At 43.8% G+C, this 144,179-nt stretch overlaps 3 protein-coding genes and 1 pseudogene across 3 annotated transcripts; all 4 read left to right on the forward strand.

Moving 5' to 3' along the window:
* Positions 1 to 4,065: 4,065 nt before the first annotated feature.
* Positions 4,066 to 8,085, forward strand: LOC137374969 (extracellular calcium-sensing receptor-like). The gene is made up of 5 exons (XM_068041584.1): positions 4,066 to 4,323; positions 4,490 to 5,320; positions 5,481 to 5,708; positions 6,942 to 7,065; positions 7,172 to 8,085. Exons 1-5 carry the CDS (start codon positions 4,066 to 4,068, stop codon positions 8,083 to 8,085), a joined length of 2,355 nt encoding a protein of 784 aa, XP_067897685.1.
* A 28,237-nt stretch (positions 8,086 to 36,322) lies between these two features.
* On the forward strand, positions 36,323 to 53,685 carry LOC137375078 (extracellular calcium-sensing receptor-like; annotated as a pseudogene).
* A 42,569-nt stretch (positions 53,686 to 96,254) lies between these two features.
* On the forward strand, positions 96,255 to 101,488 carry LOC137375079 (extracellular calcium-sensing receptor-like). The gene is made up of 6 exons (XM_068041707.1): positions 96,255 to 96,463; positions 97,128 to 97,419; positions 97,606 to 98,436; positions 98,925 to 99,152; positions 100,350 to 100,473; positions 100,575 to 101,488. Exons 1-6 carry the CDS (start codon positions 96,255 to 96,257, stop codon positions 101,486 to 101,488), a joined length of 2,598 nt encoding a protein of 865 aa, XP_067897808.1.
* Positions 101,489 to 131,138: 29,650 nt separating this feature from the next.
* LOC137375080 (extracellular calcium-sensing receptor-like) lies at positions 131,139 to 141,928 on the forward strand. Its single transcript, XM_068041708.1, has 7 exons — positions 131,139 to 131,193; positions 137,256 to 137,343; positions 137,870 to 138,161; positions 138,328 to 139,158; positions 139,320 to 139,547; positions 140,786 to 140,909; positions 141,015 to 141,928. Exons 1-7 carry the CDS (start codon positions 131,139 to 131,141, stop codon positions 141,926 to 141,928), a joined length of 2,532 nt encoding a protein of 843 aa, XP_067897809.1.
* The last annotated feature ends 2,251 nt before the right edge of the window (positions 141,929 to 144,179 follow it).

Here is a 144,179-nt window from a genome sequence, read left to right on the forward strand (position 1 = left end):
GGTCAAGTAACAGCCTGACATCGTCATACTCATGGAATCATGCCTTACAGATGATGTCCGAGACCCTGCGATCACTATCCCTGGGTATGTCCTGTCCCACTGGCATGACAGACCTAGCAGAGGTGGCGGCACAGTGGTATACAGTCGGGGGGGGGGGGGGTGGGGGGAGTTGGCCTGGAAGCACTCAACATCGACTCTGGTCCCCATGAAATCTCATTGCATCAGGTCAAATATGAGAAAGCAAGTATCCTGCTGATTACCACCTACCGCCCTCCCTCTGCTGATGAGTCAGTACTTATCCATGTTGAGCACCCCTGGAGGAAGCACTGAGGGTGGCTAGGGCGCAAGATGTACTCTGGGAGGGGCACTTCACATTCCATCACCAAGAGTGGCTCGGAAGCACAACTACCGACCGAGCTGGTCGAGTCCTAATGGACAGAGCTGCTAGACAGGGTGTGAGGCTGGAGGGGAGGGAACTAACAAGAGAGAAAAAATCTGCCTGCCTCAGTTGCATCTATCCATGACAGTATTGGTAGGAGCGACCACCGCACAGTGCTTGTGGAGAAGAAGTCCTGCCTTCACATTCAGGATACCGTCCATCCTGTTGTGTGGCACTTTCACCGTGCTAAACGGGATAGATTTTGAACATATCTAGCATTGCGAAACTGGGCATCCATGAGGCTCTGTGGGCCATCAGCAGCAGCAGAATTGTACTGAACCAGAATCTATAACCTCATGGCCGGCATATTCCACACTCTACCAATACCATCAAGCCAGGAGAACAACCCTGGTTCAATGAAGAGCGCAGGAGGTCATGCCAGGAGCAGCCAGGAATACCTCAAAATGAGGTGTCAGCCTAGTGAAGCTACAACAGAGTGCTACTTGCGTGCCAAACTGCATGAGCAGCATTCTATTTGCAGAGCTAAGTGATCACATAACCAACGGATCTGATCTAAGGTCTGCAGTCCTGCCACATCCAGTCGTGAATGGTGGTGGGCAATTAAACAACTAACTAGAGGAGGTGGCTCCACAAATATCCCCATCCTCAATGATGGGAGAGTTCAGTACATCAGTGTGAAAGATAAGGCAGAGGCATTTGCAATAATCTTCAACCAGAAGTGCCGAGTTGATGATTCATCTCAGCCTTCTCCTGAAGTCACCAGCATCACTGATGCCAGACATCAGACAATTCGACTCACTCTGTGTGATATCAAGAAACGACTGAAGGAACTGGACACTGCTAAGTCTAGGAGCCCTGACAATATTCCGGCAATAATACTGAAGACCTGTGCTCCAGAACTTGCAATGTCCCTAGCCAAATTGTTCCACTACAGCTGCAACATTAGCAATGTGGAAAATTGCCCAGGTATGTCCTATGCACAGAAAGCAGGACAAATCCAACCCGGCCGCTTACCGCCCCATCTACCCACTGTCAATCATCAGTCAAGTGTCATCAACAGTGCCATCAAGCGGCACTTGCTTAGCAATAACCTGCTCAGTGACGCTCAGTTTGGGTTCCGTCAAGGCACTCAGCTCCTGACTTCATTACAGCCTTGGTTCAACCATGCATAAAACAGCTGAGCTCAAGAGGTGATGTGAGAGTGACTGCCCTTGACATCAAGGCAGCATTTGACCGAATATGGCATCAAGGAGCCCCGCAAAAACTTAAGTCAATGGGAATCAGGGGGAAAAGTCTCCACTGGTTGGAATCAGACCTAATGTAAAGGAAATGGGTGTGGTTGTTGGAGGTCAATCATCTGAGCTCCAGGACATCACTTCAGGTGCTCCTCAGGGTAGTGTCCGAGGCCCAACCATCTTCAGCTGCTTCATCAATGACCTTCCTTCAATCATAAGGTCAGGGATGGGTATGTTTCCGCCACAAAAGTGCCAAGCAATGACCATCTCCAACAAAAGAGAATCTAACCATCTCCCCTTGACATTCAGTGACAATACCATCGCTGATTCCCCCACTATCAACATCCTAGGTGTTACCATTGACCAGAAACTGAACTGCAGTAGCCATATAAATACCATGGCTACAAGAGCAGCTCAGAGTCTTGGAATCCTGTGGCAAGTAATTCACTTTATGACACCCCAAAGCCTGTCCACCGTTTACAATGCACAAGTCAGGAGTGTGATGGAATACTCTCCACTTGGCTGGATGGGTGTAGCCCCAACAGCACTCAAGAAGCTCGACACCATCCAGGACAAAGCAGCGCACTTGATTGGAACCCCATCCACAAACATTCACTCCCTCCACCACCGACGCACAGTGGCTGCAGTGTGCATCATCTGCAAGATGCACTGCAGCAACACACCAAGTCTCCTTAGACAGCACCTTCCAAACCTGCGACCGCTACCAACTAGAAGGACAAGGGCAGCAAATGCATGAGAACAGCGCCACCTGCAAGTTCCATTCCAAGTCACACACCATCCTGACCTGGAACTACATCGCTGTTCATTCACTGTTGCTGCTTCAAAATCCTGGAACCCCCTTCGTCACAGCACTGTGGGTGTATCTAGAATGACTGAGCATCTACAGCTCCCTGGGATAGAAAATTACAAAGGTTCACAGCCCTTTGAGTGAAGATATTTCTCCTCACCTCACTCTGACCTCTCGTAATAGAATCCCCACCCAAGGGGGAGCATCCTTCCAACATGCAACTTGTTAAGCACCTTCAGGCTGCTATATGCTTCAATGAGATGTCCGCTCATTCTTTTGAACACTGGGCGGTATACGCGGGTATAGTGAAAGTGTGCAGCAATGTGGAGTTGGTGGCCTAGTGGTAATGTCACTGAACTAATAATCAAGCATTCCACGTAATGCCCTTGAGATACATGTCCAAATCCGAACATGGTGACTGGTGGAGCATAAATTGAATTAATAAACTTTCTTTTAATAAAAATTGAGGAATTGAAAAGTCGTCTCAGTAAAACGCATCTGGTTCACTAATGTCACTGAGGGACGGAAATCTGCTGTCCTTTCCTGGTCTGGCCCACATGTGGCTCCAGACTCACAGCATTGTGATTGACTCTTAACTGCCCTCTGAAGTGGCCTAGTAAGCCACTCTGTTGCCAAGGGCAATTATAGATTGTTAACAAATGCTGGCTTTGACAGTGACGCCCCCCTACCCACCAAGGAGACAAAAATGCGCTTACATGTGAATCATGCAGTGATCACTTAGAAAATGAGACAGGGATGTTATGAAGTATTTCGCTGTCACAGAGGCATTAGTATTCTCTTGAGATATTTATTAATTTCCCGAAGGCAGCCTCAATTGAAATCGGAAAACAAAGCTCCCTATTGAGATTATTTCTTTTGACATTTTAAACCCGATGCTTGAGCAGTTCATTTTTCATTCCTATATAAAGAACAGAAGCAATATCTTTATCGTATTGCAAGACAATTAATAATAATTAGCTTCACCACAGCGATGTTTCAGCTTATTTTGGGAGTGCTGCTGATGAAACCTTTTGCATGGGGGTCAGATGAGCTAACCTGCACCCTTCGGAAACGATTCCATCTGCCCAAAATATTGAAGGATGGGGATGTTGTGCTCGGAGGGTTGTTTCCCATGCACTGGGCCAAGTTTGAGAAGATCAAGTTATTTCGAAATCCACCAGAAGAAACCAAATGTGGAAGGTCAGTTCAACTCTGTAAATGCACACTCAGTTTCGATTAACTTTTAAATGAAAACCATGTTTGCAAATATGCTCATATATGTACTGTAATGTGAGTGACATTTTGAGACATTTGTTTCTTTTATATTGTATTTAGGTTCAGGTTGTCAACTACTCTGAACTGCTACATCGTTTAAAATTTACAATGAGCACAGGCTTTCGGACAAGCAGTTTGTACTGCACAAAAATAGAAACCGAAACTAGGTGCTCTTAATACAACATCGTCACTAATAAATCCAAGAAAATAATACCTAGAGAATGGATAGAACGTGGATCTCGTTGTTCTTTGCTTTACAAATATTGTTAAATATTATGACGTTCTCGAAATGCCATTTGTGTTTGCCCCTCAGTTTTAGATTAAAGGATTTTCTCCGTGCGCAGGCCATGCTTTATGCAATAGAGGAAATAAACACGGATGCGACACTTCTCCCCAACATTACTTTGGGCTACAGGCTTTACGATGACTGCGCGTCCCCAAAGATCGCAACAAAAGTCGCTCTGGCTCTCGTTAATGGGCAGGAAGAAGCATATGTGGATCAAGTCTGCAACGGGTCTCTTAATGTCGCTGGTATTGTTGGTTGCGATGGATCCTCAGCATCTATAGCAGTGGCAAGAATAATCGGTCTATTTAAAATGCCAATGGTGAGATTCGGTGAAATTACTGCAGTCACTGTCAAACAATTTGAACCGATTAATTGCTAGATGTATACCGAGGAGTATATTTAAAGTACAGACCTCGCCTCTAATCTGCTTATTTCACCCACATGCAAATTATCTCGGTAAAAGTTCCGTATTTCATTGATTGCAGGTTAGTTACTTTTCCACGTGTGGATGTCTCAGTAATAGGAACGAATATCCGACTTTTTATAGAACAATACCAAGTGACTACCATCAATCCAAGGCATTGGTTCAACTTGTTAGGAGGTTTGGATGGATATGGATTGGAACCATTAGCAGCAACAATGACTATGGCAGATCGGGAATGAAAGCGTTTATTGAAGCTGCCGTGAGTTTCGGCATTTGCATTGCCTTCTCTGAATCATTGTCTGGAACCGATCCTGCAGAAAAAATTACGCGAATTGTCAACGTGATAAAAGCGTCAACTACAAAAGTCGTGGTGGCTTTTGCATCATCGGGGGAAATGCGCGTTTTATTTGACGAGATTTTACGGCAGAACCTCACTGGAATACAATGGATAGGAAGTGAAGCTTGGATTACAGCAGATATTATTGCGCCAGATAAAAGATCGAGATTCCTTACTGGGGCAATCGGAACTGCAGTGCGTGCGGTAGAAGTTCCAGGACTGCGGGACTTCCTGCTCAGGGTTCATCCTTCTCTGTTCCCTGGTGATAACTTAGTAAGGGAGTTTTGGGAAACGACGTTCGGATGCTCTCTAATATTGGATAACACTACAAGCCGAGTAGGATCTTCTCAGCTCCCTCAGTGTACTGGAAATGAAACTTTGCATGAAATACACAACGTCTATACTGACCTTACTCTGGACGGAAGTTCCTACAATGTATATAAAGCAGTTTATACCTTCGCACACGCACTGCACGACATGAATTCATGTGAAAATGGCAAAGGGCCTTTTATAAATAATACATGTGCATATGTTTCAGACTTTAAACCGTGGCAGGTACGTCATTTAACCTATTTAATTTAATTCACTTTAATTGCAAAAACAAGGGGAAAAACCGTGAAGTAATGTTTTGGAAATATTGATTGATTAATGTATAAAAAATACCTTCGGTTGCAGATAAGATTCATGACGACATTTGTCGCATTGTTTTTTAAAGCTTCTCCATTATATGAAGTCCGTACACTTCACAACAAAAACTGGTGAGAAGGTGTACTTTGATGATAATGGCAATCCAGTAGCCGGGTACGACTTTGTAAATTTGCAAATCAATACAAACGGCGGCCTGGCAGTGAAGATAGTTGGACATTATAATGGGTCTGCACCTTTGGGGAAAGAACTGGTGTTGAACCCGAAGCACATTGTCTGGAGCGGAGGTGGCCAGGAGGTATGTCTGCCAATTGAAACTTAGTCTAATTTTACTGCATATCATAATTATTCATGTCTCATCATTATATTTGCCAATACCGTTGTAACCAGATAAAAATAAAGACTATGAATAATCACAGCACCAGGAAATTGATAGTTAGACCCATTTTACAGCTGTTTGCAAAGTGCTTCCGGACTTACTAATTCAATATGTTTTGACTGGAAATTTGCCAGATACTGCCAATGGATCAAACCCACGGTATCTGGTGGAATGCAATGGAGAGTGAAATCTGGCGAGGTGCAAAACCGCTGTTGCACCGACCCCTCAGTTTTCCAATTGGTGGGTAAGGTGAAATTGCACTCGGATTCTGGGGGATGTATCAGTTTTTCAAAGCATCCTTTGATAACATTTCACAGAAACATGTAGTTGGAACTATTAAGACGCATTATACAAAAGATAAACTGGTAATATGGCAGAAAATAGGTTGAAGTTTAAAAAACTGACAGTTGGAGTAAATGGATGTTTTTTCCTGATTGGTAAGAAATAGTTCGCTGCGTATTGTAGAGATGTGTGCCTTATTCTCTAGATGCGTAGAGGCCACTGTTACGACCGTTACAATCTGAGGTGCTGCTTATTTCCCCCTTTACTTTTAGTGGATAAGAAAATCTTACACTGGTAAAACCAGATGCCGAAAGCCCTGAACTGGTATCAAAATGTGTTGACAACATCATATCCATGGGAATAATGGTCTCGGAAGATTTCAAGAGCCTGCAAGATGACAGATTAGGGTCTTGGGCAAATGTGCGTGGAGTAGTTCAAATTAAAAATTGAGCTCAAGCTAACACGTCATTAATAGTCCTTCATTCACCTCCTCATGCCGTACCCGGAACTGCACAGCCAAATAATTTTTTTTGAAGTTTAGTCCTTGTTGTTTAGCAAATATTTGGCGGACAGCATTATTCGCCAAACAATACTGGAGAGAAATGACCAGTTAATCTCTTTGTGAGGATATTAATTGCGTGACAAATATTAGAAAGCGACTGGGGAGAGATCCTTTGGCCTTCATAACGTTGGAGGATTTAAGTCAGTAAAACATTGCACTTAAATATGAAGGTCTCAGAATATAATATGAACTTTAACCTTAATTACATAGATATAATTTGCCGATGAAGACACAGTTACAAATAAATGCATTTGCAGCATATCTATCAACAGAACAATGTAGATAATCTATCGTTTCCTTCGTTGAAGATCCCCCATGCAGTATGCTCTGAAAGTTGTTCTCTTGGAAAGAGAAAAACGGCGAGAAAAGGGCAACCTGTTTGCTGCTTTGACTGCAATCCCTGTGCCGATGGGGAAATTAGTAACACTACAGGTGGGTCGAAATATAGATTTTCCTTTAATATACATGTTTCAGCAAGTGTCTGCAGTGATATCTGAAATGAATTTCTTATTTTCATTATTTTCTTCTTTTCTCTTAGATTCCATAGAGTGCATCAAATGTCCTTTCCTTTCCTGGTCCAATGATCAGAAAGATCAATGTATACCAAAGAAAATAGAATATCTGGCTTTTACAGAAATCCTGGGAATTGCTCTGGTGACTCTTGCATTGATTGGAGTGTGCATGGCTATCAATATAACTGTTCTTTTCTTTAGATATCGAGAAACACCTCTTGTCAAAGCGAACAATTCCGAGCTGAGCTTCCTCCTTCTTTTAGCATTAATGTGCTGTTTTTTGTGCTCAGTTACATTCATTGGCGAACCCTCTGACTGGTCTTGTATGTTACGACACACAGCATTCGGTGTTACATTTGTCCTTTGTATTTCCTGCGTTTTGGTTAAAACCATCCTCGTGCTGATGGCATTTAAAGCCACGCATCCCAGCAGTAACAGGATGAAATGGTTTGGTCAAAAACAGCAGCGTCTTAGTGTTTTCCTCCTAACATTCATTCAAGTTTTAATATGTGCCCTTTGGTTGATCATTGCGCCGCCATTTCCCATGAAGAATACAAACTATTACAGGGAAATTATTATTTTAGAATGTGATGCGGGTTCTTCGGCAGCTTTCTATTCTGTATCAGGTTTTTTCGCTTTGTTATCGTGCGTATGTTTTGTCTTGGCTTTTCTCGCTCGGAAGCTGCCAGATAATTTCAACGAAGCGAAATGTATCACTTTCAGCATGCTGATCTTTTGTGCTGTTTGGATAACCTTTATTCCGGCTTCTGTGAGTTCTCCTGGGAAATACACTGTCGCCGTGGAAGTGTTTGCGATTCTGGCCTCCAGTTTCGGATTGCTGCTTTGCATTTTTGCTCCAAAGTGTTACATTATCATGATAACTCCGGAAAAAAATACAAAGAAGAATCTAATGGGTAAAGTGATTGAAAAGCAGCTTTAAAGAACGATAACACCCGTTTGTATGAATCTTCACTGGCACAAACTATGTACTTCGAAGGATTTGTATAGCAATTAGCTCATATTCTACAAATTGATTCATCTATCAAGCTCAAGTATATGTTTATAAGTTACCCCTTTATTGTATCATAATATTCTCGACGTTTCGACTTTAAATTGTAGAATTAAAATTTTACATGCAATTATTAAACATATTAGAGTCAATATCAAGTGGTTTCTGTACTTATTAGCTCGTAGCTCTGGCAGTAGTTACGAGAGTTACCTTTGATGTCCTGTTCTTTCATGCATTGTCTTTTTTTCTCGGACCTGAAACTGCAGGATATTCCTATCAATGTCATTGGTTCCAACATGGCCACGACTTTTGGCAGTTCCCCAGCAGAATGCACTACACCCGTTCAGTGATATCTTTTTAACCTGGCACCAGGAGTGCAACGGACTCACGCCTGTCGTTGCCGATCCCCCTGTTTACCGAATCTCCTAGAACATCGATATTTTTAAAAGTTCTTGTGCCTCTTGTGCAGCTATGTCTTCCAATATTGACTGCAATCCCTCGAGGTATCATCATCGTGACTGGTATTCAACACTGACAACTTGTGAGTGTTACATTCCCAGGGAATTCTTGCACTGCCTGCCAGTTCGTCCGAGTCTGCCTTGTGTTCCCCCACTCACTCTCTTCCCGAACGGTGTAACCGCGGGTTCTCTACATCCAGAAAACGTAGCTTCTGTATGCACTTGGCGACGTCATGCGCTTTTCAAGCTCTGAAACTCTGAGCTTGAGCTGGAACATTTGGCGGATCCTCTTCTTGCATATGTCGTTTTCAAGAATGCAAAAATGTTTCCTGCGGTTTGTACATGGCACTGGGTGTCCATGTGACGGTCCTCGGCTGTCCTGCCATGACAGTTAAGTTATACAAAACTGTTGGTTGAGCTTAAAGACAATTTAACTGTTTAGTTGAAATCAAAAACGTAACCATTATTCTCATAATCTGATTGGGCATCGTCAACATGGATTTATGAATGTGGAATTATGTTTTAGGAACCTGTTGGAGTTTTGTGATGGTACTAACAAAATTGATCAAGAGGAGCAGGTGAACGTGGTATACTTGGATTTTCAGAAGGCTTTTGATAAAGTCCCCAACAGGAGATTGGTTAGCAAAATTAAAGCAGATGGTATAGGAGATAATATATTGGCATGGATTAAGGATTGGTCAACAAGCAGAAAGCAGAGAGTAGGAATAATAGGGCCATTCTCGCATTGGCAGGCTGTGACTCGTGGGGTATCACAGGATCAGTGCTCGGGCCCCAGCTGTTCACAATATATATCAATGAATTGGATGTGGGGACCAAATGTAATATTTCCAAGTTTGTGGATGACACAAAACCAGCTAGGAATGTGTGTTGTGAGGAAGATGCAAAGTGTCTTCAAGGGGATTTGGAAAGACTGTCTGAGTCGGCAAGAACGTGGCAGATAGAACATTATGTGGAAAAATGTGAGGTTGTCCAATTTAGTCGGAGGAATAGATGTGCAGAGTATTTCTTAAATAGTAAGAGATTATTAATTGCCGATGCACAAAAGGCCCTGGGCGTCCTTGTCAATAAGTCACTGAAAGGTGACATGTAGGTGCAACAAGCAATTAGGAAGGCTAAGGGTATGTTAAACAAAAACAAGAAATGCTGGATTCACTCAGCAGGTCTGGCAGCATCCCACCAGCCTCCATATCCAAAGGATCATCCTCCGCCATTTTCGCCACCTCCAGCGTGATGCCACTACCAGTCGCATCTTCCCCTCCCTTCCCCTGTCAGCATTCCGAAGGGATCATTCCCTCCGCGACACCTTGGTCCACTCCTCCATTACCCCCACCACCTCGTCCCCGTCCCAGGGCACCTTCGCTTGCAATCGCAGGAGGTGTAAATACCTGCCCATTTACCTCCTCTCTCCTCACTATCCCAGGCCCCAAACACTCCTTTCAGGTGAAGCAGCGATTTACTTGTACTTCTTTCAATGTAGTATACTGTATTCGCTGCTCACAGTGTGGTCTCCTCTACATTGGGGAGACCAAGCGCAGACTGGGTGACCGCTTTGCGGAACATCTCCGCTCAGTCCGCAAGCAGGACCCTGAGCATCCGGTTGCTTGCCATTTCAACACTCCCCCCTGCTCTCATGCTCACATCTCTGTCCTGGGATTGCTGCAGTGTTCCAGTGAACATCAACGCAAGCTCGAGGAACAGCATCTCATCTACCGATTAGGCACACTACAGCCTGCCGGACTGAACATTGAGTTCAATAATTTCAGAGCCCCCCACTTTACTTTCATTTTTAGTCATTTTTAGTTATTTTTTCTTCCTTTTTTTTTACATTCCTTTTTACATTTTTTACAATCTTTTTTTGCATTTATTTCATTTCATCTTAGTTTGTTCAGTTTGCTTACCCACTGTTTTTTTCAGGCTGTTTTTCTTCAGGTTTGCATTTGCTGCTGTTCAATATTCAGTATATTCACACCTAATCTGTACTAATGCTTTGTCTTTCAACACAGCATTAACATATTGTTTGCCTTTGCTCCGTGACCTTTTGGTCAGCTATGTGGCCTGGTCCAATCTGCACCTTCTCCTTTGTTATCTCTTGCCCATCCCCCACCTCACTTGTTTATAATCTGTGACTTTTCTAATATTTGTCAGTTCCGAAGAAGGGTCACTGACCCGAAACGTTAACTCTGCTTCTCTTTCCACAGATGTTGCCAGACCTGCTGAGTGAATCCAGCATTTCTTGTTTTTGTTTCAGATTTCCAGCATCCGCAGTATTTTGCTTTTATATAAGGGTATGTTAACCTTTCTTGCAAGAACATTTGTGCACAGGCGGAGTGATGTCTTGCTCCACTTCTATAGAACCTTTATTAGACTGCACATGGAGTACTGTGTGCAGTTTTGGTCCCCTTACATTTGGAAGGGTATTATTGTCATAGATGAAGTGCAATGAAGGTTTACCAGACTTGTTCCCGGGATGGTGGAACTATCGTATGAAGAGTGATTGTGGAAACTGGGCCTGTATTCTCTAGAGTTTCGAAGAATGAGAGGTGATCTCATTGAAACCTACGAAATACTTTAAAGGATAAACAGGTTAGGTGCAGCTAAGATGTTTGCCCTGGTTGGGGAGTCTAGAACCACCTGGGGACACAATTTCAAAATAAGTGGTAAGCCACTTAGGACAGAGATGAGGAGAATTTTCTTTCCACAGAGGCTCGTGAGTCTTTGGAATTGTCTACCCCAGAGGGCTGTGGAAGATCTGTCATTGAGTTTGTTTAAAGCAGTGATTGACAGATCTCTAAACACAAATCACATAAGGTGATATGGGGATAGTGTTGGGAAACGGCATTGAAGAGGATGATTAGTCATGATCATATTGAATGGTGGGGCAGGCCCGATGGGCTGAATGGCCTACTCCTGCTCCAATGTTCCTATTTCCTATGTTCCTGAACATCAATCCACTAAAATGCTACACACTGAGTAAAGCCACTATTGAAAAAGCACTAGCTTCGAAAAATATTAACCATTTAAACAACGAACAACTAAAAAACGCAATAGCCACTAAAATAACTATTAAATACACTACCACTAATTTAGATACTTTAACTTAACCCTGCTACTCCTCTTTATGTTATGAGGACACTTTTTGTTTTTCTCTCTCTTGCAGACTCACCGCTCCTCGACGTTCTCCTGATGCTCTGGAAGGCAGTTCTTTGGTTGCTAAGCGCAGGAAAATTGCCAATATATCCGTCAAAATGCCAGCTGCCGAAATTCTTAGCACCCCGAATCTTGTCTTGAACAGGGACATTAGTTCTCCTTTACTTCTTATCACATTACAATTAATGTGTCAAGTCTACATACCCATGGGAATCTTGCTGCCTCTAATCACTGTTGAGTTCCTTTGTTTCTGCCATTCTTTACATTTAATTAGCCATAGTAACCATACATTTTTTAATTGTCCTGCTTGCCTTATTGCCTCATTTCCCTAATATTATCCGCACCTGCAAGGCGTATAGTTCTTTTAGGTTAATACAAAGTTAAAACAAAACATATACCAGGACATGGTGAAAGCCGGAGAGCAGCAAGGCAATAAAGCTTCATTAACAGTTGAAGTTGATAAATCTTCATATTTCAATGTCAGACACCTAAAGGCATGTACGTAGTTAATTAATTTCAATGATTAGTTTTCAGAGTTCGGTAGACAAAGACTGTAGAAGCGCTAGTTTAATATTGACCAGAATATCCGTAACAAGTCATCCAATTGGGAAAATTAGCTTCATTGCTCATCAGCACAAATCGATTTTAGTTCTGTTTCAATTAACCTATTATTGACTGCGTCATCAATATATCTTGTGAAGATGGATTAGTGCTGACAGTACACGCTCAACTCCCCTTTCAAATAAACAAGTTGCTCAGAAATATTTGGTCGGGGTTCATATTACACTTCCGATGGTTATCTAAAATAAAAGATTTTCTAGCAATCAAAACTTGAAATGATCATAGAATCATAGAATGGCTCGAGCACAAAAGGTTATTCGGCCGACGTGACCATGCCAGCTCTCTGTAAGCGCTAATCAGGTAGCCCCACTCTCCGTTTTTCCGTAGTTCTGCCACTTTTTTCTTTAGATAATTGTCCAAATCCCTTTTGAAAGCCATTAGTGAATTTGCCTCTAACACACTGTCAAGATCCTAATCACTCGCTTCGTTCAAACGTTTTTTTGTAAAAGTTTACCATAACTTCTTTGCTTTTGTACTCTCTGTCTCTATTTATACATCTCAGGATCCCGTGTGCTTTATTCACCACTTTCTCAACCTGCCCTGCCACCCACCTTCATCGATTTGTGCAAAATACCAACCGGTCTCACTGCTCCTGCACCACTTTCAGAATTGCACCTCTTATTTTATGTCATCTCTCCTTACCCTTTTTGCTAAAATGTATCATTCCACATTTCTCTGCATTCATTTTGGTCTGCCACTTGTCTGCCCATTCGACCAGCCTGTCGGTCCTCTTGAAGTCTATCACTATCTTCCTCACAGTTCACAATTCTTCCAAGTTTTGTTTAATCTGTAAACTTCGAAAGTGTGCCCTGCACTGCCGACTTTAGGTCATTAATAAAGATCCAGAAAAGCAGTGGTCCTTATACGGGCCCCTGGAGTATTCACTTTTTTGTGCAATGTATGTTGGTTGTCAGTCTATTCTCATAATGTCTCTTCGCTTCTTTTACTTTTTATTTCTCCTCCAATTTTTTTATATTCAGCCTGGCTCACCTTGCATTGCCAACCTGACATTTGTCACACACAGCCTTTTCCTGCTTCATCTTATTCTCTATCTTTTATGCCATCCAGGAAGCTCTATTTGTCCCACCTTTCCTGGTCATTGGAACACAGCTCGACTGTACCAGAACTATCACCTCTTGAAAATCAGCCCACTGTAGAATTACAGTTTTCCCTGCTGATCGTTGGTTATATTATACCTAGGCTAGATTCGTTCTCACCCCATTGAAATTGGCCCTCCTTGAATTAATTACCTTTATTCTGGATTGTTCACTGCCCTTTTCTATAGCTTATGATGCTATGATCACTATCCCCTTAATGTTCCACTACTGACACTTGATCAACATGTCCTACATCATTCCCCAGAAACAGATCTAGCAATGCCTCCTCGCTCATTGGATTAGAAACATATTGATGTAGTCAATACTCCTGAACACACTTTAGAAACCCTTTCCACTCCCTGCTCTTGGCACTATTACTATCACTATCATTATTTGCGGACGACACACAGATTGACTATGTGGTAGATAGCGAGGAGAATAGCTGTCGGCCACAGGAAAATATTGATGGTCCGATCAGATGGGCACAAAAGTGGCAAATGGAATTCAACTTGGAGAAATGTGATGTGATGCATTTGGAAGGTCAAACAAAGCAAAGGAATACATGATAAATAGGAAAAATCCTGAGAAGTATGAGGAAGTAAAGGACCTTGGAGTGAAGGTTCACCGATCCCTGAAGGTAGCAGGACAGGTCGATAATGTGGTTAAGAATGCATCTGGAATCCTTCCCTTTGTTAGCCGAGGTACAGAATACAGGAGAAGGGAGGTTATGCTGAAAATTTAGAACTCATTGGTTAGGCCACAACTTGAGTACTGCGTGCAGTTCTGGTCACTCATTACAGAAAGGATGTAATTGCACTAGAGAGGATACAAATGATATTTACAAGGATGTTGCCAGGGCTGGAAAAATGCAGCTGTGAAGAAAGATTGTATAGACTGCGGTTGTTCTCCTTCAAAGAGAGAATGCTGAGGGGATCTGATTGAAATGTACAAAATTGTGAGGGGCCTGGATAGAGTGAAGGGTCTATTCAATTTAGCAGAAAGGGCAGTGATGAGGGGACATAGATTTAAAGTGATTGGTAGAAGCATTAGAGGGGAAATGAGGAAAAACCTTATCACCCAGAGGATGGTGTGAATCTGGAACTCACTGCCTGAAAAGGTAGTTGAGGCAGAGACCCGCAACTCATTCAAAAGGAGTCTGGATATGCACCTCAAGTGCCACAAACTACAGGGTTTTGGACCAAATGGTGGAAGATGGGATTAGAATAGGAGGATCATTTTTCAGCCAGGCAGACATGATGGGCCAAGAGGCCTCTTTCGGTGCCTTAAAATTTCTATGATTGTAAGATGGGAGCCAGCACACGTGCTTTTTACTCCACGGAGCCGACATACGCAGCAGCTCACTCCACGCACTTCCTTCAAGCAAAAGGTGTTGCTATGGGTACCCGCATTGGTCCTAGTTATGCCTGTCTTTTTGTGGGATATGTCGAGCATTCTTTGTTCCAGTCCTACCCAGGCCCCCTCCCCCAACTCTTTTTCCAGTACATCGATGACTGTATCGGTGCCGTTTCCTGCTCCCGCCCCGAACTGGAAAACTTTATCAACTTTGCTTCCAATTTCCACCCTTCTCTCGCCTTTACATGGTCCATCTCTGACACTTCCCTTCCCTTCCTCGACTTCTCTGTCTCCATCTCTGGGGATAGGTTGTCTACTAATATCCATTATAAGCCCACCGACTCCCACAGCTACCTCGACTACACTTCTTCACACCCTACCTCCTGTAAGGACTCCATTCCATTCTCCCATTTTCTCCGTCTCTGATGCATCTGCTCTGATGATGCTACCTTCCATGACGGTGCTTCTGATATGACCTCCTTTTTCCTCAACCGAGGATTTCCCCCCACTGTGGTTGACAGGGCCCTCAACCGTGTCCGGCCCATTCCCCGCACCTCTACTCTCACCCCTTCCCCTCCCTCCCAGAACGGTGACAGGGTTCCCCTTGTCCTCACTTTTCATCCCACCGGCCTCCATATCCAAAGGATCATCCTCCGCCATTTCCGCCACCTCCAGCGTGATGCCACTACCAGTCGCATCTTCCCCTCCCTTCCCCTGTCAGCATTCCAAAGGGATCACTCCCTCCGCGACACCTTGGTCCACTCCTCCATTACTCCCACCACCTCATCCCCGTCCCATGACACTTTCCCCTGCAATCGCAGGATGTGTAATACCAGCCCATTTACCTCCTCTCTGCTCACTATCCCAGGCCCCAAACACTCCTTTCAGGTGAAGCAGCGATTTACTTGTACTTCTTTCAATGTAGTATACTGTATTCGCTGCTCACAGTGTGGTCTCCTCTACATTGGGGAGACCAAGCGCAGACTGGGTGACCGCTTTGCGGAACATCTCCGCTCAGTCCACAAGCAGGACCCTGAGCTTCCGGTTGCTTGCCATTTCAACACTCCCCCCTGCTCTCATGCTCACATCTCTGTCCTGGGATTGCTGCAGTGTTCCAGTGAACATCAACGCAAGCTCGAGGAACAGCATCTCATTTACCGATTAGGCACACTACAGCCTGCCGGACTGAACATTGAGTTCAATAATTTCAGAGCATGACAGCCCCCAATTTTACTTTCATTTTTAGTTATTTTTTTCTTCCTTTTTTTTTACATTCGTTTTTACATTTTTTACAATCCTTTTTTTTGCATTTAGTTCATTTCATCTTAGTTTGTTCAGTGTGCTTACCCACTGTTTATTTTCAGGTTTGCACTTGCTGCTGTTCAATATTCAGTGTATTAACAGCTAATCTGTACTAATGCTTTGTCTTTCAACACACCATTAACATATTGTTTGCCTTTGCTCCGTGACCTTTTTGTCAGCTATGTGGCCTGGTCCAATCTGGACCTCCTTTGTTATCTCTTGCCCCACCCCCACCTCACTTGCTTATAACCTGTGACTTTTCTAATATTTGTCAGTTCCGATGAAGGGTCACTGACCCGAAACGTTAAGTCTGCTTCTCTTTCCACAGATGCTGCCAGACCTGCTGAGTGCTTCCAGCATTTCTTCTTTTTAGCTCATTTACCTGGACGGGGCGGGCCGCTCTTCTCCCACCATGACGTGGAGTGGACGGGCGCTCCATCCCGGCAATAGCATCAGGTGCCACTGTACAGGGGCCAGCTCCATTTTTAACGGGATTAGCGTCCTTACTGATAGTTGCAATTTTGTTAAAGAAACAGTGCATTGTAGAGTATTAAAAATAATTGGAAAAATATTTCCAGCCCCGCTCACATCACCTTAAATATACTTGCATAACTTTTTTGACCTCTCCCCCACCAAAGCAACTTGAAAATCTGACATTAACCTCGCCACCCGCACCCCTCCCTCCACCCCCCCCCCCCCCACCCACCCAGCACAACATTCATCATCCCCCTCGGTCAATCATGTAGGTTTTATTTCCCTGTCTCCTCTCCCATACTGAAACACTTGCATCCTCCCCACTAATGACCCCATTGGATCTCTGGCTGGAGATGGGATGGTGTGGGAGTGCTGGCCAACAGCCATAATATGGGAGCGGGATGGCCAGTGTGCGAAGGTAAGTAATTATTCCTTAATTTTAATACATTGGCATATTGAAATGAGGGGGCTGCCACGAGGCCTTGATGCTGTCAGTAACATGTTGCGGGACTCTTCCAGAGGTATTTTCTGGGCCCACCCCGCTATGATCTCCGATGTTGGCGAGGGGTGTGGGGGGGGGGGGGGGGGGCAGTAAATTTCTGCCTAATAAGTCATAAAAAGACAGAGATCTTGCATCAACCTGCCCTTGGGCACAAACCCTAAGACCCCACCGTTACAATCAACAACACACCCCTCAACTCAATTCAGAGCTTCTGCTACCTTGTTATTTTCCTCTCCAGCAACACCATGTTGGCTGATGAAAGAGGCCATCGCCTGACAAAAGCAAGCTCAACATTTGGCAGATTCACTGACAGGCTTTCGAGAGAGCATGGACTCTGTCTTAAAACAAAGATCAAAGTCCACCAGGAAGTGGTGCTCACATCACTTCTGTACGGCTGTGAGGCATGGACAACTTAGCAGCATCATATAAAGCAACTAGATGCATTTCACCTTCGCTGCTTAAGATCTATCTGCAACATCAAGTGGCAGGACAAACACCTAACACTGAAGCTCTTGCAAGATGCTGCATACCAAATATAAAGTGCATTTTCATCTGAAGGCACCTTTGCTGGGTCAGCCTGGTTTACATGGAGGATTCCTGAATCCCACAGGTAGTATTCTTCAACCAGCTGAACACGGGAACCCGCACCAGAGGATGTCCCAAACTGAGATAGCAAGGCATTCTGAATGCCAATCTCAGAAACTATAAATGGGACTCCACTATATGGGCAAAAACAACAATGGATAGATCCAAATGAGGAAGTCTCTGTCATTACACATTCTCATTATTTGAAGAGAACACAGCCAGGTTCCTACAGGACAAGTGAGCTCACCACAAAGCCAGTATCTTGACCAACTCCTGCAACAGTGACTTCACATGTAATATTTGGAAACAGATCTGCAAATCAGGATGTGGAGTTATACCACATAGGAGACAGCACCAACGTTGGAAACAACTAGCCTCCTTACAGAACACTCATCCATTGAAGCAATGGGAGAATCATCAGTGTCTGGTACCAGTATTAATCTGGAGATTACTGCCATTGATGTCCTACTTCTTAATATATTTTCTAGCTCCCTAACATCTACTTGTCAGATCTCAACTCTCTTTCTACCTATGTTGTGGGCACTAATATTCATCACAACCGGCAGCTTATCTCCTCTCCCCTCACAGTGTTCTGCAGATGCTCAGTGACATCCTTTACTCTGGTATCAAGAAAGCAACATACCATCTTGAGTTCATATATGTGGCCACAGGAATGCAAAACTGTTCCCTAATTATAAAATCCCCCAGCATTATTGCTTTCCCAAGATTCCTCCTGTCTCCACGGTTGAGCCAGCTGCAGCTTGGCTGTGGCTTCAGTTCCCCCGAGGAACTATCACTTTCACAAGTATTCAGAACTGACTAGCAATTGGAGAGTGAGTTGCCCCTTGGGGACTCCTGCACTCCATGCCTGGTCCTGGTTGACTGCCTGGTGGTCACCAATTCCCTATCTGCCTGCAAACTCTTAACCTGTGGCGTGACCACATCCAGAAACATGCAATCCATGAAACTCCCAGCCTCGCTTTAGCTGATGACATTACATGCAAATGTGGGTTGTCCAGGACACAGGAAGTGGCCTGCCATACTTCAATGTATTAGACTATTCACTTAGTTACCCAAAATAATCTTTGATCCTATATACATAAATATTCACCAGCTACTCACCATTCAGCTGCTTCCCTTGTGCTGACATCATTATTTCATAAGGAGGTTAACTTAAATGTTTTACTGTCCTCTTATTATCGATATACCTCAGTTTTTGATTTACTGAAACATTCAGAACGCTTTAATGTAGTTATTCCTCTATTATTTTTGACATTATCCTAGACTTGATTAAATAATTGAACACTGATTGTAACTATATGATAAATTAGCTAAAAATAGGAGAAGAAATGCTGAATATGCTGGAGATCTGAAATATACAAAACACGAGCTGCAAATACGCAGCAGGCCTGGCAGCATCTGTGGAAAGAGAAACAGAGTTAACATTTCAGGTCAGCGACCCTTCATCAGAACTGGCAGAAATCACAAATGTAACAGTCTTTGATAAATTAACATGTTCGCTTTAGCTTTTTAAAAACTATTTAATTGTCTAGTCTTCCTTTGTAGTTAATATTTGAATTAATGATAGCAAGACACTCAGATTCATCAAACCTCTTCAGAAATAAAGCACTGTTGGTATATCTTGTTATGACCGAGACAGGAGGAATGTACTATTTTTCTGGTTTCACTTCTCCATAGATCACAACATACATTTAAAATTTTTCCCAGTTACCGATACAGTCTATGATAGATTCAATTTTTATCTCAGAATAAATCATACCAACCAGGGTTCTTTAATAAATAACAAAATTATCAGTTCATTATAAAACAAGACAATGCCAGTAATGAAGCAAAGCATTAACACAGAGTTTGAAATATAAAAGTTCTCTTTTTCCATTAGTCCCACAAAAACACAGATGCACACACACAGCACACACTGAAAAAAAAATTAAACCAGTATACCAGATTATTCTGATTTGCTTTCCTATTGTGATCTTATCACTTAAAGTGTATCCAACTGAAAAAATAAGCAGATCTATTATTTAGAGGTCTGTTAGAACAAACAGAGAAAAAAGACTTTGGCCAGATACTTGCCAATTCTTGAAGAAAAAAAGAGATGATATGGAAAGATGTCTGATGTCCTTTGTTTTGATTTGGTATCCTAAATATGCATATATTGCTGTCAGTGGGATCTTCCTAGAACAGTTCTTGTCTGGTGACATTGCAGATCAGTTTGGGCAGGATTTCCATGAAAGAAAATGCAGCAACAAATGCAGGAATGGACAAATGACAGGCTTTTCCAAAGGGTTGGAGCAAGCTGCAGTGGGGTTTGCTCCCTCAGCAAGTTTTCTCCAATTGTCTTTTTCAAACCATTGTCCATAACCCAACTGCTCATCCAATGTGAAACCAAAAACATCACAGGAGTTAAGCGTCCTGACCCCTATAAGACTTGACATGTCACTGCTTTGTTAAAATTCTCCCATAGCCAAAATAGCCCCTGCTGGCTATTTATTTGAAAACAGGTGTCTTCCAGTAAGTTTGTTTACAAGCTCAGTGCAAAATACCTCCTGATGACCTTATCTAAAGAAAGAAAACACTCAAAGTTCCAGTATCTATGGAACTTTTTTTCAGTTTGAAAACCCAAGACCTCCAAGAAAATAGAAACGAAAAATGGAAGCACCCATATCACCTCCACCTTGAAGGAATGAAACGCCATTTTTAAATGATTTTCATTACAAGGTATGGAAAAACAATAGGTGAAAAGTTTTTAAACACATTTACACATTCATTCTGATTCACTCTCTACTGACAACTAATGCAGTTATGCTTTGTAACATCTTTGCACACAGTTAACTCAAAGCAAGGTTGGATTCTAGATAAAGCATCTGCAATTACATTATTTTTACCCCCAACGTGAATACTCTTTAAGTGATAAGGTTGCAACGGTAAACTCCGTCAGAATATTCTGGAATTCTGGTTTTTAATTGTTTCCACAAAAGCTTGGCGAGGGGGTGTGGGGGGTGGGGGGGTGGGTGCGTGAGGGGAGGGGGTGGTGGTGGGGGAGGCGGAAATATTATGGGTATATACCAGTGTCTCTCTGTAGTCGTGGCAGAAATAGACTTCAAAATGCTTAAGTGCCAAGAATAAACCTAGGGTTTATTTTTCCACCATTGAGTATCTTTTTGGTGTCGAGTTAGCTTTTTGAAAAAGTGGCCCACTGGCTTTTCTATACCTGATTCATCGTCTTGTAACACTACTCCATCGACCTGCAGGTCACTAACATCAAATGCTACCTTGAAGGACTTTTTGAAAATTCAAGCAGCCAACACTGCTTCATTAATCAAAATTCAACTTCTTCAAAGATGCTTGGCATTCACCTGACTACACTACCTTATTTTATTTTTGTTTGTAGCAAATCTTTCAGTGGGACAGCAATGGTACTAACATTTGGTACAAACTTGTGGTCGAAACCCCACATCCCCAAAAGCCTCATGATCTCTTGCTTAGTTTTAGGGGTGGGGAACTCCATCAAGGCTTGCACTTTTGCTGTTCTTTGCAACACTGTCCTTGCCCTACTATATGCCCGATGTAGGTTACCCTTGCTTTGCAAATTCACTTTTTGCAAGGTTTATCACTAAATCAGCCGATTGTAATTTTCTAAACAGAGTTTCTAGTTGTTCCAGGTGGTCCTTCCAAGTGTCACTGTATACCAGCACATCATCATGGTACACCAAACAGTTAGGAACACTGGCTACCACTTGCTTCATTAATCTCTGAAAAGTTGTAGCGGCACTTTTGCACTCGAATGGCATCACTCTGCATTGGAAAATATCATCTGGTGTGAAAAAGGCCGATGTATCTTGAGCTCGGGGTGGTAAAGGAATTTGCCATTATCCCTTTAAGAAATCTATTTTTGTAAGAAACGTGGCATCGCCACTCTGTCAATAGTCTTCCAAGTGAGGAATTGGGCAGGAATCTATCTTTGTTACTATGTTAACCTTTCGATAGTCTATGCAGATTTTAGTTGACCCACCAGGTTTAGATGTTAATGCTTTGACTGGGATCAATTAAGTGGCTTTCTAACAAGTATTGGATTTGTGCTTTTACCTGGGTCAGTTTATCTGGACTTAAGTGATAAGGATGCTGTTTTACAGGAAAGGATTCCTCTACATTCACATCAGGTGTAACTATGGTTGCACACCCTGGCTTGTCCCTCCAAACTTTTTTAAATGCAATGAGTCGCCTTGTTAGATCTTCTCATTGTTCTGCATCCAAGTATGAAAGCATAGAGTCCAATCTCAATCACAATTTATGTGGCACAGTGGCGCAGTGGTTAGCACTGCAGCCTCATAACTCCAGCATCCCGCATTCAATTCTGGTTGCTGCCTGTGGAGAGTTTGCAAGTTCTCCCTGTGAATGTGTGTGTTTTTGCCGGGTGTTCTGGTTTCCTCCCACAGTCAAAGACTTGCAGGTTGATGGATAAATAGGCCATTATAAATTGCCCCAAGTATAGGTCGGGGAATGTGGGGATGTGGTAGCAATATGGGATTAAAGTAGGTTTAGTAGAAATGGGTGGTTCATGGTCGGCACAGACTCGGTGGGCGGAAGGGCCTGTTTCAGTGCTGAAACTCTACTCTAAATAAAATAAATTTTAAAAATCAGTATTAACGAGCTAGAAGCAGGAGGTTCAATTTGAGAATTGTTCAGGCCCCCTTCTACCTCATCTTCACTAACCCTTTCCTCCTTCACTGTCCCTACTACTTGTCATAACTGTTTTTGCTCATCCTCACCCCGGAAATAACATTGTTCGAAAGTATTGATGTGGCACAGCTGCTTCTCTTTCCGGCGATCTTGGTTGTAAATCAAATAATTTCAGTGGTTTACACTGTAAAGGCAGTAATACTAACACTTCATCCCCTGGTGGAAATGTTCAGGTCTTGGAATGCTTCCTGCCCATTGCTTCATGGCGGCTTTGGAAGCCTTAGGCCACTTTGCAAGCTCTCCTGAGCCGTTCCCACTACACTGAAACATCATTTAGCACTGACGATTCATCTTTCTGTTCCCAAAAGTTTTCTTTAGTTAGTTTTAGAGAACCTCTTATCTCATGCCCATGAACTAATTCAAAAGGACTAAAACTGGTAGATTCATTAATTGAATCCCTCGTGGCAAGCAAAAGAAATTCTAGCCCTTTAGCCAAATCATGGGGGTGTTCATATCAACACTGTACTAAATCGTTTCCTAAAAACTGGTATGGGAATTAGAGATGCCAGTTTTCCTGCAGTTTGTAGTTTTCCCACAATATGGCGCATATGACACGTTTTACAAGACTGCACCATGTCCTTGGAAAGACCTGGACAGGAAAAATGTTGACCTATACGTGATTGGTCTTCTGCTCCCCACATTTCCCGCTATTGGAATTTCCTGAATATTTCCCAGTGATACTTGGGCAGTACCACTATCTGGTGAATAAGGGTTCATTCTTCATGTGCAGATCTGCGAGGAGATCTCCACTTCCTCATCAGAATGCCATTTTCAATATAATAGCCTTCCAGAACTCACTTTGCCTCAACTTCTGTTAGAGTTGATTGTGCCACTGTATTTAACTCCGGATTGGCTTGCTGAGCCTTGATCAGAGAAGACATATTGAACTTTATTATCCAAATTATTTACTTACTTATTTATTATCCAAATTATTTATTAGTTTTGATTATCCAAACCCCCAAAGAAAGTTTCGGATATTCGACTATCAGACTATGGTGCTAATTGTACCTCCAACAATGGAACTTGTTTAGACATTGCTCAGGTCACTACACATGAAGGAAACATTCCTGGAACCTTTTACTGCAACTGTTCTGTCTCTTTAACTTCACTTGGATTTTTTGCGGGAACTGGAGAAGCTACAACCTTTGCTCTGGCCAAATCGTTCCCCAGGAGTATATCAACTCTGTCTACTGGCAAACTATGGCCAACTCCTACAGTTATTGTTCCAGACATTAAGTCACAATCTAGGTGCACCCAAGACAAATGTATGTTGCATATAATCCGCTCCAATACCATGCACTAAAACCTTGGAATTCAGTGCGCTCTCTGGTGGAAAGATTATGCCTAGCCCCAGCAAATGTATTTGGGTGTTTCCTGTATCCTGAAGTATAACTATGGGTTTACCTGCCTCACTTGAGGGATAAGGAATTATTTTTCGTTCTGACAGGAATTCCCTGTAACTCTCGGGTATCTTATTTACGACCCCTGCACTCACAGTGGGTTTTGTATTTGGCCTTACAGCGGCAGTCAGAGTGATAGCCTGAAATGTCCGCCAGTAAGCTTCTGTGCCCAATTCATACTCGGCGAAAATAGCATTTTTTGCGATTTAGTATTGTGCAGAAGCTTCCTCAGAAAGCATGGCATAAACTTTAGGAACTCTGCTCACAGATCTCCTTTGCATAAGCACTGTCCTACTATCCTTCGGTCACTTCAACTTTCCAAAGGGAAGGAAAAGTGCCTCTACGTCCATTTCCTCAAACTTAGGGAAGGTTTGCTGGTCAGGGCTCCTTTCTCTGCATTGGACTTATGTACCTCAATAAGTCACATGACATTACCCCACAACTTCCAACATTCCGCACGAAGGTGTCCCACCTTGTGACGATGATAACACTTAGGCTTGCAGACCTCATTTCAACCCTTAGCTTCTTCTGTTTGGCCTGAGGAGGAGATCCCGGTGTCTTACCAATTGCTCCTTCTTGTCTCCGGCTACTTGCCTTCATTTCACTCTCACACCTTCTATCCTTCTCGTGTTTGTGGGGGTGATGGACAAATGGTTTCGACCTATAAGCAAGCTCGTAAACATTAGCAATTTCCCATGTCTGTCTTTTTGTTTTTAACCTTTTGGTTCTCTACATGAGTTCTAATGGAGGGAGTACATTTTTAAATTCTTCCAGGAGAATTAGTTCTCTAAGATTAGTGCCCATATCCAATGACAACATTAATTTGCTTTACCTTCTCATATTCTGTATAAGTCTTCCTAGACTGCCTCCACAGGTTCTGAAATTTCTGCCAGTGAGCTTCTGGGCCCAACTAATATGCCGCAAGAATAGCGGTTTTTCCATCTCATAATTTGCAGAAGTGTTCTCAGAAAGCATGGCATAAACTTTAGGAGCATTGCCCATCAACCTGATTTGCATAAGCAGTGTTCAGCTTTCTGTTGGCCACTTCATCTATTTGGCTATCTTTTCAAAAGAAATGAAAAATGCCTCTACATTCCTTTCCTCAAATTTAGGGAGGGCTTGCACAAATGTAAACAGCTCTCCACTGGGCCATGGGCTAGAGCCAGATCTTACCTCACCAGAACTTTCACAGAAGTCAAGACCACCCATTCATCTTAGCTGCATCTTTTTAACTTCGAATTCTCTTCCTTCTCTTTCTCTTTGTAATGCTCTCTCTTCTCCCCTTTCCTCTTTTTCAAATACAAGCTTCTCCATTGTCAATTCTCTTTCAAGCTAATTTGTTTTCAATTCTTTTTCCTGTTGAAGCTTATGTTTTACCATTTTGAATTATTTTTACTTTGCTTTGTCAAGTTCAAGCTGCCTCACCTGTAACTGAATTTTAGCTAATTCAACTGCAATATCCTCTTGTTTGCCTTTTTTTCCTTCCAATTGCATATGTTATGCTCTTCCTTCAATTATGTCTGCTTCCTTAGCTCCTGTTTTTTACTCCAACACCAATAGTTCTGCCAAATCCTTTCTTTTAACCTTGGTTAAGTTTTTCCAAATCACTCAGGGATACATCCTCATTCCCCAGAAATGTCCCGGCAATGCTTAAAGACATTCCAGTCATGTAAACTTTAATCTGCTGCACAATAAACCTGTTTTGTTTCTTTTGCTCTTGTCAATTATTGATAACCCACTTGCAATTGCATATTATCGGCTTTGGGTTATCTCACCAAAGGCCCCAATTATATATTACGACCGAGGTGGATAGAGTGCACTGTTTTTCTAGTTCCACCCCGTACAGATCACAATATATATTGAAAAGATTTCCCCGTTACTGATACGGTCAATGATGGACTCGATGTTTATCCCAGAATAAAATACACCAATCAGGTTTCTTTGACAAGCAACAAAATTATCAAATTATTTTAAAACAACACACAGTGATGAAGCAATGCATGAGCAGACAGATTGAAATATAAAAGTTCCCTTTTTTATCTGAGCCCCCCACAGTCATAAACACACACATACACCGACTAGTTAACTGAAAAAGAAATTCTTTAGAGCTCTGTTCCAAAACAAGAATACCTTGACCAGATACTTGCTAATTCTTGAAGGAAAATCGATGTCAGATGACCTTTCGTTTGGGTTGGCGTCCCAGATACACGTAGATGGTTGACACTGGGGATCTTCTTAGAATTGTTCTTGTCTGGCAATGTTGACCATCAGTTTGGGCAGGCTTTCCAGGAAAACTGCAGCAACAGTTTAACCCTGTTTCTTACACTTGCTTCTCAGAGGTTGTCAATGAGATGGAAAACTGTCAGACTTTTCAAAGAGCTTGAACAAACTGAGGTTGGGTCTGGACCCTTGAAAGTTTTCTCCAAATGTCTTTTTAAAAACATTGTCCATATCCTAACTGCCTGCCCAACGTGAAACCAAAAACATCTCAGGAGTCAAGCCTCCTGACCCCTACAAATCGTGACCTGTCACTACTTTGTAAACATCTTTCTCCAAGTCAAAAAAGCCCCTGCTGGGTATTCATTTGAAAACAGGTGCCTTCTATTAACTGTTTGTTTACAAGCTGAGTCCAAAAGACCTTCTGATGACCTTCTCCTTTTAAAAAACACAAAGTTCCAGCATCTATGGAATTTCTTTTTCGGAGTTGAAACCCAATTCCTCCAATAAAAAGGCAAAAAAAGGAAGCACTTGTAACAATCTATGCCACGTGGACTGCAGCAGTTCAAGACCGTTAATCACCAACATTTTCTCAAGGGCAGTTAGGGATGGGTAATAAATGTTGACATTGCCAGCGACGCTAACATCCCAAGAATGAATAGCAGAATTAATTAAATTACAATAAAACTTAGCATCTGAACTGGGTACTCACCCCACGTGACTCCTTATTCTGTGACGTCACTTCACGATAGAAACCCGCCTCTCACCGCTGCTCCTCTCTTTGCTGTGCTTTGTTGCTCTGCCGCTTCTATTAGTTCCCTTGCTGTTTTTAAAGACTCCTCTGTTCTGCTGTGCTTTGCTACTCTGACGTTATGGGTGTTTGCCGCACATATGATGGCTCAGATAGGGAAGATGCAAAGAAGTCTAAGATGGTTTTGGAGTCCATGTGGAGAAATGCACCTGAAATACAAAATAACGTTAGTGAGCTACAGGCACAAGCCACAAATGGGAATATGATGTGGTGGAAACAACAAAACCTAGTTTAAAGAGCGGGATCATTAGGAACTTAAGATGCCTGGTTGCAAGGCATTCATGAAAGATAAGGAAGAGAAAAAAAAAACAAGTGGGTTTGAGTGATAATATTGATCAAATAAATGGTTATATCGCTGGAGCAGGATTATGCAGTTAAGGGATAAAATATAGAATATATTTGGTTAGAATTAAGAATTCCCCTGTAAATTATAACGATATGCAATACTCAATATAAAAACGCTACACGTAAAGAGTGTTTTAATAATGCTTTTTAAGAAAAGTGGCATTTATTTGCAGATAACAGTGAAATGGATGTGTTGCTCAACAATGACATCGTAAATCATTCTCCACATCCAGAAAGGGCATGTACTTTTTATTCTTTGCTGCCAGAGCCAAAAATGATGTTACAAAACTGTATTTTGTTAGAAAACGTAACAACACTTTAATTGCTTCTTTTACCAATTCTGGGTACTCTGCAGCAACAGATGAGCAAACTAGGAAGCTGTTTGTTCCTGAAACCTAGTTCTCAGTGAGCGATCATAGAACAGTGCTATCAGCTACTCTTCTGTTTTCCACTTAGGCAGCAAGATGACATAGCAAACATTGAAAATGGATTCCAAATACAATCATACATAGCTGTGCTTAAATTTTGAAAGTAAATAATAAAGCATTCTACGAACTTTGTAGGATGAACAATGATCTGTCCTTTTACACATTGAACCGTCATTGTGTTTGCATCCAGAAATTCAGTCAGTGGCAGGAACATATCTGACATTTCTGCGTTGAGTGTAATTTTCCAAAGCTCAATTTTTTTCTCTAACTGTTACAACCTTATCACTCTCTTTGTGTATAGTTGTATCGCCGCTTGCGTTGACACACTCATTGTGCGCAACAGGTTAAAATTGTCAGAAAGGTAGGCAACTTTCGTAATCTGTAATTGGTCAGGGATGTTTTCAGGTAATGCAGGATTGTGCACAGAAAACAAGAATCCAGTAGCTCTTTATGAAGCGCAAAAATTCTTTCTAGGACACTGCTTCAAAATAACCGATGTAGGTCATTGAGAAATAATATTTTTTGATGTCATGCACCCATTTCGGAACACAGCGTTGCCAACAAACGTGATTTCATATGACCAGACTTCACAAAATGCACTGTCATCGTTGCATTTAACAGCATATAAATCGGGTTTTATCTTTTTTTGAAGCAAGGGCTTGACGATGTAACACACAATTTACTATGATTACCAATGGGTTTATGGCACTTATTCTTGTAACAGGATCACTCCTATTGCCTGTCATAGCGACAGCAGAGTCTGTGCACACAGCAATGTGGTTCTCCCACTTGGGTGATTCTGATTCAGTGAAATTATCCAGTAAGTTGAATATTCCCTCAGTCGTTGCTCATGCTGGTAACATCTGAGAAAAAAGAAAACCTTCTAAATTTGCCCCCAGCTAAACATAGCGAATGTAAACGAATAATTGCAATGCACTTGCAGTTGTCTCATTGAGCTGAATTGCAAACTGGCCACATTAACAACGCCTTTTTGTCAATTACTATTTAATATCTCTTGGACTTGCCTCGATTCTTCTCCTATCTGTGTCATTAGAAAATGGTATGCACCCCAACCTTTGTGCTTGATTTTCACTCGCTATCACTGTTGCACATTTATGAAGCAACACATCCAATCAAATCCTGTCTGGTAGGTCGAGCATTCTTGTTTATTTGTAACCTGAGCAACAGTTAGGAAGAGTACTTTCAGGGCCAGTACCAGAACGAAAGATATGTTTATCACTGAAGTTTTCTGATGACTCTATTTTTCTTTTTTTTGTTCAAAGAAGTCTTTGGATTTATCTTAATTTTCCAAATGCTTTGTGGGAGTTGCTGCTTTAGTTTTGCAAGGTGTTGGATAAACTGTGTAAGTACAGTACATTGTGTCCGTGCATCACTGAGCTCCATAAATCCAAATTCTGTATAACTGTGCTCATACTTTCCATTCTTCATTTGTTCCTTGCTCTTAGACTGAGCACCGTCTATGGTTACAGCTGGAGCACTTGCAATGGCAGTACCAGATAGTTTCAAATACTTCTCCACTGTAAAGGAATTTACGCACATAGCATCATTATTCTACTTTTAAGGGTGACTGTTTTGTGCAGAAGCACACAAATGCCAGAGTGGCAAAAATGTCTATTTGCTGTTCCAGCATTTGTTTTTGTTTGCTCTATGTGGCAACTGTGAAGTTCTGCAGAGCTTTGTTTGGAATTTTCAAACATTATAAACAAGAAGTAGATTTTACAGTTATAGTCAGCAGCAGGACTGGCGTTAGGTAAAATGGGACATTGGAACAACATGTATTTAAGCCCCCATTCTTCTAGTTTAAGTATTATGAGGGCATGAAAGCAGAGCTAGCCAAAGTGAACTTGAAAATTAGGTTAAGGGATAGGTCAATGCAGATGCAGCAGCAGACATTTACAGGGATGTTTCAGAATACACAGAATAGATATATTCTAATGAAAGAAAAATTCCAAGAGTGGGCCCCTGCATCCGTGGTGAACTAAAACAGTTAACGATGGTATCAACCTTAAGAGAAATCATATAACTGCACAACGATGGAGGCAGGGAAGAAGATTGTACAGAATATTTTAAAAAACTCAAAGAATGACTAAAAGATTGATTACAAAGATAAATTTAGAGGACAGGAAGCTAGCTAGAAATATAAATACAGATAGTAAGAGTTTCTATTGATAATTAAACAAGAAAAAATTAACAAAGTGAGCGTTGGTCCTATAAAAAGTGAGTCTGGGGGATTAATAATGGATAATATGGAGATGGCAGATGAATTAAACAGGCACTTTGCATCGGTCTTCACTATTGAGGATACAAGTAACATCCCAGTATTAGCAGTAAGTCAGGAAATGAAAGGGAGAGAGGAACTCAAGAAAATTGAATCACCAGGGAAGTGGTACTGAATAAACTGTTGGAGCTGTGGGATGACAAGTTCCCGGATCCTGATGGACTTCATCCTAGAGTGTTAAAAGAAGTGGCTAGTGAGATAGTAGATGCGTCATTTTTAAGTTTCCAAAATCGCCTAGATTCAGGGAAGGTTCCGTTAGATTGGAAAATAGCGAATGTAACCTTTATTCAAAAATAGAGGGAGACAGAAAGCAGGAAAGTGCAGGCGAGTTTACTTACCATCTGTTTGAGGGAAAATGTGAGAAAAACCCAAGGAAATCAGGCAGAGTAAATGTGGTTTTTTGAAAGGGATATCAAGTTGAACCAATTTATTGGAGTTCTTTGAGGGAGTTACATGTGCTGTGGATAAAGGGGAACCGGAGGATGTATTGAACTTAGCTTTCCAGAGGGCATTTGATAAGGTGCCACAGCAAAGCTTATTGCAGAAAATAAAAGCTCATGGTGTCGGGGTTAACATGGATAGAAGGTTGATTAGCTAACAGGGAATAGAGAGTAGGCATAAATGGGCCATTTTCTAGTTGGCAAGATGAAATGAATGGTATGCCACAGGGATCTGTGCTGGGACCTCAACCTTTTACAATTGATATCAATGCCTTAGATGAAGGGACCGAAGCTATGGTTGCTAAATTTGCTGATTACACAAAGATAGGTAGGAAGGCAACGTGTGAGAAAGACATAAGGACACTACAAAGGGATAGAGAGAGGTAAGTGAGTGGGCACAGACCTGGCAAATGGTGTATGATGTGGGAAAGTGTGAAATTGTCCACTTTGGCAGGAAGAATAAAGCAGGAAGCATATTATCGAAATGGTGAGAAATTGCATCGCTCTGAGTTGCAGAGGGATCTCTGTGTCCTATTGCATGAATCACAATAGATTAGAATGCAGTTACAGCACGTAATTAGGAAAGCTAATAGAATGTTATTGTTTATTGTGAGGGAAATTGAATACAAAAGTATGGAGGTTATGCTTCAACTATACAGGACATTGGTGAGACCACATCTGGAGGACACAGTACAGTCCGGGTCTCCTTATTTAAGGAAGGATGGAAATGAATTGGAGATTGTACAGAGGAGGTTTATGAGACTAATACCTGGAATGGACGGGCTGTCTTACGAGGGATGATTGGACAGGCTAGGCCTGTACTTGCTGGAAATTAGATGAGTAAGAGGCGACATGATTGAAACGTGTAAGGTCCTGAGGGGCCTTGACATGCTGGATGCAGAAAGGATGAACTCGATGCAGCACTTTTTCCTTCCTCATTGGGTTGCAAGCACATTGATCAAGAAAGTGCTCATACACATTTCAGGATTTCTTTCCCACCTTGCTATTTACATTTTTATAACCCTAATCTATATTAAGAATTTTGAGGCCCCAATGATCACTGCCCTGTAATTCTTGCATCATTCTATATTTGCCTCTTAATTTTCTCCTCTGCCTCTTTCATACTAGTTGGTGGTCTAGATCAGTGTTGCTCAAATTGGGGTCCAGAGACTGCTGCGCATCACTAGAGGCCTTTACACTGTGGCTGGAAGCAGGCTTGGTGTGAGGTGGGAGGTGGGATTGGTGTCTGGTCTCCATGTATGAAATACAAATGAGCTGGCTGTTTCATTCTAACGAGGAAGAAAGGTAGATATACTTGGATGAGAAAGGATATAGATATTATATGAGGTAGAATATTTAGTTATAAACAATAAGGAGGCCACATACTCCTTGGAAAGAAAATGTCGAAAGCGGGTAGAGTAACGGAGGGATTTCAGGGTACTGATACAGAAAGCACTCGAAGTAGCAATGCAGATTGATAAAGATTGAAAAAAAATCAATGCACTGGATTTCATTTCTAGAGGAAAAGAATTGAAACAATAACGCAGTACATGCTAAATTTGAATAAAATCTTAATTAAAAAACACTTATGGTACAGTGAACATGTTTTGTTGGCATATAAAGGCACTGAACAAGGTGCAATTTTTTTTCTGGAGTGAAATCAGAAATGAGAGATTCTAGGTATCCGGAAAGAATGATCAGGCTCGGGAATTTTCTCTTTAGAAAAGAGAAGACTGGTGGAGGGTAGAGTGGGGAGCGGGGGAAGCCTGATAGACGTTTTAAAGATTATGAAATGGTTTGATAGGTAGACGTAGAGGGGCACTTGCAGGTGAGGTCAGGACGAGGGGCCATAAATATAAGATAGCCACTAACAAATCCAGTAGTGAATTGAGGAGAATGCTCTTTACCCAGTGAGTGGTTGGAATGTGGAAATCAGTATCTTGACGTGTATTTGAGGGAATGGCATAAATAGGTTTAAGGGGAAGCTAGGTAAGCACATGAGAGAGACAGACAGACAGAGAAAGAGTGAGAGAGGGGGTTGGGGTTAGGGGGTGGGGGTGGGTAGAATGAGAGGAAGGAATAGAAGTTTAAGTCAATGCTGTTAGATGAATAATGGTGAGAGGAGGCTCGTGTGGAGCATAAACACTGGCCTGTGCAAAAGTTGGGAAAGCTGTCCCACAAACTGGTCAAGCAACAGCCTGACATCGTCATACTCTCAGAATCATACCTTACAGATGATGTCCGGGACACTGCAATCATTATCCCTGGGTATGTCCTGTACTACTGGCATGACAGACCCAGCAGAGGTGGCAGCACAGTGGTATACAGTTGGGAGGCACTTGGCCTGCGAGTACTCAAAATCGACTCCGGTCCCCATGAAGTCTCATGGCATCAGGTCAAATATGGGCAAGCAAATATCCTGCTGATTACTACCGCCCTCCCTCTGCTGATGAGTCAGTACTTCTCCATGTTGAGCACCACTTGGAAGAAGCACTGAGGGTGGCAAGGGCGCAGAATGTACTCTGGGAGGGGGACATCAATGTCCATCACCAGCAGTGGCTCGGTAGCACCACTACCGACCGAGGTGGTGGTGTACTGAAGGACATAGCTTCTAGACTGGGTGTGCGGCAGGGGGAGAGGGAACTAACAAGAGAGAAAAACATACTTGACCTCGTCCTCACCAATCTGCATGCCGCAGTAGCATCTATCCATGACAGTATTGGTAGGAACGACCACCGCACAGTCCTTGTGGAGACAAAGTCCCGCCTTCACATTGAGGATACCATCCATCCTGTTGTGTGGCACTATCACCATGCTAAATAGGATAGATTTCAAACAGATTTGGCAATGCGAAACTGGGCATTCATGATGCTCTGTGGGCCATCAGCAGCAGCAGCAGAATTGTACTGAATCACAATCTGTAACCTCATGGCCGGCAGATCCCACACTCTACCATTTCCATCAAGGCAGGAGACCAACCCTGGTTCAATGAAGAGCGCAGGAGGGCATGCCAGGAGTAGCCAAGCATACCTCAAAATGAGGTGTCAGCCTAGTGAAGCTACAACAGAGTATTACTTGCTTGCCAAACTGCATAAGCAGCATTCGATAGACAGAGCTAAGTGATCCCATAACCAATGGATCAGATCTAAGCTCTGCAGTCCTGCCACATCCAGCCGTGAATGGTGGTGGGCAATTAAACAACAAACTGGAGGAGGTAGCTCCACAAATATCCCCATCCTCAATGATGGGGGAGTCTAGCACATCAGTGCGAAAGATAAGGCAGAAGCATTTGCAACAATTTTCAGCCAGAAGTGCCGAGTTGATGATTCATCTGAGCCTTCTCCTGAAGTTCCCAGCATCACAGAGGACAGACATCAGACAATTCGATTCACTCTGCATGATATCAAGAAACGACTGAAGGCACTGGATACTGCAAAGGCTATGAGCCCTGACAATATTCGTCAATAGTACTAAAGACCTGTGCTCCAGAACTTGCCACGCCCCTAGCCAAACTGTTCCAGTACACCTACAGCACTGGTAATGTGGAAAATTGCCCAGGTATGCCCTATGCACAAAACGCCAGACATATCCAACCCGGCCAATTACCGCCCCATCTGCCTACTCTCACTCATCAGTCAAGTGATGGAAGGTGTCATCAACAGTGTCATCAAGCAGCACTTGCTGAGCAATAACCTGCTCAGTGACGCTCAGTTTGTGTTCCGCCAAGGCCACTCAGCTCCTGACCTCATTCCAGCCTTGGTTCAAACATGTACAAAAGAGCTGAACTCAAAAGGTGAGGTGAGAGTGACAGCCCTTGACATCAAGGCACCATTTGACTGAATATGGCATCAAGGAGCCCTAGAGAAATTGAAGTCAATGGGAATCAGGGGGAAAACTCTCCACTGGTTGGAGTCGGACCTAAGGCAAAGGAAGATGCGTGTGGTTGTTGGAGGTCAATCATCTGAGCTCCAGGAAATCACTTCAGGAGCTCCTCAGTGTAGTGCCCGAGGCCCAACCATCTTTAGCTGCTTCATCAATCACCTTCCTTCAATCATCAGTTCAGGGATGGGGACGTTCGTGCCACGAAAGTGCCAGGCAATGACCATCTCCAACAAAAGAGAATCTAACCATCTCCTCTTGACATTCAATGACATTACCATCGCTGATTCCCCAATATCAACATCCTCGGTGTTACCATTGACCAGAAACTGAACTGCAGTAGCCAGTGGCTACAAGAGGAGGTCAGAGGCTTGGAATCCTGCGGCAAGAAACTCACCTTAGGACTCCCAAAGCCTGTCTACCATCTACAAGGCATAGGTCGCGAGTGTGATGGAATACTCTCCACTTGCCTGGATGGGTGCAGCCCCAACAACACTCAAGAAACTCGACACCATCGAGGACAAAGTAGCCCGCTTGATTGGAACCCCATCCACAAACATTCACTCCCTCCACCACGGATGCACAGTGGCAGCTGTGTGTATCATTTTCAAGATGCACTGCAGCAACACACCAAGTCTCCTGAGACAGCACTTTCCAAACCTGCGACCACTACTAACTAGAAGGTCAAGGGAAGCAAATGCATGGAACACCACCACCTGCAAGTTGCAATCCAAGTCACACACCATCCTGACTTGGAACTACATCGCTGTTCCTTCACTGTCGCTGAGTCAAAATCCTGGAACTCCCTTCCTCACAGCACTGTGGATGTACCTAGAATGACTGAGCATCCACAGCCGGCTGGGATAGAAAATTCCAAAGGTTCACAGCTCTTTGAGTGAAGATATTTCACCCCATTTCAGTTCTAAATGGCAAACCCTTATTCTTAGTCTCTGAACTCTCGTAATAGAATCCTCACCCAAGGGGGAGCATCCTTCCAACATGCAACTTACATGCTTCAATGAGATTGCCTCTCATTCTTCTAAACACTGGGCGGTATAGGCAGCTATCGTGAATGTACGTAGCAAGGTGGCGTTGGTGGTGATGTCACTGAACTAGTGTTCGGCCCACCGAGTCTGTGCTGACCAACAACCACCCATTTATACTAACCCGAGAGTAATCCCATATTTCCTATAACCTCGCTACACTAGGGGCAATTTACAACGGCCAATTTACCTATCAACTGCAAGTCTTTTGGATGTGGGAGGAAACCAGAGCACCCAGCAAAAACCCACGTAGACACAGGGAGAGCTTGCAAACTCTGCACAGGCAGTAACCAGAATCGAACCTGGGTCTCTGGAGCTATGAGGCTGCGGTGCTAACCACTGCACCACTGTGCAGCCCATTGCATTCCACGTAATGCCCTTGAGATACATGTCCAAATCCGACCATGGAGACTGGTGGAGCTTAAATTGAAGTAATAAATGTTCTTTTAATAAAAAATCAGGAATTGAAAAGTCATCTCAGTAAAACCCATCTGCGTCACTAATGTTACTGAGGGACGTAAATCTGCTGTCCTTTCCTCGTCTGGCCCACATGGGGCTCCAGACTGACAGTAATGTGGTTGACTCTTAACTGCCCTCTGAAGTGGCCTAGCAAGCCACTCTGTTGGCAAGGGCAATTATAGATTGTTAACAAACGCTGGCTTTGACAGTGACGCCCCCCTACCCACCAAGGAGACAAAAATGCGCTTACATGTGAATCATGCAGTGATCACTTAGAAAATGAGACAGGGATGTTATGAAGTATTTCGCTGTCACAGAGGCATTAGTATTCTCTTGAGATATTTATTAATTTCCCGAAGGCAGCCTCAATTACAAATCGGAAAACAAAGCTCCCTCCTGAGATTATTTCTTTCGAAATTTTGAATCCAATGCTCGATCAATTCATTTTACATTCCTATATGAAGAACATAAGCAATATCTTTATCGTATTGCAAGACAATTAATAATAATTAGCTTCAACACAGCGATGTTTCAGCTTATTTTGGGAGTGCTGATGATGAGGCCTTTTGCATGGGGGTCAGATGAGCTAACCTGCACCCTTCGGAAACGATTCCATCTGCCCAACATATCGAAGGATGGGGATGTTGTGCTCGGAGGGTTGTTTCCCATTCACTTGGCCAAGTTTGAGAAGATCGAGTTATTTCGAAAACCACAAGAAGAAACCAAATGTGGAAGGTCAGTTCAATTCTGTAAATGCACACTCAGTTTCGACTAACTTTTAAATGAAAATCATGTTCGCAAATATGCTCATATATGTAGTACATTGTGAGTGACATTTTGCGACATTTGTTTCTTTTATATTGTATTCGGGTTCAGGATGTCAACTACTCTGAACTGCTACATCGTTTAAAATTTACAATGAGTGCAGGCTTTCGAACAAGCAATTTGTACTGCACATAAATAGAAACCGAAACTAGGTGCTCTTAATACAACATCGTCACTGATAAATCCAAGAAAATAATACCTAGAGAATGGATTAGAATGTGGATCTCACTGTTCTTTGCTTTACAAATATTGTTAAATATTATGACGTTCTCTAAATGCCAACTGTGTTTGCCCCTCAGTTTTAGATTAAAGTACTTTCGCCGTGCGCAGGCCATGCTTTATGCAATAGAGGAAATAAACAAGGATGATTATTTTCATTAGAAAGACAGAGGTTGAGGGGGGACCTGATTGAGGTGTACAAAATCATGAGAGGTATAGACAGGTTGGATAGCAAGAAGTTTTTTCCCAGAGTGGGGGAATTCAATTACTAGGGGTCATGAGTTCAAAGTGAGAGGGGAAAAGTTTAGGGGGGATATGCCTGGAAAGTTCTTTACACAGAGGGTGGTGGGTGCCTGGAACACGTTGCCAGCGAAGGTGGTAGACGCGGGCACGATAGCGTCTTTTAAGATGTATCTAGACAGATACATGAATGGGCAGGAAGTAAAGAGGTACAGACCCTTAGAAAATAGGCGACATGTTTAGATAGAGGATCTGGATCGGCGCAGGCTTGGAGGGCCGAAGGGCCTGTTCCTGTGCTGTAATTGTCTTTGTTGTTTGTTCTTTATTCTTGAGACAATTCTCCCCAACATTACTTTGGGCTGCAGGCTTCAGGATGACTGCGCATCCCCAAAGATGGCAACAAAAGTCGCTCTGGCTCTCGTTAATGGGCAGGAAGAAACATATGTGGGTCGAGTCTGCAACGGGTGTCTCAATGTTGCAGGTATTGTTGGTTGCGATGGATACTCAGCAGCTATCGCAGTGGCAAGAATAATGGGTCTATTTAAAATGCCAATGGTGAGATTCGGTGAAATTACTGCAGTCACTATCAAACAATTTGAACCAATTAATTACTAGATGCAAACCTGGAAGTATATTTAAAGTACAGACATCGCCTCTAAATATGCTTATCTCACCCGCATGCAAATTATCTCCTTAATAGTTCCGTATTTCATTGACTGAGGATTAGTTACTTTTCCACGTGTGTATGTCTCAGTAATAGGAACGAATATCCGACTTTAAAAAGAACAATACCAAGTGATTACCATCAATCCAAGGCATTGGTTCAACTTGTGAAGAGGTTTGGATGGACTTGGATTGGAACCATTAGCAGCAACAATGACTTTGGCAGATCGGGAACGAAAGCGTTTATTGAAGCTGCCGTGAGTTTCGGCATATGCGTTGCCTTCTCCGAATCGTTTTCCACAGCGGATCCTGCAGAAAACGTTATGCGAATTGTCAACGTGATAAAAGAGTCAACTACAAAAGTCGTGGTGGCTTTTGCATCATCGTGGGAAATGCCCGTTTTATTTGACGAGATTTTACGGCAGAACCTCACTGGAATACAATGGATAGGAAGTGAAGGTTGGATTACAGCAGATATTATTGCTCCAGATAAAAGATCGAGATTCCTTACTGGGAAAATCGGTACAGCGGTGCGTGCGGTAGAACTCCCAGGACTGCGGTACTTCCGTATCAAGGTTCATCCTTCTCTGTTTCCTGGTAACAGTTTAGTAAGGGAGTTTTGGGAAACTCTCTAATATTGGATAACACTACAAGCCGAGTAGAATCTTCTCAGCTCCCTCAGTGTACTGGAAATGAAACTTTTCATGAAATATACAACGTCTATACTGACCCAACTTGGATGGAGGTTCCTACAATGTATATAAAGCAGTTTATACCTTCGCACACGCACTGCACAGCATGTATTGATGTGAAAATGGCCAAGGGCCTTTTATAAATAATACGTGTGCATATGTTACAGACTTTAAACCGTGGAATTTAGGTCATCTAACCTAATTAATTTAATTCACTTTAATTGCAAAATCAAGTGGAAAAACCGTGAAGTAATGTTTTGGAAATATTGATTGATTATTGTATGAAAAGTACCTTTGGTTGCAGAGAAGTTTTCTAAAGCTTCTCCATTTCATGAAGTCCATACACTTCACAACGAAAACTGGTGAGAACGCGTATTTTGATGACAATGGCAATCCAGTAGCCGGGTACGACTTTGTAAATTTGCAAATCAATACAAACGGCAGCCTGGCAGTAAATATAGTTGGACATTATAATGGGTCTGTTCCTTTGGGGAAAGAACTGGTGTTGAATCCGAAGTACATTGTCTGCAGCGTTTCCTTCATTGAAGATCCCCCATGCAGTGTGCTCTGAAAGTTGTTCTCCTGGATCAAGAAAAACGGCGAGAAAAGGGCAACCAGTCTGTTGCTTTGACTGTGTGGATGGGGAAATTAGTAACAGTACAGGTAAGTTGATGCAGATTTTACTTTCAATATACATGTTTCAGCAAATGTCTTCCGTGCTATCAGAAATGAATTTTTTTTTCATTATTTTCTTATTTTCTCTTAGATTCCATAGACTGCATCAAATGTCCTTTCCTTTACTGGTCCAATGATCAGAATGATCAATGTATACCGAAGAGAATAGAATATCTGGGTTTTGCAGAAATCCTGGGAATTGTTCTGGTGACTCTTGCATTTGTTTGCACTGGAGTGCTGACTTGGGTTGAATTAGAGTGCTATAGTGGAAGTCTGGTAACTGAGGATAATTAAGGATTAATTTTATCTTAAATCTAATCTGTCTTTTATTTAGCAGATTAACTTAACAGTTGCTGTTAGGGTCGGAGAAGGTGACTTTCAGACCAGCTTTAAACAGGGCTCACTCACGCTCTGCTTGCAGCTGCACCTTTTTAATTAGAGAATTGGCTTAAACCAGTTTTCAGGGGCTAGAGTCATTCAGTACAAAAGTGAGCCATCTTACAGTGCTGACTTTGTTTGCTCTGGAGTGCTGACTTGGGTTGCATTAGAGTGCTATAGTGGAAGTTTGGGAACTGAGGAAGTTCGGTGAGGATGGAGTGAGGAGCTCCTTTCATTTCCTACCTGTCTTCAGAGTGAGGGGAGCCGAGAACTTCCAAAGAGCACAGTTGACTGGGAGAAGACTCGGAGGGCGGAGTTCCAGACTGGTAAGTATAAAAAAACTTACCTCTGGTAAAAAAAAAACTGAAAGTGACTTCACAGGAAAGCTGTGACCTGATTGTGTGGTAGGGAATTTTTACTGTATTTGAAAAAAAACATTGATAAAAATTGATGAAAACACTAATTAAATAATTAATAAGTATAGTAACTAAACCAGAGGTAGGAGATTGCTGTATTTAGTGAGCACTTAATATTTATAGTAGGAATCTAGCACTAGGGACCATATAGTTAATTATAACAATTTAGTAAGGATTTAATAAGTATTTAAAATAATTTTAAAGTAATTTATTGATTAGTGCTAGAAATGACAGTTAGAGGTGTGAAGTGCTTCACCTGTGAGAGGTGTGAGGTCCGTGACGCTTCCAGGGTTCCGGACGACTACATCTGCAGGAAGTGTACCCAGTTGCAGCTCCTCACAAACAGCATGGATCAGTTGGAGCGGCAACTGGATGCATTTAGGAGCATGCAGGTGGCAGAAAGTGTCATAGACAGGAGTTTTAGAGAAGTGGTTACACCCAAGATGCAGGCGGATAGATGGGTGACCGCTAGAAGGGGCAGGCAGTCCGTGCAGGAATCCCCTGTGGCTATCCCCCTCTCTAACAAGTATACCGTTTTGGATACTGTTGGGGTGATGGTCTTTCAGGGGAAAACAGCAGCAGCCAGAGCAGTACCACCACGCCTGGCACTGTTGTTCAGCAGGGAGTGACAAAGCACAGAAGAACAATAGTTATAGGGGAGTCTATGGTCAGGAGCACAGATAGGCGCTTCTGCGGACGTGAAAGAGACTCCAGGATGGTATGTTGCCTCCCTGGTGCCAGGGTCAAGGATGTCTCTGAACGGACAGGGGGCATTCTGAAGCGGGAGGGTGAACAGCCAGAGGTTGTGGTACACATCGGTACCAACGACATAGGCAGGAAGAGTGACGAGGTCCTGCAGGGGGAGTTTAGGGAGTTAGGTAGAATGTTAAAAGACAGGACCTCCAAGGTTGTAATCTTGGGATTACTCCCTGTGTCACGTGCCAGTGAGGCTAGACATAGGAAGATAGTGCAGCTAAACATGTGGCTGAACAGCTGGTGTAGAAGGGACGGTTTCAGATATCTAGACCATTGGGATCTCTTCAGGGACATATAGGACCTGTACAAGAAGGACGGGTTGCATCTATACTGGAGGGGCACAAATATCCTGGCTGTGACGTTTGCTAGCGTCACTCAGGATGGTTTAAACTAGTGTGGCAGGAGGGTGGGAGCCAGAGCAGTAGGTCAGCAATTGAAATAAATGAGGGGGAACTAGAAAATAAGGCCAGTAACACTAAGAGGAAGAGCAGGCAAGGAGATGTTGCGGAGCACAGCGGGACTGGTGGTCTGAAGTGCGTTTGTTTCAATGCGAGATGTATAACAGGTAAGGCAGATGAACCGAGAGCTTGGATTAGTAATTGGAGCTATGATGTTGTTGCCATTACATAGACTTGGTTGACGGAAGGACAGGATTGGCAGCTAAATGTTCCAGGATTTAGAAGCTTCAGGCGGGATAGAGGGGGATATAAAAGGGATGGGGGAGTTGCATTACTGCTTAAGGAGAATATCACAGCTGTACTGCGGGAGAACACCTCGGAGGGGTCATGAGGCGAGGCAATATGGGTGGAGCTCAGGAATAGGAAGCGTGCAGTCAGGATGTTGGGGGTTTTCTACAGGCCTCACAACAGCCAGCGGGAGGTAGAGGAGCAGATATATAGACAGATTTTGGAAAGATGTAAAGGAAACAGGGTTGTAGTGGTGGGTGATTTTAACTTCCCCCATATAGACTGGGACTCACGTAGTGCTAGGGGCTTGGATGGGCCAGAATTTATAAGGAGCATCCAGGAGGCTTCTTGAAACAATATGGAGATTGTCCAACTAGGGATGGGGCCGTACTGGACCTGGTATTGGGGAATGAGCCCGGCCAGGTGGTCGAAGTTTCAGTAGGGGAACATTTCGGCAACAGTGACCATAATTCCATAAGTTTTAAGGTACTTGTGGATAAGGATAAGAGTAGTCCTTGGGTGAAGGTGCTAAATTGGGGGAAGGCTAATTATAACAATATTAGGCAGGAACTGAAGAATTTAGACTGGGGACGGCTGTTTGAGGGTAAATCAACATCTAACATGTGGGTGTCTTTCAAACATCAGTTGATTAGAACCCAGGACCAGCATGCTCCTGTGAGGAAGAAGGATAAGTTTGGCAAGTTTCGGGAACCTTGGATAACGTGTGATATTGTAAGCCTAGTCAAAAAGAACAAGGAAACATTCATAAGGGCTGGAAGGCTAGGAACAGACGGATCCCTTGAGGAATATAAAGACAGGAGGAAGGAAGTTATGCAAGGAGTCAGGAGTGCTAAAAGGGGTCATGAAAAGTCATTGGCAAACAGGATTAAGGAAAATCCCAAGGCTTTTTATCCGTATATAAAGACCAAAAACGGAAAGAAGGTACCAGGCCTTCGTTTTGCAAGCTGGAACGTCAGAACTATGCGTCCTGGCCTGTCGAAAAACCTTACACAAATCAATTATTCTCGGAAGACCGCCATCATTAACAACGATAATATAAAAGCAAAATACTGCGGATGCTGGAAATCTGAAACAAAAACAAGAAATGCTGGAATCACTCAGCAGGTCTGGCAGCATCTGTGGAAAGAGAAGCAGAGTTAACGTTTCGGGTCAGCGACCCTTCTTCGGAACATTAACAACAAGCTCAGTAGACTCAAAGTAGACGTTGCAGCACTTCAGGAGACATGCCTCCCTGCAAGCGGATCTCTCAGAGAGCAAGACTACACCTTCTTCTGGCAGGGTAGGTATCCTGAAGAACCAAGACAGCATGGAGTGGGCTTCGCCATCAGAAACTCTTTGCTCAGCATGATCGAGCCACCTGCAAATGGCTCGGAATGCATACTGTCCATCCGTCTGTTCACCGCTTCTATTCAAGTACACCTTCTCAGCATCTATCCTCCAACAATCTGCTCCCCACCTGAAGCTTAAGACCCTTCGACGAGGGTACAAAATCATGAGAGGTATAGACAGGGTGGATAGCAAGAAGCTTTTTCCCAGAGTGGGGGATTCAATTACTAGGGGTCATGAGTTCAAAGAGAGAGGGGAAATGTTTAGGGGGAATATGCGTGGAAAGTTCTTTATGCAGAGGGTGGTGGGTGCCTGGAATCCGTTGCCAGCGGAGGTGGTAGACGCGGGCACGATAGCATCTTTTAAGATGTATCTAGACAGATACATGAATGGGCAGGAAGCGAAGAGATACAGACCCTTAGAAAATAGGCGACAGGTTTAGATAGAGGATCTGGATCGGCGCAGGCTTGGAGGGCCGAAGGGCCTGTTCCTGTGCTGTAATTTTCTTTGTTGTTTGTTCTTTGAACTCCATAATATTATTAGTAGCATCCCCAACACCGAACACCTGTTCCTGCTGGGGGACTTTAGTGCTAGGGTTGGGGCCAACCATGACTCATGGCCCTCCTGCATGGGTGGTATGGCACTGGCAGGATGAATAAGAATGGTCAGAGTCTGCTTGAGTTATGAAACTATCATAACCTCTGCATCACCAACTCATTCTTTTACACTAAATCCTGTCACCTGGTTTCTTGGAGGCACCCAACATCACACCGTTGGCATCAGCTGGACATCATCATCACAAGGTGAACCTCTCTAAATAGCATTCAAATCACTCGCAGCTTCCACAGTGCGGCCGGCAACACTGACCACTCCCTGGTATGCAGCAAGGTTAGCCTCAAACCAAAGAAGCTGCATCACTCCAAGCAGAAGGGCTGCCCGTGCATCAACATGAGCAGAATTTCTCATCCACCGCTTTTACGTAAGTTTCTAATTTCACTTGAAAAAGCCCTTCAACACACTCCCACAGGGGATGCAGATACCAAGTAGGCCCACATCAGAGACGCCATCAATGACTCAGCAATGACCACCTATGGCAAATGTGTGAAGTGGAATGCAGACTGGTTTCAATCTCACATTGAAGAGCTGGAACCTGTCATAGCCGCTAATGCATTGCACTGTTGAACGACAAGAAAGCCCCCAGCGAGTTAACATCCATAGCACTTAAAGTAGCCAGAAGCACTGCAGAAAGAACAGCCAGGCGCTGCACAAATGACGACTGGCAACACCTGTGCAGTCATATTCAGCTGGCCTGACACCAGAAACATCAGAGGAATGTATGATGTCATTAAGAGGGCTTTAGGGCCAACTATCATGAAGATTGCCCCCTCAAATCTAAATCAATGGACACATTCACTGACCGACACAAGCAAATGGACTGCTGGGTGGAACATTATCTTCAATTGTACTCCAGGGAAAATGTTGTCACTGAGACCGCCCGCAATGCAGCCCAGTCTCTGCCAGTCATGGATGAGAACATAGAACATAGAACATAGAACATACAGCACAGAACAGGCCCTTCGGCCCACAATGTTGTGCCGATCCTTTGTCCTCTGTCAAGGACAATTTAATCTATACCCCATCATTCTCCTTTATCCATATACCTATCCAAAAGCCTTTTGAAAGTCCCTAAAGTTTCTGACTCAACAACTTCCCCGGGCAAGGCATTCCATGCCTCGACCACTCTCTGGGTAAAGAACCTTCCCCTGACATCCCCCTTATATCTCCCACCCTTCACCTTAAATTTATGACCCCTTGTAACGCTTTGCTCCACCCGGGGAAAAAGTTTCTGACTGTCTACCCTATCTATTCCCCTGATCATCTTATAAACCTCTATCATGTCACCCCTCATCCTTCTCCTTTCTAATGAGAAGAGGCCTAGAATGTTCAGCCTTTCCTCGTAAGACTTATTCTCCATTCCAGGCAACATCCTGGTAAATCTCCTCTGCACCCTCTCCAAGGCTTCCACATCCTTCCTAAAATGAGGCGACCAGAACTGCACACAGTACTCCAAATGAGGCCTTACCAAGGTCCTGTACAGCTGCATCATCACCTCACGGCTCTTAAATTCAATCCCTCTGCTAATGAACGCTAACACCCCATATGCCTTCTTCACAGCCCTATCCACTTGAGTTGCAACTTTCAATGATCTATGCACATAGACCCCAAGGTCTCTCTGCTCCTCCACATGCCCAAGAACCCTACCGTTAACCCAGTATTTTGCATTCATGTTTGTCCTTCCAAAATGGACGACCTCACACTTTTCAGGGTTAAACTCCATCTGCCACTTTTCAGCCCAGCACTGCAACCTATCCAAGTCCCTTTGCAGACGACAATAGCCCTCCTCGGTATCCACAACTCCACCAACCTTTGTATCATCTGCAAATTTACTGACCCACCCTTCGACTTCCTCATCCAAGTCGTTAATAAAAATCACAAACAGGAGAGGACCCAGAACTGATCCCTGCGGCACGCCACTGGTAACTGGGCTCCAGGCTGAGTATTTACCATCTAAGACCACTCTCTGCCTTCTATCAGTTAGCCAATTCTTAATCCAACTGGCCACATTCCCCACTATCCCATGCCTCCTGACTTTCTCCATAAGTCTACCATGGGGGACCTTATCAAATGCCTTACTAAAATCCATGTACACCACATCCACTGGTTTACCCTCATCCACTTGCTTGGTCACCTGCTCAAAGAATTCAATCAGGCTTGTGAGGCAAGACCTACCCCTCACAAAACCGTGCTGACTGTCCCGAATCAAGCAGTGTCTTTCCAGATGCTCAGAAATCCTATCCCTCAGCACCTTTTCCATCAACTTGCCTACCACCGAAGTAGGACTAACTGGCCTGTAATTCCCAGGGTTGTTCCTATTCCCTTTCTTGAACAGGGGCACAACATTTGCCACCCTCCAATCACCTGGTACCACCCCCGTCAGCAGAGAAGATGAAAAGATCATTGCCAGCGGCTCTGCAATTTCATCCCTTGCTTCCCATAACATCCTTGGATATACCCCGTCAGGCCCGGGAGACTTGTCTATCTTCAAGTTATTCAAAAACCCCAACACATCTTCCCTCCTAACGAGCACTTCCTCGAGCTTACCAGTCTGTTTCACACCGTCCTCTTCAGTAATACACCCCTTCTCATTCGTAAATACCGAAGAGAAGTACTCATTCAAAACCTCACTTATCTCTTCCAGCTCAACACACAGTCTCCCGCTATTGTCCTTGACCGGACCTATGGTCCCCCTAGTCATCCTCATATTTCTGACATACGCGTAAAAGGCCTTGGGGTTTTCTTTTATCCTACCCGCCAAGCATTTTTCATGCCCTCTCTTAGCTCTCCTAATCCCTTTCTTCAGATCCTTCCTGGCCATCTTGTATCCCTCCAGAGCTATGCCTGTGCCCTTTTTCCTCAACTTTATATACGCATCCTTCTTCTTCCTAACAAGACTCTCAACCTCTCTTGTCAACCACGGTTCCCTCACATGACCATCCCTTCCCTGTCTGACAGGGACATGCTTATCAATGGCCCCTACTATCTGCTCCTTGAAAAAGTTCCACATTTCGACCGTGCCCTTCCCTGCCAGCATATGCTCCCAACTTATGCTCCTCAGTTCCTGCCTGACAGCATCATATCTACCCTTCCCCCAATTGTAAACCTTGCCCTGTTGCACATACCTATCCCTCTCCATTACCACAGTGAATGCTACAGAATTGTGATCACTATCTCCAAAGTGCTCGCCCACCAACAGCTCTATCACTTGCCCTGGTTCATTACCTAGTACCAAATCCAATATTGCCTCCCCTCTGGTCGGGCAGTCTACATACTGAGTCAGAAAAGCTTCCTGGACATACTGCACAAACACTACCCCATCCAAACTATTCGATCTAAAGAGTTGCCAATCAATATTTGGGAAGTTGAAATCCCCCATAATTACTACCCTGTGACTTCTGCTCCTTTCCAAAATCTGTTTCCCAATCTGCTCTTCCACCTCCCTGCTGCTATTGGGGGGCCTATAGAAAACTCCCATCAAGGTGACTGCTCCTTTCCTGTTCCTGACCTCAACCCACAGTGCCTCAGTCGGCAGATCCTCCTCGAAAATTCTTTCAGCAGTTGTTACACTATTTCTAACTAACAATGCCACCCCCCCACCTCTTTTACCACCATTCCTAATCTTATGAAAACATCTATAACCAGGTACCTCCAAAAACCATTCCTCCCCCTCACCTATCCACGTTTCAGTGATGGCCACAACATCGTAGTCCCAAGTGCCCATCCACGCCTTCAATTCACTCACCTTATTCCTGATGCTTCTTGCGTTGAAGTATACGCACTTTAACCCTTCTCCGTGCCCATCTGTCCTCTGTGACAGTGCTACCTTCCCCAATACCTCACTACACTCTTTGTCTTTCTGAGTGGACCCACTGGTCCCTGGATTACAAGTCCGGTTCCCATCCCCCTCCCAAACTAGTTTAAACCCTCCCGAACAGTACTAGCAAACCTCCCTCCCAGGATATTGGTGCCCCTCTGGTTCAGATGCAGCCCGTCCTGTTTGAACAGGTCCCATCTTCCCCAGAATGCAGTCCAATTATCCAAGAACTGGAAGCCCTCCCTCCTACACCATTCCTGCAGCCACGTGTTCAGCTGTGCTCTCTCCCTATTCCTAGCCTCACTATCACGTGGCGCCGGCAACAAACCAGAGATAACAACTCTGTCCGTCCGAGCTTTCAGCTTCCAGCCTAACTCCCTAAACTCACTTCTAACATCTGTGCCACCCTTCCTTCCTACGTCGTTGGTGCCAATGTGCACCACGACCTCTGGCTGCTCCCCCTCCCCTTTAAGGATCCTGAAGACGCGATCACAAACATCATGGACCCTGGCACCAGGGAGGCAACAAACCATCCGTGCGTCTCGCCTGCGCCCACAGAACCACCTGTCCGTACTCCTCACCATCGAGTCCCCGATGACTAGTGCTCTCCCATTCTCCCTCCTTCCCTTCTGAGCCACAGTGCAGGACCCCGTGCCAGAGGCCCGGTCACTGCAGCCTGCCCCCGATAGGCCGTCCCCCCCAACAGTATCTAAAACTGTATACTTGTTGTTGAGGGGAACGACCACAGGAGATCCCTGCACTGACCTCTTCCCACCTCTAACTGTTACCCAGCTGCCTTTGATTTGTGGAGTAACGACCTCCGTGTAGCTTCTATCTATCAACCCCTCAGCTTCCCGAATGATCCTCAGTTCATCCAGCTCCAGCTCCAATTCCCTAACACGGTCTGATAGGAGCTGGAGACGGATGCACTTCCAGCAGGTGAAGTCGGCAGGGCCACCGGAGGTTTCCCTCACCTCGAACATTCTGCAGGAGGAGCAATACACTACACTGGCTGCCATTTCTTTTATTCAATTACCCCTTAGTTAAGTACAACTATAGATATTAACAAAAACAGTAAATAGCTTACCTGCTCAGTCCTTTTTGGTTAGAGGAGGAGGGTAAAAAGGGTCTTATTATTAGGTTAGAGGAGGAGGATGGGTGGTAGACACTACATGTGTAGTGGCTCGGGTTTACTCAGCTCCGCACCTTTAAGGAAAATACCTACCCAGGAGTCCTCGCTGCCGACCAGCTTCCGGTTCCTCCGGCGCCAAAAGAAACTCAAAGACAAGGAAAACAGTAAGTAAAACAGTAAGTACTTACTTTTAAAACACAGCTCCTGATGCCTTCACTCACCCACCGAAGAGTCGCTACCTTCTCCTGCTGCTCCGCCGGGAAATGAGGCCGAGTCCACGGAGCTCCGCACCTTTAAGGAAAATACCTACCCAGGAGTCCTCGCTGCCGACCAGCTTCCGGTTCCTCCGGCGCCAAAAGAAACTCAAAGACAAGGAAAACAGTAAGTAAAACAGTAAGTACTTACTTTTAAAACACAGCTCCTGATGCCTTCACTCACCCACCGAAGAGTCGCTACCTTCTCCTGCTGCTCCGCCGGGAAATGAGCTGGACGGACAGCCAACAAAATCGGAACTCAGTGATGCCATTGATTCTCTCGCCAGCGGAAAAGCCCCTGGGAAGGACAGCATTACCCCTGAAATCATCACGAGTGCCAAGCCTGCTATACATTCAGCACTGTACGAACTGCTTTGCCTGTGCTGGGACGAGGGAGCAGTACCACAGGACATGCGCGATGCCAATATCATCACACTCTATAAGAACAAGGGTGACTGCGGTGACTGCAACAACTACCGTGGAATCTCCGTGCTCAGCATAGTCGGGAAAGTCTTCGCTCGAGTCGCTTTAAACAGGCTCCAGAAGCTGGCTGAGCGTGTCTACCCTGAGGCACAGTGTGGCTTTCGAGCAGAGAGATCCACCATTGACATGCTGTTCTCCCTTCGACAGCTATAGGAGAAATGCCGTGAACAACAGATGCCCCTCTACGTTGCTTTCATTGATTTTACCAAAGCCTTTGACCTTGTCAGCAGACGTGGTCTCTTCAGACTACTAGAAAAGATTGGATGCCCACCAGAGCTACAAAGTATCATCACCTCATTCCATGACAATATGAAAGGCACAATTCAGCATAGCGGTGCCTCATCAGACCCCTTTCCTATCCTGAGTGGTGTGAATCAGGGCTATTTTCTCGTCCCTACACTGTTTGGGATCTTCTTCTCCCTGCTGCTCTCTCATACGTTCAAGTCTTCAGAAGAAGGAGTTTTCCTCCACACAAGAGCAGGTGACAGGTTATTCAACCTTGCCCGTCTAAGAGCGAAGACCAAAGTACGGAAAGTCCTCATCAGGGAACTCCTCTTTACTGACGATGCTGCATTAACATCCCACACTGAAGAGTGTGTGCAGAGACTCATCGATAGCTTTGCGACTGCCTGCACCGAATTTGGCCTCACTATCAGCTCAAGAAAATGAACGTCAGGGGATAGGACGTCACAAATGTCCCATCCATAAATATCGGTGACCACAGTCTGGAAGTGGTTCAGGAGTTCACCTACCTCGGCTGAACTATCACCAGTAACCTGTCTCTTTCCAAGCGCATGGAAAAGTCTTCCACAGCTATGTCCAGACTGGCCAAGAGAGTGTTGTAAAATGGAACACTGACACAGAACACAAAAGTCCAAGTGTATCAAGTCTGTGTCCTCAGTACCTTGCTCTACGGCAGCGAGGCCTGGACAATGTACGTCAGCCAAGAGCGACGTCTCAATTCATTCCATCTTCGCTGCCTCCGGAGAATCCTTTGCATCAGGTGGCAGGACTGTATCTCCAACACAGAAGTCCTCGAGGCGACCAACATCCCCAGCATATACACCCTACTTACTCAGCGGTGCTTGAGATGGCTTAGCCATGTGAGCCGCAAGGAAGATGGCAGGATCCCCAAGGACACATTGAACAGCGAGCTTGTTACTCGTATCAGACCCACCGGCCGTTCTTGTCTCCGCTTTAAAGACGTCTGCAAACGCGACATGAAGTCCTGTGACATTGATCACAAGTCATGGGAGTCAGTTGCCAGTGATCTCCAGAGCTGGCGGGCAACCATAAAGGCAGGGCTAAAGCGTGGTGAGTCAAAGAGACTTAGCAGTTAGCAGGAAAAAGTCAGAAGCGCAAGGAGAGAGCCAACTGCGTAACAGCCCCGACAACCAATTTTATCTGCAGCACCTGTGGAAGAGTCAGTCACTCTAGAATTGGCCTTTATAGCCATTCCAGGCGCTGCTTCACAAACCACTGACCACCTCCAGGCGCTTACCCACTGTCTCTCGAGACAAGGAGGACAAAGAAGTAGATAAAGAGCAAGAGCGTAACTAGGAAAAGGGTTGGCCCACTCAAGGACAGAGAAGGGAATCTATGTGTGGAGCCAGAGGAAATAGGCGTGGTACTAAATGAATACTTTGCATCAGTATTCACTGAAGGACTTGGTGGATGATGAGCCTAGGGAAGGGAATGTAGATAGTCTCAGTCATCTCATTATCAAAAAGGAGTAGGTGTTGGGTGTTTAGCAAAGCATTAAGGTAGATAAGTCCCCAGGGCCTGATGGGATCTTCCCCAGAATACTGAGGGAGGCAAGGGAAGAAATTGCTGGGGCCTTGACAGAAATCTTTGCATCCTCATTGGCTACAGGTGAGGTCCCAGAGGACTGGAGAATAGCCAATGTTGTTCCTTTTTTTAAGAAGGGTAGGAAGGATAATCCAGGAAATTATAGGCCGGTGAGCCTTACGTCAGTGGTAGGGAAATTATTAGAGAGGATCCTTCAGTCCAGGATTTACTCCCATTTGGAAACAAACGAACTTATTAGCGAGGGGCAACTTGGTTTTATGAAGAGGAGGTCGTGTCTCGCTAATGTGATTGAGTTTTTTGAGGAAGTGATGAAGATGATTGATGAAGGAAGGTCAGTGGATGTTATCTACATGGACTTCAGTAAAACCTTTGACAAGGTCCCTAATGCAGATTGGGACAAAAGGTGAAGTCACACGGGATCAGAGGTGAGCTGGCAAGATGGATACAGAACTGGCTCGGTCATAGATGACAGAGGGTAGCAGTGGAAGGGTGCTATTCAGAATGGAGGGATGTGACTAGTGGTGTTCTGCAGGGATCAGTACTGGGACCTTTGCTGTTTGTAGTATATATAAATGATTTGGAGGAATATATAGCTGGTCTGATTCGTACGTTTGCGGAAGACACAAAGGTTGGTGGAGTTGCGGATAGTGATGAGGATTGTCAAAGGATAGATCAATATTTAGATCGGTTGGAGACTTGGGCGGAGAAATGGCAGATGGAGTTTAATCCGGACAAATGTGAGGTAATGCATTTTGGAAGGTCAAATGCAGGTGGGAAGTATACAGTAAATGTCAGAACCGTTAGGAGTATTGATAGGCAGAGAGAACTGGGCGTACAGCTCCACATGTCACTGCAAGTGGCAATGCAAGTGGATAAGGTAGTCAAGAAATCATACGGCATGCTTGCATTCATCGGTCGGGGCACAGAGTATAAAAATTAGCAAGTCATGCTGCAGCTGTACAGAACTTTAGTTAGGCCACGTTTCGAATATTGCGTGCAATTCTGGTTGCCACACCACCAGAAGGATGTGGAGGCTTTGCAGAGGGTACAGAAGAGGTTTACCAGGATGTTGCCTGGTCTGGAGGGCATTAGCTATGAGGAGAGGTTGGATAAACTCGGATTGTTTTCACTGGAACGACGGATGTGGAGGGGCGACAAGATAGAGGTTTGCCAAGTTATGAGCGGCTTGGACAGAGTGAATAGTCAGAAGCTTTTTCCCAGGTTGTAAGCGTCAGTTACTGGGGGACATAGGTTTAAGGTGAGAGGGGCAAAGTTTAGAGGGGATGTGCGAGGCAAGTTCTTTACACAGAGGGTGGTGAGTGCCTGGAACCTGCGGCTGGGGGAGGTGGTGGAAGCAGGTACGATAGCGACGTTTATCAGACATCTTGACAATTGGATGAATAGGATGGGAATAGAGGGATACGGTCCCCGGAAGTGCAGAAAGTTTTAGTTTAGGCAGGCATCAAGATCCGCGCAGGCTTGGAGGGCCGAATGGCCTGTTCCTGTGCTGAACTGTTCCTTGTTCTTTTATTTGTTCTTTGATTGGAGTGTGCAAGGCTATCTGAGCTTAGCTTCCTCCTTCTTTTAGCATTAATATGCTTTTTTTTGTGCTCAGTTACATTAATTGGTCAACCCTCTGACTGGTCTTATATTTTACGACACACAGCGTTCGGTGTTACATTTGTCCTTTGTATTTCCTGCGTTTTGGTTAAAACCATCCTCGTGCTGATGGCATTTAAGGGCACGCATCCCAGCAGTAACACGATGAAATGGTTTGGTCAAAAACAGCAGCGTCTAAGTGTTTTCCTACTAACATTCGTTCAGGGTTTAATATGTGCCCTTTGGTTGATGATTGCGCCGCCATTTCCCATGAAGAACACAAACTATTACAGGGTAATTATTATTTTCGAATGCGATGCGGGTTCTTCGGCAGCTTTCTATTCTGTATCAGGTTATATCACTTTGTTCTCGTGCATATGCTTTGTCTTGGCTTTTCTCGCCTGGAATCTGCCAGATAATTTCAATGAAGCGAAATGTATCACTTTCAGCATGCTTATCTTTTGTGCTGCATGGATAACTTTTGTTCCGGCTTCTGTGAGTTCTCCTGGGAAATACACTGTCGCGGTGGAAGTGTTTGCGATTCTGGCCTCCAGTTTCGGATTGCTGCTTTGCATTTTTGCTCCAAAGTGTTACATTATCATGATAACTCCGGAGAAAAATACAAAGAAGAATCTAATGGGTAAAGTGATTGAAAAGCGGCTTTAAAGAACGATAACACCCGCTCGTATGAATCTTCTCTGGCACAAACTATGTACTTCGAAGGATTTGTATAGCAATTCTCTCATATTCTACAAATAGATTCATCTATCAAGCTCAAGTATATGTTTCTAAGTTAGTCCTTTATTGTATCATAATATGCTGGAAGCATCAAATTTAAATTGTAGAATTAAAATTTGACATGCAATCATTAAACATATTAGAGTCAATATCAAGTGGCTTCTGTCCTTATTAGCCTTCAGTACTGGCATTGGTTCAGAGAGTGCTACCTTTGATATCCTGTTCTTTCATGCATTGTTGTGTTGTCTTTTTTCTCGCAGCTGAATCTGTACGATGTTCCTATCAACGTTCCAACATGGTTCCAACATGGACCACAACTTTTGGCAGTTCCCCAGCAGAATGCACTGCATCCGTTCAGTGATATCTTTTTATCCTGGCACCAGGAGTGCAACGTACTCACGCCTGTCATTGCATATCCCCCTGTTTACGGAATCTCCTTTAACATCGATATTTTTAAAAGTTCTTGTGCCTCTTGTAAAGTTAAGTCTTCCATATTGACTGCAACCCCGCGAGGTATCATCATCCTGACTGGTATTCAACACTGACAACTTGTGAGTGCTACATTCCCAGGGAATTCTTGCACTGCCTGCCAGTTCTTCCGAGTCTGCCTTGTGTTCACCCATTCCCTCTGTTCCCGAACGGTGTAACCGCGTGTTCTCTACCTCCAGAAAACATAGCTACTGTATGCAATTGGCGACGTCATCCACTTTTCAAGCTCTGAAACTCTGAGCTGGAGCTACGAATTTGGCGGAACGTCTTGCATCTGTCATTTTCAAGAATGCAAAAATGTTTCTAACAGTTTTCACATGACTCTGGATGTCCATGGGACAGTCCGCGGCTGTCCTGCCATGTCAGTTAAGTTATACAAAACTGTTGAGCTGACATCAGAACCTTAACCATTATTCTAATAATCAGATTGAGCATAGTCAAAATGGATTTATGAAGGGGAAATTATGTTAGACGAACCTGTTGGAGCTTTGTGATGTTACTAACAGAATCGATAAAGGGGAGTTCGTGAACCTGGTATACTTGGATTTTCAGAAGGCTTTTGATAAAGTCGCACACAGGAAATTGGTTAGCAAAATTAAAGCACATGGCATAGGAGATAATATACTGGCATGGATTAAGGATTGGCCAACAGCCAAAAAGCAGAGAGTAGGAACAAATGGGTCATTCTCGCATTGGCAGGCTGTGACTCATGGGGTACCACAGGGATCAGTGCTTGGGCCCCAGCTGTTCAACATATATATCAATGATTTGGAACTAGGGACCAAATGTAATATTTACAAGTTTGCAGATGACACAAAACCAGCAAGGAATGTGTGTTGTGAGGAAGATGCAAAGTGTCTTCAAGGGGATTTGGACAGACTGAGTGAGTGGGCAAGAACGTAGCAGATCGAAAAGAATCTGGAAAAATGTGAGGTTATCCTCTTTGGAAGGAGGAATAGATGAGCAGAATATTGCTTGAATGATAAGAGATTAGAAAGTGTAGATGTACAAAGGGACCTGGGCGTCCTTGTCAATAAGTCACTGAAAGCTAACATGCAGGTGCAACAAGCAATTAGGAAGGCTAATGGTATGTTAGCCTTAATCAGAGGAGCATTTGTGTCCAGACAAAGTGATGTCTTGCTTCAATAGAACCTTGGTTAGACAGCACATGGAGTACCGTGTGCAGTTTCGGTCCCCTGACCTTTGGAAGGATATTATTGTCTTGGAAGTGCAATGAACGTTCACAAGACTTGTTCCCCGGATGGTGGGAGATTCCCATGAAGAGAGATTGTGGAAACTGGGCATGCATTCTCCAGCATTTCGAAGAATGAGAGATGATCTCATTGAAACCTACAAAATACTTAAAAGGATAGACAGGGTAGATGCAGCTAAGATGTTTCCCCTTGTTGCGGAGTCTAGAACCACAAGAGGACACAATTTCAAAATAAAGGGGAAGCCACTTAGGACAGAGATGAGGAGAATTTTTTTCTTCTCTGGGTTGTGAGTCTTTGGAATTGTCTACTCCAGAGGTCTATGGAAGATCAGTCATTGAGTATGTTTAAAGCAGAGATTGACAGATTTCTAAATGCAATTCAGATAAGGGGATATGGGGATCGTATGGGGAAACAGCATTGAAGTGGATGATTAGCCATGATCATACTGAATGTTGGTGCAGGCCCGATGGGATGAATGGCCTACTCCTGCAGCAATGTTCATATTTTTCTGTGTTCCTAAACAACAATCCAACAAAATACTACACACTGAGTAAATCCACTACTGAAAAAGCACTAGCTACGAAAAATAATAACCATTAGAGCAACGCAGAACTAAAACAACGCAATAGCTACTATCATAACTTCTAAAACCCCACCATTAAATTAGAAACTGTAACTTTGCCCTGCCACTCCTCCATATGTTAGGATAGGACTTTTTGGTTTTCTCTCTCTTGCAGACTCACCGTTCCTTGACATTCTCCTGATGCTCTGGAAGGCAGTTGCTAAGCGTAGGAAAATCGCAAATATATCCGTCAAAATGCCAGCTGCCGAAATTCTTAGCACCCCGAATCATGTCTTCAACAAGGACATTAGTTCTCTTTTACTTCTTATTGCACTACAATTAATGTGTCTAGTCTACATACCCATGGGAATATAGCTGCCTCTACTCACTGTTGAGTTCCTATATTTCTGCTATTCTTTACATTTGATTAGCCAAATTAACCATACCTTTCTTTTAATTGTCCTGCTTATCCTATTGCCTCATTTCCCTAATGTTATCCGCACTTGCAAGGTCTTTTATGTTAATACAAAGTTAAAAGAAAACCTCCACGGGGACATGGAGATAGCCTGACAGCAGCAAAGCAATAAAGCTTCATTAACAATTGAGGTTAACAAATCTTCATATTTAAATGTTAGACACCTAAAGACATGTACGTAGTTCATTAATTTCAATGATTACTTTGCAGATTGCGGGTAAACCAAGACTGTCACAGTGCTAGATCAATATTGACCAGAATATCTATAACCTGTTGTCCAATTGGGAAAATTAGCTTCATTGCTCATGAGCACGAATAGATTTTAGTTCGTTTTAAATTAAGCTATCAAAGACTGCGCCATCAATGTATCCTACCAATATGGATTAGTGCTGACAGTACACGCCCAACTCCCCTTTCAAGGAAACCAGTTGCTCAGAAATATTTGTTTGGGGTTGATATTGCACTTCCGATGGTTATCTAAAATAAAAGATTTTCTGATAATCAAAACTTGAAATTATCACAGAACCACTCGAGCACAGAAGGAGGTTATTCGGCCCACGTGTCCCTGTCAATTCTCTGCAAGAGCTAATCAGCTAGTCCCACTCCTTCACATTTTCCCGTAGCTCTGCTATTTTTTCTCGTTAGATAATTATACAATTCCCTTTTGAAAGCCATGAGTGAATTTGCCACGACCACACTTTCAAGTTCCGAACCACTCACTACGTTCAAGGCTTTTTTTTTGTAATGGTTTCCCATAACTTCCTTTCTTTTGTACTCTGTGTCTCTATTTATAAAGCTCAGGATCCCGTATGCCTTATTCACCACTTTCTCAACCTGCCCTGGGGATCCAGGGAAATGCAGCAAAGTGGATACAAAATTGGCTCAGTGGCAGGAAACAAAGTGTAATTGTTGACGGTTGTTTTAGCAACGTTCCGCAGGGCTCAGTACTGGGTCTCCTGCTTTTTGTGGTGAATATTAACGATTTGGATGTTAATGTAGAGGGCATGATCAAGAGTTTTATGGATGACGCAAAGATTGGCCATGTGGTCGATCTTCTTCTTCTTTGTCCTCCTTGTCTCGAGAGACAATAGGTAAGAACCTGGAGGTGGTCAGTGGTTTGTGAAGCCGTGCCTGGAGTGGCTGTAAAAGCCAATTCTAGAGTGACAGACTCTTCTACAGATGCTGCACATAAAATTGGTTGTCGGGGCTGTGACACCGTTGGCTCTCCCCTTGTGCTTCTGTCTTTTTTCCTGCCAACAGCTAAGTCTCTTCAACTCGCCACACTTTAGCCCCACCGTTATGGCTGTCCACCAGCTCGGAGGATCACTGGCAACTGACTCCCATGACTTGTGATCAATGTCACGTATGCAGATGTCTTTAAAGGAGAGACATGGCTGCTGGTGGGTCTGATACCAGTGACGGGCTCGCTGTACAATGTGTCCTTGGGGATCCTGCCATCTTGCATGTGGCTCACATGGCCAAGCTATCACAAGTGCCGCTGTCTCAGTACGGTGTATATACTGGGGATGTTGGCCACCTCGAGGACTTCTGCTCAGGATTCTCCGGAGGCAGCGAAGAAGGAATGAATTGAGACATTGCTCTTGGTGGACATTAGTTGTCCAGGGCCCGCTGCGTAGAGCAAGGTACTGAGGACACAGGCTTGATACACTCAGACTTTTGTGTTTCGTGTCAGTGCACCATTTTCCCACATTCTCTTCCCCAGCCTGAACATAGCACTGGAAGCCCTTCCCATGTGCTTGCTGATTTCTGCATTGAGACACAGGTTACTGGTGATAGTTGAGCCGAAGTAGGTGAACTATTGAACCACTACCAGAGCGTGGTCGCCGATATTGATGGATGGAGCATTTCTGATGTCCTGTCCCATGATCTTCATTTTCTTGAGGCTGATGGTTAGGCCAAATTAGTTGCAGGCAGCCGCAATCCTGTCGATGTGTCACTGCAGTCAGTCTTCAGTTTGGGATGGTAATGCAGCATTGTCAGCAAGGAGGAGTTCCCTGATGAGGGCTTCTGTACTTTTGTCTTCACACTTAGATGGGCAAGGTTGAATAACCTGCCATCTGAACTTGTGTGGATGAAACTTCCTTCTTATGAGGACTTGAACGCATGTGAGAGCAGCAGGCAGATGAAGATCCCAAACAATGTAGGTGTGAGAACACAGTCCTGTTTCACGCCACTCAGGATAGGAAAGGGGTCTGATGAGGCACCGCTATGCTGAATTGTGCCTTTCATATTGTCATGGAATGAGGTGATGATACTTCGTAGCTTTGGTGGGCATCCAATCTTTTCTAGTAGTCTGAAGAGACCACGTCTGCTGATGAGGTCAAAGGCTTTGGTGAGATCAATAAAAAGAATGTAGAGGGACATCTGTTGTTCACGCATTCCTTCTGTAGCTGGTGAAGGGACAACAGCATGTCAATGGTGGATCTCTCTGCTCGAAAGCCACACTGTGCCTCAGGGTAGGCATGCTCAGTCAGCATTTGGAGCCTGTTTAAATCGATTCGAGCGATGACTTTCCCCACTATTCTGAGCAGGGAGATTCCACGGTACTTGTTGCAGTCACCGCTGTCACCCTTGTTCTTATAGAGGGTGATGTTATTGGCATTGCGCATGTCCTGTGGTACTGCTCCCTCATCCCAGCACAGGCAAAGCAGTTCTTAGTGTGCTGAAAATATAGCAGGCTCGGCATTCCTGATTATTTCAGAGGTAATGCTGTCCTTCCCAGGGGTTTTTCCACTGGCTAGAGAATCTGTGGCATCGCTGAGTTCTGATTTCGTTGCCTCTTCGTCCAGCTCATCCATGACTGGCAGAGACTGGGCTGCATTGCGGGCGGTTTCAGTGACAACATTCTCCCCAGACGACAGTTCGAAGTAGTGCTCCACCCAGCGGTCCAGTTGCTTGCGTTGGTCAGTGATTGTGTCCCCTGATTTAGACTTGAGGGGAGCGATCTTCATGATGGTTGGCCCAAAAGTTCTCTTAAGGCCATCATACATTCCTCTGATGTTTCCGGTTTGGAGGCCAGCTGAATACGACTGCATAGGTGTTGCCAGCAGTCATTTGCACAGTGCTTGGCTGTTCTTGTGCAGCACTTCTGGCTGCTTTAAGTGCTATGGATGTTAACTTGCTGGGGGCTTTCTTGTAGTTCAACAGTGCAATGCGCTTAGTGGCTATGACAGGTTCCTGCTCTTCAAAGTGAGATTGAAACCAGTCTGCATTCTGCTTCACACGTTTGCCATAGGTGGTCATTGGGTGCCATAGAAGGCGCCTCTGATGTGGGCCCACTTGGTCTCTGCATCCCCTGGAGGAGTGTTTTGAAGGGCTTTTTCAAGTGAATTTAGAAACATATATAACAGCTGTGGAGAAGAAAACTGCTAGTGTTGATGAACGGGCTGCCCTTCTGCTTGGAGTGATGCAGCTTCTTTGGTTTGAGTCTAACCTTGCTGCACACCAGGGAGTGTTCATTGTCACTGTCCGAACTGTGGAAGCTGCGTGTGATTTGAAAACTGTTTAAAGAAACTCACCTTGTGACGATGAGGTCCAGGTGGTGCCAACGGTGTGATCTTGGATACCTCCAAGAAGCCTGGTGACAGGGTTTCGTATGAAAGAAAGAGCTGGTGATGCAGAGGTTCTGATAGGTAAACAAAGAACAAAGAACAAAGAACAAAGATAATTACAGCACGGGAACAGGCCCTTCGGCCCTCCAAGCCTGCGCCGATCCAGATCCTCTATCTAAACCTGTCGCCTGTTTTCTAAGGGTCTGTATCTCTTTGCTTCCTGCCCAATCATGTATCTGTCTAGATACATCTGAAAAGATGCTATCGTGCCCGCGTCCAGAACCTCCGCTGGCAACGCATTCCAGGCACCCACCACCCTCTGCGTAAAGAACTTTCCATGCATATCACCCCAAACCTTTCCCCTCTCACTTTGAACTCGTGACCCCTAGTAATTAAATCCCCCACTCTGAGAAAAAGCTTCTTGCTATCCAACGTGTCTATACCTCTCATGATTCTGTACACCTCAATCAGGCCACCCCTCAACCTCCGTCTTTCGAATGAAAATAATCCTAATCTACTCAACTTCTCTTCATAGCTGGCGCCCTCCATACCAGGCAACATCCTGGTGAACCTCCTCAGCACCCTCTCCAAAGCATCCACATCCTTTTGGTAATGTGGCGACCAAAACTGCACGCAGTATTCCAAATGTGGCCGAACCAAAGTCTTATACAACTGTAACATGACCTGCCAACTCTTGTACTCAATACCCCGTCCGATGAAGGAAAGCATGCCGTATGCCTTCTTGACCACTCTATTGACCTGCTTTGCCACCTTCAGGGAACAATGGACCTGAACACCCAAATCTCTCTGTACATCAATTTTCACCAGGACTTTTCCACTTACTGTATAGTTCACTCTTGAATCTTGGATCTTCCAAAATGCATCACCTCGCATTTGCCCTGATTGAACTCCATCTGCCATTTCTCGGCCCAACTCTCCAATCTATCTATATTCTGCTGCATTCTCTGACTGTCCTCTTCACTATCTGCTACTCCACCAATCTTAGTGTCGTCTGCAAACTTGCGATTCAGACCACCTATACTTTCCTCCAAATCATTTATGTATATCACAAACAACAGTGGTCCCAGCACGGATCCCTGTGGAACACCACTGGTCACACGTCTCCATTTTGAGAAACTGCCTTCCACTGCTACTCTCTGTCTCCTGTTGCCTAGCCAGTTCTTTATCCATCTAGCTAGTACACCCTGGACCCCATGCGACTTCACTTTCTCCACCAGCCTACCATGGGGAACCTTATCAAACGCCTTACTGAAGTCCATGTATATGACATCTGCAGCCCTTCCCTCATCAATCAACTTTGTCACTTCCTCAAAGAATTGTATTAAGTTGGTCAGACATGACTTTTCCTGCACAAAACCATGTTGCCTATCACTGATAAGCCCATTTTCTTCCAAATGGGAATAGATCCTATCCCTCAGTATCTTCTCCAGCAGCTTCCCTACCACTGACGTCAGGCTCACCGGTCTATAATTACCTGGATTTTCCCTGCTACCTATCTTAAACAAGGGGATAACATTAGCAATTCTCCAGTCCTCCGGGACCTCACCCGTGTTTAAGGATGCTGCAAAGATATATGTTAAGGCCCAGCTATTTCCTCTCCCACTTCCCTCAGTAACCTGGGATAGATCCCATCCGGACCTGGGGACTTGTCCACCTTAATGCCTTTTAGGATACCCAAGACTTCCTCCCTCCTTATGCCGACTTGACCGAGAGTAATCAAACATCTGTCCGTAACCTCAACTTCTGTCATGTCCCCCTCCTCGGTGAATACCGATGCAAAGTACTCATTTGGAATCTGACCCATTTTCTCTGACTCCATGCCTAACTTTCCTCCTTTGTCCTTGAGTGGGCCAATCCTTTCTCTCGTTACCCTCTTGCTCCTTATATATGTATAAAAGGCTTTGGGATTTTCCTTAACTCTGTTTGCGAAAGATATTTCATGACCCCTTTTAGCCCTCTTGATTCCTCGTTTTAGATTGGTCCTACATTCCCGATATTCAGTCAAAGCTTCGTCTTTCTTCAGCCTCCTAGACCTTATGGCTGCTTCCTTTTCCCTCTTAGCTAGTCTCACAATTTCACCTGTCATCCATGGTTCCCTAATCTTGCCATTTCTATCCCTCATTTTCACAGGAACATGTCTCTCCTGCACGCTAATCAACCTCTCTTTAAAAGCCTCCCACATATCAAATGTGGATTTATCTACAAACAGCTGTTCCCAATCTACATTCCCCTGCTCCTGCCGAATTTTGGTATAGTTGGAATCCCCCAATTTAGCACTCTTCCTTTAGGACCACTCTCATCTTTGTCCATGAGTATTCTAAAACTTACGGAATTGTGATCACTATTCCCAAAGTAGTCCCCTCCTGAAACTTCTACCACCTGGCCGGGCTCATTCCCCAACACCAGGTCCAGTGTGGCCCCTTCCCGAGTTGGATTATTTACATACTGCTCTCGAAAACCCTCCTGGATGCTCCTGACAAATTCTGCTCCAGCTAGACCTCTAACACTAAGTGAATCCCAGTCAATATTGGGAAAATTAAAATCTCCTATCACCACCACCCTGTTGCTCCTACATCTTTCCATAATCTGTTTACATATTTGTACCTCTATCTCACGCTCGCTGTTGGGAGTCCTGTAGTCCAGCCCCAACATTGTTACCGCACCCTTCTTATTTCTGAGTTCTGCCCATATTGCCTCACTGCTCGAGTCCTCCATAGTGCCCTCCTTCAGCACAGCTGTGATATACTCTTTGACCAGTAATGCTACTCCTCCACCCCTTTTACCTCCCTCTCTCTCCCGCCTGAAGCATCGATATCCTGGGATATTTAGTTGCCAATCGTGCTCTTCCCTCAACCAAGTCTCAGTAATAGCAATAACATCATACTCCCAGGTACTAATCCAAGCCCTAAGTTCATCTGCCTTACCTACTACACTCCTTGCATTAAAACAAATGCACCTCAGACCACCAGTCCCTTTGCGTACATCATCTGCTCCCTGTCTACTCTTTCCCTTAGTCACGCTGACTTCATTATCTAGTTCCTTACAGGCTTTAGTTACTACCTCCTTACTGTCCACTACCTCTTCATTTGGTTCCAATCCCCCTGCCACATTAGTTTCAACTCTCCCCAACTGCGTTAGCAAAAGCACCCCCAAGGACATTGGTTCCAGTCTGGCCCAGGTGTAAACCGTCCAATTTGTAATAGTCCCACCTCCACAAAACCGGTCCCAATCTCCCAAAAATCTGAACCCCTCCCTCCTGCACCATCTCTCAAGCCACGCATTCATCCTGACTATTCTTTGATTTCTACTCTGACTATCACGTGGCACTGGTAGCAATCCTGAGATTACTACCTCTGAGGTCCTACTTTTTAACTTGGCTCCTAACTCCCTAAATTCTGCTTGTGGGACCTCATCCCGTTTTTTACCTATATCATTGGTGCCTATGTGCGCAACGACAACTGGCTGTTCACCCTCCCCTTTCAGAATGTTCTGCAGCCGATCTGAGACGTCCCTGACCCGTGCACCTGGGAGGCAACATACCATTCTGGAGTCTCGTTTTCGACCACAGAACTGCCTATCTACTCCCCTTACAATCGAATCCCCGATGACTATAGCCCGTCCACTCTTTTTCCCGCCCTTCTGAACAGCAGAGCCAGCCACGGTGCCATGAACCTGGCTACTGCTGCCTTCCCCTGGTGAGCCATCTCCCTCAACAGTATCCAAAATGGTATCCCTGTTTTGGAGGGAGATGACCGCAGCGGACACCTGAACTGCCTTCCTGCTCTTCCTCTGCCTTTTGGTCACCCATTCCCTTTCTCCCTCAGCAGTCCTAATCTGTGGTGTGACCAATTCGCTAAATGTGCTATCCACGACCTCCTCACAGTGGCACCAGATGATGAAACAGCCCAAATATATAGGTATTTACTTACCCAGAAGCCCAGGCTGAAACAACTCAGGCAGTCTCTGTCCATTCTCATTCATCCTTCCAATGCCATAGCGCCCAAGGCAGGAGAGCCATGAGTCATGGTCGGCCCCAACCCTGGCATTAAAGTTCCCCAGCAGGAACAGATGTTCGGTACTGGGGATGCTACTAATGATATTATGGAGTTCCTCGTAGAATGGTCTTTCAGTTCAGGTGTGGAGCAGAGTGTTGGAGCATAGATGCTGAGTCGGTGTACTGGGCCAAAGGCGCTGAGCAGTCAGATGGACAGTGTGCATTCCTCGCCATTTGCAGGTGGCTCTATCATGCTGAGCAAGGTGTTTCTGATGGCGAAGCCAACTCCATGCTGTCTTGATTCTTCAGGATCCCTACCCTGCCAGAAGAAGCTGTAGTCTTGCTCTCTTAGAGATCCACTCGCAGGAAGCCGTGTCTCCTGAAGTGCTGCAATGACTACGTTGAGTCTACTGAGCTCGTTGTTAATAATGGCGGTCTTCCGAGAATCGTTGATTTGTGTAAGGTTTTCCGACAGGCCAGGAAACATAGTTCTGACCTTCCAGCTTGCAAAGCATAGGGCTGGTTCCTTCTTTCCTTTTTGTGTCGTGCTGTTTGGTGCGGTGTTACAGTCCACTTGTCGGGCAATGACCCTGAGCTCCAAACACCCATTGAAACAGGTGGACTGTGGTGGGACAGAACCTTACTGACCGGGGGCTGCCCGGTTTGAGGCGGGCAGTAGCTGTCCAGTGACATGCACGGGACGCCGTTGAGAAGGCTGTGCTCCTTCTCAGCAGCAGTCAAGGCAGAAGGGCTGGGAAACCAGGAAAGTGAAGATAAATAGCTGATGTAAAAAGGGCAGAGAAAAACAATATCTACCAATGTTGGAATTCTGGCAGAAGAATAGAAAGTGATGGGACTACAATGGTCCATTAGCAAGTCAGCAGACAGAAGGTTGTTTCAGTATTTCAGAAATTGCATCAGAAGTGGAGGCAGGGAGACAGTGAGGCTGTTTATGCTGGGGTTGAGCGAAGTGAGTTGGAAGCACAATTCTAACAGCTTCAATCTATAGGTCGACGAGCCCACCTGGAAGGCGCTGGTCAGGGACGTGAAAGGCGGCCCGACTGCCCATGAGGCGGTTGTCGAGGCTCAGGGCCTGAATCCGGCCTCAGTCATCCTTCCGCCATCACTGCTGGGAACCGGGAAAGAAGTTCCATTGGCAGCTTGGAAGATGCTGATGTCAAGGAGGAGGTGCAGGCTGTGGGCTGGCCCGCTCGCCAGTGTCACGACCCCTGCTGGACGCCTCCCCCTTCCCCCTTACACCACCTTCCCACCTAGCATCCCCTTCCCAGCTTACCCCCCGCATGCCACATGGAGAGTAAAAGGCATTAAAAGCCTCTGCTCCTCAAAATTCTTGGTGCAGCGAGTGAGGGGTAGATGTGACAGCATCGATTTCATCCCAAGAATCCTTGAAGAAAATATCACGAATAAATCACAGTAGTTTTATTTTTTTTTAAATTAGACCAGTAAATCTTTTTGTCGAGGTTGAAACTACACAAGGCAATGCCAACTTTACATGGCGACTGCATTGTGAGGGAGCTGATGAAATGTTTTATTACCTGCACCCCCTTTCCACCAGCCCCCCCGCACCTCCTTCCCAGCTCCCCCTAGCACCCCCTTCCCCAGCAGCCCCTCGCAACATCTTCCCCTCACACACCCTGCCCCTGCACCCCCTTCCCAGCTCCCCCTCCACCCCTCCCCCCGCACCCTCCCCCTCGGACCCCCTCCCCCCGCACCCCGTTCCCCTCACGTCATCCCACGGGCATCCATTTATCCCTGAGTAGGGGCCGTAACAACCCCACTGCATTGTGGGCATCTCAGGAGCGAGTAGAGCCTCACATAAAATCCGCAGCAGAACCCAAAAGGCGGTCATGTGTCACCTTTGGCATGTTTCCAGCAGTTCCTCCAGCCATACCTGTGCCAAAGGTAGTGCTCTGCAGTCCTTTGAACCCCATCAGGAAGACCAAGAGGCGGCTTTTGACGCTTGGGCAACTCACAACCTCCATACATCCGTCCAGGCATAGACCATGGAGAGGTCACTCAATAGTCGTGCACACTGACCAAAACAACACGGAAGGCAACAGTTACAGGTTACAAGTCCATGTGGTAGAAAGCGAGGAGGATGGCTGCAGGAAAATATTGATAGTCTGGTCAGACGGGAAGAAAAGTGGCAAATGGAATTCAACTTGGAGACGTTTGAGGTGATGCATTTGGGAGGTCAAACAAAGCAAAGGAATACATGATAAAGGGGGAAATACTGAAAAGTGTAGAGGAAGTAAGGGACCTTGGAGTGAAGGTCCACAGATCCCTGAAGGTAGCAGGACCGGTTGATAAGGCATTTGATATCCATTCCTTTATTAGCTGAGGTATAGAATACAAGAGCAGGGAGGTTGTGCTGGAACAGTAGAACTCATTGGTTAGGCCACAACTTGAATACTGTGTGCAGTTCTGGTCACCTCAAAACAGAAAAGATTTAATTGCACAAGAGATGGTACAAAGGAGAGTTCCGAGGATGTTGTCAGCACTGGAAAAATGCAGCTGTGAGGTAAGATTGAATAGGCTAGGCTTGTTCTTCCTTGAAGGGAGAAGGCTGAGGGGAGATCTGATTGAAATGTACAAAATTGTGAGGGGCCTGGATAGAGTGAACGGTCTCCTCACATTAGCATTGAGGTCAATGACGAGGGGGTATAGATTTAAAGTGATTGGTAGAATAATTAGAGGGGAGATGAGGGGAAACCTTATCACCCAGAGGATGGCGTGGATCTGGAACTCACTGCCTGAAAGGTTAGTTGAGGCAGCGACCCTCAACTGATTCAAAAGGAGTTTGGAAATGCACCTCAAGTGCCATAAGCTGCAAGGCTTTGGACCAAATGCTGGAAGATGGGAGTAGACTAGGTGGATCATTTTTCGGCCGGCACAGAGAACCATGGATGACCAGAAACATTCAGGGTATGATGAGAAGGAAAAGAGTGGCATTGAGCAAATACAATGAGAGAAAATCAATGGAAGCATTAGTGGAGTACAGAAAGTATAGGATGGTGCTTAAGAAAGCAATTAGGAGAGCAAAGAGGGGATATGAGAAAGCTCTGGCTGGCAAAAGTAGGGAAAATCCCAAGATATTCTATAAGTATATCAATGGGAAGAGGATAACCAGGGAAAGAGTAAGGCCTATTAGGGACCAAGGGGGAAATCTGTGGGTGGAGCCAGAGGACATTGGTAGGGTGTTGAATGAATACTTCACATCTGTCTTCACCCAAGAGAATGAGGATGTAGATATGGAAACTAGAGAGAGAGACTGTGAGATTCTTTAGCAAATTGTCAGAGGGAGTGACAAGGTATTGGAGGTTTTGGAAGGCTTAAAAGTGGACAGATCTCCAGGTCCGGACGATTTGTGTCTCAGGATGCTGTGGCAGGCGAGGGTGGAGACTGCAGGGGCTCTGACCCTAATTTTTAATTCCTCTCTGGCCACGGGGGAGGTGCCAGAGGACTGGAGAACAGCTGATGAGGTACCACTATTTAAGAAAGGTTGTAGAGATAAGCCAGGGAACTACAGACCAGTGAGTCTCATGTCAGTGGTAGGGAAACTATTGGAGAACATTCTGAAGGAGAGAATCTATCACCACTTGGAGAGGCAAAATTTGATTAGGAATAGTCAGCAAGACTTTGTCAGAGGGAGGTCATGCCTAACAAATTTGATTGAATTTTTTGAGCATGTGACCAGGTGTGTAGATGAGGGTAGTGCAGTTGATGTAGTTTACATGGATTTCAGCAAAGCCTTTGACAAGATCCCACATGGGAGACCTATCAAGAAAGCAAATGCACATGGGGTACAAGGTAACTTGATAAGGTGGATTCAAAATTGGCTTAGCTGTAGGAGACAGAGAGTGATGACAGACGGTGGTTTTAGTGACTGGAAGCCAGTGTCCAGTGGCGTACCACAGGGATCTGTGCTGGGTCCCCTATTGTTTGTCATTTATATAAACGACATAAATAACTATGTGGGGGGTAGGATCAGTAAGTTCGTGGATGACACAAAGATTGGCAGAGTGGTTAACAGTGATGTGTAGTGTCTTAGGTTACAGGAAGATATAGATGGGACGGTCAAATGGGCAGAAAAGTGGCAGATGGAATTTAATGCTGAAAAGTGTGAGTTGATACACTTTGGAAGGAGTAATGTGACATGAAGTATTCAATGAATGGCCTGATACTGGGAAGTTCCGAGGAACAAAGGGACCTTGGCATGTTTGTCCATAGATCTCTGATGGCAGAAGGGCAGGTTAATAGGGTGGTGAAAAAGGCATATGGGACACTTGCCTTTATCAATCGAGGCATAGATTACAAAAGCAGGGAGGTCATGTTGGAGTTGTACAGAACTTTGGTAAGGCCACAGCTGGAGTACTGTGTGCAATTCTGGTGGCCACATTATAGGAAGGATGTGATTGCATTGGAAGGGGTGCAGAGGCGATTCACTAGGATGTTGTGCAGGATGGAACATTTAAGCTATGAAGAGAGGTTGGATAGGCTTGGGTTGTTTTCGCTGGAGCAGAGAAGACTGAGGGGTGACCTGATCTAGGTGTACAAGATTATGAGGGGCATGGTCAGTGTGGATAGGGAGCAGCTGTTCCCTTTAGGTGAAGGGTCATTTACGAGGGGTCACAAGTTTAGGGTGAGGGGCGGGAGGTTTAAAGGGGACTTGAGGAAGAACTTTTTTACCCAGAGGGTGGGGACGGTCTGAAATACCCTGCCTGTGAGGGTGGTAGTTGCAGGTTGCCTCACATCCTTTAAAACGTACCTGGATGAGCACTTGGCACGTCATAACATTCAAGGCTATGGGCCCAGTACTGGCAAATGGGATTAGGTAGACAGGACAGGTGTTTTAATGCATCGGTGCAGACTCGATGGGCCGAAGTGCCTCTTCTACAATGTATTATTCTGTGATTCTGTGATTCAGACACGATGGGCCAAGTGGCCCCTTTCTGTGCCTTAAACTTGTTATGATTGTAAGATGGGGGCCAACTGCAGGGCCTTTACTCGCTGACCAACTGCGACATTCGATGCAGAAGGTCATCCACATGGATTGGGTGGACCGCCCCCACCCCCCCAATTATGTGAGTGGGCGGGCGCTCCGTCCGACAATATCATCTGGTGCCACTGTGCAGGGGTCAGCGCCATTTTTAAAGGGCTGAGAGCCGTTACTGATAGTCGTTACTGATAGTTTCAATTTTTTAAAGAAACAGGGCACTTAAACTATTGAAAATAATTGAAAAATATTTCCAGCCCCTCTCACATCCCCTTAATTATCCTTACATAACTTTTCTGCCCTCTCCCCCAGCAAACACCTTGAGTATCTGGCCTTACCCCACACCCTCCCTCCACCACCCCCTGCAAAGTTCAGAAACGTTTACCATTACTGCTTTTCATCACACCCCTCGAGCAATCAGGTACGTTTTTTCCCTCTCGCCTCTCCCACTCTGAAACATTTACATCCGGCCCCCTCCCCACTGGTCTCCTGCATTGGATCTCTGGATGCAGATTAGATGGTGCAGGACTTCCGGCCAAGAGCCAAAATATGGGAGGGTGATGGCCAGTGTGAGTAGGTAAGTAATTATTCCTTAATTTTAATACAGTCACATAGTGAAATGAGGAGGCTGCCATGAGGCCTTGCTACTGCCAGTAAGATGTGGTGGGACTATCCCAGAGGCATTTTCTGGGCCCAACCCACCATGATCTCCAATGTTGGGGGGCCAGTAGATTTCAGCCCAATAACTCAGAAAAAGATCTAGATCTTGTATCCACCAGCCCTTTGGCACAAAGTCTAAGACCCCACAGTCACAATCAACGACAGTGAACTTAATTCAGAAGTTCTACTATATTGGGAGTATCCTCCCCAGCGACACTATGTTGGCTGATGAATTCGGCCATCGCCTGGCAAAAGCAAGCTGTACATATGACAGGCTCACCAACAGGCTTTCGAGGGAGCATGGAGTCTGTCTTAAAACAAAGATCAAAGTCTACCAGGAAGTGGTGCTCACATCACCTCTGTACAGTTGTGAGGCATGGACAACCTACCAACATCACACAAAGCAACTAGATGCATTTCACCTTCGTTGCTTAAGTTCAATCTGCAACATCAAGTGGCAGGACAAATACCTAACACTGAAGTTCTTGCAAGATGCTGCATACAAAGTATCGAGAGCATTTTCTTCTGAATTCACCTTTGCTGGGTCAGCCCTGTGATTTACACGGAACATTCATGCATACTAAAGGCAATATTCTGCAGCCAGCTGAGCACGGGAACTGGCACCAGAGGATGTCCAAAACTTACATCGTAAAACATTCTGAACGCCACTCTCAGAACCTGTAAAGTGGACCCCACTACATTGGCAAAAACAACAATGGACAGATCCAAATGGGGAAGTCTCTGTTATTACACAATCTCAGCATTTGAGGTGAACACAGTCAGGTTCTTACAGGACAAGTGATCTCACCACAAAGCCAGTGCCTTGACTAACTCCTCCAACAGCGACATCATATGTAATATTTTCATTCCGATCTGCAAATCAACATGCAGATTTCCATCACATAGGAGACAGCACCAACCTAGCCTTCAAACAAATCGCCTCCTTACTGGACAGTCATCCATTGCTGCAATGGGAAAATCATCAGTGTATGGTACCAGAATTAATCTGAAGATTACTACCTTTGATGTCCTACTTCTTAATATCTTTTCTAGTTCCCTATCACCTACTTGTCGGATCTCATCCCTTTTGCTACCTATGTTGCCGGTACTGATATTCATCACAACCACTGGCCATTCTCCTCTCCCCTCAGGGTGTTCTGCAGATGCTCAGTGACATCCTTGACTCTGGAACCGAGGAAGCAACATACCATCCTGGATTCTGGTCTGCGGCCACAGAAATGCAAAAGTTTTCCTCTAATGATAGAATCCCCTATCATTAATCCTTTCCCAAGATTCATCCTGTCTCCATGTACGGTTGAGCAAGCTGCAGTGCCATTGGCTTGGTTGTGGCTGCAATTTCCTCGAGGAACTATCACTTTCACAAGTATTCAGAACTGACTAGCAATTGGAGAATGAGTTGCCCCTTGGGGAATCCTGCACTACCTGCTTCGTCCTGTTTGACTGGCTGGTGGTCTCCAATTCCTTATCTGTCTGTAAACTCTTAAGCTGTGGCGTGACCACATCCAGAAACATGCTATCCATGAAACTCCCAGCCTCGCTCCAGCTGATGACATTTCATGCACATGCGGTCGTGCAGGTCACAGGAAGGTTCCTCTCATACTTCAATTTATTGGACTATTAACTTAGTTACCCAGAATAAACTTAAGTCCTAAGTGCATAAATATTCACCAGCTACTCACCAATCAGCTGCTTCCCTTGTGCTGACAGCATTATTTCAAAGGGAGGTTAGCTTAAATGATTTACTGAACTCTTATTATCTATATACCTCAGATTTTGATTTACTGAAACATTCAGAATCCTTTAATGTAGTTATTCCTCTATTTAATTTTGACATTATCCTTAGATTTGATTAATTAATTGAACACTGATTGTAACTATATGATAAATTAGCTAAAAATAAGAGAATAATTGCTGAATATGCTGGATATCTGAAATAAAAACCAAGTGCTGGAAATACGTAGCAGATCTGGCAGCAACTGTGGAGGCAGAAACAGAGTTAACGTTTCAGGTCAGCGACCCTTCATCAGAACTGGCAGAGATCACAAATGTAACAGACTCTGATAAATTAGCACGTTGGCTTTAGTTTTATAATAACTATTTAATTGTCTAGCCATATTTAATATTTAATATTTGAATTAATAATAGCAAGACAATCATTTGCATCAAACCACCACGGAAATATAGCACTGTGGGAGTACCTTGTTATGACTGAGGCTAGAGCAGTGCGCTTGTTTTTCTAGCTTCACTTCTAAACAGGTCACAACATATATTTAAAAATTTACCCAGTTACCAATACAGTCAATAATAGATTCTATTTTTATCCCAGAATAAAATATACCAACCAAGTTTCTTTCATAAACAACAAAATTATCAGTTTATTATAAAACAAGTCAGTGTCAGTAATGAAGCAATGCATTATCACACAGACTGAAATATAAAAGTTCTCTTTTTCCCTTAGGCCCACATATACACAGATGCACACATACAAACACGCACTGAAAAAAATTAAAAACCAGAATGCCAGACTATTCTGATGGAGTTTACTGTTGCAACCTTCTCACTTAAAGTGCATCCAACTGAAAGAATAAGCAGATTTATTCTTCAGAGGTCTGTTACAAAAAACAGACAAAAAGAATACATTGGTCAGATACTTTCCAATTCTTGAAGAAAAAGAGAAGATATGGAAGGAATCAGATGTTCTTTGTTTGTATTTGGCATCCTAAGCATGCATAGTTTGCTGCGTTTTTATTTAAATACAGGTGCCTTCCAGTAAGTTTGTTTACAAGCTTACAAGGTCCAACAGATCTTCTGATGATCCTTTCATTTGAAAAAAAACACACAAAGTTCCAGCATCTGTGGAATTGTTTTTATCAGTTTGAAAATCCAACACCTTCCAAAAAAAAGTAGCAAAGAAATGAAAGCACCCATATCACCTCCACCCTTGAAGGAAGGAAACGCCATTTGTCAATGCGTTTCATTACAAGGTATGGAAAAACAGAAGATGAAAAATGTAAAAACACATTTACACATTCACTCTCTTTCACTCTTTACTGACAGCTAATAGAGTTCTGCTTTGTGCCATCCTTGCACTCAGTTAACTCAAAGAAAAGTTAGATTCCAGACAAAGCACCTGCAATTGCATTATTTTTGCCACAATGTGAATACTCTTTAAGTGATATGGTTGCAATAGTAAACTCTGTCAGAATAATCTGCTATTCTGGTTTTTAATTTTTTCCACAAAAGCTAGGGGAGTTATGATTGGTATCTACCAGTGCCTCTCTGTAGTCGTGGCCATCATAGACTTCAAACTGCTTAAGAGTCAACAATAAACCTAGGGTTTCTTTTTCCACCGCTGATTATCATTTTGGTTTCGGTTTAGCTTTTTAGAAAACTATCACACTGCCCTTTCTATAGCTGATTTGTGGTCTTGTAACAGGACTGCACCGACCTGCAGGTCATTAACATCAATTGCTACCTTGAAGTGCTTCGTGAAATTGCAGCCGCCAACACTATTTCATTAATCAAAATGACTTTTAACTTTTTCAAAGATGCTTGGCACTCCCCTGACTACACTACCTTGTTTTTTTATTGTTTGTAGAAAATATGTTAGTGGACCCGCTGTGGTTCTAAAATGTTGTACAAACTTGCAGTCGAAGCCCCACATCCCCAAAACCTCATGATTTCATGCTTAGTCTTAGGCGTATGGAACTCCATGAATTCTTGTCCTTTTGCTGTTCTTGGCAGCACTGTCATTGCCATACTATATGCCAGAGGTACGCTACCCTCGCCTTGCAAATTCACTTTTGGCAAGGTTTATCACTAAATCAGCCGATTGTAACTTTGTAAACAGAGCTTTTAGTTGTTCTATTGTGGTTCTTCCAAGTGTCACTGTATACCAGCACATCATCATGGTAAACCAAAAAGTTAGGAACACTGGCTACCACTTGGTTCATTAATTTCTGAAAAGTTGCTGAGGCACTTTTATGTCTGAATGGCATCACTCAGCATTGGAAAATATCGTCTGGTATGACAAAGGTTGATATTTCTTTAGCTAGGTGTGGTAAAGGAATTTTCCAGTATCCCTTTAAGAAATCTATTTTTGTAAGAAACGTGGCATCGCCACTCTGTCAATAATCTTCCAAGCGAGGAATTGGGTAGGAATCTGTCTTTGTTACTGCATTAATCTTTCTGTAGTCTATGCAGAGTTTAGTTGAACCATCAGGTTTAGACCCTAATGCCACTGGGGAGCTCAAGCTGCTTTGACTGTGTTCAGCTAAGTTGTTTTCTAACATGTATTGGATTTCTGCTTTTACCTGTGTCTGTTTATCTGGATTTAAGTGATAAGGATGCTGTTTTACAGGAATGGATTCCACAACATTCACATCATATGTGACGAAGGTTGCACACCCTGGCTTGTCCCTCCAAATTTGTTAAATGCAACGAGTCATCCCGTTAGGTCTTCTCGTTGTTCTGCATCTAAATATGAAAGCATAGAGTCCAATCTCCCTAACAATTCGGTATTAGCTAACTGGTAGTAGGAGGTTCAATTTGAGAATTGTTTAGGCCTCCTACTGCCTCATCCTCACTATCCTTTTCATCCTTCACTGTCCTTGCTGCCTAAGCCATCTGTTCTTGCTTAACCTTATCCCGGCAATGATATTGTTTGAAAATATTCATGTCAAACAGCCGATTCTCTTTCTGGCAATCTTGGTCGTAAATCAAATAATTTACTTTCTCAATTCTCTTGACCACTCCATATGGACCATTGATCTATGCTTTCAGTTGTTCATCCTGTAAAGGCAGTAATATTAACACCTCATCCCTGGTTGAAATGTTCAAGTCTTGGCATGCTTGCCTGCCCATTTCTTCATGGTTGTTTGGGAAGCTTTAAGCCGATTTGCAAGCTCTCCTGAGCCATTGCCAGAACGCTGATACATAATTTCGCACAGATGATTCATCTCCCTGTTCCTAAAAAACTTTCTAATTTAGTTTTAGAGAACCTCTTCTCTCATGTGCATGAACTAATTCAAAAGGATTTAAACTGGTCGATTCATTATGTGAATCCCTAGTGGTAAAAAGAAAGGAATTCTTTATATCAATCATGGGGATATTCATGACAGTATGCCCTGATCATTGTTTAGAGGGTCTGATGGTACCTTTCTAAAGTTCCTTGTGTCCCTGGGTGGTATGCAGAAGACTGTAACTGCGTTTTACTGCAATTACCCTTAACTTCCTGAAAACATTTTGACATAAAATTGGAACCTTTATCCAACTGAATCTCAATTAGTAATCCATATCTAATGAAGAACTGGGTAACTTCTCGGCCACTACATTAACAGAAATTTTCCACAAGACAACAGCTTTTAGGAACCGAGTAGCCATATCCTTGATAGTGAGTATATATTGGTGTCCCACTTTTTCTTTTTGGTAAAGGTCCTACACAGTCTACTAACACTGTATTAAGTCGTTCCCCAAAAACTGGTTTGGAAATTAGAGATGCCAGTTCTCTGGCAGTTCTCTGCTTTTCCCACAATCTGGCGCACATGGCACGTTTTACAAAACTGCACCACGTCCTTGGAAAGACGTGACCAGTAAAAATGTTGACATATACGTGATTGGTCTTCTGCTCCCCACATGTCCCGCTTTAGGAATTTCATTCACTCTCCTTAATAGTTCCCAGCGATACTTGGGCGGTACCACTATCTGGTTATAATGGTTTATTCTTCATGTACAGATCTGCAAAGAGATCTCCACTTCCTCATAAGAATGCCATTTTCAATATAATAACCTTCTAGAACTCCCTTTGCCTCAACCTTTGTTACAGCTGCTTAGAGAGATAGTCATAGATTCGTACAGCATAGAAAGAGGCCCTTCGGCCCACTCCATCCATGTCGACCTTAATTCCTATGTATACTAATCCCACCTGCCTGTCTTAATTCTATATCCCTCGATGCCTTGCTTATTCAAGTATCTGTCCAGATGCCTCTTAAATGTCGCCACTGTTCCTGCCTCCATCACCTCCTCAGGCAGTTCATTCCAGATACCCACTATTCTTTGTGTGAAACATTTACCCCTTTGTTCCCCTTTAAACCTCCTCCCTCTCACCTTAAACCTATACCTTCCAGTTTTAGTCACCCCTACCATGGAAAACAGAATCTGGCTATCTACCCTATCTATGCCTCTCATAATTTTATATACCTCTATCATGTCCCCTCTCAGCCTCCTTCGCTCCAGGGAAAACAGACTCAGCCGATCCAATCTCTCTTTATAACGCAAGCCCTCCAAACCAGGCAAAATCCTTGTGAATCTTTTCTGTGCCCTCTCTAGCTTAATCACATCTTTCCTGCAGTGCAGCACCGAGAACTGCACATAGTACTCCAAATGCAGCCGAACCAACATTATGTACAACTGTAACATGACGCCCCAACTCTTGTACTCAATGCCTCAGCCAATGAAGGCAAGCATGCCATACGCCTTCTTCACCACCCTGTCTACCTGTGTTGCCAGTTTCAGGGAACTAGGTACTTGCACCCCAAGGTCTCTCTGCTCAACAACACTCCCCAGGGCCCTGCCATTCACTATATATGTCCTGCCCTGGTTTAACTTCTCAAAATGCATCACTTCGCACTTGTCTGCATTAAATTCCAATTGCCACTCCCTTGCCCAATTTCCCAGTTGATCTGTATGCTGTTGCAACCTTAGACAACCTTCTTCACTGTCCACTGTACCACCAATTTTAGTGTCTTCTGCAAACTTACTAATCATGTCCATAACATTCACATCCAAGTCATGAATATACATGACAAACAACAGAGGGTCCAGCACCGATCCCTGCACTGGTCACCGGCCTCCAATCTGAAAAACAACCCTCCACGACCACCCTCTGCCTCCTATCACCAAGCCAATTTTGCATCCAATTTGCTAGCTCACCCTGGATCCCATGTGTTCGAACCTTCTGGACCAGCCTCCCATGAGGGACCTTGTTAAAGGGATTGCTAAAGTCCATGTAGACAACGTCCATCGCCCTGCCCTCATCAATCCTCTTGGTCACCTCCTCGAAAATCTCAATCAAATTCGTGAGACATGATTTCCCACGCACAAAGTGACTGTCCCTAATCAGACCTTGCCTTTCCAGATGCATATAAATCCTGTCTCTCAGAATCCCTTCCAATACCTTTCCCACCACTGATGTAAGGCTTGTAGTTTCCTGGTTTATCCCTTCTTAAATAAAGGCACAACATTAGCTATCCTCCAGTCTTCTGGTACCTCACTCGTGGCTAATGATAATACAACCATCTCTGCCAGGGCCCCAGCAATCTCCTCCCTTGTTTCCCATTGCATCCTAGGATACACCTGGTCAGGCCCTGGGGATTTATGCACCTTAATGCGCTTCAAAACCTCCAACACATCCTCCTTTGTAATACTGATATGATCCAGAATATCGGTGTTCCCTCCCATGAATTCATTAGCTTCCATGACCTTCTCCACGGTAAATATGGATGAGAAATATTTATTTAAGACGTCACCCATTCCCCGTGGCTCCACACATAGATTGCGACACTGATCCTTAAGGGGACATATTCTCTCTCTAGCTACCCTCTTACTCTTAATATTCTTATAGAATCTTTTAGGATTCTCCTTTATCTTATCTGCCAGGGAAATCTCATGGCTCCTTTTCGCCCTCCTAATTTCCTTCTTAAGTGTAGTCCTATGTCCCATATACTCCTCGAGGGACTCACTCGATCCCAGCTGCCTAAACCTGGCATATGCCTCTTTCTTTGTCCTGACCAGACCCTCAATATCCCTCGTCAACCAAGGTTCCCTAAACTTGCCAGCCTTGCCCTTCCATCTAACAGGAACATGCCAGCTCTGAACTCTTCCTATCTCACTTTTAAAAGCCTCCCACTTGCCAGACGTCCCTTTACCTGTAAACAGCCTCTCCCATTCAACTTTTGAGAGTTCCTGTCTGATGCCATCGAAATTAGCCTTCCCCCAATTTAGGACATCAACCTGAGGACCAGTCCTATCCTTTTCCATAACTATCTTAAAGCTAATAGTGTTTTGGTCACTGGTCCCAAAGTGCGCCCCCACTGACACCTCAACCACCTGCCCATCCTCATTTCCTAAGCGGAGGTCGGGTGTAGCCACTTCTCTAGTAGGGCCATCCACATACTGCTTCAGAAAACTATGCTGGACGCACTTAACAAATTCTTCCCCATATGATCCCTTAGCACTAAGGCAGTCCCAGTCAATATTAGGGAAGTTAAAATTGCCTGCTATTACAACCCTACAATTCCTACACTTATCTATGATTTCCCTACATATATGCTCCTCCACTTCCCTCTGATTATTGGGGGGCCTATAGAATAATCCCATCAAAATGATCACCCTTTTCTTAGTGCTAAGTTCTACCCATATGGCCTCACTGGACATTCCCCCTGCGACATCCTCTCTAAGTACTGCCGTGCTGTCCTCCCTAATCAATAGTGCAACTGCCCCTCCAATCTTACCTCCACCTTTGTCACGCCAGAAAGATTGGTACCCCGGAACATTGAACTGCCAGTCCTGCCCATCCCTCAACCCCGTTTCCATAATAGCTATAATATCACAATCCCATGTACTGATCCATGCTCTGAGTTCATCTGCCTTACCTATAAGGCTTCATGCATTAAAGTAAATGCAGCTTAGCCGACCAGACCTTCCACACTCGCTGTCCTGCCCCTGCCCGGCCTGCCTACTGGACTTGCTTGCTTTAACCTTTACATTTGCCTCAAATATCTCATCGCAGAGACTACAATTTGGGTCCCAACCCCTGCAAGACTAGTTTAATCCCTCCTGAGTATTGCTAGCAAATCTCCCCACAAGGATATTGGCTCCCCTCAAGTTTAGATGCAACCCATTCTTCTTGTTCAGGTCACCTCTGCACCAGAAGAGATCCCAATGATCCAAGTAATGGAAGCTCTCCCGCCGATAACTGCTCTTCAGCCACGCATTCATTTGCATAATCCTCCTATTCCTACCCTCACTAGCCCGTGGCACAGGGAGTAATCCTGAGATTACAAGCCGCGAGAATCCTGCTTTTTAACCTTCTGCTTGTGCCATTTAATTTAACTCTGGAATGGGTTGCTGAGCCTTGATCAGAGAAGACATATTAAACGTATTTATTATCCAAATTATTCACTTACTTATTTATTATCCAAATTATTTATTAGTTTTGATTATCCGAATCCCCAAAGAAAGTTTCAGATATTCGACTATCAGACGGTGGTGCCAATTGTACCTCCAACAATGGAACTTATTTAACCATTACTCAGGTTACTACACATGGAGCAAAAAGTCCTGGAACCCTTTACTGCAACTGTTCTGTCTCTTTAACTTCATTGGATTTTTGGAATTACTGGAGAAGCTACAACCTTTCCTCCAGCCAAATCAATCCCCAGGAGTATAGCAACCCCGTCTACTGGCAAACTATGGACAACTCTTACAGTTACCGTTCCAGACATTTAGTCACACTCTAGGTGAACCCAACACAAAGGTACGTGTATATAATACCTTCCAATACCATTCACTAACACCTTGGAATTCAGTGCGCTCTCTGGTGGAAAGATTATGCTTATCCCCAGCAAATTATTTGAGTGTCTTCTGTATCCCGGAGTATAACTATATGTTTGCCTGCCTCACTTGAGGGATAAGGAATTAATTTTCCTTCTGACAAGAATTCCCTACAACTCTCAGGAATCTTATTTACGACCCCTGCACTTACAGCGGTTTTTGTTTTTGGCCTTACAGCTGCAATCAGAGTGACAACCTGAAATATCCGCCAGTAAGCTTCAGTGCCCAACTCATAGAGAGCGAGAATAGCCATTTTTGTGATTTCATAATGTGCAGAAGCCTCCTCAGATAGCATGCATAACCTTCACGATCTCTATCCACCAAGCTGCGTTGCATAAGCAGTGTACAGCATTCCTTCGGCCATTTCATCTTTCCAAAGTAAATGAAATGTGCCTCTCCATCCCGTTCCTCAAACTTAGGGAGGGTTTGCAGGTCAGGGCCCTTTCTCTGCATTGTCTTTGTGCACGACAATAAGTCCCATGGCATTACCCCACAACTTCCAGCATTCTGCACGAAGGTGCCCCACCTTGTGAAGATGGTAACACTTAGGCTTGCAGACCTCATTTCAACTCTCACCTTCTTCTGTTTTGGCCTGCGGAGGAGATCCTGGGGTGTCCCCAGCTGCTTCTTCTTGTCTCCGGCTACTTGCCATCCTTTCACTCTCCCACCTTCTATCCTTCTCACGCTTGTGCGGGTGATGGACAAAGGTTTTGGACTTATAAGCAAGCAGTAATCATCAGCAATTTCCCCTGTCTGTCTTTCTGTTTAAACCTTCTGGTTCTCTACATGAGTTCTAATGGAGGGAATGAATTTTTAAATTCTTCCAGGAGAATTAGTTCTTTACGGCTCTCATATGTGACCTCTACCTTTATTACTCATATCCAATGATCAAAATTAATTTGCTTTACTTTCTCATATTCTGTATAAGTCTTCCCAGACAGCCTCCACAGGTTCTGAAATTTCTACCAGTAAGCTTCAGTGCCCAACTCATATGCAGCAAGAGTAGCATTTTTTTGCCATCCCATAATCTGCAGAAACCTTCTCAGAAAGGATGGCATGAACTTCAGGACCTTTGCCCATCAACCTGCTTTACATAAGCAGTGTTCAGCTTTCTTTTGGCCACTTCATCTGTTTGGCTATCTTTTCAAAAGAAATGAAAAATGCCGCTGCATCCCTTTCCTCAAATTTAGGGAGGGCTGGCACAATGGAAACAGCTCTCCACTGGTTCATGGGCTAGAACCAGATCTTTCCTCACCAGAATCTTCTCAGCGGTTAAGACCAGCCCGTCATCTTAGCTGTATCTTTCTAACTTCGCGTTGCCTTCCTTCTCTTTTTCTTTGTAATGCTTTCTCTTTTCCCCTTTCCTCTCTTTCAAATACAAGCTTCTCCATTGTCAATTCTGGTTCAAGCTCATGTTTTCTTTTCAATTATTTTTCCTATTGAAGCTTGTGTTTTCCATTTTGAATTCGTTTTACTTTGCTTTGTCAAGTTCAAGCTGCCTCATCTGTAACTGAATTTTAGCTAATTCAACTGCACTACCCTCTTGTTTGCCATCTTTCCCTTCCAGTTGCATATGTTGTGTTATTACTTTAATTATGTCTGCTTTCTTAGCTCCATTTTTTACTCTAATACCAATAGTTCTGCCAAATGCTTTCGTTTATCCTTGGTTAAGTTTGTCCAAATCACTCAGGGATGCATCCTCCTTCCCCAGAAATGTCACGGCAAGTGATAAATACATTCCGGTCGAGTAAAGTTTAATCTACTGCACAATAAACCTGTTTGATTCATTTCCCCTTTTCAATTATTATTAACCCACTTAGAATTGCATGTTACCGGCATTGGGTTATCCCACAACGAGCCCCAATTATATGTAACGTCTGAGGCGGATGGAGTGCACTGGTTTTCTAGTTTCACCTCTCTACAGATCACAACATATATTTAATTTTTTCCTGGTTACTGATCTGGTCAATGCTGTTTATTGCAGAATAAAATACACCATTCAGGTTTCTTTAACAAACAGAAAAATTATCAGTTTATTATGAAACAACACATAGCGATGAAGCAAAGCATTAACATACAGATTGAAATATAAAAGTTCTTTTTTTTTAACCTTAGCACCCTGCACTCTTAAAGACACATACACACACAGGTTAACTGAAACAAAATCAAGATATTTATTTTGTAGAGGTCTCTTACCATAAAAAGTAAATGAAAAGCATACTTTGACCATATACTTGGTAATTGTTGAAGAACAAAGTGAAGGTCTGAAAAGTTATCAGATATCCTTTCTTTTGGTTTGGCGTCGCAAATACACGTAGATGGCTGTCACTGGGGATCTTCCCAGAATAGTTCACGTCTGGCAATGCTGAACATCAGTTTGGCAGGCTTTTCAGGAAAATGCAGCAACAGTATAACTCTGTTTCTTACACTTGCTTCTCAGAGGTTCTCAAAGAGTTGGAAAACTGGCAGAATTTTCAAAGAGCTTGAACAAACTCTTTGTTCTGCGGCACAGTGGTGCAGTGGTTAGCACCGCAGCCTCACAGCTCCAGTGACCTGGGTTCAATTCTGTGTACTGCCTGTGTGGAGTTTGCAAGTTCTCCCTGTGTCTGCGTGGGTTTTCTCCGGGTGCTCCGGTTTCCTCCCACAAGCCAAAAGACTTGCAGGTTGGTAGGTAAATTGGCCATTATAAATTGCCACTCGTATAGATAGGTGGTAGGGACAGGTGGGGATGTGGTAGGAATATGGGATTAGTGTAGGATTAGTATAAATGGGTGGTCGATGGTCGGCACAGACTCGGTGGGCCGAAGGGCCTGTTTCAGTGCTGTATCTCTAAACTAAACTAAACTAAACAAGCTGTGTCTGGAACCTTGAAAGTTTCTTCCAACAGTCTTTTTTAAACCATTATCCATATTCAACGTGAACCAAAAACATCTCAGGAGTCAAGCCTCCTGACCCCTATTAATTGTGACCTGTCACTTCTTCATAAACATCTTGTTCCAAATCCCAAAAGCCCCTGCTGGGTATTTATTTGAAAACAGGTGCCTTCTATTAACTGATTGTTTACAAGTTGAGTCCAAAAGACCTTCTGATGAACTTTTCTTTTTAAAATAACACCATGTTCCAGCATCTGTGGAATATTTTCTTTAGCGTTAAAACCCAAGTCCTCCAAAAAGAAAACAACAAAATGGAAGTGCTTGAAACAACCTATACCACGTGGACGACAGCAGTTCAAGACCGCTAATCACCAGCATTTTCTCAAGGTAATAAATGCTGGCATTGCTAGCGAGGCTAACATCCAAAGAATGAATTGCAAAATTACTTAAATTACAATAAAACTTAGTAGCTGATGAGGGTACTCGCCCCACGTGACTCCTTATTCTGTGACGTCACTTCGCAATATATACCCGCCTCTGGCCGTGGCTCCTCTCTGTGCTGTGCTTTGTTGCTCTGCTGCTTCCATTAGTTCCCTTACTGTTTTTAAAGACTCCTCTGTTCTGCTGTGCTGCTCTGCCACTATGGGTAATTCCCGCACATATGATGGCTCAGATAGGGAAGATGCAAAGAAGTTTTAGATGGTTTTGGAATCCATGTGGATAAATGCACCTGAAGTGCAAAATAACGTTCGTGAGCTACAGGCACAATTCCCACATGGGAATATGACGTGGTAGAAATAACAAGACCTAGATAAAGAACGGGATTATGAGGAAATTAATATGCCTGGTTGCAAAGCATTCATGAAAGAAAGGGAAGAGAAAAATAAAACAAGTGGGTTTGCGTGGTAATATCGATCAAATAAACTGTTATATCTCTGGAACAGGATTATGTAGTTAAGAGGTAAAATATAGTAGATAACTGGTTAGAATTAAGAGTTCACATGTAAATTATAATGATACGCAATACTCATAATATAAAAACGCTACAAGTAAAGAGTGTTTTAATCATGCTTTTTCAGAAAAGTGGCATTTATTAAAGATAACAGTGAAATGGGTGCGTTGCTTAACAATAGGGCGGCACAGTGGAACAGTGGGTTCAGTTCTGGATACTGCCTGTGCGGAGTTTGCAAGTTCTCCCTATGATCGCCTACCTTTCTGCCGGGTGTTCCGGTTTGCTGCCACAGCCAAAGACTTGCAGGTTGATAGGTAAATTGGTCATTGTAAATTGCCCCTAGTAGAGGTAGGTGGGAGGAGAATGGTGGGGATGTTGTTGCGACTATGGGATTAATGTAGGATTAGTATATATGGGTAGTTGTTGGTCAGCATAGACTCCGTGGACAAAAGGGCCTGTTTCAGTGCTGTATCTCGAAATAATAATGACATGGTAAATCATTCTCCACTTCCAGAAAGGGAGTCTAGTTTTTCTTCTTTGCTGCCATAGCAGAAAATGCTGCTTCACAACTGTATGTTGTTAGAAAACGTTGCTTCTTTTACTAATTCTGGGGTACTCTGCAGCAACAGATGACCAACCTAGGAAGCTCTTTGTTCCTGAAACCTAATTCTCAGTGACCAATCATAGAACAGTGCTATCAGCACCTCCTCTGTTTTGCCACTTAGGCAGCAAGATGACGGTGCAAACATTGAAAATGGATTCCAAATACAATCATAAATAGCTGTGCTTAAATGTTCAAAGTAAACGCTAAAGCATTCTTTTGCTCCCAGAAATTCAGTCAGTAGCAGGAAGATACCTAAAATTCCTGTGTTCAGTGCAATTTTTCAAAACTCTATTTTTTCCCTAAATGTTACAACCTTATCACTCACTTTGTGTATAGTTGTATTGCCACTTGTATTGATAAATTCAGTCTACCTAACAGGTTAAAATTGTCAGAAAGGTAGGCAACTTTTGCAATCTGTAATTGGTCAGAGAAGTTTTCAGGTAATGCAGGATTGTGCACAGAAATAAAGAAACCAGTAGCTCTTTATGATGCTCAGAAATACTTTCCAGGACACTGCTGCAACATAACCAATGTTGTTGAGTGTGAAATATCAATTTTTGATGTCCTGCACCATTTTCGGAACACAGCTTTGCACAAAAGTTAAATTCATATGACTGGACTTCACAAAATGCACAACTGTCATAGTTGCATTTAACAGCATGTTAAAGGCTTTGATCCTTTTCTGAAGCAAGGGCTTGATGATGCAACATACAATATGTTATGATTACCAATGGGTTTATTGCCCTTATTCTTGTAACAGGATCACTCCTATTGCCTATCATAGCGACAGCTGTGCACCAGCAACATAGTTCTCCCACTTGGGTGATTCTGAATCAGTTAGTTTTTGCAGGAACTTGAATATTCCCTCAGTCGTTGTTCATTCTGGTTACACCTGACAAAAAAGAAAATATTCTAAAATTGCCCCAGGCAAACAACGCGAATGTAAACAAATAATTGCGCTGCACTTGCTGTTGTCTCATCGAGCTGAATTGCAACCTGGTCACATTAACAACGCCTTTTTGTCAAATGGTACTTAATATCACTTGGACTTGTCTCGATTCTTCTGCAGTTCATCTGAACTGGAGGGGCACCAATATCCTGGGCGGGAGATTTGCTAGAGCTCTTCGGGAGGGTTTAAACTAGTTTGGCAGGGGGATGGGAACCGGAGCTGCGGATCAGTGGATGGGGTATCTGTTGAACAGGCAGATACCGAGTGCAGAGAGTCTGTGAGGAAGGTTAGACAGTTGACAGGGCAAAGTTGCAGCCAGTAGGATGGGTTGAAGTGTGTCTATTTTAACGCAAGAAGTGTCGGGAATAAAGGTGATGAACTTAGAGCATGGATCAGTACTTGGAGCTACGATATTGTGGCCAGTACGGAGACGTGGATATCACAGGGGCAGGAATGGATGTTGGATGTTCTGGGGTTTAGATGTTTCAAAAGAAATAGGGAGGAAGGTAAAGGAGGTGGGGGAGTGGCATTGCTAATCAGGGATAATATCACAGCTGCAGAAAGGGAGGTCGTCGAGGAGGGTTTGTCTACTGAGTCATTATGGGTGGAAGTCAGAAACAGGAAAGGAGAAGTCACTTTGTTGGGAGTTTTCTATAGACCCCCCAATAGCAACAGAGACATGGAGGAACAGATTGGGAGGCAGATTTTGGAAAGGTGCAGAAGTAACAGGGTTGTTGTCATGGGTGACTTCAACTTCCATTATATTAAGGAACCTCCTTAGTGCAAATAGTTTGGATGGAGCAGTTTTTGTCAGGTGTGTCCAGGAAGGTTTCCTGACTCAATATGTAGATAGGCCGACGAGAGGGGAGACTATGTTGGACTTGCTGCTGAGCAAAAAACCAGGCCAGGTGGCAGATCTATCGGTGGGAGAGCATTTCGGTGATAGTGATCACAACTCCCTGACCTGTACTATAGTCATGGAGAGCGAAAGAAGCAGACAGGATGGGGAAATGTTTAATTGGGGGAGGGGGAATTACAATGCTATTAGGCAGGAACTGGGGAGCATAAATTGGGAACAGATGGTCATAGGGAAATGCACGACAGAAATGTGGAGGATGTTCAGGGCGCACTTGCTGCGACTGCTGGATAGGTTTGGCCCGATGAGGCAGGGAAGGGATGGTAGGGTGAAGAAACCTTGGATGACAAGAGATGTGGAACGGCTAGTCAAGAGGAAGAAGGAAGCTTACTTAAGGTTGAGGAAGCAAGGATCAGACAGGGCTCCAGAGGGCTACAAGGTAGCCAAGAAGGAACTGAAGAATGGACTTAGGAGAGCTAGAAGGGGACATGAAAAAGTCTTGGCGGGTAGGATTAAGGAAAATCCCAAGGCGTTCTACACTTATGTGAGGAACAAGAGGATGGCCAGAGTGAGGGTAGGGCCGATCAGGGATAGTGGAGGGAACTTGTGCCTGGAGTCGGAGGAGGTAGGGGAGGTCCTAAATGAATACTTTGCTTCAGTATTCACTAGTGAGAGGGACCTGGTCGTTTGTGAGGACAGCGTGGAACAGGTTGATATGCTCGAACAGGTTGAGGTTAAGAGGGAGGATGTGCTGGAAATTTTGAATAATTTGAGGACAGATAAGTCCCCGGGGCCAGACGGGATATACCCAAGGATATAACGGGAAGCAGGGAAGAGATTGGTACGCCTTTGGCGATGATCGTTGCGTCTTCACTGTCCACTGGAGTAGTACCGGATGATTGGAGGGTGGAAAATGCTATTCCCTTGTTCAAGAAAGGGAATAGGGATAACCCTGGGAATTATAGACCAGTCAGTCTTACGTCAGTAGTGGGCAAATTATTGGAGAGGATTCTGAGAGACAGGATTTATGATTATTTGGAAAAGCATGGTTTGATTAGAGACAGTCAGCATGGCTTTGTGAGGGGCAGGTCATGCCTCACCAGCCTTATTGAATTCTTTGAAGATGTGACAAAACACATTGATGAAGGAAGAGCAGTGGATGTGGTGTATATGGATTTTAGCAAGGTGTTTGATAAGGTTCCCCATGGTGGGCTCATTCAGAAAGTAAGGAGGCATGGGATTCAGGGAAAGTTGGCTGTCTGGATGCAGAATTGGCTGACGCATTGAAGTCAGAGGGTGGTAGTAGATGGTAAGTATTCAGCATGGAGCTCTGTGACCAGTGGTGTTCCACAAGGATCTGTTCTGGGACCTCTGCTCTTTGTGATTTTTATAAATGACTTGGAAGAGGAAGTGGAAGGCTGGGTTAGCAAATTTGCCGATGACACAAAGGTTGCTGGAGTTGTGGATAGTGTGGAAGGCTGTTGTAGGTTGCAATGGGACATTGACAGGATGCAGAGCTGGGCTGAGAAGTGACAGATGGAGTTCAACCTGGAAAAGTGTGAAATGATTCATTTTGGAAGGTCGAATTTGAATGCGGAATACAGGCTTAAAGACAAGATTCTTGGTCGTGTGGAGGAACAGAGGGATCTTGGGGTCCATGTCCATAAATCGCTCAAAGTTGCCACCCAAGTTAATAGGTTTGTTAAGAAGGCGTATGATGTATTGGCTTTCATTGACAGGGGGATTGAGTTTAAGAGCCGCGAGGTTATGCTGCAGCTCTATAAGGCCCTGGTTCGACCCCACTTGGAATATTGTGTTCAGTTCTGGTCGCCTCATTATAGGTAGGATGTGGAAGCTTTAGAGAGGTTGCAGAGGAGATTTACCAGGATGCTGCCTGGACTGGAGTGCATGTCCTACGAAGAAAGATTGAGGGAGCTAGGGCTTTTCTCATTGGAGCGAAGAAGGATGAGAGATGACTTGATAGAGGGGTACAAGATGATGAGAGGCATCGATAGAGTGGATAGCCAGAGACTTGTTCCCAGGGTGGAAAGGACTATCACCAGGGGGCATAATTTTAAGGTGATTGGAGGAAGGTTTTGGGGAGATGTCAGAGGTAGGTTCTTTACACAGAGAGTGGTGGGTGCATGGAATGCGCTGCCAGCGGTGGTAGTAGAAGCAGATACATTAGGGGCATTTAAGCGACTCTTGGATAGGTACATGGATGATAGTAGAATGTGTGGTAGGTAGTTAGTTTGATCTTAGAGTAGGTTAAAGGTTCGGAACAACATCGTGGGCTGAAGGGCCTATACTGTGCTGTACTGTTCTATGTTCTATGTTCTATGTTCTAACTGTGTCATTGGAAAATGGTATGCTACTCAGCTTTTGTGCTTGATCTTCACTCACTATCACTTTTGTACATTTCTGTAGCAACACTTTCAATCAAATCCTCTCTGGTAGGCTGAGCATTCTTGTTGTTTTGCAACCTGAACCATTGTTAAGAAGGATGCTTTCAGGGCCTGAGCTAGACCCAAAGATATATTTGTCACTGAAGTTTTCTGACGGCTGTATTTTTCTTCTTTTTGTTCAAAGAATTCTTTGGATTTATCTTTATATTCCAAATGCTTTGTACGAGTTGCTGCTTTAGTTTTGCAGGGTGTTTGCTAAAATTTGTAAGTACAGAATACATTGTGGCCATGCATCACTGAGCTCCATAAATCGAAATTCTATATAACTGTCTTCATACTTTCCACTCCTCGTTTGTTCCTTGCTCTTCGACTTAGCACCGTTCATGGTTACAGTTGGAGCACATGCAATGGCAGTACTTTCAAATACTTCTCCATTGTAATGTAATTTACGAGCATAGCATCATTAATCTACTTTTTAAGAGTGTCTGTTTTGTGCAGAAACAAACAGATTCCAGAATGGCAAAAATGTCTAATTGCTGTTTAGGTAATATAGATACATATTTGCATTTGTTTTTGTTTGCTCTATGTGACAACTGTGAATTTCTGCAGTGCATGATTTTGGAATTTGCAAACATTATAAACAAGAAGTAGATTTTACAGTTATAGTCAGTAACAGGGCTGGCCTTAGGAAAAATGGGACACTGGAATAACTTGTATTTAAGCCTCCTATCTTCAAGTTTAAGTATTATCATGGTATGAACGCAGAACTAGCTAAAGTGAACTGGCAAATTAGGTTAAGGGATAGGTCAATAGAAAAGCAGTGGCAGACATTTACGGGGATGTTTCAGAATACACAGAATAGATACATTCGAACGAAAGGAATATTCCAAGGGTGGGATCCGCCATCTGTGATGAACTTAAGCAGTTAAAGATAGTCTCAAACTTAAGGAAAAAGCATATAATTGCACAACGATGGGAGGCAGGTCAGAAGATCGGGCAGAATATTTAAAAAATCAAAGAATGACCAGAACATTGATATGGAAGGTAAATTATGGAAGGGGAAAAATCAAGCTAGAAATATAAAGACGGATAGTAAGAGTTTCTGTAGATATTTTTAAAAAGAACAATTTTAACAATGAGTGTTGGTCGTATAGAAAGTGAGTCTGGGGAATTAATAAAGGATAATAAGGAAGTGGATAATAAGATGAATTTAACAGGCATTTTGCATTGGTCTTCACCACTGAGGATACAAGTAACATCCCAGTATTAGCTGTAAGTCAGGAAATGAAAGGAAGAGTGCAACTCGAGAAAATTACAATCAGCAGGGAAGTGGTACTGAACAAATTATTGGAGCTGCGGGTTGACAAGTCTTCGGGTCCTGATGGACTTCAACCGAGGGTGTCAAAAGGAGTGGCTAGTGAGGTAGTTAATACGTTAGTTTTAATTTTCCAAAATCCCCTAGATTCAGGGGAGGTTCTGTTAGATTGGGAAATAGCCAATGTAACTCTTTTATTCAAAAATGGAGGGAGACAGAAAGCAGGAAACTGCAGGCGTGTTAGATTACCATCTTTCTTAGGGAAAATGTTAGAAGCTATTATTAAAGACGTTATAGCAGGGCATGCAGAGAAAATTAAGGTAATCAGGCAGAGTCAACGTGGTGTTTTGAAAGGGAATTTTTAAAAAATTATTATTCATTCAGGGATGTTGGCGTCGCTGGCTAGGCCAGTATTTATTGCACATCCCTAATTCCCCTTGGGAAGGTGGTGGTGAGTTGCCTTCTTGAACTGCAGCTCTCCATTTGGCTAGGTACACCCACAGTGCTGTCAGGAAGAGAGTTCCAGGATTTTGACCCAGCGACAGTGAAGGAATGGCGATATAGTTCCAAGTCAGGATGGTGTGTGACTTGGAGTGGAACTTACAGGTGGTGGTGTTCACATGCATTTGCTGCCCTTGTCCTTCTAGTTGGTACAGATCGCGGGTTTGGAAGGTGCTGTTGAAGGAGCCTTGGTGCATTGCTGCAGTGCATCTTGCAGATGGTACACACTGCTGCCACTGTGTGTCGGTGGTGGAGGGAGTGAATGTTTGTAGATGGGGTGCCAATCAAGCGGGCTGTTTTGTCCTGGATGGTGTCCAGCTTCTTGAGTGTTGTTGGAGCTGCACCCATCCAGGCAAGTGGAGAGTACTCCATCACACTCCTGACTTGTGCCTTTTGGATAGTGGACAGGCTTTGGGGAGTCAGGAGGTGAGGTACTCGCCTCAGGATTCCTAGCCTCTGACCTGCTCTTGTAGCCACGGTATTTATCTGGCTACTCCAGTTCAGTTTCTGGTCAATGGTAGCCCCTAGGATGTTGATAGTGGGGGATTCAGCGATGGTATGCCGTCGAATGTCAAGGGGAGATGGTTAGATTCTCTCTTGTTGGAGATGGTCATTGCCTGGCACTTGTGTGGCGCGAATGTTACTTGCCACTTATCATCCCAAGCCTGGATATTGTCCAGTTCTTGCTGCATTTCTACACGGACTGCTTCTGTATCTGAGGAGTCATGAATGGTGCTGAACATTGTGCAATCATCAGCGAACATCCCCACCTCTGAACTGATGACTGATGGTCATTGATGAAGCAGCTGTAGATGGTTGGGCCTAGGACACGACCCTGAGGAACTCCTGCAGTGATGCCCTAGAGCTCAGATGACTGACCTCCAACAACCACAGCCATCGTCCTTTGCACTAGGTATGACTCCAGCCAGCGGAGGGTTTTTTCCTTGATTCCCATTGACCTCAGTTTTCCTAGGCTCCTTGATGCCATACTCGGCCAAATGCTGCCTTTATGACAAGGGCAGTCACTCTCACCTCACCTCTTGAGTTCAGCTCATTAGTCCATGTTTGAACCAAGGCCGGAATTAGGTCAGGAGCTGAGTGGCCCTGGCAGAACCCAAACGGAGCATCACTGAGCAGCTTATTGCTAAGCAAGTGCCACATGATGGCACTGTTGATGACGCCATCCATCATTTTACTGATGATTGAGAGTAGGCTGATGGGGCGGTAATTGTCCGGGTTAGTCTTGTCCTGCTTTCTTTTGTGTACAGGACATACCTGGGCAATTTTCCACATTGAAGGGTAGATGCCAGTGTTGTAGCTGTACTGGAACAGATTAGCTAGGGGCACGGAAAGTTCTGGAGCACGGGTCTTCAGTACTTTTGCTGGAATACTGTCAGGGCCCATAGCTTTTGCTGTATCCAGTGCTTTCAGTCGTTTCTTGATACCACGCAGAGTGAATCGAATTGGCTGAAGTCTGGCATCTGTAATGCTGGGGATTTCAGGAGGAGGCCGAGATGGATCATCAACTCGGCACTTCTGGCTGAAGATTGTTGCAAATGCTTCAGCCTTATCATTCACACTGATGTGCTGGGCTCCCCCATCATTGAGGATGGGGCTATTTGTGGAGCCACCTCCTCCAGTTAGTTGTGCAATTGGCCACCACCATTCACGGCTGGATGTGACAGGACTGCAGAGCTTAGATCTGATCCGATGGTTATGGGATTGCTTAGTTCTCTCTATCACATGCTACTTATGCAGGCTGGCACACAGATAGTCCTCTGTTAATTGTGAGATTGACACCTCACTTTGAGGTATGCCTGGTGCTGCTCCTGGCATGCCCTCCTGCACTATTCATTGAACCAGGGTTGGTCTCCTGGCTTGATGGTAATGGTATAGTGGTGGATATGCCAGTCCATGAGGTTACAGATTGTGGTTGAGTACAATTCTGTTGCTGCTGATGGCCCACAGCGCCTCATGGATGGCCAGTTTTGCGTTGCTAGATCTGTTCGAAATTTATCCTATTTAGCATGGTGGTAGTGCCACACAACACGATGGATGGTATCCTCAATGTGAAGACGGGACTTCGTCTCCACAAGGACTGTGCGGTGGTCACTCATACCAATACAGTCATGGATAGAAGCATCTGCGGCAGGCAGTTTCTTGAGTACAAGGTCAAGTATGTTTTTCCCTCGTGTTGGTTCCCTCACCACCTGCCACAGGCCCAGTCTAGCAGCTATGTCCTTTAGGACTCGTCCAGCTCGGTCAGTAGTGGTGCTACCGAGCCACTCTTGGTGATGGACATTGAGGTCCCCCACCCAGAGTACATTTTGTGCCTTTTCCACCCTCGGTGCTTCCTCCAACTGGTGTTCAAAATGGAGGAATACTGAGTCATCAGCTGAGAGAGGGCGGTAGATGTTAATCTGTAGGAGGTTACCTTGCCCATGTTTGACCTGATGCCATGAGACTTTGGGGGGGTCCGGAAGGGAACTTCCTCCCTACTGTATACCACTGTGCCACCAACTCTAATGGGTCTGTCCTGCTGGTGGGACAGGACATGCCCGGGGATGGTGATGGCAGTGTCTGGGACATTGTAAGGTATGATTCTGTGAGTATGACTATGTCAGGCTGTTGCTTGACTAATCTGTGGGACAGCTCTCCCAACTTTGGCACAAGCCCCCAGATGTTAGTAAGGAGGACTTTGCAGGGTCGACAGGGCTGGGTTTGCCATTGTCATTTCCGGTGCCTAGTTCGAAGCCGGTTGTTTCGTCCGGTTTCATTCCCTTTTATTGACTTCGTAGCAGTTAGGTACAACTGAGTGGCTTGCTCGGCCATTTCAGAGGGCAGGTAAAAGTTAACCACATTGCTGTGGGTCTGGAGTCACATGTAGGCCGGATCAGGTAAGGACAGCAGATCTCCTTCCCTAAAGGACGTTAGTGAACCAGATGAGTTTTTACAACAATCGACAATCGTTTCATGGCCATCATTAGACTAGCTTTATAATTCCAGATTTATTAATTAAATTCAAATTCCACCTTCTGCTGTGGTGGGATTCGAACCCATGTTCCCAGAAAAATACCCTGGGTCTCTGGGTTACTAGTCCAGTGATAATACCACTACGTGACTGCTTACATTGGTTAAATCATGTTTAACCAATTTATTGCAGTTCTTTGGGGGAATTACATGTGCTGTGGATAAAGGGGAACCGGTGGATGTATTGTTCTTAGATTTCCAGAAGGCATTTGATAAAGTGCCACAGCAAAGGTTATTGCAGAAAATGAAAGCTCACGGTGTCAGGAATAATTTATTGGCGTGGATAGAAGATTGGTTAGCTAACAGAAAACAGAGAGTTGGCATAAATGGGTCATTTTCTGGTTGTCAAGATGTAATGAGTGGTGTGCCACAGGGATCTGTGCTCGGGCCTCAACCTTTTACAATTTATATCAATGATTTTCATGAAGGGACCTCGGTATGGTTGCTAAATATGATGATGACACAAAGATAGGTTGGAAAATAACGTGTGAACTGTACTTAAGGGGGCTACAAAGGGATATAGATAGGTAGGTGAGTGGGCAAAGACTTGGCAAATGGAGTATAATGTGGGAAAGTGGGAAATTGTCCACTTTGGCAGGAAGAAAAAAAAAAAGCATATTATCTAAATGGTGAGAGATTGCAGAGCTCTGAGATGCAGAGGGATCTGGGTGCCCTAGTGCATGAATTGCAAAAGGTTAGTGTGCAGTTACAGCAGGTAATTAGGAAAGCTAACAGAATGTTATTGTTTATTGCGAGGAGAATTGAATAAAAAAGTAGGGAGGTTATGCTTCAGCTATACAGGGCATTGGTGAGACCACATCTGGAGGACACAGTGGGAAGCGGGGGGAACCTGGTATGGTTTTAAAGATTATGAAATGTGGTTTGATAGCTAGACATAGAGGGGCATTAGCAGGTGAGAACAGGACTAGGGGCCATAAATATAAGATAGATACTAATATATCCAGTAAACAATTCAGGAGAAAGTTCTTTACCCAGAGAGTGGTTAGAATGTGGAAATCACTATCTTGACGAGCATTTGAGGGAATAGCATAGATGGGCTTAAGGGGAAGCTACGTAAGCACATACGAGAGAGAGGGGGTGGGGTGGGGGGCGGAGGGAGAGATAGAGAGAAAGGAATAGAAGGGTAAGTTGATGCTGTTCGATTAGATTAGATTAGATTAGAGATACAGCACTGAAACAGGCCCTTTGGCCCACCGAGTCTGTGCCGACCATCAACCACCCATTTTATGCTAATCCTACACTAATCCCATATTCCTACCAAACATCCCCACCTGCCCCTGTATTTCCCTACCACCTACCTATTCTAGTGACAATTTATAATGGCCAATTTACCTACCAACCTGCAAGTCTTTTGGCTTGTGGGAGGAAACCGGAGCACCCGGAGAAAACCCACGCAGACACAGGGAGAACTTGCAAACTCCACACAGGCAGTACCCAGAATCGAACCCGGGTCCCTGGAGCTGTGAGGCTGCGGTGCTAACCACTGCGCCACTGTGCCGCCCCATTCTTCATTCTTCGATGAAGAATGGTGAGAGGAGGCTCGTGCATAAAAACTGGCACAAACCTTTTGGGCTGAATGGCCTGTTTCTGTGCTTTCAAATCTTCGTGATAATTATAACGAGAAATAAAAGGAGGCTTTTGACAATTGTAAAGATCACCATATAGTAGAGAAACAGCAGATTATAGAAATTGAAGTGATCAAAACATAGAATGCAGAGAGAGAGAGAGAGAGAGAGAATTGACCAGCTTCTAACGGAAACAGCAATCAATAATGTATTTTACAAACATATAAATAGTACAAGGGTAATCAAGGGAGGGGTGGGGTCAATTAATGACAAACATGGAGATATTCTTCTTGAGTACATGGCTGAGGCACTAGATGACCACTTTGCATCTGTCTTTGCGAGGGAAGAGGATGTTGCCAATGTAGCAGTAAAGGAGGAACAATAGCAATATTGAATCGGATCAAAATAGATAGAGGAGGTTGGCATTGTATGGTGCGTAGTCCTCAAAGTGGCAAAGTCACCCAATCTGGTTAGAATGTATTCTAGGTAAATGATGGAAGTAATGATGGAAATTGTAGAGGTGCTAAGCACAATATTCTGATCCACCTTATAAATGAGGATGGTGCCAGAGTATTGAAAATATCACATCTTTGTTTTAAAAAATGGGAGCGTTATAAACCTGGCAGCTGAAAGTCAGGCAGTGTAATGTCTATGGTGCAGGCATATATAGAGACAACAATCTGCGACAAGATTCATCAGCGTTTCGAACAGTATCGAGTAATAAAAGAAAGACTGCAAATATTTGTCAAAATTAAATAGTGTTTGGCTGACTTCATTGAGATCTTTGTGAATGTAACTGAGAGATTTGATGAGGGAAGTGCAGTTGATGTTGGATATAGACATTTGACACAGCACTATTTGTAAAATGAGAGCCCATGGGAACATAGGGACACTGGCAGTCTGTGTACGATATTGACTAAGGGCCACAAAATGGAAACATGTGGAGAACCATTGCTTTTCAGGAGGAAAATATTCAGTAGTGTTTCCCAAGGGTCGGTATTGCTATTTTAGAGATGCATTAATAACTTAATACCCTCCATCGTGTTGTGTGGCACTACCACCGTGCTAAATGGGATAGATTTCGAACAGATCTAGCAATGCAAAACTGGCCATCCATGAGGCTCTGTGGGCAGCAGCAGAACTGTACTCAACCACTATCTGTAACCTCATGGCCCGGCATATCCACCACTCTACCATTAGAACCAAGCCAGGAGACCAAATCTGGTTCAATGAAGCGTGCAGGAGGGCATGCCAGGAGCAGCACCTGGCACACCTCAAAATGAGGTGAAGCACGGGACTACTTGCATGCTAAACTGCATAAGCAAAAGGCGATAGACAGAGCTAAGCATTGCCATAACCAACGGATCAGATGTAAGCTCTGCAGTACCGCCACGTCCAGCCATGAATGGTGGTGAACAACTAACTGGAGGAGGTGGCTCCACAAATACCCCCCTCCTCAATGATGGGGGAGCCCAGACATCAGTGCGAAAGATAAGGTTGAAGCATTTGCAACATTCTTCAGCCAGAAGTGCCGAGTTGATGATTCATCTTGGCTTCATTTTGAAGTCCCCAGCATCAGAAATGTTAGACTTCAGCCAATTCGATTCACTCCGTGTGATATCAAGGAACGACTGAAGGCACTGGATACTGCAAAGGCTATGGGCCCTGACAATATTCCGGCACTAGTACTGAAGAAAACTGCTCCAGAACTGATAATGTCACTGAACTAATAATCCAGAGGTGCAGGCAATGTCCTGGGGACACAGTTTCAAATCCCACCATGGTAGCTGATGGAGCTTAATTGAATTAATAAATTCAATTAATTAATACAAAATCTGGAATTGAAAGGTAGTCTCAGTAATGGTGCCATGAAACTATCATTGATTGTCATAAAAGCCCATCTGGTTCACTAATGTCCTTTAGGGAGAGAAATCTGCCGTCTTTGTCTGGTCTGACCTACATGTGGCTCCAGACCCCCGCTGCAATGTGGTTGACTCTTAACTGTCCTCTGAAATGGCCTCGCAAGCCATTATGCCGCCAAGGGAAATTGTAGATTGTTAATAAATGCTAGCTTTGCCAGCAATGCCACCACCCAACCCCACCCCACAAAGAATACAAAAATGCGCTTGCATGTTTACCATGCAATGATCACTTAGAAAATGAGACAGGGATGTTATGGAGTATTTCTCTGTCACAGAGGAATTAGTATTCACTCGGGATATTCATTAATTTCCCGAAGGCAACCTCAATTACAAATCGTAAAACAAAGCTCCCTATTGAGATTATCTCTTTGGACATTTTAAATCTAATGCTCGAGCAATTCATGTTTTGTTCCTATATAAAGGCCATAACCAATATCTTTACCGTATTGCAAGGCAATAAATAATAATTAGCTTCATCACAGCGATGTTTCAGCTTATTTTGGGAGTGCTACTGATGATGCCTTTTGCACGTGGGTCAGATGAGCTAACCTGCACCCTTCGGAAACGATTCAATCTGCCCAACATATCGAAGGATGGGGATGTTGTGCTTGGAGGGTTGTTTCCTATGCACTCGGCCAAGTTTGAGCAGATTGAGTTATTTCGAAAACCACCAGAAGAAACCAAATGTGGAAGGTTAGTTCAATTCTGTATGTGAACGTTCAGAAGTTCCCTTAACTTTTGAATGAAAATCACGTTCGCAAATATATTCATATATGCATCCATTGTGAGTGACATTTTGCGACATTGGTTTCTTTTATATTTTAGTTTAGTTTAGTTTGGAGATATAGCACTGAAACAGGCCGTTCGGCTGACCGAGTCTGTGCCGAGCATCAACCACCCATTTGTACTAATCCTACACTAATTCCATATTCCTACCACATCCCCACCTATATTTCCCTACCACCTACCTATACTAGGGGCAATTGCTAATGGCCAATTTACCAATCAACCTGCAAGTCTTTGGCATGTGGGAGGAAACCGGAGCACCCGGAGGAAACCCACGCAGACACAGGGAGAACTTGCAAACTCCACACAGGATTTCAGGATCAGGTTGTCAACTACTCTGAACTGCTCCATCGTTTACAATTTACAATGAGTGCAGGCTTTCAAACAAGCAGTTTGAACTGCTCGACAATAGAAGCCAAAACTAGGTGCTCTTAATACAACATCATCGCTAAAAAATCCAAGAAAAAAATATCTAGAGAACGGATATATTGTAGAAATCGCAGTTCTTTGCTTTCCAAATATTGTTAGATATTCTGACGTTCTCTAAATGCCAACTGTGTTTGCCCCTCAGTTTTATTTTAAGGACATTTCGCCTTGCGCAGGCCATGCTTTATGCAATAGAGGAAATAAACAAGGATGCGATACTTCTCCCCAACGTTACTTTGGGCTACGGACTTTACGATGACTGCGCATCCCCAAAAATTGCAACAAAAGTCGCTCTAGCTCTCGTTAATGGGCAGGAAGAAGCATATGTGGGTCGAGTCTGCAACGGGTCTCTCAATGTCGCTGGTATTGTTGGTTGCGATGGCTCCTCAGCATCTATAGCAGTGGCAAGAATAATCGGTCTATTTAAAATACCAATGGTGAGATTCGGTGAAATTACTGCAGTCACTATCAAACAAATTGAACCAATTAATTACTAGATATATACCTAGGAGTATATTTAAAGTACAGATCTGGCTCAGTGGTACGACCTTCGCCTCTAAATATGCTTATTTCACCCGCATGCAAATGATCTCCTTAATTGTTCCGTATTTCATTGATTACAGGTTAGTTACTTTTCCACCTGTGTATGTCTCAGTAATAGGAACGAATATCCGACTTTTTATAGAACAATACCAAGTGATTACCATCAATCCAAGGCATTGGTTCAACTTGTTAAGAGGTTTGGATGGACTTGGATTGGAACCATTAGCAGCAACAATGACTATGGCAGATCGGGAATGAAAGCGTTTATTGAAGCTGCTGTGAGTTTTGGCATTTGCATTGCCTTCTCTGAATCGTTTTCTAGAACGGATCCTGCAGAACAAATTATGCGAATTGTCACCGTGATAAAAGCGTCAACTACAAAAGTCGTGGTAGCTTTTGCTCCATCGTGGGAAATGCGCGTTTTATTTGGAGAGATTTTACGGCAGAACCTCACTGGAATACAATGGATAGGAAGTGAAGGTTGGATTACATCATCTATTATTGCTCCAGATAAAATATCTAGATTCCTTACTGGGGCAATTGGAACAGCGGTGCGTGCGGTAGAAGTCCCAGGACTGTGGGACTTCCTGCTCAGGGTTCATCCTTCTCTGTTTCCTGGTGATAGTTTAGTAAGGGAGTTTTGGGAAACGACGTTCGGATGCTCTCTAATATTGGATAACACTACAAGCCGAGTAGAATCTTCTCAGCTCCCTCAGTGTACTGGAAATGAAACTTTGCATGAAATACACAACGTCTATACTGACCCAGCTGTGGACGGAAGTTACTACAATGTATATAAAGCAGTCTATACCTTCGCACATGCACTGCACAACATGTATTCATGTGAAAATGGCAAAGGACCATTTAAAAATAATACATGTGCATATGTTACAGACTTTCAGCCGTGGCAGGTAGGTCATAGAGCGACACAGCACTGACACAGGCCCTTCGGCCCACGAAGACTGCGCCGACCATCAACCACCAATTTATACCAATCCTACATTAATCCCATATTCCCTACCACATCCCCACAATTCCCCTACCGCCTACCTGCACTAGGGGCAATTCACAATGGCCAATTTACCGATCAACCTGTAAGTCTTTGGCTGTGGGAGGAAACCGGAGCACCAGGCGAAAACCAATGCATTCACGGGGAGAACTTGCAAACGCCGCACAGGCAGCACCCAGAACCGAACCCGGGTTGCTGGAGCTGTGATGCTAATCACGGCACCACTGTGCAGCCCCCTATAAGGTCATATACCCTATTTACTTCAATTCACTTTAATTGCAAAATAATGGGAGAAAACTGTGAATTAATGTTTTCGAAATATTGATTGATTAATGTACCTTTGGTTACATGTAAGGTTAATGACGAAATGTGTTGCATTGTTTTCTAAAGCTTCTCCATTACATGAAGTCCGTACACTTCACAACGAAAACTGGTGAGAAGGTGTATTTTGATGATAATGGCAATCCAGTAGCCCGGTACGACTTTGTAAATTGGCAAATGAGTAATAATGGCGATATCGAAGTCAAGATAGTTGGACATTATAATGGGTCAGCACCTCTGGGGAAAGAACTGGTGTTGGACCCAAAGCACATTGTCTGGAGCGGTGGTGGCCAGGAGGTATGTTTGCCAATTCAAAATTCGTGTAATGTTGCTGCATATTATAATTATTCATGCCTCATCATTATATTTGTTAATACCATTCTATACAGATAAAAATAAAGACTATGAATAAGTAGAGCCCCAGGAAACTGATAGCTAGGCCCAGTTCACAGCTGTTGACAAAGAGCCTCGGGATTTACTAATTCAATATGTTTTGTCTAGAAATTTGCCAGATACTGCCAAGGGCGAAAACCCATGGTATCTGGTGGAACGCAATAGACAGTGAAATCTGGTGGGGTGTAAAACCACTGTTGCACCCGACCGTCAGTTTTCCAATTGGTGGATTAGGTAAAATTTTACTCGGACTATTAATTGTATTAATTTTTCAAAGCATCATTTGATAAAATTTCACTGAAAAATGTAATTAAAAATATTAAGATGCATTATACAAAAGGTGAACTGTAATGTTGGAGTTATTGGATATTTTTCCCTAATTGGCAAGATATATTTCGCTGCGTATTCCAGAGGTGTGTGCCTTTTTTCTCCCGATACAAAGAGGCCACCGTTCCCACCGTTACAATCTGAGGTACTGCTTCTTTCCCCCTTTATTTCTAATGGATAAAAAAATCTCACACTAGTAAAACCAGATGCCAAAAGCCCTGAACTGGTATCAAAATATGTTGACAACATCATATCCATGGGAATGACAGACTCGGAAGATTTCAAGAGCCTGCAAGATGACAGATTAGGGTCTTGGGCAAATATGTGTGAAGAGCAGTTCAACTTAAAAAGTAAACTCAAGCTAACACGTCACCAATAGCCCATAATTCACCTCCTCATGGCCTACCCGGAACGACACAGCTAAGTAATTGTTTTTGAAGTTTAGTCCTTATTGTTCAGCAAATATTTGGTGGACAGCAATAACTGCCAAACAATACTGGAGAGAAATGACCAGTTAATCTCTTTTGGAGGATATTAGTTGCGTGACAAATGTTAGAAAGTGGCCAGGGTGAGCACCCTTGGCCTTCATAAAGTTGAATGATTCAAGTCAGTAAAATATTGCACCTAAATATGAAGGTCTCAGAATACAATATGAACTTTAACTTTAATTGTATGGATGTAATTTGCCGATGAAGACACAGTTGCAAATAAATGCATTTCCAGCATATCTATCAACAGTATAAGGTAGATATTCTATCGTTTCCTTCGTTGAAGATCCCCCATGCGGTATGCTCTGAAAGTTGTTCTCTTGGAACGAGAAAGACGGCGAGAAAAGGACAACCTGTTTGTTGCTTTGACTGTACTCCCTGTCCGGATGGGGAAATTAGTAACACTACAGGTGCGTCGAGATATAAATTTTACTTTAATATACATGTTTCAGCAAGTGTCTGATATCTGAAATTAATTTCTGTTTTTCATTATTTTCTTCTTTTCTCTTAGATTCCGTAGACTGCATCAAATGTCCTTTGCTATACTGGTCCAATGATCAGAAAGATCAATGTATACCAAAGAATATAGAATATCTGGCTTTTACAGAAATCCTGGGACTTGCTCTGGTGACTCTTGCATTGATTGGAGTGTGCATGGCTATCAATATAACTGTTCTTTTCTTTAGATATCGAGAAACACCTCTTGTTAAAGCGAACAATTCCGAGCTGAGCTTCCTCCTTCTTTCAGCATTAATATGCTGTTTTTTGTGCTCAGTTACATTCATTGGCGAACCCTCTGACTGGTCTTGTATGTTACGACACACAGCATTCGGTGTTACATTTGTCCTTTGTATTTCCTGCGTTTTGGTTAAAACCATCCTCGTGCTGATGGCATTTAAAGCCACGCATCCCAGCAGTAATAGGATGAAATGGTTTGGTCAAAAACTGCAGCGTCTAAGTGTTTTCCTCCTAACATTCGTTCAGGGTTTAATATGTGCCCTTTGGTTGATCATTGCACCACCATTTCCCATGAAGAACACAAACTATTACAGGGAAATTATTATTTTAGAATGCAATGCGGGTTCTTCGGCAGCTTTCTATTCTGTATCAGGTTATATCGCTTTCTTATCATGCGTATGTTTTGTCTTGGCTTTTCTCGCTCGGAACCTGCCAGATAATTTCAACGAAGCGAAATGTATCACTTTCAGCATGCTGATCTTTTGTGCTGTTTGGATAACTTTTATTCCGGCTTCTGTGAGTTCTCCTGGGAAATACACTGTCGCGGTGGAAGTGTTTGCGATTCTGGCCTCCAGTTTCGGATTGCTGCTTTGCATTTATGCTCCAAAGTGTTACATTATCATGATAACTCCGGAGAAAAATACAAAGAAGAATCTAATGGGTAAAGTGATTGAAAAGCGGCTTTAAAGAACGATAACACCCGCTCGTATGAATCTTCACTGGCACAAAATATGCACTTCAAAGGATTTGTATAGCAATTAACTGATATTCTACAAATAGATTAATCTATCAAGCTCAAATATATGTTTATAAGTTAGTCCTTTATTGTATCATAATATGCTCGAAGCATCGAATTTAAATTGTAGAATTAAAATATGACATGCAATTACTAAACATATTAGAGTCAATATCAAATGGTTTCTGTACTTATTTGCTAGTAGTCCTGGCAGTAGTTCAGAGAGTGCTCCCTTTGATGTCCCGTTCTTTCAGGCATTGTGGTGATGTGTTTTTTTTTCTCACAGCTGAAACTGTCGGATGTTCCTATCAATGCCATTGGTTCCAACATGGACTATGACTTTTGGCAGTTCCCCAGCAAAATCACTGCATCCGTTCAGTGATATCTTCTTAACCTGGCACCAGGAGTGCAACGAACTCACGCCTGTCATTGCCTATCCCCCTGTTTAACGAATCCCCTATAACATCGATATTTTTAAAAGTTCGTGTGTAGCTAAGTCTTCCCATATTGACTGCAATCACGTGAGGTATCATCATCCTGACTGGTATTCAACACTGACATTCCCAGGGGATTCTTGCACTGACTGCCAGTTCGTCCGAGTCTGCCTTGGTTTCCCCATTTCCTCTCTTTCTGAACGATGTAACTGCAGGTTTTCTACCTCCATAAAACGTAGCTTCTGTTTGCACTTGGCGACGTCATCCGCTTTTCAAGCTCTGCAACTCTAAGCTTGAGCTCGAGCATTTGGCGGAACCTCTTGCATATGTCGTTTTCAAGAATGCAAAAATGTTTCATGCAGTTTTTACATGTCACTGGATGTCCATGAGATGGTCCTCTGCTGTCCTGCCATGTCAGTTAAGTTTTAAAAAACTGTTGGTTGAACTTAAAGACAATTTAACTGTTTAGCTGACATCAAAACATTAACCATGATTCTCGTAAGCTGATTGGGCATAGTCGACATGGATTTATGAATGGGAAATTATGTTAGACGAACCTGTTGGAGTTTTGTGATGTTACTAACAGAATTGATAAAGAGGAGTCGGTGAATGTGGTATACTTGGATTTTCAGAAGGCTTTTGATAAAGTCCCCAACAGGAGATTGGTTCGCAAAATTAAAGCAGATGGTATAGGAGATAATATATTGGCATGGATTAAGGATTGGCCAGTATGCAGAAAGCAGAGAATAGGAATAAATGGATAATTCTCACAATGGCAGGCTGTAACTCGTGAAGTATCACAGGGATCAGTGTTGGGTCCCAGCTGTTCACAATATATGTCAGTGATTTGGATGTGGGGACCAAATGCAATATTTCCAAGTTTGCGGATGACACAAAACCTGCTTGGAATGTGTGTTGTGAGGAAGATGCAAAGTGTCTTCAAGGGGATTTGGAAAGACTTAGTGAGTGGGCAAGAACGTGGCAGATAGAATATTATGTGGAAAAATGTGAGGTTATCCACTTTAGTAGGAAGAATATATATGCAGAGTATTGCTTAAATGGTAAGAGACTAGAAAATGTAAATGTACAAAGGGGCCTGGGTGTCCTTGTCAATAAGTCACTGAAAGCTAACATGCAGGTGCAACAAGCAATTCGGAAGGCTAATAGTATGTTAACCTTTCTCGCAAGAACATTTGTGTACAGGAGTAGTGATGTCTTGCTCCAATTATATAGAAAGTTGATTAGACTGCACATTGAGTACTGTGTGCAGTTTTGGTCCCCTTACCTTTGGAAGGATATGGTTTTGTAATAGAAGATGTGCAATGAAGGTTCACCAGACTTGTTCCCGGGATGGTGGGACTATCCTATGAAGAAAGATTGTGGAAACTGCGCCTGTATTCTCTAGAGTTTCGAAGAATGAGAGCTGATCTCATTGAAACCTACAAAATACTTAAAAGGATAGACAGGGTAGGTGCAGCTGAGATGTTTTCCCTGGATGGGGAGTCTAGAACCACCAGGGGACACAATTTCAAAACAAGGGGAAGCCATTTAGGACAGAGATGAGGAGAAATTTCTTTCCTTCGAGGGTCGTAAGTCTTTGGAATTGTCTACCCCAGACGGCTGTGGAAGATCAGTCATTGAGTAAGTTTAAAGCAGAGATTGACATATTTCTAAATACAAATCACATAAGGTGATCTGGGGATAGTGTGGGGAAATGGCATTGAAGTAGATGAGTAGTCGTGATCATATTGATAGGTGGGGCAGGCTCGATGAGCTGAATGGTCTACTTCTGCTCCAATGTTTATATTTTCCTATGTTTCTAAACAACAATCCACTAAAATGCTACACACTGAGTAAAGCCACGATTGAAAAAGCACTGGCTTCGAAAAATAATAACCATTAAAACAATGAGCAACTAAAAAACGCAATAGCCACTAAAATAACTATTAAATACACTAGCACTAATTTAGGTACTGCAACGTAACCATACCACTCCTCCTTATGTTATAAACGCACATTTTGTTTTTCTCTCTGGTGCAGACTCAGCGCTCCTCGATATTGTCCTGATGCACTGGAAGGCAGTTATTTGGTTGCTCAGCGCAGGAAAATTGCCAATATGCTCGTCAAATTGCTAGCTGCCGAAATTCTTAACACCCCGAATCTTGTCTTGAACAGGGGCATTAATTCTCCTTTACTTCTGATCACATTACAATTAATGTGTCTGGTCCACGTACCCATGGGAATCTAGCTGCCTCTACTCACTGTTGAGTTCCTTTATCGCTGCCATTCATTACATGTAATTAGCCATAGTAACCATACCTTTTTTTAATTGTCCTGCTTATCCTATTGCCTCATTTCCCTAATATTATCCACACTTGCAAGGCATACAGGGCTTTTAGTTTAATACAAAGTTAAAACAGAACATACACGAGGACATGAAGATAGCCTGAGAGCAGCAAGGCAATAAAGCTTCATTATCTATTGAAGTTAACAAATCTTCAGATTTCAATGTCAAACACCTAAACGCATGTACGCAGTTAATTAATTTCAATGATTAGTTTTCAGATTTCGGGTAAACTAAGACTATAGAAGAGCTAGATCAATATTGACCAGAATATCTCTCACCTTTCGCCCAGTTGGGAAAATTGGCTTCATTGCTCATCAGCACAAATAGATTTTAGTTCTGTTTAAATTAACCTATCATAAACTGCGCCATCAATATATCTTGTGAATATGGATTAGTGCTGACAGCACACGCCCTACTCCCCTTTCAAGGAAACCAGTTGCTCAGAAATATTTGGTTGGGGTTCATATCGCACTTTCGATGGTTATCTAAAATTAAAAATTTTCTGACAATCAAAACTTGAAATTATTATAGAATCATAGAACGGCTCGAGCACAGAAGGTTTTTTCTTTTCCTGTTTCATCTTATTCTCTGTCTTTTATGTCATACAGGGAGCCCTATTTGTCCCACCTTTCCTGGTCATGGGAATACACCTCGACTGTACCTGAACTATCACCTGCTTGAAAGTCAGCCCACTGTAGAATTACAGTTTTACCTGCCGATCGTTGGTTACATTATATTTAGGCTAGATTCTACCCATTGAAATTGGCCCTCCTTGAATTAATTACCTTTATTCTGGATTGTTCTCTGCCCTTTTTCATAGCTTACCTAAACCTTATGATACTATGATCACTATCCCCTTAATGTTCCACTACTGACACTTGAGCTACTTGTCCTGCATCATTACCCAGAAACAGATCTAGCAATGCCTCCTCCCTCATTGGATTAGAAACATATTGATGTAGTCAATACTCCTGGACACACTTTAGAAACCCTTTCCACTCCCTGCTTTTGGCACTATTACTATCACAGTCTATATTCGGAAAATTAAAGTCCCCGATTATGACTGTCCAAAGTTTATGAACCTCTGGGTACTTTTCCTGCAAATCTGACCCTTTCTATCTTTTCCTTGAGTTGGAGACCTATATATTACACCCAGTAGTATAATTGTACATCAATGGCTTCTTATCTCGAAGCAGATAGATTTCCTGGCCCCTCTAAGATATCTTCTCCCTCCAGCACTGTAATATGATCCGTTATCAATTCTGGTACTACATCTTCTTTCTTTCCTTCCCTGTCTTTCCTGAACACCTGGTGTACAGGAAAATCTTTCCCTTTTTGAGCCATGTCTCCGTTTTCACCACAATATCATACTTCCATGTGGCCACCTGCACTTGCAGCTCACCAACTTTATTCACCAAACTCTCTGCGTTCATGTTTATGCACTATGAACCTAATTTAGACCTTGTTACATTATTTCTCACGCTGACCTCACCTAATACCTTGTTATTTCCTACTTTCCTATTATCTGTCTATCCCTATTCTTTGTGTACGTTGCTTTTCCTCTCTCAAGTTCGCTCCTGGTTCGCATCCCCTGCCAAGTTAGTTTTAATGCTCCCCAATAAATATAGCCAAAAAGCCTGCAAGTCCATTGGTCCTAGTTTTGGTTAGGTATAACGCATCTGGCATCCACAGTTCCTACCTCGCCAAGACCAGTCCCAGTATCACTGGAATCTGAAGCGCTCTCTCTTGCACCATCTCTGCAGCCACAGATTCATCTTCTGTATTCTTCTGTTTCTATACTCACTAATGTATGGCACCGGGAGTAATCTGGAGATTATTACCTTTGAGGCCACGCCAATCTTTTTTCTAGCTCCCTAAAATCTGTCTGCAGGACCTCATCCCTATTTCTACCTATGCCAATTGTACCAATATGGACCATAATCACTGGCCGGACAACCTCTCTCTCAGGGTGTTCTTCAGCTGCTCAGTGGCATCCTTGTCCCTGTAGCCAGAGAGGAAACATAATTTTCTGGATTCACGTCTGTAGCCCCAGAAAGACAAGACTGTTCCTCCAATTATAGAATCCCCTTTCAATATTGCTTTCACAAGCTTCCTCCTGCCCCATGTACAGTTGAGCCGGGTATGATACTATGGACTTGGCTTTGGCTGCACTCCATAGAGGAGCTACCCCTTTCACAAGTATTCAGAACTGAATACCGGTTGGAGAGCGAGATGCGCTCAGGGAACTCCTGCACTAACTATAGAAACCAGCCTAGATGGCGAACAACCACATTCCTTGCTTGTCCATCGCAGTGATGGCAAAATCCATCTTCCTCAGTGTGTGGTACCGGGAGTAATCATGAGATTACTGCCTTCAAGTTGCTGCTTCTTTCCCAGCTCCATAAAATCTGCCTGCAGGACCCCATCCCTCTTTCTACTTATGTTGCTGGTTCTGATATGGACCACAAACCCTGGATGTTTGCCTTATAAGATATCTTTCCTGTCACCAATGGCACCAAACAAGGTTGCATAATGACTTCAGATCTGTTTGCCACTTTTCAGCCATACTCTTGTCTGCACATAAAGTTTTCAAAATAGGAAGGCTCCCCATGAAAGTCTCTAATTTTTCTACGGCCCTAAAACCAACAATACATTAACCGTCCACTCAGCAGATGGGAATCAGCTGCTACCGAACAGGTATGAGATCATCTCTCGTAAGGAAGAGATTTTAAGCAATCTCCTGAACCAAGAATCCACTGTGTGCACTAATTCCATTGAATTATGTCTGCCGCATCATTTTCTAGATGAGCTTGCCCTCGATCTATCTGCAGCCAATCACCAACGACATTAAGACAATGTTTCTGAGCAAGTCTCCAGGAGTCAATGGAATCCCACCAGAAGTATTCAAGTATGAAAGAGTTCTGGTATGGTTAGGAAACTCACTAGCTTAAGAAATATAGACATAGAAACATAGAAAATAGGAGCAGGTGTAGGCCATTTGGCCCTTTGAGGCTGCTCCACCGTTCATTATGATCATGGATGATCATCCAATTCAGTAGCCTGCCCTTTGATCCTTTTAGACCCAAGAGCTATATCTAACTCCTTTTTAAAAACATACGATGTTTTGGCCTCAATTGCTTTCTGTGGTAACGAATTCCACAGGCTCAGCACTCTCTGGGTGAAGAAATCTCTCCTCATCTCAGTCCTGAAAGGTTTACCCCGTATCCTTCGACTATTACCCCTAGTTCTGGACTCCCCCACTAATGGGAACATCCTTACTGCATCTACCCTGTCAAGACCTGTTCGAATTTTATAGGTTTCTATGAGATCCCCTCTCACTCTTCTGAACTCCACCGAATATAATCCTAATTGACTCAATCTCTCCTCATATGTCAGTCCCGCCATCCCAGGAATCAGTCTGGTAAACCTTCACTGCACTCCCTCTATAGCAAGAACATCCTTCCTCAGATAAGGAGACCAAAACTGCACACAATATTCCAGGTGTAGCCTCACGAAGGCCCTGTATAATTTCTGCAAGACATCCTTGCTTCTGTACTTGAATCCTCTTGCTATGAAGGCCAACATACCATTTGCCTTTTTTTACGCCTGTTGCACCTGCATGCATACCTTCAGTGCCTTGTGTACGAGAACACCAAGGTCTCGTTGCATATTCCCCTCTTTCAGTTTATTCCCCTCTCTCAGCCATTCAGATAATAATCATGTTTTTACTACCAAAGTGGATAACCTCACATTTATCCACATTATACTGGATCTGCCATTCATTAGCCCACTCACTCAACTTGTCCAAATCGCCTTGAAGCCTCTCTGCATCTTCCTCACAACTCACCCTCCCACCCAGTTTTGTAGCGTCTGCAAATGTGGAGCCATTGCATTTAGTTCCCTTATCTACATCATTGATGTATATTGTGAATAGCTGGGGCCCTAGCACCGATCCCTGGGGTACCCCACTAGTCACTGCCTGCCATTCTGAAAAAGACCCATTTATCCCTACTCTTGGTTACCTGTCCGCCAACCAATTTCCTATCCATCGCAATACACTACCCCCAGTCAAATGCACTTTAATTTTACATGCTAATGTCTTATGGGGGACTTTATCAAAAACCTTCTGAAAGTCCAAATAAACCACATCCACTGGCTCCCTGCATCAACTCTATTACATACATCCTCGAAGAATTATAGTAGATTTGTTAAGCATGATTTTCCTTTCGTGAACCCATGCTGACTCTGTCCGATTCTACCACTGTTCTCCAAGTGCTCTGCTATAAAATCTTTTATAATGGACTCTAGAATTTTCCCCACTACTGACGTCAGGCTGACTGGTCTATAATTCCCTGCTTCTCCCTACCTCCCTTTTTAAATAGTGTGGTTACATTAGTTATGCTCCAATCTGTAGGAACTGTTCCAGAGTCTATAGAATATTGGAAGATGACATCCAATGCATCCACTATTTCTGGGGCCATTTCCTTAAGTACTCTGGGATGCATACCATCAGGCCCTTGGGATTTATTGGCCTTCAATGCCATCAATTTCCCCAACACCATTTCTCTACTAATACTGCTTTCTTGCAGTTCCTCTCTCTCACTAAGCCCTGTGTTCCCCAACACTTAATCTGGAACCAGGACATTGTGTCCCATGATTATGAGGAAACTTCCATAACTCCTGTATACAAACCGAGGGGTAGTAAGTCCATTTGTGACAATCATCATGGTATTTAACTTTGTTACACAGTAGAAAAAGTTCTTGCAAGTGCTATTCTCAACAGGATTGTCACTCACCTTACAGAATCACAGTATGGCTTTCAAGCTGGATGAAGAATGATCCACATGATATTTGCAGCACATCAATTTGACGAAAACAAAAACCATGAACAGAGCCAAGACCTCTAAATGGTGTTTTTTGACCTGACCAAGACCTTTGACACAGTATACCATGAAAGCATACGGAAGCTGCTGTACAAAATATGACTGCTCTGAAAAGATAATAGGGGTCATCCGCTCATCTCATGCCGACACATGGCCAGTGGAATGCAGAATGGTGCCGTTTTAGATTCCATTTTTAGTAGCTAATGGTACCAAACAGGGCTGTGTAATATTTGCAGTTCTGTTTGCCGTTTACATTCAGCCATGCTCGCTACATGGTCTCTACATAGGAGTGCACGTTAAGTTTAGGACAGGCAACAACCTCTTCAATTTGCAAAGGTTCAAGTCTCACACAGAGACCAAAGAACAGCTGCTATCCGAGCTCTTTATGCTCTCATAGCACACAATCTGGCAGACATCCTGTTGACCCCTTTGCCGAAGCTTCAGCATGCTTCAGCATTACAGTGGGCTCAACTTTACCAGCTCATCATCGATCTTGATTTGCCAGTCCTCGCTGGTGCAGAGGATCGGAGAATTGCTAAAGTTGCAGCTCTGCTTAAAAGGGGAGCGAAGAATAGACTGAATAATTACAGGCCAGTTTGTATAACCTCAGTAGTGGGAAAATTATTTGAGTCTATTCAGAGAGATCGGATAAACCGTCACGTCGAAAGGCTAATCAGGGATAGTCAACATGGTTTGGTAAGGGAAGATCTTGATTGACGAACTTGATTAAACGTTTTCTGAAAAATAAACAAGGAAGAGAGATGAGGGTAGTGCAGTTGATGTGATCTACATGGATTATAACAAGGCTTTTGACGAGGTCCCACATAGCAATCTGGTTAAAATAAAAAGTCCATGGGATCCAGGGAAATGCAGCAACGTGGATAGAAAATTGGCTCAGTGGCAGGAAACAAAGGGTAAATTGTTGACGGCTGTTTTAGCGACTTGAAGGCTGTTTCCAGTCGTGTTCCACAGGGCTCAGTACTGGGGCCCCTGCTTTTAGTGTTGTGTGTGAACGATTTGGATGCAAATGTAGGGGGAATGATCAAGAAGTTTGTGAATGGCACAAATATTGGCTGTGTGGTAGATAGTGAGGAGGATAGCTGTAGGCTGCAGGAAAGTATTGATGGTTTAGTTTTTTGTTTTGAAATAAAGCACTGAAACAGGCCCTTCGGCCCACCGAGTCTGTGCTGACCATCAACCACCCATTTATACTAATCCTACATTCCTACCACATCCCCACCTGTCCCTGTATTTCCCTACCACCTACCTATATTAGGGGCAATTTATAATGGCCAATTTACCTACCAACCTGCAAGTCTTTTGGCTTGTGGGAGGAAACCGGTGCACCCGGAGAAAACCCATGCAGATACAGGGAGAGCTTGCAAACTCCACACAGGCAGTACCCAGAATTGAACCCGGGTCGCTGGAGCTGTGAGGCTGCGGTGCCATCCACTGCACCACTGTGCCGACCTGATGGTCTGATCAGATGGGCAAAAAAGTGGCAAATGAAATTCAACTTGGAGAAGTGTGATGTGATGCATTTGGGAGGTCAAACAAAGCAAAGGAATACATGATAAATAGGAAAAATACTGAGATGTGTAGAGGAAGTAAAGGACATTGAAGTGAAGGTCCACAGATCCCTGAAGGTTGCAGGACCAGTTGATAAGGTGGTTAAGAAGGCATATGGAATCCTTTCTTTTATTAGCTGAGGGATAGAATACAAGAGCAGGGAGGTTCTGCTGGAACTGCAGAACTCATTGGTTAGCCAACAACTTGAGTACTGTTTGCATTTCCGGTCACTCATTACAGAAAGGATGTAATTGCACTAGAGAGGGTACCGAGGGCATTTAAAAGGATGTTGCCAGGGCTGGAAAAAATGCAGCTGTGAGGAAAGATTGTACAGGCTACGGCTGTTCTCCTTTGAAGGGAGAAGGCTGAGGGGATCTGATTGAAATTACAATATTGTGAGAGGTTTGGATAGAGTGAAGGATCTATTCACATTAGCAGAAAGGTCAGTGATGAGGGGACATAGATTTAAACTGTTTGGTAGAAGAATTAGAGGGGAAATGACGAAAAACCTTATCACCCAGAGGAAGGTGTGAGTCTGGATCTCACTGCCTGAAAGGGTAGTTGAGGCAGAGACCCTCAACTCATTCAAAAGGAGTCCAGATATGCAACTCAAGTGCCATAAACTACAGGGATTTGGACCAAATGCTGGAAGATGGAATTAGAATAGGAGGATCGTTTTTCACCCGGGCAGACACGATGGGCAAACAGGCCTCATTCTTGCCTTAAAATTTCTATGATTGTAAGATGGGGGCCAGCACGCACGGTTTTTACTCCACTGAGCCGCCATATGAAGCAGCTCATTTACCTGACGGGGCGGACCGCCCCCCCTCCCACCATGACGTGGAGTGGGAGGGCCATCCGTCTCGGCAATAGCATCAGGTGCCACTGTGCAGGGGCCAGCGCCATTTTTAAAGGGCTTAGCGTCCTTACTGACAGTCGCAATTTTTAAAAGAAACAGTGCATTGTAGATTATTAAAAATAATTGGAAAAATATTTCCAGCCCCTCTACATCACCTTAAATATACTTGCATAACTTTTTTGCCCTCTCCCCACCAAAGCAACTTGAAAATCTGACCTTCGCAGCCGCCCCACCGCCCCACCGCCCCACCCCCACCCCAGTCCACGCACCCTGCGTCACATTCACAAACGTTTACATTTACTCATTTTCATCAGCCCCCTCGACCAATCAGGTAAGTTTCTTTCCCTCTCTCCTCCCCCATATTGAAACACTTACATCCTCCCCCCTCCCCACTGATGTCCAACATTGGATCTCTGGACGGAGATGGGACGGTGTGAAAATACTGGCCAACAGCCATAATATGGGAGCTGGATGGCCAGTGCGTGAAGGTAAGTAATTATTCCTTAATTTTAATACATTGGCATATTGAAATGAGGGGGCTGCCACGAGGCCTTGATGCTGCCAGTAACATGTGGTGGGACTCTCCCAGAGGCATTTTCTGGGCCCACCCCGTTATGATCTCCGATGTTGGGGGGGTGGTGGGCAGTATATGTCAGCACACTAAGCCAGAAAAAGACAGCGATCTTGTTTCAACCTGCCCTTGGGCACAAAATATATGACCCCACAGACACAATCAACAACACACCCCTCAACTCAACTCAGAGCTTCTACTGTCTTAGGAGTATCCTCTCCAATAATACCATGTTGGCTGATGAAATAGGCTATCGCCTGACAAAAGCAAGCTCAACATTTGGCAAATTCACTGACAGGCTTTCGAGAGAGCTTGGAGTCTGTCTGAAAACAAAGATCAAAGTCCACAAGGAAGTGGTACTCACATTATTTCTGTATGGCTGTGAGGCATGGACAACCTACCAGCATCACATAAAGCAACTAGATGCATTTCACCTTCGCTGCTTAAGATCTATCTGCGCCATCAAGTGGCAGGACAAACACCTAACACTGAAGCTCTTGCAAGATGCTGCATATCAAGTATCAAGAGCATTTTAATCTGAAGCCACCTTTGCTGGGTCCACCATATGGTTTACATGGAGGATTCCTGCATAGCAATGGCAGTATTCTGCAGCCAGCTGAGCAAGGGAACCCGCACCAGAGGATCTCCCAAACTGAGATAGCAAGACATTCCGAATGCCAATCTCAGAAACTGTAAATGGGACCCCACAATATGGGCAAAAACAACAATGGATAGATCCAAATGGGGAAGTCTCTGTCATTACACAATCTCATTATTTGAGGAGAACACAGTCAGGTTCCTACAGAACAAGTGAGCTCATCACAAATTCAGTGCCTTGACCAGCTCCTCCAACAGTGACTTCATATGTAATATTTGCAAACAGATCTACAAATCAAGATGTGGAGTTATATCACATCGGAGACAGCATCAACCTTGGCAAACAACTAGCCTCCTTACGGAAAACTCATCCATTGAAACAATGGGAAAATCATCAGTGTCTGGTACCAGAATTAATCTGGAGATTAGTGCCATTGATGTCCTACTTCTTAATATATTTTCTAGCTCCCTAACATCTACTTGTCGGACCTCATCCCTCTTTCTACCTATGTTTTCGCATCTGATATTCATCACAACCGCCAGCTTAGTACCTCTCCCCTCAGGGTGTTCTGCAGATGCTCAGTGTCATCCTTGACTCTGGTATCAAGAAAGCAGCCACAGAATCCATCTTGGATTCATATCAGCAGCAACAGAAATGCAAAACCATTCCCATAATTATAGAATCCCCTATCATTAATGCTTTCCCAAGATTCCTCCTGTCTCCATGCATGGTTGAGCCAACTGCAGCTTGGCTGTGGCTTCAATTCCCTCGAGGAACTATCACTTACACAAGTATTCAGAACTGACTAGCAATTGGAGAGTGAGTTGCCCCTTGGGAACTCCTGCACTACCTGCCTGGTCCTGGTTGACTGGCTGGTGGTCACCAATTCCCTATCTGCCTGCAAACTCTTAAGCTGTGGAACAGCTATGGCACTAAATTCTGGTACAAACTTGAGGTAGAAACCCCACATCCCCAAAAGCCTCATGATCCCTTGCTTAGTTTTAGGGGTAGGGAACTCCACCAATATTTGTATTTTTGCTGTGCTTGGCAACACTGTCCTTGCCCAACTATATGCCAGAGGTAGGTTACCCTTGCTTTGCAAATTCACTTTTCGCAAGGTGTATCACTAAATCAGCCGATTGTAATTTTCTAAACAGAGCTTCCATTTTGTTCCAAGTGATCCTTCCAAGTGTCACTTTTTACCAGCACGTCATCATGGTAAACCAAACACATAGGAACACTGGCTGCCACGTGCTTCATTAATATCTGAAATGTTGCTGGGGCAATTTTGTGCCCGAATGGCATCACTCAGCATTGGAAAATATCGTCTGTCATGACAAAGGCTGATATGTCTTTAGGTCGGGTTGAGAAAGGAATTTTCCAGTATCCTTTTAAGATAACTATTTTTATAAGAAACGTGGCATAGCAACTCTGTCAATAGTCTTCCAAGCGAGGAATTGGGTAGGAATTTGTATTTGTTACTGCGTTATTTCTATAGTCTATGCAGAATTTAGTTGAACCATCAAGTTTAGACAGTAATGCTTTGACTGGGATCAATTAAGTGGCTTTCTAACAAGTATTGGATTTGTGCTTTTACCTGGGTCTGTTTATCTGGTCTTAAGTGATAAGGATGCTGTTTTACAGTACAGGATTCCTCTGCATTCACATCATGTTTGACGAACGTTGCACACCCTGGCGTGTCCCTGCAAACTTTTTGAAAATGCAATGAATCGCCTTGTTAGATCTTCTCATTGTTCTGCATCCAAATATGAAAGCATAGAGTCCAATCTCCCTAACAATTCGGCATTAACTAACCGGTCGCAGAAGTTTCAATTTGAGAATTGCTCAGGCCCCCTTCTACCTCATCCTCACTATCCCTTTCCTGTTTCACTGTCCCTGCTACTTGACATAACTGTTCTTTCTTATCCTCACCCCGGCAATGATATTGTTCGAACATATTGATGTGACACAGCTGCTTCTCTTTCCGGTGATCTTGGTTGCAAATCAAATAATTTCCGTTGTTCACACTGTAAAGGCAGTCATTCTAACACTTCATCCCCTGGTTGAAAAGTTCATGTCTTGGCATGCTTGCCTGCCCATTGCTTCATGGTTGTTTGGGAAGCTTTAGGCCACTTTGCAAGCTCTCCAGAGCCGTTCCCAGAACAGTGATACATAATTTAGCACTGACGATTCATCTTTCTGTTCCCAAAAGTTTTCTTCAGTTAGCTTTAGAGAGCCTCTTGTCTCATGCCCATGAACTAATTCAAAATGACTAAAACTGGCAGATTCATTAATTGAATCCCGAGCGGCAAGCAAAGGAAATTCTATCCCTTTATCCCAATCTTGGGGATATTCATACCAACACTGTACTAAATCGTTTCCCAAAAACTGCTATGGTCATTAGAGATGCCAGTTTTCTGGCAGTTTGTAGTTTTCCCACAATATGGCGCAGATGGCACGTTTTACAAGACTGCACCACGTTCTTGGAAAGAACTGGACAGGAAAAATGTTGACCTATATGTGATTGGTCTTCTGCTCCCCACATGTTCCGCTAGAGGAATTTTATGTTGTATCCTGAATAGTTCCCAGTGATACCCGGGTAGTACGACTATCTGGTGAACAATTGTTCATTCTTCGTGTGCCGATCTGCGAGGAGATCTCCACTTAGTTATCAGAATGCCATTTTCAATATAATAGCCTTCCAGAGCTCACTTTGCCACAACTTCTGTTAGAGATGATTGTGCCACTGTATTTTCTCTGGATTGGCTTGCTATGCCTTGATCAGAAAAGACATATTAAATTTATTTACTTTCCAAAGTATTTATTAGTTTTGATTACCCAAATCCCCAAAGAAAGTTTCAGATATTCCACTATCAGACTGTGGTGCAGATTATACCTCCAACAATGGAACTTGTTTAGCCATTGCCCAGGTCACTACACATGAAGGAAAAATTCCTGGAACCGTTTACTGCAACTGTTCTGTCTCTTTAACCTCACTTGGATTTTTTGCGGTAACTGGAGAGGCTACAACCTTTGCTCTTGCCAAATCATTCCCCAGGAGTAGATCAACTCCGTCTACTGGCAAACTATGGCCAACTCCTACAGTTTACGTTCCAGACATTAAGTCACACTCTAGGTGAACCCAACACAAAGGTACAAATATGTAATCTGCTCCAATACCATTCACTAAAACCTTGGAATTCAGTGCGCTCTCTGGTGGAAAGATTATGCTTATCACCAGTAAAAGTATTTGGGTGTTTCCTGTATCCCGATGTATAACTATGGGTTTACCTGCCTCTCATGACGGATAAGGAAATATTTTTCCTTCTGACAAGAATTCCCTGTAACTCTCAGGTATCTTATTCCCGACCCCTGCACTCACAGTGGTTTTTGTATTTGGCCTTACAGCTGCAGTTAGTGTTTTTAGCCTGAAATGTCCGCCAGTAAGCTTCAGGGTCCAACTCATACACAGCCATTTAATATTGTTCAGAAGCCTCCTCAGAAAGCATGGGTTAAACTTTAGAAGCTCTTCCCACAAAGATCCTTTGCAAAAGCAGTTTCCTGCTATTTTTCGGTCACATCATCTTTCCAATGGGAATGAAAAGGGTCTCTACGTCCATTCCTCAAACTTAGGGAAGGGTTGCTGGTCAGGGCTCCTTTCCCTGCATTGGCTTTGTGTACCTCAATAAGTCACATGACATTTCACTACAACTTCCCCCATTCTGCACGAAGGTGTCCCACCTCGTGACAATGATAACACTTAGGCTTGCAGACCTCATTTCAACCATCAGCTTCTTCTGTTTTGGCATGACGAGAGATACCCGGGTCTTCCCAGCTGCTCCTTCTTGTCTCTGGCTACTTGGCTTCATTTTACTCTCACGCCTTCTATCCTTCTCGCTATTGTGGGGGTGATGGACAAAGGGTTTTGACTTATAAGCAAGCTTGTAATCATTAGCAGTTTCTCTTTCTGTCTTTCTGTTTAAACATTCTGGTTCTCTGAATTGGGTACTCACCCCATGTGACTCCTTAATCTGTGACGTCACTTCGCGATACATACCCGTCTCTCGCCGCTGCTCCTCTCTTTGCTGTGCTTTGTTGCTCTGCAGCTTCCATTAGTCCCCTTGCTGTTTTTAAAGACTCCTCTGTTCTGCTCTGCTTTGCTGCTTTGCTGCTATGGGTGATTCCCACACATATAATGGCTCAGATAGGGAAGATGCAAAGAAGTCTAAGTTGGTTTTGGAGTCCATGTGGAGAAATGCACCTGAAATACAAAATAACGTTAGTGAGTTGCAGGCACAAGCCCCACATGGGAAAATGATGTGGTGGAAATAACAAATCCTAGATAAAAGAAGGGGATCATTAGGAGCGTAATATGCCTGGTTGCAAGGCAATCATGAAAGATAGGGACGTGAAAAAAAACAGTGGGTTTGAGTGCTCATATTGACCAAATAAATGGTTATATCTCTGGAGCAGGATTATGCACTTAAGGGATAAAATATTGAATATATTTGGTTAGAATGAAGAATTCCCCTGTAAATGATAACGACAGAACATAGAACATAAAACATAGAACAGTACAGTACAGGCCCTTCGGCCCAGGATGTTGTGCCGAACCTTTAACCTACTCTAAGATCAAACTACCTACATACCCTTCAATTTACTATCATTCTTCTACCTATCCAAGAGTTGCTTAAATGTCCCTAATGTATCTGCTTCTACTACCACCGCTGGCAGTGCATTCCACGCACCCACTACTCTGTGTAAAGAACCTACCTCTGACATCTCCCCGAAACCTTCCTCCAATCACCTTCAAATTATGCCCCCTGGTGATAGCCCTTTCTGCCCTGGGAAAAAGTCTCCGGCTATCCATTCTATCTATGCCTCTCATCATCTTCTCCCCTCTATCAAGTCACCTCTCATTCTTCTTCGCTCCAATGAGAAAAGCCCTAGCTCTCTCAACCTTTCTTCATAAGACAGGCCCTCCAGTCCAGGCAGCATCCTGGTAAATCTCCTCTCCACCCTCTCTAAAGCTTCCACATCCTTCCAGGACTGAACACAATATTCCAAGTGTGGTCTAATCTGGGCTATATAGAGCTGCAGCATAACTTCGCGGCTCTTAAACTCAATCCCCCTGTTAATGAAAGCCAACACCCCATATGCCTTCTTAACAACCCTATCAACTTGGGTCACAACTTTGAGGGATCTATGGACGTGGACCACAAGATCCCTCTGTTCGTCCACATTGCCAAGAATCCTGCCTTGAAGCCTGTATTCTGCATTCAAATTCGACCTTCCAAAATGAATCACTTCACACTTTTCCATTTTGAACTCCATCTTCCACTTCTCAGCCCAGCTCTGCATCCTGTCAATGTCCCGTTGCAACCTGCAACAGCCCTCCATACTATCCACAGCTCCAGCAACCTTTGTGTCATCGGCCAACTTACTAACCCAGCCTTCCACCTCCTCCATTTCATGGGGCATTGGCATCAGTTCTGGAAACGGGGGGATCTGTACCGATGGGACGGTCTCCACCTGAACCGATCTGGAACCAGTGTTCTCGCGAAATGGATAAATAGGGTGGTCTCTAGGACTTTAAACTAGTGACTCGGGGTAAGGGAAAGGGAAAACGACCGGGAGTATGATGGTAAATAAAAAGGTAAACAGCAGGTTAACAGGTGTGCAGGAGGGTTTAAGTTCAAGGCAGACTATGAAAGAAGCAGATAGGAAGGATAACTCAGGAGTTATTATTAGAGATGTTGGAAATCATGAGGGTAAGAAGGCTAGCATAAACGCACTTTACCTGAATGCTCGTAGCATTCGTAACAAGGTTGATGAGTTAACGGCACAAATCATCGCGAATGAATATGATTTGGTAGCCATTAATGAGTCATGGTTACGATATGGTCAGGACTGGGAGTTAAATATCCAGGGGTACCAGACTATTCGGAAGGACAGGCAGGAAGGTAAGGGAGGTGGTGCAGCTCTGATATTCAAGGACGACATCAGGGCGGTGCTGAGAGATGATATAGTTTCTATGGAGAATGAGGTTGAATCCATTTGGGTGGAAATTAGAAACTCTAAGAAGTAAAAGTCATTGATAGGCGTAGTCTATAGGCCACCAAATAATAACATCACATTGGGGCGGGCAACAAAAAAAGAAATAACTAATGCCTGTAAAAATGGTACGGCAATTATCATGGGGGATTTTAATCGACATGCAGATTGGTCGAACCAGCTCAGTCAGGGTCGCCTTGAGGAGGAGTTCATTCAGTGTATCCGTGATAGTTTTCTTGAACAGTATGTAATGGAACCGACGAGGGAGCAAGCTATCCTAGATCTAGTCCTGTGTAATGAGACAGGAATAATTAATAGAACATAGAACATAGAACATTACAGCGCAGTACAGTCCCTTCAGCCCTCGATGTTGCGCCGACCTGTGAAACCATCTGACCTACTCTATTCCATTTTCATCCATATGTCTATCCAATGACCACTTAAATGCCCTTAAAGTTGGCGAGTCTACTACTGTTGCAGGCAGGGCGTTCCACGCCCCTACTACTCTCTGTGTAAAGAAACTATCTCTGACATCTGTCCTATATCTATCACCCCTCAACTTAAAGTTATGTCCCCTCGTGTTTGCCATCACCATCCGAGGAAAAAGGCTCTCACTATCCACCCTGTCCAACCCTCTGATTATCCTATATGTCTCTATTAACTCACCTCTTCTCCTCCTTCTCTCTAACGAAAACAACCTCAAGTCCCTCAGCCTTTCCTCGTAAGACCTTCCCTCCATACCAGGCAACATCCTAGTAAATCTCCTCTGCACCTTTTCCAAAGCTTCCACATCCTTCCTATAATGCGGTGACCAGAACTGCACGCAATACTCCAGGTGCGGCCGCACCAGTGTTCTGTACAGCTGCAGCATGACCTCGTGGCTCCGAAACTCGACCCCCCTACTAATAAAAGCTAACACACCATATGCCTTCGTAACAGCTCTATTAACCTGGGTGGCAACTTTCAGGGATTTATGTACCTGGACACCAAGATCTCTCTGCTCATCTACACTACCAAGAATCTTCCCATTAGCCCAGTATTCTGCAATCCTGTTACTCCTTCCGAAGTGAATCACCTCACACTTTTCCGCATTAAACTCCATTTGCCATCTCTCAGCCCAGCTCTGCAGCCTATCTATGTCCCTCTGTAACCGACAACATCCTTCGGAACTATCCACAACTCCACCGACCTTCGTGTCATGTGCAAATTTACTAACCCACCCTTCTACACCCTCATCCAGGTCATTTATAAAAATGACAAACAGCAGTGGCCCCAAAACAGATCCTTGCGGTACACCACTAGAAACTATACTCCAGGATGAACATTTACCATCAACCACCAACCTCTGTCTTCTTTCAGCTAGCCAATTTCTGATCCAAAGCACTAATTCACCTTCAATCCCATACTTCTGTATTTTCTGCAATAGCCTACCGTGGGGAAATTTATCAAACGCCTTACTGAAATCCATATAGACCACATCCACGGCTTTAGCCTCATCCACCTGTTTGGTCACCTTGTCAAAAAACTCAATGAGGTTTGTGAGGCACGACCTACCCTTCACAAAACCGTGCTGACTAAGTCTAATGAACTTATTCTTTTCAAGATGATTATAAATCCTATCTCTCATAACCTTTTCCAACATTTTACCCACAACCAAAGTAAGGCTCACAGGTCTATAATTACCAGGGCTGTCTCTACTCCCCTTCTTGAACAAGGGGACAACATTTGCTATCCTCCAGTCTTCCGGCACTATTCCTGTCGACAATTACGACATAGAAATCAAGGACAAAGGCTCTGCAATCTCCTCCCTGGCTTCCCAGAGAATCCTCGGATAAATCCCATCTGGCCCAGGGGACTTATCTATTTTCACACTTTCCAAAATTGCTAACACCTCCTCTTTGTGAACCGCAATCCCATCTAGCCTAGTAGTCTGTATCTCAGTATTCTCCTCGACAACATTTTCTTTCTCCACTGTAAATACTGACGAAAAATATTCATTTAACACTTCCCCTATCTCCTCTGATTCCACACACAACTTCCCACTACTATCCTTGATTGGCCCTAACCTATCTCTAGTCATTCTTTTATTCCTGATATACCTATAGAAAGCCTTAGGGTTTTCTTTGATCCTATCCGCCAATGACTTCTCGTGTCCTCTCCTTGCTCTTCTTATCTCTCCCTTTAGATCCTTCCTGGCTAGCTTGTAACTCTCAAGCGCCCTAACTGAGCCTTCACATCTCATCCTAACATAAGCCTTCTTCTTCCTCTTGACAAGCTCTTCAACTTCTTTAGTAAACCACGGCTCCCTTGCTCGACAACTTCCTCCCTGCCTGACAGGTACATACTTATCAAGGACACGCAGTAGCTGCTCCTTGAATAAGCTCCACATTTCGATTGTGCCCTTCCCTGCAGTTTCCTTCCCCATCCTACGCATCCTAAATCTTGCCTAATCGCATCATAATTTCCTTTCCCCCAGCTATAATTCTTGCCCTGCTGTATATGCCTGTCCCTGCCCATCGCTAAGGTAAACCTAACCGAATTGTGATCACTATCACCAAAGTGCTCACCAACTTCTAAATCTAACACCTGGCCGGGTTCATTACCCAGTACCAAATCCAATGTGGCATCGCCCCTGGTTGGCCTGTCTACATAATGTGTCAGAAAACCCTCCTGCACACACTGGACAAAAACAGACCCATCTAAAGTACTCGAACTATAGTATTTCCAGTCAATATTTGGAAAGTTAAAGTCCCCCATAACCACTACCCTGTTACTCTCGCTCCTGTCAAGAATCATCTTTGCTATCCTTTCCTCTACATCTCTGGAACTATTTGGAGGTCGATAGAAAACTCCCAACAGGGTGACCTCTCCTCTCCTGTTTCTAACCTCGGCCCAGACTACCTCAGTGGACGAGTCCTCAAACATCCTTTCTGCTGCTGTAATACTTTCCTTGATTAACAATGCCACCACCACCCCCCCACCCCCGTCTTTTACCATCTTCTCTGTTCTTAGTGAAACATCTAAATCCCGGAACCCGCAACATCCATTCCTGTCCCTGCTCTACCCATGTCTCTGAAATGGCCACAACATCGAGATCCCAGGTACCAACCCATGCTGCAAGCTCACCCACCTTATTCCGGATGCTCCTGGCGTTGAAGTAGACACATTTTAAACCAAGCTCTTGCTTGCCAGTGCCCTCTTGTGTCCTTATAACCTTATCCCTGACCTCACTACTCTCAACATCCTGCACACTGGAACTACAAGTTAGGTTCCCATCCCCCTGCTGAATTAGTTTAAACCCCCCCGAAGAGCACTAGCAAATCTCCCCCCCAGGATATTGGTACCCCTCTGGTTCAGGTGAAGACCATCCAGTTTGTAGAGGTCCCACCTACCCCAGAAAGAGCCCCAATTATCCAGGAAACCAAAACCCTCCCTCCTACGCCATCCCTGCAGCCACGTGTTCAACTCCTCTCTCTCCCTATTCCTCACTTCGCAAGCACGTGGCACAGGCAACAACCCAGAGATAACAACTCTGTTTGTTCTCGCTCTAAGCTTCCACCCTAGCTCCCTGAATTTCAGCCTTAAATCCCCATCTGTCTTCCTACCTATGTTGTTGGTGCCTATGTGTACCACGACTTGGGGCTGCTCCCCCTCCCCCTTGAGGATCCCAAAAACACGATCCAAGACATCACATACCCTGGCACCTGGGGGGCAACACACCAACCGTGAGTCTCTCTCGTTCTCCTAACTGTGGAGTCCCCAATGACTAATGCTCTGCTCCTCTTACTCCTTCCCTTCTGAGCAACAGGGACAGACTCTGCGCCAGAGACCTGTATCCCATTGCCTACCCCTGGTAAGTCATCTCCCCCAACAGTATCCAAAACGGTATACCTGTTGTTGAGGGAAACGGCCACAGGGGATCCCTGCACTGCCTGCTGGTTCCCTCTCCTTCCCCTGACGGTAACCCATCTACCTTCTTCTTTTACCTGAGGTGTGACTGCCTCCCGATAACTCCTCTCAATAATCCCCTCCGCCTCCCGAATGATCCGAAGTTCCTCCAGCTCCTGCTCCAGTTCCCTAATGCGGTCCTCGAGGAGCTGGAGCTGGGTGCACTTTCTGCAGATGCAGTCAGCAGGGACACCCTTGGCGAACCTTACCACACACATTCTGCAGGAGGAACATTCAACTGCCTTAACTTCCATTCCCACTATTCTAAATTCCTAAGTTTTTAACCAATCACACGATGAAACAAGAAGAGAAATAATGACCTCATAGTTAGGGGTCCGCTTGGAAGGAGTGATCACAGTATGGTTGAATTTAAAATACAGATGGAGAGTGTGAAGATAAAATCTAATACCAGGGTCCTGCGCTTGAACAAGGGGGACTACAATAGAATGAGGGAGGACTTGGCTAAAGTAGACTGGAAACAAAGATTTTATGGTGGGACAGTTGACGAGCAGTGGAGGACTTTCAAAGCAATTTTTCAAAGTGCTCAGCAAAAGTATATTCCAGTGCAAAGGAAGGACTGGAAGAAAAGGGGTAATCTGCCATGGGTGTCTAAGGAAATAAGGGAGGCTATCAAATTGAAAGAGAAGGCATACAAAGTGGCCAAAAACAGCATGAAACTAGAAGATTGGGACAACTTTAAAGGTCAACAGAAAGCCACAGAAAGAGCTATAAAGAAAAGTAAGATAGAACATGAGAAAAAACTAGCACAGAATATAAAGACAGATAGCAAAAGTTTCTGTCAATATATAAAACGAAAAAGAGTGGCGAAAGTAAACATTGGTCCTTTAGGGGATGAGAAGGGGAATTTAGTCATGGGATATGATGAAATGGCCGAGGCCATGAACAGGTATTTTGTATCGGTCTTCACAGTTGAGGACATTAATAACATGCCAGTAATTGACAAAGAGATGAACGTAGGTGAGGACCTGGAAACAATCATTATTATTGAAGAGGTAGTGTTAGGCAAGCTAATGGAGCTAAGGGTTGATAAGTCTCCTGGCCCTGATGGAATGCATCCCAGGGTACTAAAAGAGATGGCGGGAGAAATAGCAGGTGCACTGGCGGTAATTTTCCAAAATTCACTGGACTCTGGGGTAGTCCCTGCAGATTGGAAAACAGCAGATGTGACGCAACTGTTTAAAAAGGGAAGTAGACAAAAGATGGGGAATTATAGACCGGTTAGTTTAACCTCTGTAGTGGAGAAGACGCTTGAGTCTATTATCAAGGAAGAAATAGCAGGGCATCTCGATAGAAATTGTCCCGTTGGGCAGACGCAGCATGGGTTCATGAAGGGCATGTCATGCTTGACAAATCGTTTGGAATTCTATGATGACATTACGAGCAAGGTGGACAATGGGGACCCAGTGGATGTGGTGTACCTAGATTTCCAAAAGGCCTTCGACAAGGTGCCGCCCAAGAGGCTGCTGCAAAAGATAAGGATGCATGGCGTTAGGGGTAAAGTATTAGCATGGATAGAGGATTGGTTGACTAACAGGAAGCAGAGAGTGGGGATAAATGAGTGCTATTCTGGTTGGCAATCAGTCACTAGTGGTGTGCCTCAGGGATCGGTGTTGGGACCGCAATTATTTACAATTTATATCGATGGTTTGGAGTTGGGGACCACGTCTCTGTTGTCAAAGTTTGAAGATGACACTAAGATGAGTGGCAGAGCAAAGTGTGCAGATGACTGTGAAACTTTGCAGAGGAACATAGATACATTGAGTGACTGGGCAAAGGTCTGGCAGATGGAATACAATGTTAATAAATGTGAAGTCATTCATTTCGGTAGGAGTAACAGTAAAAAGGATTATTACTTGAATGGCAAAAAGTTGCAGCATGCTGCTATGCAGAGGGACCTGGGTGTCCTTGTGCATGAATCGCAGAAGGTTGGTCTGCAGGTACAGCAAGTAATTAGGAAGGCAAATGGAATTTTGTCCTTCATTGCTAAAGGGATTGAGTTTAAAAGCAGAGAGGTTATGTTTAGTTTAGTTTAGAGATACAGCACTGAAACAGGCCCTTCGGCCCACCGAGTCTGTGCCGACCATCAACCACCCATTTATACTAATCCAACACTAATTCCATATTCCGACCACATCCCCACCTGTCCCTATATTTCCCTACCACCTACCTACACAAGGGGCAATTTATAATGGCCAAGTTACCTATCAACTTGCAAGTCTTTGGCATGTGGGAGGAAACCGGAGCACCCAGAGGAAACCCACGCAGAGACAGGGAGAACTTGCAAATTCCACACAGGCAGTACCCAGAATTGTTGCAGCTGTATAAGGTACTGGTGAGGCCTCACCTGGAGTACTGTGTGCAGTGTTGGTCTCCTTACTTGAGAAAGGATGTACTGGCACTGGAGAGGGCGCAGAGGAGGTTCACTCGGTTGATTCCGGAGTTGAGGGGGTTGGCTTATGAGGAGAGACTGAACAGATTGGGATTATATTTATTGGAATTCAGAAGAATGAGGGGGGATCTTATAGAAACATATAAAATTATGAAGGGAATAGATAAGATACAAGGAGAGAGGATGTTTCCACTGGCAGGTGAAGCTAGGACAAGAGGGCATAGCCTCAAGATTAGAGGGAGCAGATTTAGGACTGAATTAAGAAGGAACATCTTCACCCAGAGGGTTGTTAATCTGTGGAATTCCTTGCCCAGTGAAGTAGTTGACGTTCCTTCAATAAACGTTTTTAAAGCTACGGTAGATATCTTTTAGACCAATAAAGGAATTAAGGGATATGGTGAGAGCGCGGGTAATTGGATCTGAGTCCACGAAAATATCAGGCATGATCTTATTGAATGGCGGAGCAGGCTCGAGGGGCCGGACGGCCTACTCCTGCTCCTAGTTCTTATGATCTTATGATCTCATCCAAGTCATTTATAAAAATCAGAAAGAGCAGAGTTCCCAGAACAGATCCTTGCAGGAGCTCCAGGCTGAATACTTTCCTTCTACTACCACCCTCTGTCTTAGATGGGCCAGCCAATTCTGTATCCAGACAGCCAAATTTCCCCGTATCCCATGCCTCCTTACTTTCTGAATGAGCCTACCATGGGGAACCTTATCAAACTTCTTGTTAAAATCCATATACACCACATCCACTGCTCTTTCTTCATCAATGTGTTTTGTCACATCCTCAAAGAATTCAATAAGGCTTATGAGGCATGACCTGCCCTTCACAAAGCCATGCTGACTATCTCTAATCAAACCATGCTTTTCCAAATAATCATAAATCCTGTCTCTCAGAATCCTCTCCAATAATTTGCCCATCACCGACGTAAGACTGACTAGTCTGTAATTCCCAGGGATATCCCTATTCCCTTTCTTGAACAAGGGAACAACATTTCCCTCCCTCCAATCATCTGGTACTACTCCAGTGGACAGTGAGGACGCAAAGATAATTGGCAAAGGCGCGGCAATCTCTTCCCTCACTTCCCATAATAACCTTGGGTATATCCCGTCTGGCCCCGGGGTCTTATCTATCCTCATGTCTTTCAAAATTTCCAGCACATCCTCCTTCTTAACATCAACCTGCCCTACCTCCTCCGATTCCAGGCACAAGTTCCCTCCACTATCCCTGATTGGCCCTACCCTCACTCTGGCCATCCTCTTGTTCCTCACATAAGTGCAGAACGCCTTGGGAATTTCCTTAATCCTACCCGCCAAGACTTTTTCATGTCCCCTTCTAGCTCTCCTAAATCCATTCTTCCGTTCCTTCCTGGCTACCGTGTACCCCTCTGGAGCCCTATCGGATCCTTGCTTCCTCAACCTTAAGTAAGCTTCCTTCTTCCTCTTGACGAGCTGTTCCACATCTCTTGTCATCCAAGGTGCCTTCACCCTACCATCCCTTCCCTGCCTCATCGGGACAAACTTATCCAGCAGTCGCAGCAAGTGCTCCCTAAACAACCTCCACATTTCTGTCGTGCATTTCCCTGAGAACATCTGTTTCCAATTGAAGCTCCCCAGTTCTGCCTAATAGCATTGCAATTCCCCCTCCCCCAATTAAATATTTTCCCATCCCGTCTGTTCCTGTCCCTCTCCATGACTATAGTAAAGGTCAGGGAGTTGTGATCACTATGACCGAAATGCTCTCCCACCGATAGATCTGCCACCTGGCATGGTTCGTTGCCAAGCACCAAATCCAACATAGCCTTCCCTCCAGTCGGCCTATCTATATATTGAGTCAGGAAACCTTCCGGACACACATGACAGAATCTGCTCCATCCAAACTATTTGCACTAAGGAGGTTCCAATCAATATTAGGGAAGTTGAAGTCACCCATGCCAACAACCCTGTCACTTCTACACCTTTCCAAAATCTGCCTCCCAATTTGTTCCTCCATGTCTCTGTTGCTATTGGGGGGGGGGGGGGTCTATAGAAAACTCCCAATAAAGTGACTGCTCCTTTCTTGTTTCTGACTTCCACCCATACTGACTCAGTAGACAAACCCTCCTCGACGACCTCCCTTTCTGCAGCTGTGATACTATCCCTGATTAGCAATGCCACTCCCCCACCTCTTTTACCTCCCTCCCTATTCCTTTCGAAACATCTAAACCCCGGAACATCCAACATCCATTCCTGCCCCTGTGATATCCAAGTCTCCGTAATGGCCACAATATCGTAGCTCCAAGTACTGATCCATGCTCTAAGTTCATCACCCTTATTCCTGACACTTCTTGCGTTAAAATAGACGCTCTTCAACCCATCATACTGGCTGCAACTTTGCCCTGTCAACTGTCTAACCATCCTCACAGACTCTCTGCACTCTGTATCTGCCTGTTCAACAACTACCCCATCCACTGATCCGTAGCTCCGGTTCCCATCCCCCTGCCAAACTAGTTTAAACCCTCCCGAAGAGCTCTAGCAAGCATCCCACCCAGGATATTGGTGCCCCTCCATTTCAGATGCAATCCGTCCTTCTTGTACAGGTCCCACCTTCCCCAGAAGGTATCCCAATGATCCACATATCTGAAGCCCTCACTCCTGCACCAGCTATGTCGCCACATGTTCAGCTGCACTCGCTCCCTGTTTCCATCCTCACTAGCACATGGCTATCCTGAGATTACTACTCCGCTCGTCCTGCCTTTTAGCTTGCAACCTAACTCCCTATATTCACTTTTCAGGTCCTCATCCCTTTTCCTAGCTATGTCATTGGTACCGATATGTACCACGACTTCTGGCTGCTCCCCCACCCCCTTAGGAATCCTGTAGACTCGATCCGAGATATCCCTGACCCTGGTACCCGGGAGGCAACATACCATCCGGGAGTCTCGTTCGCGACCACAGAATCTCCTGTCTGCTCCTCTAACCATTGAATCTCCTATCACTATCGCTCTCCTATTCTCCCCCCTTCCCTTCTGAGCCACAGAGCCAGGCTCAGTGCCAGAGACCTGGCCGCTGTGGCTTTCCCCTGGTAGGTCGTCCCCCACAACAGTATCCAAAACGGTATAATTATTATTGAGGGGAACGGCCACAGGGGATCCCTGCACTGTGCGCCTATTCCTTTTCCCTCCCCTGACGGTCACCCAGCTACCTTTATCCTGTAACTTTGGTGTCACTACTTCCCTATAACTGCTCTCTATCATCCCCAAGCCTCCCGAATGTTCCAAAGTTCATCCAGCTGTAGCTCCAGTTCCCTAACGTGGTCTGTGAGGGGCTGGATTTGGGTACACTTCTCGCAGGTGAAGTCAACATGGACACAGGTGGTGACCCTTACCTCCCACATCCTGCAAGAGGAGCATGCAACTGCTCTAGCTTCCATCCCCTCTGCTCTAAATTGACAAAAGATATTTTTTTAAAAATAAAGGAAAACCTTATCTTACCAAACCCTCCACACAAGAGTCCTTTTTTTTTGGTTAGAGGAGGAGGATGGTTGCAAGACACTACACGTGTAGTGTTTCGGTTTTAGCCACTGCCCGAATATATAAGTTCACTTACCCAGCAGTCCCCGTGTCCGCATCCGCCGAATCACGAGGTAAATACTTTATAGCTCAACTTACCTTCCCGGCTGCCCCCTGGCTCGCGCTCTCACCACTCCCGCTGCTCAAATGGAAACTGCCGAATCACGAGGTAAGTACTTTAAAGCTCAACTTACCCTCCCGGCTGCCCCCTGGCTCGCGCTCGCAGAAAGGGCATGTACTTTTTATTCTTTGCTGCCCTAGCAGAAAAATGATTTTTCACAACTGTATTTTGTTTGAAAACGTAGCAACACTTTAATTGCTTCTTTTACCAATTCTGGGTACTCTGTAGCAACAGATGAGCAAACTAGGAAGCTGTTTGTTCCTGAAACCGAGTTCTAAGTGAGCGATTATAGAACAGTGTTATCAGCTACTCTTCTGTTTTTCCACTTAGGCAGCAAGATGACATAGCAAACATTGAAAATGGATTCCAAATACAATCATACGTAGCTGTGCTTAAATTTTCAAAGTAAATAATAAAGCATTCGACGAACGTTTTAAGATGAACAATGATCTGTCCTGTTACACATTGAACTGTCATTGTGTTTGCATCCAGAAATTCAGTCAGTAGCAGGAAGATATCTGACATTTCTGCGTTCACTGTAATTTTCCAAAGCTCAATTATTATCTCTAAATGTTATAACCTTATCATTCACTTTGTGTATAGTTGTATCGCCACTGGCATTGATACATTCGTTGTATGCAACAGGTTGAAATTGTCAGAAAGATAGGCAACTTTCGTAATCTGTAATTGGTCAGCGAAATTTTCAGGTAATGCAGGGTTGTGCACGGAAAACAAGAATCCAGTAGCTCTTTATGAAGCTCAAAAATTATTTCTAGGACACTGCTTCAAAATAACCGATGTAGGTCAGTGTGAAATAATATTTTTTGATGTCATGCATCCATTTCGGAACACAGCTTTGCCAACAAACGTGATTTCATATGACCCAATTTCACAAAATGCACTGTCATAGTTGCATTTAACAGCATATAAGTTGGGTTTCATACTTTTTTGTAGCAAGGGCTTAACGATGCAACGATCAACGATTACCAATGGGTTTATGGCACTTATTCTTGTAACAGGCTCACTCCTATTGCCTGTCATAGCGACAGCAGAGTCTGTGCACACAGCAATGTGATTCTCCCACTTGGGTGATTCTGATTCAGTGAAATTATCCAGTAAGTTGAATATTCCCTCAGTCGTTGTTCATGCTGGTAACACCTGACAAAAAAGAAAATCGTCTCAATTTGTCCCCAGCCAAACATAGCGAATGTAAACGAATAATTGCACTGCACTTGCAGTTGTCTCTTTGAGCTGAATTGCAAACTGGTCACATTAACAACGCCTTTTTGTCAATTGCTATTTAATATCTCTTGGACTTGCCTCGATTCTCTCCTATCTGTGTCATTAGAAAATGGTATGCACCTCAACCTTTCTACTTGATTTTCACTCGCTATTACTTTTGCACATTTATGAAGCAACACATCCTATCAAATCCTGCCTGGTAGGTTGAGCATTCTTGGTTTTTGTAACCTGAGCAATTCTTAATAAGAGTGCTTTCAGGGCCTGAACCAGAACTAAAGATATATTTATCACTGACGTTTTCATATGACTGTATTTTTCTTTTCTTTTTGTTCAAAGAAGCCTTTGGATTTATCTTTATATTCCAAATGCTTTGTGGGAGTTGCTGCTTTAGTTTTGCAAGGTGTTGGCTAAAATTTGTAAGTACTGTACATTGTGGCCGTGCATTGCTGAGCTCCATAAATCCAAATTCTATATAACTGTGCTCATATTTTCCGTTCTTCATTTGTTCCTTGCTCTTAGACTTAGCATCGTCTATGGTTACAGCTGAAGCACTTGCAATGGCAGTATCAGGTAGTTTCAGATACTTCTCCACTGTAAAGTAATTTACGAGCATAGCATCGTTAATCTACTTTTTAAGGGTGTCTGTTTTGTGCAGAAGCACACAGATTCCAGAATGGCAAAAATGTCTATTTGCTGTTCCAGCATTTGTTTTTGTTTGCTCTATGCAGCAACTGTGAAGTTCTGCAGAGCTTTTTTTGGAATTTGCAAAAATTATAAACAAGAAGTAGATTTTACAGTTATAGTCAGCAGCAGGACTGGCCTTAGGAAAAATTGGACACTGGAACAACATGCATTTAAGCCCCCACACTTCAAGTTTAAGTGGCTAGTGAGATAGTTGATGCATCAGTTTTAAGTTTCCAAAATCCCCTAGATTCAAGGAAGGTTCTGTTAGATTGGAAAATAGCGAATGTAACCTTTATTCAAAAGTTGAGAGAGACAGAAAGCATGAAAATGCCGGCGAGTCAGCTTACCATCTGTCTGAAGAAAAATGTTAGAAAAACGCAAGGTAATCAGGAAGAGTCAATGTGATTTTTTGAAAGGGAAATCAAGTTGAACCAGTTCTTTGAGGGGGTTACATGCGCTGTGGATAAAGGGGAACCGGTGGATGCATTAAACTTAGATTTCCAGAAGGCATTTGATAAGGTGCCACAGCAAAGCTTATTGCAGAAAATAAAAGCTTATGGTGTCGGGAGTAACATGGATAGAAGGTTGGTTAAGTAACAGAGAATAGAGATTAGGCATAAATGGTTCATTTCCTGGTTGGCAAGATGTAATGAGTGGTGTGTCACAGGGATCTGTGCTGGGGCCTCAACCTTTTACAATTTATATCAATGCCTTAGATGAAGGGACCGAAGCTATGGTTGCTAAATTTGCTGATGACACAAAGATAGGTAGGAAGGCAACGTGTGAAAAAGACATAAGGGCACTACAAAGGGATAGAGACAGGGAAGTGAGTGGGCGAAGACCTGGCAAATGGAGTATAATGTGGGAAAGTGGGAAATTGACCACTTTGGCTGGAAGAATAAAGCAAGGAGCAAATTATAGAAATGGTGAGAAATTGCAGAGCTCTGAGTTGCAGAGGGATCTGGGTGTCCTAGTGCATGAATCTCAAAAGGTTACAGTTACAGCACGTAATTAAGAAAGCTAATTGAATGTTATTGTTTATTGTGAGCTGAATTGAATGCAAAAGTAGGGAGGTTATGCTTCAACTATACAGGACATTGGAGAGACCACATCTGGAGGACACCGTACAGTCCGGGTCTCCTTATTTAAAGAAGTATGTAAATGAATTGGAGATTATACAGAGGAGGTTTACTAGACTAATACCTGGAATGGGCGGGCTGTTTTCCGAGGAAAGATTGGACAGGCTAGGCCTGTACTTGCTGGAAATTAGATGAGTAAGAGGCGATTTGATTGAAACATATAAGATCCTGAGGAGTCTTGACATGGTGGATGTGGAAAGGATGAACTGGATCCAGCACTTTTTTCTTCCTCATTGGGTTGCAAGCACATTGATCAAGAACGTTTTCATACACATTTCATAATTTCTTTCCCACCTTGCTGTTGACATTTTTATTACCCTAATCTATATTAAGAATTTTCAGGCCCCAATTATCACTGCCCTGTAATTCTTGATTCATTCTGTATTTGCCTCGTAATTTTCTCCTCTACCTCTTTCACATTGGTTGGTGTTCTATATCAGTGTTTCTCAAATTGGGGTCCAGAGACTGCTGCGCATCACTAGAGGCCTTTACAGGGGCTCTACAGTGGTTGGAAGCGGGCTTGGTGTGAGGTGGGAGGTGGGATTAGAGTCTGGTCTCCATGTATGAACTGCAAATTAACTGGCTGTTTCATTCTCGCGAGGAAGAAAGGTAGATATCCTTGGCTGAGAAAGGATATGGATATTATATTATATGAGGTAGAATATTGAGTTATAAACAATAAGGAGGCCACATACTCCTTGGAAAGAAAGCATCTAAATCGGGTAGAGGAATGGAGGAATTTCAGGATACAGATACAGAAAGCACTCGAAGTAGCAATGCAGATTGATAAAGATTTTAAAAAAAGTAATTGCTCTAAATTTCATTTCTAGTGGAAAAGAATTGAAAAAATAACGCAGTGTAGGCTAAATTTGTATAAAATCTTAATTAAAAACACTTGTGGTACAGTGAATATGTTTTGTTGGCATATAAAGGCACTGACCAAGGTGCAATTTTTTTCTCCAGAATGAAATCAGAAATGAGCAATTTAAGGTATCCGGAAAGAATGATCAGGCTCGGGCTTTTTCTCTTTAGAAAAGAGAAGACTGGTGGAGGGTAGAGTGGGGAGTGGGGGAAGCCTGATAGACGTTTTAAAGATTATGAAATGGTTCGATAGGTAGACGTAGAGGGGCAATTGCTGGTGAGATCAGGTCGAGGGGCCATAAATATAAGATAGTCACTAATAAATCCAGTAGTGAATTCAGGAGAAAGCCCTTTACGCAGAGAGTGGTTGGAATGTGGAAATCACTATCCTGACGTGTATTAGAGGGAACAGAATAGATGGGTTTAAGGGGAAGCTAGGTAAGCACATGAGAGAGATAGACAGACAGAGAAAGAGAGAGAGAGGGAGAGAGAGTGGGGGTGGGGGGGGGGTGTGGAGAGAGAGAAAGGAATAGAAGGGTAAGTCAATGCTGTTCTATGAATAATGGTGAGAGGAGGCTCATGTGGAGCATAAACACTGGCTTGTGCAAAGGTTGGGAAAGCTGTCCCACAGACTGGTCAAGCAACAGCCTGACATCGTCATACTCACGGAATCATACCTTACAGATGATGTCCGAGACCCTGCAATCACTATCCCTGGGTATGTCCTGTCCCACTGGAATGACAGACCTCACAGAGGTGGCGGCACAGTGTTATACAGTCGGGAGGCATTTGGCCTGCGAGTACTCAACATCGACTCCGGTCCCCATGAAGTCTCATGGCATCAGGTCAAATATGGGCAAGAAAATTTCGTGCTGATTACTACCGTCCTCCCTTTGCCGATGAGTCAGTACTTCTCCATGTTGAGCACCACTTGGAGGAAGCACTGAGGGTGGCAAGGTCGCAGAATGTACTCTGGGTGGGGGACATCACTGTCCATCACCAAGAGTGGCTCGGTAGCACCACTACCGACCGAGCTGGTAGAGTCCTAAAGGACATAGCTACTAGACTGGGTGTGCGGCACATGGTGAGGGAACTAACAAGAGAGAAAAACATACTTGACCTCATCTTCACCAATCTACATGCCACAGTTGCTTCTATCCATGACAGTATTGGTAAGACTAACTACCTCACAGTGCTTGTGGAGACGAAGTCCCGCCTTCACATTGAGGATACCGTCCATCCTGTTGTGTGGCACTATCACCGTGCTAAATGGGATGGATTTCGAACAGATCTAGCAATGCGAAACTGGGCATCCATGATCCTCTGTGGGCCATCAGCAGCAGCAGAATTGTACTAAATCACAATCTATAACCTAATGGCCCGGCATATCCTGCACTCTCCCTTTACCATCAAGCCAGGAGACCAACCCTGGTTCAAAGAAGAGTGCAGGAGGGCATGCCAGGAGCAACCAGCCATACCTCAAAATGAGGTGTCAGCCTAGTGAAGCTACAGCAGAGTATTACTTGCATGCCACATTGCGTAAGCAGGATACAATAGACAGAGCTAAGCATCCCATAAGCAATGGATCAGATCTAAGCTCTGCAATCCTGCCACATCCAGCCGTGAATGGTGGTGGGCAATTAAACAACTAACTGGAGGAGGTGGCTCCACAAATATCCCCATCCTCAATGATGGGGGAGTCTAGCACATCAGTGCTCAAGATAAGGCAGAAGCATTTGCAACAATTTTCAGCCAGAAGTGCCGAGTTGATGATTCATCTCAGCCTTCTCCTGAAGTTCCCTGCATCCCAGATGCCAGACATCAGACAATTCGATTCACTCTGCATGATATCAAGAAACGACTGAAGGCACTGGATACAGCAAAAGCTATGAGCCCTGACAATATTGCGGCAATAGTACTGAAGACCTGTGCTCCAGAACTTGTCACGCCCCGAGCCAAACTGTTCCAGTACACCTACAGCACTGGTAATGGGGGAAAATGCCCAGGTATGTCCTATGCACAAAAAGCCAGACAAATCCAACCGGACCGATTACCGCCCCATCTGCCTACTGTCAATCATCAGTAAAGTGATGGAAGGTGTCATCAACAGTGCCATCAAGCAGCACTTGCTTAACAATAACCTGCTCAGTGACGCTCAGTTTGCATTCCGCCAAGGACAGTCAGCTCCTGACCTCATTGCAGCCTTGGTTCAAACATGTACAAAAGAGCTGAACTCAAAAGGTGAGGTGAGAGTGACAGCCCTTGACATCAAGGCAGCATTTGACCGAATATGGCATCAAGGAGCCCTATAAAAACTGAAGTCAATGGGAATCAGGGGGAAAACTCTCCACTGGTTGGAGTCAGACCTAAGGCAAAGGAAGATGCGTGTGATTGTTGGAGGTCAATCATCTGAGTCCAGGACATCACTTCAGGAGCTCCTCAGGGTAGTTTCCTAGGCCCAACCATCTTCAGCTGCTTCATCAATGACCTTCCTTCAGTCATAAGGTCAGGGACGGGGACGTTCCTGCCAAAAAAGTGCCAGCCAATGACCATCTCCAACAAGAGAGAATATTACCATCTCCCCTTGACATTGAATGACATTACCATCGCTGATTCCCCCAATATCAACATCCTAGGTGCTACCATTGACCAGAAACTGAACTGCAGTAACCATATAAATACCTTGGCTACAAGAGGAGGTCAGAGGCTTGGTATCCTGCGGCAAGTAACTCACCTAACGACTCCCCAAATCCTGTCTACCATCTACAAGGCACAAGTCAGGAGTGTGATGGAATATTCTCCACTTGCCTAGATGGGTGTAGCCCCAACAACACTCAAGAAACTCAACATCATCGAGGACAAAGCAGCCCGCTTGATTAGAACCCCCTCCACAAACATTCACTCCCTCCACCACCGACGCACAGTGGCAGCAGTGTGCATCATCTACGAGATGCACCACAGCAACACACCAAGTCTCCTGAGACAACACTTTCCAAACCTGCGACCGCTACCAACTAAAAGGTCAAGGGCAGCAAATGCTTTAGAACACCACCACCAGCAAGTTCCATTCCAAGTCACACACCATCCTGACTTGGAACGACATCGCTGGGTCAAAATCCTGGAACTCCCTTCCTCACAGCACTGTGGATGTATCTAGAATGACTGAGCATCCACAGCTCGCTGGGATAGAAAATTCCAAACGTTCACAGCTCTTTGAGTGAAGCTATTTCTCCTCATGTCAGTTCTAAATGGCTAACCCCTTATTCTTAGACTCTGACCTCTCGCAATAGAGTCTCCACCCAAGGGGGAGCAGCCTTCCCAAATGCAACTTTTTAAGCACCTTCGGACTGCACTATGCCTCAATGAGATTGCCCCTCATTCTTCTAAACACTGGGCGGTATAGGCGGGTATGGTGAATGTGCGTAGCAAGGTGGAGTTGGAGGCCTAGTGGTCATGTCACTGAACTAGTAATCAAGCATTTCACGTAATGCCCTAGCGATACATGTCCAAATCCGAACATGGTGACTGGTGGAGCGTAAATCGAATTCATAAATTTTCTTTCAATAAAAAAATCAGGAATTGCAAAGTCGGCTCAGTAAAACCCATCTGGTTCACTAATGTCACTGAGGGACAGAAATCTGCTGTCCTTTCCTGGTCTGGCCCACATGTGGCTCCAGACTCACAGCAATGTGGTTGACTCTTAACTGTCCTCTGAAGTGGCCTAGTCAGCCACTCTGTTGCCAATGGCAATTATAGATTGTTAACAAACGCTGGCTTTGACAGCGACGCCCCCCTTCCCACCAAGGATACAAAAATGTGCTTACATATGAATCACGCAGTGATCACTTACGAAATGAGACAGGGATGTTATGAAGAACTTCGCTGTCACAGAGGCATTAGTATTCACTTGAGATATTTATTAATTTCCCGAAGGCAGCCTCAATTACAAATCGTAAAACAAAGCTCCCTATTGAGATTATTAATTTCGACATTTTAAATCCAATGCTCGCTCAATTCATTTTCCATTCCGATATGAAGAACATAAGCAATATCTTTATCGTATTGCAAGGCAATAAATAATAATTAGCTTCACCACAGCGATGTTTCAGCTTATTTTGGGAGTGCTACTGATGAGGCCTTTTGTATGGGGGTCAGATGAGCTAACCTGCACCCTTCGGAAACGATTCCATCTGCCCAACATATCGAGGGATGGGGATGTTGTGCTTGGAGGGTTGTTTCCCATGCACTGGGCCAAGTTTGAGAAGATCAAGTTTTTTCGAAAATCACCAGAAGAAACCAAATGTGGAAGGTCAGTTCATCTCTGTAAATACACACTCAGTTTCGATTAACATTTGAATGAAAATCATGTTCGCAAATATGCTCATAGAAGTAGTCCATTGTGAGTGACATTTTGCGACATTTGTTTCTTTTATATTGTATTCAGGTTCAGGTTGTCAACTACAGGGGCGGCACAGTGGCGCAGTGGTTAGCACTGCAGCCTCACAGCTCCAGGGACCCGGGTTCGATTCCGGGTACTGCCTGTGTGGAGTTTGCAAGTTCTCCCTGTGTCTGCGTGGGTTTTCTCCGGGTGCTCCGGTTTCCTCCCACAAGCCAAAAGACTTGCAGGTTGATAGGTAAATTGGCCAGTATAAATTGTCACTAGTATAGGTAGGTGGTAGGGAAATATAGGGACAGGTGGGGATGTTTGGTAGGAATGTGGGATTAGTGTAGGATTGGTATAAATGGGTGGTTGATGTTCGGCACAGACTCGGTGGGCCGAAGGGCCTGTTTCAGTGCTGTATCTCTAATCTAATCTAATCTACTCTGAACTGCAGCATCGTTTAAAATTTACAATGAGTGCAGGCTTTCGAACAAGCAATTTGTACTGCACAAAAATAGTAACCGAAACTCGGTGCTCTTAATACAACATCGTCACGAATAAATCCAAGAAAATAATACCGAGAGAATGGATAGGATGTGGATCTCGCTGTTCTTTGCTTAACAAATATTTTTCGGTGTTATGACGTTCTTTAAATGCCAACTGTGTTTGCCCCTCAGTTTTAGATTAAAGTACTTTCGCCGTGCGCAGGCCATGCTTTATGCAATAGAGGAAATAAACAAGGATGAGACAATTCTCCCCAACATTACTTTGGGCTACAGGCTTTACGATGACTGCGCGTCCCCAAATATTGCAACAAAAGTCGCTCTGGTTCTCGTTAATGGGCAGGAAGAAGCATATGTGGGTCGAGTCTGCAACGGGTCTCTCAATGTCGCTGGGATTGTTGGTTGCGATGGATCCTCAGCATCTATAGCCGTGGCAAGAACAATCGGTCTATTTAAAATGCCAATGGTGAGATTCGATGAAATTACTGCAGTCACTATCAAACAATTTGAACCAATTAATTACAAGATGCATACCTAGGAGTATATTTAAAGTACAGACATCGCCTCTAAATATGCTTATTTCACCCGCATGCAAATTATCTCCTTAATAGTTCCGTATTTCATGATTGCAGGTTAGTTACTTTTCCACGTGTGTATGTCTCAGTAATCGGAACGAATATCCGACTTTTTATAGAACAATACCAAGTGACTATCATCAATCCAAGGCATTGGTTCAACTTGTTCAGAGGTTTGGATGGACTTGGATTGGAACCATTAGCAGCAACAATGACTATGGCAGATCGGGAATGAAAGCGTTGATTGAAGCTGCCGTGAGTTTCGGCATTTGCATTGCCTTCTCTGAATCGTTTTCGAGAACCGATCCTGCAGAAAAAATTATGCGAATTGTCAACGTGATAAAAGCGTCAACTACAAAAGTCGTGGTGGCTTTTGCATCATCGTGGGAAATGCGCGTTTTATTTGACGAGATTTTACGGCAGAACCTCACAGGAATACAATGGATAGGAAGTGAAGGTTGGATTACAGCAGATATTATTGCTGCAGATAAAAGATCGAGATTCCTTACTGGGGCAATCGGAACTGCGGAGCGTGCGGTAGAAGTCCCAGGACTTCGGGACTTCCTGCTCAAGGTTCATCCTTCTCTGTTTCCTGGTGATAGTTTAGTAAGGGAGTTTTGGGAAACGACTTTCGGATGCTCACTAATATTGGATAACACTACAAGCCGAGTAGGATCTTCTCTGCTCCCTCAGTGTACTGGAAATGAAACTTTGCATGAAATACACAACGTCTATACTGACCCAACTGTGGACGGAGGTTCCTACAATGTATATAAAGCAGTTTATACCTTCGCACACGCACTGCACAACATGCATTCATGTGAACATGGCCAAGGGCCATTTATAAATAATACATGTGCATATGTTACAGACTTTAAACCGTGGCAGGTAGGTCATATAAACTATTCAATTTAACTCACTTTAATAGCAAAATCAAGGGGGAAAAAACATGAAGTAATGTTTTGGAAATATTGATTGATTAATGTATGAAAAGTACCTTTGGTCGCAGATAAGATTCATGACGATGTTTGTTGCATTGTGTTCTAAAGCTTCTCCATTACATGACGTCCGTACACTTCACAACGAAAACTGGTGAGAAGGTGTATTTTGATGATAATGGCAATCCAGTAGCCGGGTACGACTTTGTAAATTTGCAAATCAATACAAACGGCGGCCTGGCAGTGAAGATAGTTGGACATTATAATGGGTCTGCACCTTTGGGGAAAGAACTGGTGTTGAACCCGAAGCACATTGTCTGGAGCGGAGGTGGCCAGGAGGTACGTCTGCCAATTGAAACTTAGTCTAATTTTACTGCATATCATAATTATTCATGCCTCATCATTGTATTTGCCAATACCGTTCTCAGCAGATAAAAATAAAGACTATGAATAGTAACAAGCCCAGGAAATTGATATTTAGACCCAGTTTACAGCTGTTTACAAAGTGCTTCGGGAATTACTGATTCAATATGTTTTGATTGGAAGTTTGCCAGATTCTGCCAATGGCTATAACCCACGGTATCTGGTGGAACGCAATGGAGAGTGAAATCTGGCGAGGTACAAAACCGCTGTTGCACCCGACGCGTCAGTGTTCCAATTGGTGGGTTAGGTGAAATTGCATTCGGACGCTGGAGGATCTATTAATTTTTCAAAGCATCCTTTGATAAAATTTCACAGAAACATATAGCTGGAACTATTAAGACGCATTATACAAAAGATAAACTGGCAATATGGTCGAAAAAAGGTTGAAGTTTAGAAAACTAACAGTTGGAGTAAATGGATGTTTTTCCTGATTGGCAAGATATAGTTCGCTGCGTATTGTAGAGATGTGTGCCTTTTTCTCCAGATGCGTGGAGACCACCGTTCCCACCGTTACAATCTGAGGTACTGCTTATTTCCCCGTTTATTTTTTGTGGATAAGAAAATCTTACACTGGTAAAACCAGATGCCGAAAGCCCTGAACTGGCATCAAAATGTGTTGACAACATCATATCTGTGGGAATAATGGACTCGGAAGATTTCAAGAGCCTGCAAGATTACAGATTAGGGTCTTGGACAAATGTACGTGAAGAGTAGTTCAATTTAAAAATTAAACTCAAGCTAACACGTCATTAATAGTTCTTCATTCACCTCCTCATGCCGTACCCGGAACTGCACAGCAAAATAATTCTTTTTGAAGTTTAGTCCTTGTTGTTTTAGCAAATATTTGGCGGGCGGCAATAATCGCCAAACAATACTGGAGAGAAATGACCAGGTAGTCTCTTTTGGAGGATATTAATTGCGTGACAAATGTCAGAAAGCGACTAGGGGGAGCTCCTTTGTTCTTTATAAAGTTAGAGGATTTAAGTTAGTAAAACATTGCACTTAAATATGAAGGTCTTAGAATAAAATATGAACTTTAAATCCTTAATTACATAGATGTAATTTGCCGATGAAGACAGAGATACGAATAACTGCATTAACAGTATATCTATCAACAATACAAGGTAGATAATCTATCGTTTTCTTCATTGAAGATCCCCCATGCAGTATGCTCTGAAAGTTGTTCTCCTGGAACAAGAAAAACGGCGAGAAAAGGGCAACCAGTCTGTTGCTTTGACTGCACTCCCTGTGCGGATGGGGAAATTAGTAACAGTACAGGTAAGTTGATGCAGATTTTACTTTCAATATGCATGTTTCAGAAAATGTCTTCCGTGCTATCTGAAATTAATTTCTTATTTTCATTATTTTCTTCTTTTCTCTTAGATTCCATAGATTGCATCAAATGTCCTTTCCTTTACTGGTCCAATGATCAGAAAGATCAATGTATACCGAAGAATATAGAATATCTGGCTTTTACAGAAATCCTGGGAATTGTTCTGGTGACTCTTGCATTGATTGGAATGTGCATGGCTATCAATATAATTGTTCTTTTCTTTAGATATCGAGAAACACCTCTTGTCAAAGCGAACAATTCCGAGCTGAGCTTCCTCCTTCTTTTCGCATTAATATGCTGTTTTTTGTGCTCAGTTACATTCATTGGCGAACCCTCTGACTGGTCTTGTATGTTACGACACACAGCATTCGGTGTTACATTTGTCCTTTGTATTTCCTGCGTTTTAGTTAAAACCATCCTCGTGCTGATGGCATTTAAGGCCACGCATCCCAGCAGTAACAGGATGAAATGGTTTGGTCAAAAAAAGCAGCGTCTAAGTGTTTTGCTCCTAACATTCATTCAGGGTTTAATATGTGCCCTTTGGTTGATCATTGCGCCACCATTTCCCATGAAGAACACAAACTATTACAGGGAAATTATTATTTTAGAATGCGATGCGGGTTCTTCGGCAGCTTTCTTTTCTGTATCAGGTTATATCGCTTTGTTATCGTGCGTATGTTTTGTCTTGGCTTTTCTCGCCCGGAAGCTGCCAGATAATTTCAACGAAGCGAAATGTATCACTTTCAGCATGCTGATCTTTTGTGCTGTTTGGATAACTTTTATTCCGGCTTCTGTGAGTTCTCCTGGGAAATACACTGTCGCGGTGGAAGTGTTTGCGATTCTGGCCTCCAGCTTCGGATTGCTGCTTTGCATTTTTGTTCCAAAATGTTATATTATCATGATAACTCCAGAGAAAAATACAAAGAAGAATCTAATGGGTAAATTGATTGTAAAGAATCTTTAAAGGACTGTAAGACTTTTTGGAATGACTATTTGCTGGCATAATTAGTTCATATTAAATGTATGTTTGCAATTGATTCCTCTGTTCTACCTGTTTTGTGCTGGAAACTTCGAGTTTAATGTATGGAATGAAGATTCAACATACAAGTAATAAAAATGGCTTAGACTTACTATGTTAATTATTAATTCACTTGCGCCTTTATGCATTTCACACTAATACATTTAACATTCGGAATATATTGCTCGACTGAGTCAAGGGCTGAGAAGATCTCGAGTTCCGTACCTCGTGCTAGTGTATATGAAAGCTAGTGTTATGGCCTCGGGTCCAGTCAGGGTGAAATGATGATGATTTCCTGCATGAGCGTTCAATGCCGGAATTGATTGGTGCATGATCAGTTGAGGGGAGAGCCTTTCCATTTACGGAGTAATTCATAATATTTACAGCAGGCCATTTGACCAAACAAGTGTGTGCTCCACATGAGCCTCTTCCTACCCCTCTTCATTTAAGTCCATCAACATACCTTTCTTAGTTCTGCAGAAGGGTCACTGACCTGAAACGTTAACTCTGCTTCTTTCTCCACATATGCTGCCAGACCTGCCGAGTATTATCAGACTTTCTTGTTTTTATTTCAGATTTCCAGTATCGGCGATATTTTGCTTTTATTGACATACCTTTCTATTTGTTTCACCCTCATGCTTTTATCTAGTTTTCCCCTAAACGCATCTATACTAATCGCGTCAACTACTCCATGTGGTATCGAGTTCCAGATTCTAACTACTCCCTGGGCACTGATTACTGACTATTTTATATTATTACTATCGTCCCTAATTTTGGCCCCTAGTTCTGGTCTCCCTCGCACCATCTTCTCTACGTTTACACTATCAAATCCTTTCGTAATGTTAAATACCTCTACCAAATCATTCTCTTTTCTCGAGGAAACAGCTCAAGACTATTCATTTTTTCCTGATAGCTTTAGCCTCTCATTTCGTGTACCATTGTAGTAAATCTTTATTTTAACTTCTGCATGCCGCCATATTATTTATATTGCGTGGATACCAGAACTATTCACAACAGTCAAATTGTGATCTAGCCACGGCTCTATAAAAGTTTAATACAACATCTCTGCTTTTCAATTCTATCCCTCTGGAAATGAATCCCAATACTTTGTGTTTTATGGCCCATTTGCCTGCATGGCTACCTGTAGTGATTGTGCATATGTACGCTCAGATCCCTGTGTTCCTCTACCCCATGTGGACATTTATTTTCCTCTTTATTCTTCTACCAAAATGTACCAACACACACTTATTTATCTTTGCCAATTGCGCATTATTGCGCAAGTTTATTAGTAGCTTCCTGCGTTTCACTGCAGTTCTCCTCTGTATGAAATACACCCTTTAACTTGTTGTTGATCAAATAAAATGAAATTGTACTTCCGATTCTGGAGTCCACATTGTCTAGGGGAACAAATGTGAGCATAGTTTAATGTCGTTATTGTGGCATTTGTGGGCGGAACCTGGAAATAGCTTTGAAAATCTAGTGGCGGTAAAGAGTCGCAGGTACCCAATGTAATTGGAATCACCCATTTCCACCCCTGTCCCTTCAGCTCTCAATACAGTGGGGTTGAATTTATGCAAGCATTGTCCTCATTCTCATTCATAAAATTAGTGAAGCTCCCAAGAAACTCCAGAGAAACTGAATAAACTGGATACAAGTTGAACTATCGTGCATTCTGAGAGTCAATGGAAATGGAAACGGGAGAGATGTCAAACGGGCTGCCGATTTGCAGTATAGCACATGTCAATATTAGCCACGTGACTTCCATCATGGACTGCCGCAGAGGCGAGGAGGTCAAAATCTATCACTATATCCCTTTTTATGGTCTATCGGCCTCACATGGTTCTGGATTTTGAGGTTCCACACCCACTAGCACAACATTTTCCCCCGAATCTATTTTGTTTTTTGATGGTTAATTTTATGCTGTTCACGTGTCGATTGTGTTCATCTTTGCCTGACTGTTGCTTTGCAACATCCTAATTATATGACATCAGAAAATATTCAAAGCACTCAACAGGCCAGGCAGCATCAGTGGAGTGAGTAAAGTATAGTTAATTTTCAGTTGGATGAGTTTTCGTCAGAATCCACCTTGAAGAGAAAAGCAGAATGTCGTCAAGGTTGGCCTGCATAGAAAATAAATGACAATGAATTACACAAAAACATATGTACAATAGAACGTTCTTGATTCGTTTGTTTGCAT

Source organism: Heterodontus francisci, chromosome 11 (genome assembly GCF_036365525.1).
Source record: "Heterodontus francisci isolate sHetFra1 chromosome 11, sHetFra1.hap1, whole genome shotgun sequence".
Lineage (NCBI taxonomy): Eukaryota > Metazoa > Chordata > Chondrichthyes > Heterodontiformes > Heterodontidae > Heterodontus > Heterodontus francisci.

Bases quoted from the DNA above. Each gene is read 5' to 3' on its own strand.
- LOC137374969 (XM_068041584.1), top strand. From the start codon at position 4,066: ATGCTTTATGCAATAGAGGAAATAAACACGGATGCGACACTTCTCCCC. The intron at 5,321-5,480 runs GTACGTCATTTA...TGTTTTTTAAAG, and splicing joins CAGACTTTAAACCGTGGCAG to CTTCTCCATTATATGAAGTC. The intron at 7,066-7,171 runs GTGGGTCGAAAT...CTTTTCTCTTAG, and splicing joins GGAAATTAGTAACACTACAG to ATTCCATAGAGTGCATCAAA.
- LOC137375079 (XM_068041707.1), top strand. From the start codon at position 96,255: ATGTTTCAGCTTATTTTGGGAGTGCTACTGATGATGCCTTTTGCACGT. The intron at 99,153-100,349 runs GTATGTTTGCCA...CCTTCGTTGAAG, and splicing joins GGAGCGGTGGTGGCCAGGAG to ATCCCCCATGCGGTATGCTC. The intron at 100,474-100,574 runs GTGCGTCGAGAT...CTTTTCTCTTAG, and splicing joins GGAAATTAGTAACACTACAG to ATTCCGTAGACTGCATCAAA.
- LOC137375080 (XM_068041708.1), top strand. From the start codon at position 131,139: ATGCCGGCGAGTCAGCTTACCATCTGTCTGAAGAAAAATGTTAGAAAA. The intron at 131,194-137,255 runs GTAATCAGGAAG...TATTGTATTCAG, and splicing joins AAATGTTAGAAAAACGCAAG to GTTCAGGTTGTCAACTACAG. The intron at 139,159-139,319 runs GTAGGTCATATA...TGTGTTCTAAAG, and splicing joins CAGACTTTAAACCGTGGCAG to CTTCTCCATTACATGACGTC.